Source organism: Toxoplasma gondii, chromosome VIIb (genome assembly GCF_000006565.2).
Source record: "Toxoplasma gondii ME49 chromosome VIIb, whole genome shotgun sequence".
NCBI lineage: Eukaryota > Apicomplexa > Conoidasida > Eucoccidiorida > Sarcocystidae > Toxoplasma > Toxoplasma gondii.
Window position 1 is genome coordinate 1,822,476 of NC_031475.1, and position 139,161 is coordinate 1,961,636.

Here is a 139,161-nt window from a genome sequence, read left to right on the forward strand (position 1 = left end):
AGAACAGTCGGCAGAGCTCGCGACACAGAGTCTTGCAGCGCAGAAGACACAAACTCCAACTGCATGCGTTCTTTGGTGCTCAACACAGAACAGAAAGCAAGGAAAGAAGGAACTCCAGCTGGGCAAGGCCGAGTGGCCGCCAGCGGGGAGCAAAGCCCCTTGCGCCGTAGAACGCCCCCTTCTCTGGCTGTTCTTGTGGCCTGACACCCGAAGAAAAGCAGAACGGCGCAGATCGCCACGCAGATGCACCGAGAGAGGAGAAAAAAGAGGAAAAGCGGAAAGGTGTCGCGACAGACTGCGAGGACACGTCGGAGAACAGCCACGCCAGAAGGAAAAAAGCCGACGGACGGACAGGGGGCGAACAAACAAATACGGAAAGAAATGAAGCAGAAACACAGACTGAGCAGCAGCCTTTTTCTCGGCACGAGAAACCGGGAAAACCAAGCAAGATTTCACGAGCAGACACCGAGAGTTGGTGTTTCAAGAGTGTCGCCAGAAAAAAGGAACGACGTTTGCGGCCCAGCTTTTTCGACGAATCCCGACCAAGCAGGACGGACCGACGGAGAGAAAAAAATGAACGCAAAACGCAGAACAGTGTCCGGGACAGAGCGACCACTCTTAAAACATCTCAGAGTCCCGAAATTCTGTAGATAAAGTGAGAGAACGCGGTCTTTCTCTCTGCAGCACAAGAAAACGAGAGGGTAGCTCGAGTTGTTCTTTTCATGCAGTGCTCCGCGTTCTGCGTGTCGCGAAACGAATCCGTGACATAGAAGGCGCTTGAAGAAACGAACGAAGCGACGGCCAAGAATCTTCAAAAAGGACACAGAAAAGCGCACAACTGTTCGAATCGAAGCATCTCAACACGACGACGAATGTACCCCATTTTGTAGTTCTATATACGGATAAAAAGCCGAATGGACCCCGCTGCCACATCCGAGCAGCCTCACCTCTTTTTTGCCACCATCAATGCATCGTGCGTTCTAATTTTATATAAGCCGTTCCGTCTGTCGGAAAGCTCCCGTCTGGCTACAAGCCGATTTTCCGCTGCTTTCCAGATGATTTTGCATCATTGAGGAGGGCCGCATCACCTGCGCGCGTCATCCCAGAAACCTGCCACACCCTGAGAAGCGCGCGCGACGCCGCTCCGTCATCCACCGCGTCGTGATGCTCGTCCTCGGGGGAAAGGAGGGGGGGGGCACAAAGGTCCCGTCAACGAGAGCGACAAAAGCGCAGTTCCTCACCCGAGTCGGGACAGAAAAAGACACCAGCGACGCACGCCCCTCCAAGTAATTCCCCAAAACCTCCCCACCTAACGCCGTCTTCTCTGTGTGTGGCTCGTCGGGGGTAATCTAGCACCAACTGGTCGCGACGGATGGAACGAAAGCTACAGTATCGAAGAAGGCGAACACAGGCGGTGGAAACTGCGCGAAAGAGAGCCTACAAAAACCGTTGTAGGGTCGCTTTTCCACGAAACTTACGCTAGACGCGAGCGCGAAAGCCACAGATGGATGCCTGGCACGACCTGGACTTAAAAAAAGGGGGGTACGTGCGCCTTCTGCGTGTTGTTTATAGAGGTGATTCCGAGTATCGAACAGAAGGGGTACTGCGTGAGATTCCAGTTTGAGAACATAGTCCCGAAGAAGCGCAGAGCGCTTTGCGTGGAGAGTTGCGTTACCGTGTTAGTTAAGGGACCAGGGGTTTTTGCAGAGTACAACGCCCACTTCCTGGTCACGGGTATAACAGCGGAACTTCCACGTGGTTACACACCAAGTCACGCGTTGTTAGAGGTGGCGAACACACACCCTGGGCCCCACTGGAGAAAGAGGCTTTCATGATTTGTATTCCACTGCACCTGAAGTGGAACTTGGATGGAGTGGAATGTATTCGGTGGAAGCATGCTAATACGGGTGACCTTAGTCCGTTGTTCCACAAGCTGTATGCATTTTTCTTGGTAGGTGCCATCTTACACGTTTCTACCGGACTGGTTCTATGTTGATACTTAACACAGTTGACGACAACGGTTGTACATCTCATAGGTAGATAAGCTACTACATTGCATCTTACTACGGCACCGGCCGTGTGCTGTTAACCAACACTGTTCGTTTCTACAGCTGCAGCCACAGCTAGTTCTGAATGGCGTGAATGCTGAAGGGAAACTAAGCGAACAGGGGATGCAACAACTACCTGGAAAGACACAACTAGACAGAGTCCCGTTAAAGACGGCAGCGCAGTATGCTCATTAATGCACTAACTCCCTGGCCTCAGACGACCGGGATGAAGAACGTCTGGCGAAACGATTGCCGAGAAAAGGACCTCTTATGACAAACGGGAAAGCCCAGACGATCGTGGAAGATGAATCGTGCTTGTCGCTGAATAGTGTTCCATAACGCGATGCGGCCTGAGAGTGAGAAGCGGATGTGGTACAAAGAAACGCCAGTCCTTCTCTGCGCATGACAGAAAATGAAGAGAAAGCATGACGGACGCATGCCATCTGCGTCGGTCACGAGCAGAGTGTCGCTTTACCCCCATTTCACCTCAAGTTTCTCATCAATACCCGCCGACACCGAGAACGGGCGTTTTCACCTCGTTCTCTCGATCGCCACACTCACGGATCTCTGTCCGTATCTGCTCAGTGACACCGAATGTGTTTGTAATGCATGGAACACGCGTTACAACGAGATATCTCAATCTGGCATTCAGAACGTCAGGGTCACAGCTAAATCATTTCCTGTGATCACACTGTCAGTAGTTACTGTCTCAGCTCGTATTATGTAACTCCGTTGACTAGTAACTTGCTCCATACTTTGCACCAACCGATCTAAAGCCGTGATGTGGAGATATTCGGTGTTTCTCATAGCACCGCTGTACTAAACCGCAGTCTAAATGCGAACTTTGACCCTGGTCTGGAGAGAACAGCGATACCCAGGAGTCTCCAAAAAACACTTTCCTTGAATTTAGACTCGAAGTGTACCTTGTACGAAACTGCTTTCATTGAAAGAACCACCATTTGCCACCTCTGGCTCACTGGGCCGACGGACTTCTTTTGCCACACCTGGGAAGTCTCTAGACTTTGAAAGTTCGTGGCATTTCCTCGATACTCTTTTCTCCAAAGCCATCGGAATTCCAACAAACTAGCTCACTTGCGACGCGAGACCAGTAAAACATTTCTAATCACCGCAGCTGCAGCCGCGACAGCTGAGCACAGAAGAAAATCCTTCCTGTGCAAAGAACAGAAGGCCCACGCCACTTCTCTTTCGCGGTTTTTGGGGGCATCCTGAGACTGACGCGAAAACCGGGGGCTCGACCTCCGGTTCCACGAAGCGTCCTTTGCTGCGCGACTTTTCAAGTGAAATCGTTTTCTTTCGCGTGACACGGACCCGTCTTAGCTCCATTGAAAGACTCCTTCTCAACTACAACTCGGCTTGGTAAAATGCTTCCTCGTGTGGACTTCGGGCTTTGTATGGAGGCAATGGGACTTCTTTGTACCAATTTATAATGGTGGTTCCAAAGTCATTTCCCCAAGAACTAAGGCGACCTTCTATTTCTCACTGTCATTAGTGATATCTTTCGGTTTGATCGTAAGAATGCAGCGAGATGAATACATACACCGAACTTGACAAGACACGTTGGTGAATGATGGTTAGGTTGTGTTACCGAATCTTGTGTAGAACCCGAGAAGACTGAGTGAACACTACCGCGATTGAAATGCCATTCCGCTGCGTTTTTCGCGTTTTCTCCTTAGTTGGGATTTCCATAGACAGCGGGAAACAAAGGCAGAAGGGAAAGTGCAGAAACGCGAGAAAATATCGTCGCACAAGACGCAGAGAGCCACAAAAGCGCGAAGAGAAGCACGCGGAGATGAAGCGACGTCGCCAGGAAGACACAAAAACAAAATTCGCACTTTCTGAGAACACCGGGTCGAGTGCGTGACCGCATGAACAGACACGCCACACGCAGACAGTTGAAAGGTGACTTGGTTTTCGTCGAGAACCGAAGCGGTCAGGAAACAGAAAAGTCTGTGGATGTTCCTGTCTCAGAGATGATCATTCCAAGGACGGCGGGAGCGACCATCCTTACATCTGAGTGTCTCTCGCTGTTACGTGCTTCGAGTGAACTCTTGGTGAGTGACCTAGAAACTGCGTTGACACATCACAACTTCGGTCCAGTGAAGACTTTCAAGAGGGTGACCAGCAGCAGTCGAACTCGTCGGAAATGCTCCCCAGAGGGATCATAGTTGTGAGAACTGTGCCTCAGTCCATCCAGGTGGAACAGGAGGAACTGAACAAAAAAGCTGAAGGATGCGCTGAACGTTTTCTTGACTCATCCTTCCCGCCTTCTCATCTTCAGTCTGCATAGTGAGACGCTCGGTGAACATCGTCCTTCACAGATTCAGGCAGTTCTCCAACGACAGACACCGCGTAGCAGCCCGGCACAACTTCAGCTGAAAAGAAGACAGACAAGAGACGAAAGGCGCAGCATATGCACTTCTCAACGCTCCTCATGCCACCAGTGAACCTTCTGGTCGGATCCGAAGTCCGCAGTGAGCTAATCCATTCAAGAAAAATGCAAGAAAAACTTGGCCATCATACTACTAGGTTAGTTCACACGACGCACAGACGTCACGGTTCCTGTAAACACTCCTTGCAGAAAGATTCTTTGATGCTTTCTCCAACGAACCGTCTGAAAAAAGATTAACGATGGAACGAGCAACCGACAAGATCCTCCACAAGGAGTCTTTGCAGTTATTTTCAAAAGTCTTCAGTTCGCACCCTCGTACTGAGAGTCCGCCACTAGGAGACAAGATGGAGTATACGCGTCTGCTGCGAAGTACGCGCCCAGTGAAGTCGTCGAAGCAAAGAAGCAGCGGGGGAAAGCTTTTGGAACACAGAGAACGCCGCTGTTGAAAGCTACGCGTGCCGCCACGGCAACAGAGAGAGAAGAAAACTTGGATCCGTCTTGAGTGTCGAAGTGAGAACACACAGGAAGAATTTTCAGATGATCAACACAAACAAAGAAGAGATGAGAGAGAGAAACACCAACAGAAAGAAGTCGTCGACACCTAAACCGGCCACCCCGTGAAGACTTCGTCGCATGCTTCTTTTTTCTCATAGTTTCGTCCTTCCTTCGGCGTTTCGAGACCATCTTTGGTCTTCGTTTTCGCTCTTTGCTCTTGCGATTTCTGAGCTCCTCCCTACTCAGTTTATTGTGACGCGCAACCCAAGAGGACATCGGCTTCATGACCGCGACAAAGCCAGCGAAGTTGACAGTCGTGCAGTCCCAGACGCGATGCCGATCTCCGTCCATCTGGAGGAAGCCGCAGTTCGGACAACCTTCGTCGTAGAACTGCGAACCCACAGACAGGAAAGACCGAGACGTTTGGCAGCAGGAGAACACAAAGTGCTCAAAGCGAGGCAGACCGACGCTAACCGTTGCTCTTGTTGCGCGACAGATCAAAAGTGAACCGAGGGGAAGGGAAGGCACACTGACCGGAAAGAGGACGGACAAGAGACACCCCGCGGAACTGGAGAAAGGAGAAAGAGAACATCCACGAAACAGAGAGGAGGTGAGAGAACTGCACACACGGTGCCACAGGGACAGGGAGCGAAGAAAACGAATGAGATCCCCAGTACGGAAGGAGACATCGAGGCGGAGAGAGAAGGAGATAAAGACAGACTGCAAAGGGATATCGTACCTGTTGCTCGCTCATAATGAGGCGACAAGAAATGCAGGCGCGAAGCCTCAAAACGACTTTGTCTTCTTCCTGGCCGCTTTTGTTCTTCACTTTCCTGACCAGTCCCCGAGGCACTGTCGCGACAGTCGAAGGGTCCCCCGCCAGAGACGCTGCAGTGTCGTCGACGTCGTACAAAGAGCCGCTTCCTCCTTCCATCTTGGAGAGGATGCGGTGCACGATACAGAAAATGCAGGGGGAGTAGCAGAAGAGAGGCGCGGCGATCAAAGAGAGATACACGAGGGAGAGAAAGGAAGGAACACGGAAGAAAAGACAAGAAAGAAATGCAAGACAACAACCAGAGGCGACCCAGGATTTGCCCCAGAGGGAGACTCGAAAGAGGCGAACCAAAGGAGCGAAAAGAAAACTGGAAGGAAACACGAGAGGAGAGAACTGAGTCTTTAAACGAGAAACGATAGCATGCAGTCAACGGAGAACGATGAAGGATTCACAGGACGCACCAAGGTGGTAGGAAAGAGACAAGGAAAGATTTCCCCCTTTCGAAACACACAGAGTGAAAGAAGAGGCAAACTGAGGGAACTGCTGAAGAGTTAGAGACTACTTCTCTTTAGAGACAAATTTTTCGGTGTCGAGACGAAGTAACCTGTCGGCGAAGACGTACTTGCATGAGGGAAAGGATTCGAAAAACACTCAAACTTAAAATGTTTGAATTTGCGAGAAACACGCAAGAACAGAAGGCAAACGTGCGATGACGATCCTCGGAGGAAGGCCGACCTTGAAAAGAACTCGATGAGAGAGAGGAGACGCGATGATATGCGGTCGTCTTGCGCGTTCTGCGAAGAGATGAATCTTAGAAAAGACGACGCATGGACAGGAGAGATGCTCAAACGCAGAAAATAGCAGATGGACTGTTAAAGAGAGTGTTATCGAAAGACGTCGGCCAGAAAGGGGACACCGGAGAATGTCTTACATGCAAGGAGCGACAGGGCACTTGCTGTCGAGACCCAAGAGGGAAAAAGACGAATACCGACCGGAATTTTGGATACGCCACTACAACCGGACCTTTTCGGCGAAGAAAGCTTTTTGAAAAACCGACCTTTCAAAGACTCGAATCGCACTTTTGCACGGCAAGGAGCGTTTTTTCGCGGTGGCCTACACAAACGAAAGAAACTCTGAGAGCCGAGAGAAAAGGCAAAGAGAAAAACGACTGAGAAAAGAAAACCACGAAAGAGTGGAAAAACAAAGAAAACCAGCCGGACCTGCGTGGCTCAGCGTCGTCGATTGCTGGGTTGTTTGTTGAAGAGAGACTGACGAAACAACACTCGATTTATTCACACGGAAACGACAGGAGGAAAAGAAAATGACTTATGCCTGCCTCAATTGTCTACAATAACACTCCGTTCTCTTGGGACTGCATGCGTGGTTTAAAAAGACTCACGTGTTTCAACAGCAGAGACGGACCGCCGTTTGTGGTGAATGACGACGAGACCTGAGGCCAGGCTTAGAAGGAAACGCGTGCCTAAACGTCCAGATGAATGTGGACCTTCGCTTGAGAAAGAAAGACAAAATCAAACGCGCTTGTGTCTTCGCTCCTGTCTCTACACCAGCTAAAAAGCGAAGAACCATCACTCCAGCGCCTTTTCCGTGTGTCTCCCGCGAGGACCGAAGTGCACTCTTCCCGATCCTCCAACGGTGATTTTGCGCCATCGCAGCACAGCGGAGGCTTTCGCCCCCACCTCGAGATTCTCTCCCTCAAGAAACGCCTTTCGTTTCAAGGTTCGCTTCCTGAGCTCCTCGTGCGTGTGGAAAAGGAGGCTTTTCGAATTCAACGGAGCGTTTTCGTGTAATGAAAACCGCTAAACACGACGAGCAGCGGTACTCGACAAACACGGGGGGTTGCACAGATCCGTTGTAAGCTTGTGTCTTCTCTTTCACGACTCGGGAGCTTCGCTGGAAGCTGGTGACGAATCCCTTCTTTTCGCAGTTTTGTGCGGTCCGCCTCGCGGTATTTCGAATTTTCTCTCTCTTCACTAGTTTGTCGCGGCTCGGCACTTTGTGTTACGGCGTTTTTTCTGGAGAAACCGCGAGAAACTCATCCGCGGAAACGACTGCGAAGACGAATTGTCCACGTCTCTCTGCCCTGCCTACTGGTTTCTCATGCTTGTGTCTTCAAAAAGGAGCACTTACACACCGGGAGCTTTCGCTTTTGTTTGCAACGTCGCACCGTTTCGTTCTCCGCCACGTTTTCCCTTTCCTAAGTTCCGCCACAAACCCTGTGTGACCTGCGAAGAGCGCGTTCTGGCCACAAACACCGACGCTCGGCGCCGGACCACCGGGAAAAGGGGAAATTTGCGATCCGTGAAGGCAACTAAAGTATCGCATGTGTTCCGCAGTCCTGCGTTCCCGCTTTCCACGCATCGGCAACCAGCCACGTTACGTGTAAGGGAATAAAAACTCTTCTGACTGCGCACAGAGGTGCATCGACTCCCAGACTCGGGGTGTACATACACCCCAGCCTTCGGGCACATCCCCGTTGGTCTTGATTCCAGTGTCTTCCTCGCGGTCAGAACTGTTCCGAAGAATTTTTTCCCCTGAAGAATTCACGCAGATCTTGCCCCCCCCACCCCCATTCGGGTCATTTTTTAGAATCTCCCCTCGGTTTTCGTCGGATTTCCAACGGCCAGTCCGTTCGGTGTCAGTGACGCGCAAAACTCAAACTCTTGTGACTTCGCTGCTTCCCGTTTTCCTCCCCTCTGGATAAACTATGGCGCAGAGCACAGCTTCGGCGATTCTTAAGGATGATGCGGACGGGTTGGGGGTGAATGAAGGAAAAATGACGGAGGACTTCAGCCAGGCGGCGTCCCAGCTCGTGGACAAGATCTCGCAACTGAAACAGGTTGGTCGCGTTTCTCGTTCCGCCACACTTGCATGCGACACGGCTCTGTGTTCCTTCCTCTGGGGACTCGTGGCGGGGGGTCTTGGATGGTTCATCTCCTTAGCGTAAAGTTGGGACTGTATCTGTATCCTAGGTTCCCCAGTGTAGTCGGAGAGGCCGCGACGGGAGGCCACTTCAGGAAATGCATGCGACACGAGAGCCTCCTCGGCGTCCTTTGTCTTCCAGTGAAACGCCTACATGTTTCTTACGTGGGAAGAAGGTCATCTTCCAGTTCACGCTCATCTAAGGAACAGATGGGATCCAGATCTCGACAACTGCACACGATATGCGTTTCTCCTCCTCTGCCTCTGAGTTTTCCTACTCTGCTCTGCTTTCTGTTCGCCTTCACAAAAACACTCGCGGCGTTAAGGACACAAAGCTGACTGTTAAACTGTGTGCTGTAACTACCACGTCATGAAATCCGCATGTAGATAGATAGTAACCGAGGACCGGGGACTAGTTGACTTTCTCCATTTCCCTTTCTTGTTGACAAAACAAACGAACTTCTGCTGCTTTCGACGCGGTCAACAGCAAGTGAAGAAAGGAAGGGAACTGCGGAGAACCGCTTCCTCTCGTCCTCGCTTTGCTCCTTCCACTTTTCGGTGCACTTTCCCGCTGTTCCTCACTGCATGCGTATGTCCGGAGAACTGCTGCTGTCCATTGAGTCCCTCTTAGCAGCTCTGTGCGCGTTAATCTTCTGCAGTGAAGTTGTGCGTTGCATGCGTTGTTGCTGCCGCTGTATTTCAGACGACCTTCGTGGGTCCGACAAACCCAATTTTCGACGAGTTGTTCGCTCTGGAGAAGAAGTGCAGACAGGCGAACGATGGCGCGAGTGGGTCGCGTCTCTGCTGCTTCTACCTGCAGAATTTGGAGGACCTGAGGAAGGCGGGAGAAGAGAAAGACGGAGTTCCGGTGATCAGCGTCGGATTTCTCTGCGACCAACTTGTCGTGCTCTGCAAAAAGAGGGGTCAGTTGAAACGAGTTATCAGCGACATTGTCAAACTCGCAGTCACGTGGCTCACCGAAATGAAGAAGGAGGACAAGGTCGAAGTGATCGAAACTCTAAAAAGAATCACCGAAGGGAAGGTAAGATGCGCAGAAACGCACACATATCTAGGCCGTATATACATCTTCTATTTACACACACATACATATATACATACATATCTATATATAAATGTATATGTATATATATATGTTTGCATATATATATATATATGTGGATGAGGATTTGTATTCTCTCAAGTGGCTGTATATCGGGATGTATAATCTCTTTCTGGGAGTCCCTTCTTGTATAAGAAGGACTCTAAAGTCCACACAGTCGTGGAGGGAAAGGTGCGACACCCACAGCAACACACATAGAGATGGACATCTCGGTAGACAGAAACAGGTATGCACATTCATGTCTTTTCGTTTTTTAGAACTGCGGAGTGGAACAAGGACAGAAAGACTGCGAATCGCAAATGCGTTGCCACAGACTTTCGAAGGTCCTTGACGAAATTGAAGCCTTGAAATATTTCGAGAAATGCGGTATAGCTATCACTGAGATAAGTCGACGTGGTGAACTTTCATCTACATGACTCAGCTATGTATCGACCTTTCCTTGTCCCCCAAGAAAAATACCGTTTCTCGCATCCACATGACTTCTGAGACGGTCGGCTTTCTCACTTTTTTCAGATCTTCGTCGAAGTGGAGAGGGCACGACTCGTCTTGATGCTCGCGGAGATGAAGGAGGCAGAAGGGAAGATCGATGAAGCTGCCACCATTCTTCAGGAGGTCCAGGTGTGTTTCCTTTCGTCTTTGCTTCCCGTATAAAAAGAAAAATCTCTCTTTCCTCGCAGCACAGCGTCTCTGGCTTGACCTGCATGCACAGCTGGCGACGAGGAAGTCCTTTTCGGCGGTGCATGCAGGCAGCTTGCTTCGCCTTCTGCGTCGATTTCTGCTTCGCCGTTCTCTCTCACCTGCAGCGTCCACCTTAAATGCCATCTCATGCATGCGTCTTTGCGTTGGAAACGTGGAAAAAGTCCTTCTCTCAGTCTTCTGCGATTTTCCTCTTCGGCCACAGTTCGATTGCTGGAGAGAACTGTGGGTGTACCAGCCTGCAGTCCACTCGCGTCTGACCGTAAAAAAACATGGATTCATCGTGTTCGTCTGTGCGTCGAAGTCAATGCTCGTTTGAGTGTGGCGGACGCGCTTTGCTCTGCTTCCTCCAGTCGAATAAACATAGAGGGTACTGAATTTTTTGCCTCCAGTGGTGAGATGTAAATGATTGAGTTCTCCCGTCTTCCCCGGGGGCCTCTTTCGCGTTTCGTCCTCGTGTTCTCGCTTTCGGTGGCTGCTTTGTCTTTCTCCCCTTCCTCGCCATCGCCTCTGCCGATCGTCGTGTGCCACCTGCCCTCGGCTTATTTACGGTTTTGGGCTTGAGGTTTGCCGAGGGTTTGTCTGGACTCGCTTGGTTTTTTTTTTGCCTCAGGTGGAGACCTTTGGAGCGATGGAGAGAAGGGAGAAAACCGAGTACATTCTGAAGCAAATGTCTCTAGTTCTGCGGCGCGGGGACTTTATCCGCTGCCAGATTATCAGCAAGAAAATCAGCACCAAGTTGCTGGACAACGACGAGGATCTTCAGGACCTCAAGATTCGTTACTACTCGCTGATGATCGTCTACTACCTGCACGAGGGCATGATACTCGATTGCTGCAAAGCCTACCAGTCCATCTTCATCACGCCTTCGGTTCAACAAAAAGAAGACCAGTGGATTAAGGTAACGCCGTCTCTCGCTTTTTGTCTCCCGACCCGCTCTCTCTCGTTCTCACCTCTCTCCTGTTCCTTCTCTTGTTCCCCTTTTCTTCTGTCCTCGTGTTCTGTTTTCCTTTTCTGTCACCGTTTTTTCTTTCGATGGTTCTCCGTCTCTGTCGATCTCCCCCTTTCTCTTTTCTTCGGAGCACGTCGCGTTTCCACGAGCGTGGGCGAACCCCCCGAGTCTGAAGGAACAGGCCTGTGCCCTTTTTTCGTTTTTTCCTTTTTTCGTTTTTTCCTTTTTTCGTTAGCTCTATCTTTGGCTGCTCGTTCTTTCCTTTCGAGCACTTCCGTAGTTGGTTATATGCTTATCCTGAACCAGCAATGCTAATATGCCCACATCTGTTCTTAAGCTATAGTAACGAATTTATAAAGAATTAAAGATTTCAAATTTTACGTCCAAAAATCCCAGAAAAATTACTTTTTTGCGTTAACATTACATTTTCACCACTATGAAAAGACGTGTGAATCCGTTTCCTTTGGTTTCTGCGTCTGCGTCATCCCTGTTTCTTCCTCACCCAGTGTTTCGCCTCCCGATTCTCGCGTGTCGTACAGAGTGCGGATCTCGCTTTCTGCTTTTGCGTTTCAGAGTCTTCAATGCTACATTCTCTTTTTGCTGCTCGCGCCCTTTGACGACGAAGCGAAGCAGCTCGCACAGACCGTCCAGACAATGGGTGAGCGTTTCTCAAGACGGAATTCGAGAACGTGATGTTCTGAAATAAAGAACTTCTCGACCTCACTGCTCTCTGACTGCAAGAAGAAAGGAGAGGTTCACGACAGCCTTTCTTGGAGACACTTTGAGGATCAGCAGTGGGAGACAAAGCCCCCCCCCCTCCCGAGGGCGGGAAAGGAAAACGTTTCGATGCACGCACATGCGACATCCTGTTGTTTCAGTGAATCTGAGCATTTGAGACTCTATGTTGCTTTTTCTCTCGAATCACGAATGTCGGTCGTGGGTGGAGAAAACAGATATCAGACCCGAATTTGTGAATTTGTCCTTTGTTCGTTCTGTGCAGAGGCCAAGAAGCTGAAGGAAATACCTGTCTTCGCGTAAGCCACACATCAGGGACTTTCTTTCTTTCTTCCTTCCTTTCTTCCTTTCTTCCTTCCTTTCTTCCTTTCCAGAGTGCCCTTTTGTTTCTCATGGGTTGTGTCGCTTTCGCCTCACACTTTTCGGTTCGTTTTCTGACTTACTACTCCTTCTCTTCCTCTTCTTTCTTTTCAGACAGTTGCTGAAAGACATGACGACTGTCGTGCTTCTCTCTTGGCCGCTGCCGTATGAGGCGACTCTGAAGGCGCACGAGGTTTTCCAGAACACTCCACATGAAGGGTGAGAAATGCGGTGAAAAGGAGAGAAACGAAAGGACAAACGGGAAGGTCGAGCGAAAGCTCGACAGAAAGACAGGAAGCGGCGGCACAGGAAAGAATAGAGGAGAAAGGAGGAGAGGAAGAAGAGGAGAGGGGAGAAAACGGTTGCAAGGCTCTGCAGAAAGGCAGATTGAACAACGATCGGGAGACGGAAAGAAGGGAGAAGAGAGGCCGATGACACAGCAGAAAGAGGAAGAAGGGGGAAGACAAAGCGAGAAATGCAACACCGAATGTAGGAGAGACAAAGAGACAAAGGAGAGCAAGCGGATGAAAGGCGACGACAGAAGAGAAGAGAAAGAACAAAGACGGATTTATGCAAACATAGACTTCTTCGTGGAGAGGAATTTCGTTCGTACCTCGTCCTTCGGTGGGAACGAGGCTGTGCCTGGTTGTAGGCTTCGAACATTTCCTTCTTTCAAAGAGGAAACTTTACTGTTTTCTTCTTTCGGTTTTTTCTCCTTCCGTGACTGCATGGGTGTGCACATCTCCGAAAAGGAGGACGAGATACGTATTCTTGATCTTCTGTTTTGACTTTTCAGAGGTGAAGGACGCTGGGCGCTTCTGAGACGCCGCGTTATTCAACATGTACGTTTTTTACTCACCCGTTTTCTCTTCGCATCTTTCTTCCTTCCGTTCCGTCTCCCGAGGTTCTCCCCCCTGTTCTATTTTGTTCCTCTTCTCTGTTTACCGAGTGCCTCCGTGTTCCCTCTCTAGACATTATTACTGTAGAGAGAAATATGTACTCCACATCATGTGCATACAAACAACCGAGGTGCAGGCTGTATCTGAGACGCCCAACGCATGCAGACCGAAATGTGTGTGTGTGGGGGCAGAAGAGGGGAAGACGCAGTGAGAGCCTCTTGGCAATTTCTCGAAATGCATTCAGTGGGCTGAAACAGACAAGCCGTAGCCGAGGAGTGCATGCGGGTGGCACTGGAGCATTTGTTTTATTTAAGGACCGAACCAGATTTTTCGATGCACATTTCGACTTTGTTCTTCCCCACAACACGCAAAGTACTTTATTCTCATCTTTCTCGGTGAAAAAACAAAAAATGCGTACATCTTTATGCATATTTATATGTGTAGATATTTAGTTATGTTGCCACACACAGGTGTGTCTTTTCGGCTGATGCGTGGTTGCGTGTGCATGGTTTTTTCAGAATATTCGAGTTATTGCGACTTACTACAGCTGCATTGAGATGGACCGTGTTGCTTCGCTCCTCGACATCACCAAAGACGTAAGTTTCTCGGTGGCGGATGTGGGATTGTTTTTCATTCATACTCTAGCGTTTCTCTAGGTGTATTCTTTTTCGTGTTTTTCATGTTTTTCCTTCTTCTTCAGACATGCAGACTCTTCCACAAGGGAATGCCTTTGCATGCCCATCTCTGCGTAGCGAGGAACTGCGTACGAATAGCCTTATGCACTTCCGGACACACCACAACAAACATCAACATGCATATATATATATATATATATAGATGCATATGCATTCTTATGTACGTTACCATCTTCGTCTTGAGATGGAGATGTGCATATAGAAGTATATGTACATCGGCATCTATGATGGTATCTCAATCGCATGTATCCCGGTCGACAACGGCATGCGAACGAACGTGAACCGCACAAATATATGCGCGTGCGTGCATGCAATTGCTCAATTTTTGACAGGAGGCAGAGTCTGAGATTTCCGAGCTCGTTTGCTCCAACTTCATCGAGGCGAAGATTGACAGACCCGCCGGCACCGTTGAGTTTGGCAAGCGGAAAGGCACCTTCGACCGCCTGAACTCGTGGGCGGCAGATGTGACCAGGTAGGGAGAGTCACCGAATATAAGCCGAACACAAAAAGTCTCATGATAGATGACCTTCTAGAAACGTGGTTGTTCTGCCTTTTTTTCCTGTGAAAGACAGTTGCGAAACCGGTCGAACACGCTCTAAATCGTGAAGCTCATGTAGAGGGAGTTGTGTATCTTGCGTGGACAAGGGTGCCGACCTTCCAGTGACGCACTTTTCTCACACGGGGACACCAACTGTACGGATCATATCGTTACAAGTTTTTTACATGCGTGGACAGAGTCTGCATTCATTCACAGCTTCTGGAACTGTTGTGCTTACGCAGCAGCTAACCCTTCTTTTCCCCTAAATATATGTATATCTGTATTCGCATATATATACATATATACATATATATATATATATATATTCATATGTACCTATATGTGCATACCTGTATGTGTATAAATGCACACGTGACTATGCGCCGTCACAGTAGATAGGGACATGTGCAGAAGGCTGGAAAAATGTAGACATTTAGACAGGCCGCATTTGCATGCATTTGCCCTTTGCTATTTCGTGCGTGTTTTCGTTTTTCCAGCCTGTTGGACCGCGTTGACTTGTGCTCACATCTGATCCAGAAAGAGAGGATGGTGCATGCGGCGCGAGCAAAGAACGCTGCGCTTCTGGCCCGAAATGCCAGCTGAGTCTTTTGCGCGAAAGAAGGAACTTCCGGGGAGAATAAAGTGAGAATTTCTCGTTTTTTCGCCACCCGTCGGAAAGCCTCTCCTGTGTTCTTCCCCCAGCCGCGCCTGCCTCCGTGATCGAGGCGAAGGGCAAATCACGTTCATGGAGAGAAACAGAGAGGAAAGTTCACCGGGAAAACAGAGGAAGGTGCACTCAGGGAAAGGAATTGCATACATGTAGAAAGAAAGGAGTGCGTGTACACTCGAAGGGCCGAGTGCATGCAAATAGGAAGGAAAACCTGTGGCGAGTGGACTTTCTCTGAAGGTATGTTTTTTCAAGTGTGTCCGTGAGAGTGGAGAGATGAGGCATGGTCACATGCAGACGACAGTCGAGGGATTTGCGGACATGCATGGAGGGTAGGGTTTGGTGTTGTGTATATGGAGAAAACAGAGAGAAACTATAGGGAAAAAACTGCAGGAAAACCGCGCATGTGTCTCTTGTTCTTGAAACACAGGAAGCGAGAAGACGAGCGCAATCGAAGGAAAAACAAGCGTCGGCTGCCTTCTGTGCCCTTATCACGCACCCCGTTTTCTGCATTCACCCAGAGATCTGAGGCTTCTAAAGAAGCGCTAAAAAAGGGAAAACTTTCCACGTTCACATCCCTACCTCAGTACGTCTCCCATCCACTGCATAGCTATCTGCGCGCATCTGTATGAACTAGGGATGAGTGTATTGACACTTGCACACACACGCAGACTGTGAGGGTCCCTGCTGGGATTTTCGCATTTTTGTGCATCCGAGAGTGAAAGACGTTCGGGGAGCACCGAATCCGCGTGCTTGCAAGCGACGGTTTCCAGCTTCCTGAAGTTTTGTTGGCGGAGTGAGTTTCCTCTATTTTTGTGCGCGTTTTTGAAGATGCCGAGGAACATGCGCCTCGACTGAATATACGCGTCCACGCAGTCTGGAGACTGAAAACAATGACAGAAGCTCTGCGCGTTTCGAACACAGCGTAACACAGCGAGAGCGACTTGGAGACAGGAACGAGTTGAGAAGGAGCTTGCTCTTGTATTGCTCCAAAAATCAATCTGACAACGAGCTCCTCTCGCTCTCGCCTCTCAAAGTGTAGGGATATGAAACAACAAAGTCGCTTCTTCTCGCTGGACAGGTTCCAGACATGTGCACAGTGGGACACACACGGTTGTCCCCACATGTATAAGTTTTTATATTTCTCGGACTCTTCTGCGTACGCATAGCAGAATTTTTCTGCGAATAGTTTTGTTTCTCGACTTGAAGCTGGAGAAGGGGAAGAGCGACTGCATGTCGCTTCTCTTGAGGCCTCTCTCACTCTCGCATTAAAAAGGAATCTCATTCGGTCGCTGCGGTTCAGAAGGAAAAAGATGGAAAACGAGACGGTGTCACTCATGGCACCCCTTCCCAGGAGACTCACGGCTGCATGCAAAGACATTCACGGATGCAGACCTGCGTTCCGTTCACACCTCCGATCCGCAGTCCTCGCTTGTGACCCCCTAAGGCGCAAGCGATGCTCAGGCTACAACTGTTAAAAGCCAAACACTTGCAGCTGTTGCTCCTCCTGTCTTGACACACAACAAACAGGCATACAGAGATGCCCAGACACATGCAAAAACATGTAAATTTACGGACGCCTCTCTACACAGATAATCATCCCTATGCTTATACATGAATTATGACAGCGCAGACTCCAACCGGTCTTCATCCCCGGGGGGTGAATCTCTGCACACTTCGCTGCGGGGAGTTTGGCTGCCGGAGGGCGGTGGCCTTTGACTTGGCAACTCTCTGCGTTCAGGAGAGCGGCGTCGTCGGGATTTGGAAAACTTGGGTCACCACAAAAACCTTCAGGATTGCTTTCCACCTTTGCGCTCGACCTGTTTCTTGTTTTCCTCTTATTCGTCTCGCTCCCATTCTTCTTATGCTCCTTCTTATGCTCCCACCGTTATTCTCTGTCTCTCTCTCCTTGTCCTTCCCTTCGATTCGTGGCACTGCTTCTTTTTGTCCTTTAGGGTGCCGTTCACTTTCCCTGAGTTTTCTCTTCCTCGTTCTTCTCTCATCCGGCACTGCGTCTTCTGCGGAATCCAAAGACTTCGCTGCCTCGCTTGACTAGGTCGCCAGTCTCTCCCTTCTCGGCGCTCGCGGGTCTGAGGACACTCCAGCGCCCGCGTCTGGGTCTCGCATGGGTCTCCTCAGGTCCGCGCTCCGGGGTGCATGCAACGTCGCTTTCGCTTTTTGCGTGGAAGAAGCGCCTCCTTCGCAGCGCATGTGTCTCCTCCGCAGAAGGGACATTCTGCCTCTTCTTGGCGGGCGAAGGATCTCCGTCCGAAGAGGTACGTTTAGGGCCTCGACGCCGCAGCGGCGACGCGAGGGTGTGGGGACTGTCTCCTTCAACAAGACGACTCCAGCGGCGCCACGGAAGCGAAAAGAAGAGGCGCTGACGCTCAGGAGACGCGCCCTCGAGTGGCGCTTTCTGGCGTGGAAAGACACTGGACGAATCAGGGGGAGCACGCAGCGACCGACGAGCCTCGTACGCCCGGTTCTCGGCTTCCACTGCATGCATCATTCGGACCTGCAGCCGCGACAACTCCCGCCGCGACAAACGTCCAATCCGCGTGAAAGCCACCGTCATCAATTCGTTTCGGTGAACCTGGAGGAAAAAGAAGGCGAGGAAGGTCCAGCACGAGAGAGAAAGAAAAGACTCCAGACACGGAGAGGGATTCAAAAGGGCAACAAAGAAAGAGACAGAGAGGGGAAGAAGCCAGCAGGGGGAGAGAGAGGGAGAGGGAGAGGAAAGAAGCACAAGAAAAGATACGGCGGGAGAGAAACAGGAGAGACTGACGAAGAGAGAGGGTGAGAGAGAGGGAGAAAGAGAAGGAAGGAAAGGAAGGAAAGGAAGGAAAGAGGGAAATACAGAGATGGAGCAGGACACAGAGAAGGAGAAAGAGCGAGAGAGAGGGGAGAGAGGGGAGAGAGGGGAGAGAGGAGAGAAACAGGAAGAGAGAAGCACGAAGAGATGGATAACACGAGGAAAGAGAAAGACATGCAGAACAGGAGCAAAGGACAATGAGAGTCTAGGAAGGAAGAAATGAGACGGCGCGTACCAGGTGGCGAATCATCCCCCGCCAGAAAGTCATCACTTCCTCGAGGGAGGTTAGGGCGGCGATTTCGCGTTCATGCATAAAAAAGATGGCCAGTGCGATTCGAAAGAGAATTTTCTGACCCTCCAAAACGAGGGAATCCCAGATGCGGAATGTCGTGTAGATCTACAAACACAGCATGCATACACATAAGCTCTTTTACACCTCCGCTCACGCATGTGCGAATATGTAGTTTCTGCGGTTTTGCAAAAGCGAATGCCTACGACGACTACCTCTTGCGGATACGTATATGGTGTAACAGAAAGAAATGCACACTTGCATCTCTGGATAAGTGGACATCCGTGTCGAGATCTCTCTGGAGTTTCTGATTGCCTTGGCTTGTAAAACTTGAGCAACTGCTTCAGTTAACGATAACAACGGCAGAGACGCCTGCGAAACGACTCGCACGGCTTACGGGAACTGAGCTCGAGTAGAGGGAGAGAAATAACTCTGCGCAGAGACAGTCGACGCCGACTTGCGTTCGTCTGACCACGGTGCCAGAAGCCGCGTGGGGGGGAGGGGGGGGGGGGGCAGGGTCAGGTCAGAGACAGGCAAAAAGGAGACAGCAAAGGAGACAGAAGAGACAGTTGGGCAAAGACTGGGCCTTGCGTTCCGGGAGACGGAGCCCGGCCGCGAGAAGCACAGGAGGAAGCACCCGCGAGACTGTATCTGCAGGTGTGGCTAACGGAAGCGAAACATCGAGATGAAACACACTTCTTTTCTCATCTTCTACGTCAACGGATGCCTCCATACCTCCTCGAGGCCAAGGCAACCTAGAAAGCAAGCGGTACCATGCAGTTCACATCTACCAATACATTTATATATATATATATATATATATATATATATATATATAAATAAATGTTTAGGTGTGGACCTGTGAATTTGTGTGTGCATGCGTAGACGAACGTGCGAGGTGCAGGAAGGGTGCGAGGTGTCGTACCTGAGGGTTTGCGCGACTCTTGGCAGTTTTTTTTTCAAGAGAATCGCGAGGACTTTCAGGTCTCTCCGGAGAGCTGCCATGCCCGAAGTGTAGTAGCCTGCGAGCTTCATTCCCTTGCCGCCCACGTCCGAGTCAATGAGCTGGACGAGAGACCAGAAGGCGACGTCTGGGGGCATGAACAGGAGCAGCGTTGCCGCCAAAAAATTCATCGACTGGCAGTAGTTGATTTTCGGCTTATATGCGGCGAAGGCACAGAGGACCTGCCGCAGATCTGCCACGCCGCCCGCCTTGCCCCGAAACTGCAGGAAAGAAGCACAGAGACACAGCGCAACCCTACGCCAAGAATGCTTCGCGGCGGCGCGGCTCTGAAGCGGAAAAAACAACTCGGTGTGTCTGTGCACCCCAGAAAACACTGAACCGAATCCGCGAACGCGCGTCTCGTGAAGGACCGTTTCTTCTGTGTACGAATCAGACTCGGGTTCTTGACATTACCGACTTCCGCGATACTTCTTCTTCTCCCCTCTCTTCCTCTTCCACCTCGTCTGCGTCTCTGCTCTTTCTTCTCTTTTTTCCCCTCTGCTCATCGTCTCGTGTTTCGCTCTTCGCTGCTCCTTGTTCCCTTTCGCTCACGCGTCTGTTGGTGGGGAAAGTGCGTAGGAGGTCGAGTTCGATCTGTTCCACGACGTCCTGCGGAACCGGCTTCCGAGTCATCCTGAACGCAAAGAGAGAGCAGAAAGAAGACTCACACTCCTTTCGCCAACGTCTTGCGGGACATGCGAAACAACAAGTCACGGCTCTGACAGCAGGACGAGAATGAGCGACGTTGTCTGGAGGAACTGAGGAAAACATTGCAGAACCTTCTTCCCTCTCGAGTTCAGCTCCGCAGACAACGTTATTAGGCTCAGCTGCGTGAAGTGCATGCATGTACACATATGTATGCACATGTATAGAGACACCTATATATATATATATATATATATTTAAGCGTCGCTCTCTTGCCTTGTCGCTGTATTGGGTTCTGTCTGGCCCGACGAGCGGCCGCCACCGACCCACACTTGTGGTGGCCAGACAGCCTGTTCCGTGGTCATTTTTGGACGACTTTATACACGGATATAGATATATACTGACATGCATGTGGAGACACACAGGTGCAGTTAGATAGCGAGTAGCTCCACATTGAACATTTTAGAAACCGGATTCGGAATGCATGTCGGCGCAGTGTTCGTTCGACTTTGTCTCTTAAACTTCGTTTTCGCTCCGGACGGTACTGTTTCTGTCTCATGGGAGACGTACTCTTCGAACACAGTCGGGTGCTGCTCTCTCAGCGTCCAGCTGCCCAGACACCGCGCCCAGATTTCCTGCCTGAGCATGCAAGAAAACCAGGAGAGGCCTGAGAGCAGACTCGATTCACTGACAGACGTCACGCGGCAGAAAACACATACCTAGAGGAGAAGAAACGGAAAGGGGAAACCACGAAAAAATACTTGACAAATCAAGAAAGTGGCTATCGGCCTTGAGAAACAACGCCACAAAGGAACACTCACACGCGTACTCAGAAACGCAGGATCTACAGACGCGTTCTACATCTGCATCTCTAGATATTTATCTCTCATGTGAGTAGCTCTTTTTACATCCGGGCGTGCACACACATACAGATATATATATATATACATAAATATATATATATATATTTATATGTATGATATGAATATATCTGCAAATAAGTATCTGTGTATGTCTTTATGTACGTATACAAATATATAGATGCGTTATCGTGTTTTTTCCAGTGAAGAGCAAGAAAGAAAACAGGAGAGAAAGACGAAGCGACGAACCTGAGAGAATCAGGAATTCCGCGCCGCACGAGCCGCTTGAGCGTTCGACGGTCGGAAACAGAAGGATCTCGCCTGACAAATTCCGCCCACCTGGGGTCACCAGAGGAGAGACACGTAGAGGAAAGACACGCAAGATGGGGAACTTGCTGGCAAGCCTTGAAAAAGGAACAGAAGAGCGAGGTCAGGAGACCTCTATAGAGCAAACGGAGAACAGAGACGTGGGCTTCGTGAGAAAATGCGGTGACGCCGCGCGAAGAGACAGGTAAAGAGGAGAAAAGAAAGCAAAGAATCTAAGGGAAAGAAGAGACCAGAAGGTCGACAAGGACGACGAGGATGACGAGGACGGACCCAGAAACCACAGAAAAATAGTAGAGAGAGATACTCACACAACGCCCGATTTCAGGTGGACAGGAGGGAGAGAAAAAAATGCCACTGAAACACCGACGGGGAAACTAGGACGTCGCGCAGAAGTCCTCCGCCCTCGACGGCCGACTTCAATTTGCCTTCCGCGCAACCCACCTGTTGTCCCTCTCTTCTGTTTCATGTTGAATTTTGAAGGAATATTCGCGCAGCTTCAGCCTCAGCCTCTCGGGGGCGTTAACACGGAAGCCGTAGCGATCATATTCCTCCTCGTCCTGCTTCTCGGCTCTGTCGGATGACATGGCCAGAGAGCAATGAGAAGGAGAGAGAGAACAAGAAGAAGAAGAGCAGAGGGGAGAACGGGGAGGCACAAATCCAGACGACAGCGTGGTTTGAGGAGCGAGGTGTTCAGTTGGAGTCCCTTCTCCCTCCAAAGAGGTGACTCGGAATACACCCTTTCGACGATCTCCTTCGTTTCCGGGTTTCAGTTCCTCTTCTTTTTTCGCCTGTCCTGCTGAGAATGCATGCAGAGATTCTCCTTGGCGGCGTTCACGCCTTTCGGTGGGAGCACAGGTATCCTCTGCGTCTTCAGGTCCACTCTCAGTTTCCTCTCCAACCTGTCCCTCATCTTCTCCCGCCTCCTGGGCTCCTGTATCGCAAGACTCGTCGCCGGCCTCTCTCTTCTCTGTCTTCCTCCATTCGACGCTTTGTCCTTCCGTCTTCTCTTGCGTCTTTCGAGCGACAGTGGAGGCAGGGGAACAGGCAGAGAGGCCAGACAAAGCGCAGTCCTCGACACACGCTTGCCTTTCTCTCGACACTTCGGAACTCTGCCGCAGCGCTGACGACGGAGACGTCCCCACATCCTCACTGGGAAAGTCTGGCGCGACAACGGGGTCGCAGTCTCCTAAGACGCCCTGGTGTCTGTACAGCGCATCGGCAGAGCGCCGATGTGAAGGCCTACGAGGGACTCCGCACAGTTCCAGCTTCGCCACGCTCGTGGAATTCACCTCGCGTCTGTCCTGTCTCTTTCTGTCCTCACAGCCAGTCGCATTTCTCCCTTCACGCCCTTCACGCGTGTCTGCACACGATCGAAGAGAAGGAGAAGACGCATGCAAATCTATGTGCGACAGGGGAGGCCAGGAGAGATAAGCGTGGTCACTGGACGGCTCCGGAGGCTGCGAGGCTTCGCAGAAGGCGTCTCTCTCCCTGTTGTAAGTCGCCTCTTCGCCGGGCCTTTCTGGCGAGAGTTTCCACGGAAGAGAGAAGGCCGCGGGGAGGAAGGACGAGAGCCCAGACAGCGAGGACATGCCGCGAGGGTCGTCCTCCGGCATTCCTGGCGTTTCAGAGGCGGAGGCAAGAAGGGAGGAGACACGCGGGGATGCTTTCTCCGTCGCGCTTCGTTCGTCCTTCTCTTCCTCCGCCCCTGGAGAGGCTCCGAAGAAGAAGGACATGCTGCCCGGCTTCGACACAGACGAAGTCGTCCAGGCCTCGATCCCGTTCAAAGGTTACTCCGGAGCAGAGAAGAGGAGACATCGACGCAAGCAGAACATCTGCAACGACGGCGCGCCCGGGCGGTTCGCGTAACCAAAGAAGGAGGACGGAAAAGAAAACGCGAGACCTGACAACTCACGCGTCGGCTGCTCACAAGTGGGCGGTCGCGGAGGAAACGCCTTTTTCGCAGCAAGCGGAGTGCCTTGAAAGAGAAGAGGAGCCAAAACAGCGACGAGAGAGGACGGGGGTTTCTCTGCTGGAGACACAGAAACGAAAACCTGGAGACGCGCCGAGGCAATTGCCGGGGAGGAACGCCCGAGAGTGACGTGCGTCTTCGAAAACCTGAGCTTGGAGTGTGTGAAACATTCTTTTCAGAGGTGTCGGCAGAGACGGCGCTGTCGTACGACTCGAAGACCGAGAAGAAAGACAGGTGACCCCCGGGAAACGAGTCCGCCGTCACGGCTGATGCAAGTCTATACTCTTACAATCGAAGTAGTCTTCCAGTACCGGAAGAGGATTGCGGACCGGCGTTTCGTCGCAACAGCTGCAGTACAGGTCCCCGTACGTCTCGGAGGAGGCGTCGCCGCGATCGGAACTGTGAAACGGATGGAAACGTCGGTACAGGTTTTCACATAGGCAAACGATGGCCGACTGGGCTTCGCAGAACAGAGTCCTGTACGAGGCATACCGTTGTCCCCGACAGCTTCCACGAGCTCTCCAGAACTGCTTAATGCAGCAGAGGTGCACATGTGGTCGCTAGCACAGAAAAACAAATTTCGGGAGAGCATAGAGACTCTTCTAGGGGACAGGGAACGACGACAAGCAGCTGGCTGCCTAGCGTGCTTGCGCTGTCGGGTGTATGTCCACCTGGAAGCTGGCGTCTACTGCACGCCCAAATGCCACTTTCGTCCTGGCTCTCGACTCGATGAGATATTTGCAACTGTAGAGTGGAATTCTGTTTCGCGTTCTCTGCGCCCATTGACTTTTCCATCTCTCTGCAGCGCTTCGAAAACCTCGGCTGCGTGGCGGGCCACGACGTAAAACAGACGCACACACACGGCGCTAGCGACGGCTTTTGCAAGGTCATGCAGCGACTTCACGGGAGACTCACTTGGCAGAACGTAAGAACACCGTCTACATCATCCGAGACTGGGGAGTTCGGTGAAGTCAGACCGGCAGCACTGGCATGCATGCGAGGAACTTTCTGGGGAACGCGGCTAGGTAGGCGGCGAGGGTTGGACAGGCGTTCGAGAACTTGGAAGAAGTCCAGATATACGGCTGGTTCGACACCCCTGCGCCATCCGAGTGTGAGACCTTTGTTTCCAGAACACTCGGCGATGAGACCGGGGGATTCCGCGCACATCGACATACAGTTGACACTTCCGGACAGCGTCGAGCGCGTCTCGGGAGCGCATGCAAAGACTCGAATTCGACCAGCCAATCTCAGATGCAACTCCGTTGGTTGGGCGCGCGTTTTCGACTTCTTTTGCGGAGATCTCCTTTGAAAGGCAACCAAGGAAACGCACGGCCTCGCCGTTTTTCTGTTCGCGTCCTCGCAAGCCTCGCTGCGGCGTGGCGCCCAAGGCAGGCAGTGACCGCGCGACACACAACAAGGGGGGAGTGTGAAGTCAGCATTGCCTGCTCTGAACTGGGGACACACACACACTGTGTCTTTCTTGTACAAACTAGACAAGAAACAAATCGGCTTCCGACTTTTCCTGCTCAACAACTCACCCGATCGTTTAGGGACGGTTGGCGTTCACTTGTGCCACGCCCCTCGCACTCAGTGGAGCCCGCATGAGTGAGGCTCATCTCACTTGCATTAGTGAAATCGCATGTTCCAGAGAGAATTTGCCATGCATGTTTCCGGAATTTGAGTCTGACCGACGTGTGTTCGATGGCAAGCGTTCGGGAGTTCTTGTTCCAGAAAAAAATTAGACGGTTGTAGGAGTCTCTCTTCTGTGAGCCTGCACTCGAGGCTACCAAAAAACCGGAGAAAGCATGACGCGGCACGAGCACTTTTCAGACAGATGAAGGAATGTCCAGAGACATACTCTTTTCTAGAACTGAAGCTGTTCTAGACCACAACGAGTCTAGCACGATCTCTACCGTGTCTGTCTTTATGAATCAGAGGTAATTCGTGTGTCTTTGTGTCGCCGGGACCGATGCCAGCACAGAGTTACACAGAGCTAGCCTGTTTGTTTTTTCACAGAGGTCGTCACTCCTGCCACTTTTGTTTCAGAGACAAATGGCTCCTGGCTGCTGGAGTTCTGCTTTGCGTCGATTTGGGGATTTTAACGGTCGCGGAGCAAGTCGACCTGCGTTGTCGGCGCGCGGGAGTGCTGCCCAGTTTCTCCAGAGTGTGTGACTGACGAAGGGTGCTCTCAAGGCTTCGCTTTCTACGTGCTTGATTTGGAGGACTTTTCGTTTTGGTTCATCTGAGCTGCAGAAGTGCAGATGCAAGGTGGTATCTGCAAACCCACGCCAAAAGTGTGGTTAAATTTGTCGACTTTTGTACGGGGAGGATGCCTCTCAAAGTCGAGAACTCGTTCTCGATTCACCGGGATTATCCGCCGAAGAAGTCTACCGAAAGAGCCGTCGAGGACGATGGCGATGACCTAAATATTCGCGTCTGAGAACTAGGTTTCCCTCGCTGTTCACACGAAGAGAAACAGTCACAGCAGCGGCATTCCATACATGCTGCTAACTGTTTGTCAAAAACCCATAAGTTATTCCTCCAATGGACACAAGGACGTTGCCTTTTTACCAAAAAAAGAAATAGAGTTCTTCGCAACAGGCATCCAGAACGAGTCGTAAAACTCTCTCATGGGTGGTTCTGTACGCCACGTTTCCCGCGGGTCCACATCTACACTGCAGCCAGAACCTCAAGACCCGTACGAAGAATCCTGTGCTCAGCATTCCCCGACTCAGACATTAGCTTGTACTTGCAGTAGAGTGCGTAACGAGAGGAGAGAAATACATGCGCAAAGTTTCAGCAAACAGAACCCCGTGCTGACAGAACTGCTTTCCTCCGTTAGTCTCTATACCCGAAATGGTCGGACCCCGTCCGGTTTCCCCTCCTGTTCCACCGGCTGCCCGCGCGTACGAGAAGGCGTTGTGAAGCAAGAGGAAACCACTACTCAGATTGGGGAGGATTGGACCATCGTCCTGGGAGGAGTTCTATCTGCGACGGGCATGTTAGCAGAAGCATGATTTATGAGTGGTACCGACTACGAAAAGACCGGTATCTTGTCGGTGTTTGCTGCGTCGGAATCTGGCAGACATGCCATTTTCTGCTCCCTCTCTTCCACCCTTACTGCGAGAAATACCGGAAAGCAGTCCCGCCCACTTTTCTTTCCGTTTCTTGACCCTCCCAGTGACCAGCAAGGCGAGTTCAGATTTCGATCGCATGCACGCCTGCGACGCAGCTCGTCTAGCGCCTGTCAGCATCTGCCGTCTTTTTTCTTCGCTTCTCCCTCTTCAAACCGCGAGAGAGAAACGGCATATGCCACAATTGTGGGTTTCGCTGCAAAGATGTCTCTCGACAGGCACTTGCTTTTTCGGCCGAGGCCTTTCTGTGCACACTTGGATAGCTACCGTCCGGGAGCTTGCTGAGAATCGAGTGAGACTGGGGCAGCTTGGAAAGCGAGCCTCTCCAGTGTTGGCTTGCGTGCTTTCCCCCTTTTTTCTTTTCTTCTGTAATTCATTTCGCCTTTTCTGGAAAATGACGACGGCAGGACGAGCACTGTTTAGGCGTAGTTCTCTGGTGTGAAACACGGCGCCGTCGACCCTCCCATTCTGTTCGTCGGGTGCAAGTGGCGGTGTGCTTCTGCGTGGCCACTGGTTCCTCTTGACTTCTTTCTGGAAACTTTTTTCAGATGGAGAGTTCTCGAATTAAGTGACGGGCGCGGCCCGAATTCCGTTGTTTTCGAGATCTGGGGAACAGAGTTGAATTTCTTCCGTTTTCCAACGTCCAGTTTGTCTGTCTCGAGACCCAGCCCAAGAAGTCATCCTTTGTAAAAGAGGTCTCTCAAACGTCGGTAACAAGCCAGCACTTTCCGCAAAAAAAGCGTTCCTCTCTACACGGAGAAAAAGGTTCTAAGGGAAAGCTCTGCCTTTTTTCCAGATTTCAGAATCTTTTTCCGGTCGTGACCGTTTCTTGCGGCGGATCTGGGACGAGGAACCCAAATGCGCTAACTCTTTTGTCTTTCCCGACACAGACTCCTCTCTTTAGCTTTTCATGGTGTCTCTGTCCTAGCGGAAACCGCTTGCATTTTTGAAAACTCTTCCTTCGACTGTCACGGCGCTATTTGTCTCGGCACCAGGCCTTTGTTTCCTCTCAGCCTTTTGGAGGACCGTTCGACGTCCCTTGCCACAGATCTCTCTGTCTCGTTTTCTCCTCTGCAGTGGTAGAAAGGGAATGTTCTCCTCCATCTTTGCCCATGCAAACCTTGCTGTTGCTACTTCCAAACCCCATTGGGTCTGCGTGTCTCTCCGCGTATTCTTCACCAGAGCGGCGTCCTTTCCCCCCGGTGTGAAACACTGGCGGCTGAGCCGGCCGCCATCTATGTTTCTCCTTTCAGTTCCAGAAACGGAACCGCTGGTCTCTTCAGCGAGGACGCGCCTCTCCGTCGCTATGCTCGCCCGACTCCTTTCTCTGCACACTTGCCAAAGAAAAGATGGATTCTGCGTCGACTTCCATGTCTCGCGTCCATCCTTCTGGGGTGTACAGACGGCCACTGCTTCCTTCTGGCGGTCCTCGTTCAACCTCTGAGAGAGACGAACGCGTGGACTTGTCAGGATGTCCCAGACATGTAGAAAGAGGTACTTGCTTGTCCCTCCCTCCGTCTTTCTCTGCAGCCGCTCTGGACGCTTGTCTGGACTCCCGCTGCCAAGTTCTTTCGACTGCAGCAAGCGGTGGCTGCATGCAGAGCGCAACGGAACATCTCCGCGTTTCAACTCGGCCGTGTGTTGCCTCGACACACGCAAACAGTGGAACTTTCGCAGCAGTGCGCAGCCGGGTCAAACGAGGACAGGCACTCTCGCTCTTTCTGCTCTTCTCTTCTTGCCCTCTCCTTCTTCTTCTCCTCTTGCACCAGGTACCTTGTTGTGGGATTCACCTTGAACGTAAAACAGACACACCGTCTCGCATCTCGATTTTCACGGTGCTTCTCGCTTCTGCTCCAGTGTGGTCCACCATTCTCATCTCTCTGTCTCTCTCTCTCTTTTTCCCTATCTCTCTCTGTCTCTCTGTCAGTTCATGGACATGTTCCCACTCATCCCTCGCTGGGCCTGTGCGTCTCCCTCGTGCTACCCCAGTGTCATATTCCTCTGGATGCAGCGGTCGGTGTTTTGTACCATATCTTAAATGCATGTATATTACGCAGTATGTACCGATCAATCCGTCCATCTCACCACAGGGATATATACACTGGAATGTCCACCGTTGCATGCTCGTTCCTAACATGTATTGTTATTTCTCGACTCGGTCTCGTCCTGCAAGAACGTCTTTTTGCGTGTTTCGACTGCCTTTGCTTCAGGCGTTTGGTCGTTTGCTCTCTTCTTTCGCGTCCTGCCTCGCTCTGCTCATCTCCTTTTGGCGTTTCCCCTCTGCCTCTTCTTTTCAGTTTTTTATTTCCAGTCTTCATACAGAAACCGTTCTCGGTTCTCCGCTGCTCCCAGCACTTGCAGTCGAAGTGTCTTCGCCGGAGGCTCTGAAGACGACATTTGAAGCGCGAGAGGCTGATTCACACCGAGGATCCAGAGATGGCGAGAAGGTTTCAGGAAGCAGAGACATCCGTTTCGAAGAACAAGAAATTCGTTCCAGAGACGGCAAAGAAACAAGTTTTCCGTCCCCGCATGGCGATCAGCCGAGCGGTGCCGGCGCGTGGACAGCTGAGGGCCGCCGCAAGAAAAGTGAGGTGTCTCTCCTGTAACGCGACTGGTTGAAACCTCTCGTTTTATCGCTTTGTTTACCTCCGGGGACTCTCGAGTTGCCTTCGGAGCCTCTTTTTTGCTGTTTTTGGGCGCGGATGGCTGTGACAGAGTGCCTCAGAACAGGAGAGCCGGCCGGCTTCTTCATCGCTGCCACACACTCCGACGCCTCCCCGTTTTAGGATTTAGGCTTTCCTGTTTCACAGACAGAAAACGCGCGGACGGACGATCCTCTAAAGCGCCAGGTTTGGCCTCACGCGCGTTTGGTTCTTCGTCTTTTCGATGTTTTCCAGGATCCTTTTACCGAGACCACATCGAACGCGGGACTTCGCATCCGGCGTTTTCGTTCTTCTCGGATCCGACCTCTCGCTTTGTGCTGGACCCCCACCTGCCGGCTTCGCATGCGTCCACGTGTGAGCGCGGGGCTTCTTGTTCTCCCGTCGACGCGATTCAGCCGGTCTTCGTGTCGCCTTCTCACTCCGGAAATGAGTCCGAAAAAGCCGAACGCGCGCGCTTGGAACAGTCGACGCCCGCGAAACTCTGGCGCCCACCAAAGGTCTTCGCAGAGTCGTTCGCCTCCGACAGACGACAAACCGACACCGGCCTCGTCTCGCTGCACGGAGACGTCGCCTTTCGGTCCCCAGGCTTCACAGTGTCCATCAAGAGACAAGCGCAAAAAGAATGGGAACGAGAACAGTTGAGGGAGAAGCTTCTCGCCGAGGGCGGCGATCTAAGCATGCTCGAAGGTACGCCTTCGCGTAGCCTGAAACATCGACTCTGGAGAGACTGAAGGACCACCCAGTCAAACTGCGTCCTCTAGACGTCCAGAGGTTGAGAGTTTACGGTTTTGGGTTCAGGGAGTGCTGTTATTTTTGAAAGGGGAGCTTCGTCAAGTGGCTTCTTTCGAAACCAAACAGGATGGTATCCACCTCAAGGCGTCTGAACAGCGCTCAGCAGTTCTCTGAAGGCCATGCGGATGCCTGTTATCTTTTGTATTGAGGGTGGAATGTCGAGGAGTTGTCGCCTAGCGTTTTTCTTTAGCACGATCAGCTTAGAAAAGGCTCAGGCTCGCTTCTCCTTCTCGCGTCAGAGTTGCGAGAGTCTCAGATCTGTTGGGCCCCCCTTTTTTGCGTGTTTTTTGTGTCTCAGTCTCTCGCATGTCTCTCGTTTTGAAAGGGTACCCACAGGCCGAAGATACCCCACTCTATGCGTGCCTTTCTCTGGTCGCTTGCATGCGTCTCTGCTGAGCTTCTCGTTTCTTCTCCCAAAATCCCAAGGCAGCCGTCTGCTTTCGTGTCTTTTACCAGCCTTCAAGTTGAAGTTCCCTCTACCGCCTAGAGTCCATTCCTTGAGGGTCATTGCGCAGTTGCACGTTGCTTGTCGAAAAAGTCACGCAGCGAAGTGTCACTTTTCTTGCGGGTGTCGTCAGTTCAGGAGGACAACGACTCGGGTGAAATCTACTTATATTCTTCAATGCAACTGGCTCTCGACCGTCAATGCGTTTCGCAAGCGGAGGCGATGAAGACTGATTGGAGTTACGTGAGGTTGCATGCCTCGAACTTCTACTGTTTCTCGAAAGACGACCTCAACTTTGAAACGACCGGACAGCACTGCGTAGACAGCTGCAGCCAGACAGTGGCATGCGCGGGCGTCCCGACGACTCGAGCCATCAGGAATATAACAGACACGGCGAAACTTCCGGACAACATCTTAGGGAGAAACTGGCCCCTCAAACACTGCGGTGAGTTCCAGACAAGCACGGCCACTCTCTACGCGCAACGTCGCTCGAGGCTCAGATGAGCTGAGCGGACGACCCACGCAAGGGCAATTCTCCACACACGGAACGGGGATGACAAGCGTTCGTAAATTCATACACATAAATATATATACCTAAATACGTGTATATACATATATATATATATATATATAAATAGGTATTTGTATGTATATGTATGTGTGTGTACGTATGCATGAGCGTATCTACAGCCCTACACGGAGGCACACCCGTAGGTATCGAACTACTTATATAGATATATCTATGTGCCTATGCATCTGTCTCTATATCGGCCCGTGCGTGGTTACTTGTACGTGTTTATTTCTGGTTCTATCTCCACATCTGTAGGGACTTTTATTTGTCTACATGTAGCCAAGGACGCCTATCTACATGTGCCTACTTCGACCTTTCTGTTTGTGATTACCTAGGTCTCTGTTGATGTATCTGTGTTTGTATCAGTATGTCTGTCTAGCGTCCTTGGTCTACCTTCTCCTGTCTATGCCTTTCTCGATGGGTGCCTCTGGGTCTCACCACCTTAGTCTCCCTCTCTCTGTCGACATGTCGAGAAGCCTGTGGCTGCCAGGTTCCATTGTGTGGCTTTCCTTGCACAAGTCGATTTCCGTTTCGAGTCTTGTGCCCTCAGTTACCTCCCGTCTCCAGGATGCGTTGAATGAAATCTGTGGGAGCCCCGAGAGCATCTACAGGGTCGTCAACGACGTCGCTGGATGCGTGCCTGTCGAAAGTATCGACTGGACCGAGGCCTCGCCTGTCTGCGTAGACGACTGTAACAAAGTGGTGAATTGCTACGGCCAAGTCACAAACGCTGATCAGATGGTTCCGTTCACCAGCGACCAAAGGGCGATGCTGGAAACGAGAAAGAAATCTACCTGCCGTAAGTTCGCTGCATGTACATGCATCGTCACGTCTGCGTGACGCGTCCAGGTGGTTGCATGCGAAAACATGAGACCCAACTGCATGTGTGGAGACACTTTGAGAGCGTTTCGCAGCGAGAAAAGCGCCTGCTGAAGACAGCTGAAAAGTTCCGGGATTCAGTGTATCACTGGGATTCATGCTTGCCTGGTAGCTGCAGCCAATTGCAACGTTGGATTTTCTCCATGTGCTCTCTCTGGCGACGGGTGGAACTCCAGGGGGGTTTCCTTGGATTTCCTGTGGCGTTTTTTTAAAGCGTCCACGTTTGTGGATCTCCTTCCTGAAGAGGTTTTCAGGGATGTGCATCCGTTTTTTTTCTCGCGGTCCAGAGCCGCCAAGCTTCGAACTGCATGGGCCGTCGCGCTTGCATGCGTTTTGCGTCTGTTTCGTAGCTCTCCATCGATATCGTACCCGTGCTATATATTGTTCCAGCGTAGGATGCGATGCTGAAAGTAATTTCATCTCTGCTGCGTGGACACCTGATCTGTGGCCATACAAGTGCGTACACATGGGAGGACGGTTTCGTAGATACCCCGCTCCTACAGGGGTGGAGCCGGTGGAATCGTCTTGATCCCTGCAAGTTTCGTCGTTCACAAGACGTGAGATATGCAGGAAGAAGCAAAGAGCGGTTTCTATACCACCGAATTTTGTGAACGGGGAGACGCTCTCGACTTCTTTCTGAATCTCGCTCTGCTCCGTCGATCTCCTTTTTCTCTCGAAGTCGTCGCGAAGAAGAGAACCGTTGTGTAAACTTGTGTACAGTTGGTTTCAACTGCTTTAATGCACGCAGTATGTGAAGTTCGGAAACCCTGTGGCTTGTACAGAGTTGAGCGGTGAGAAGCGGCTCCAGAAACGTCTTCAGAGACTCTCGAATAGCCTGGACACCTCCTGTTGTGTGTGTGCAGTTTGTGATGAAACGCTCGAGCAAGGCAAGCTGTACCGCGGCTGTCAAACACGTACCCGGACAGGAAGAGAGTGCCAGAGGTGGGACGTGGACTCCCCTCATGAGCATTTTGAACTTCGAGAGGCACACAACTACTGCAGAAACGTCAACGCGGAAGCAGAGATCTGGTGCTACACCACAGATCCGCATGTCCGATTCGACTTTTGCGATCCGCTTGGTAAGGTCGAGAGAGAATTTCCACGCTTCGGTCGAGTGCTTCAAACTCTGCGCATGTCGAGCGGTCCTCAGTGAAGAATCAGACCGGTGGACACCTGGAGTTGTGGCTGTCTCAGAAGGAACAGATTCATTGTGGGCAGAGGCTGAGATGCACGCAGCAGGTGCGCCTGCCTCGTGTCTCAAGAACTTCTCTACGGTCTCCGAACGAAGTCTCCGTTTTTTCCATAGAAAACATGTACTCACCTCTTTCATTGATTCTGTGTTCTTTCCGAAACGCTCTATGCTCCGTCCACCCAAGAAGACGTCCTTCACTCTCCAAACTGTGGCTTCAAATAACGGGGAATCAGAACAGATATCAAGTTCTGTGTCTCCCGAGGTCTGCTCCGTTCCTTCCACTCGTGGGTAAAAGGCGTGTAAGGAACTTCGACGAGCGTTAGAGCAACTTGCTTCGTTTGTTGGTCCACACTCAGTCTTACCGAGAACGATGTATTTCACCCGACGAACTGCGTTGTTCTCCGCCACCTCGACTCCGTTTGATTCCGTTTCTTCCGGCCGTTTGCGCAAGCGCGTCGCATGCGTTTCACCGCGGCATTCACTCTTTCCCCTCTCAACTTTCTCCTCACAGGCGTCTCCGAGCGCTTCGTGCAGCCTGGGGAGACAGTTGACATTGTCATCAGCGGAGTGGATTTGTCTCCGCACTATTCGCTGCGAATTTACAAAGGCTCGGAGACGAACGTCTGCGGAGCCAACAACGGGCAGAGAGCACCTGCTGCTTTCAAAGACTGGGGAGTGGAGAGACACTTCCTGCCAAAGTACTCTGTCACAGATGGGACAATCTCCTTGCTGACATGGCCAGACTTGGGCATCGAGCCAACTGCAACAGGAAAGATCGCTCTCTGCGCCTGTAATTTCTTCGGATTCCTCGCCTCCAACTGGAACGGCGCCACCCCGTGCTCCCAGGACAGCCATTTCAATGTTCAACTCGGAGTTCTACATGTCATCGGTTAGTCTCAACACAAGTCCAGGGCCATCCGCGCTCAGGAGGACATCAACAGGACTCTTCAAAACACACTAGACGTCTACACACACATACATCTACAGCTCTACAACAAACAGTCATGTATATCTATCTATCTATCTATCTATATATATATATATATATGCATGCTAGTGTATGTATATGAATGCTAGTGTCTGTATATGAATGCATGCGTATGCGTGTACCTAAGTATGTCTGCACAAGTCTGTGTATATCTTTTCTTGCTCGTAAGAATGTATATGTGTGCATCTAGGTATCTATGTGTACACATGCTTAGCTGCTCATGTTTGGTTTAGGAATTTCTTTTGGAAAGGTGACTGGCAGTGCATGCAGAGGTTGTCGGCGTGTGCTGTACGAGCTGCATGTCTGTTTGGGATATTGCAAATGACAAAGGCTGGGGAGAAGAGCGAGTTCGAAAAGGATTCAAACTGAGAGTCGCTGTTCTTGTGGCGTTTCCCTTCCACATTTTTCGACAGAAGCCCAAAAATGTAAACAATCAAAAGAAAAAGACCGACGATGACAAAACTGTCAAGACATGACATTTTTCCAAAGATTCAACTCATTTATAAATGTAGAAAGCGCAGATATGTCTCCGGCCTATGGCAAACGCTGGTGGACCTAAGAAGCGTGTGTGTTTTTCGTCCCTGGCTGTTCTGCTTGTCTTCACTTTTCCTCTCGTCTTCGTGCATGTACTCTTGGTCACATTTCCGCGGCCGCCGGTCGACTCGCAGTTTCTCTTCTTTCCCGTGTGTCTCCCTTTCCTCTCGCGTCCGTTGCTCTCCCTCCCGATTCTTCTCGGAATGTTTATGGCTCGTTTTCTCTACTGTCCGAGCTTGTACGTTTTTTTGCGCATGGCATTTGTGCCTCCTCAGGATTTTTTCCTGGGCTTCCCTCTTTGCTTCCATTCATGAGGTCGAGATACGCTCCGCGAGGCATGCAGTTCCATGACGTCGACTTGGTCACTTGCGCATGAGGAACTCCGACCGTTTTCCAACTGCGCCGAGTGACACAGGTTGTCGTTCTCTCCCTAGGAATCCGTGTTTTCTCTCTTTTTCACAGTCCATGTAGGCAGCTGGCCTCGCGAAACGCAGGTGCCCATGTTGGCTGGACTTAAAAAACGGTTTTTCTCGGCCCTCTCTGTGTGCATGCGACTCTCCTCGGCTTTAGCCAGCCGTTCCTCCAGAGGCCGCGGAGTCTGCGTTGTCGTGTGTGCGTTGCTTTTCAGGACCTGTGCATGCAAGCGGCGGAGAGGTGCAGATGATCTCTGGAGTGCCGCACGAGTTCACTGTGAGGGGAGCGGGACTGAGAACTGTCGACACTCTGGTGGCTGTGGGAGACAGAACGGGCGTGATGTGTACCTCGCCGAACTTCTTTCAGATGCAGCTGGAGCTTCTGAGGGGCGTCGGAGACGGGGCATTCGCCGTGTTCACCAAGGGCATTGCGACGGGAGAAAATCAGTATGTGAAAACAGGTTTCAAGTCCGTCACCTCAGACGGCCTCCTGGCGACGACAGGCGACCTGACTCTCCTCGCGACCGGGCACTACTGTCTTTGCTGGCAAGGGACGAATAACGGCCAAAGAGCCTATGGTCTGGTCGACAAGCTCGTTGTCACAGGTACGATGAGGCATGGTGCCCGAAAGGAAAACGGAAAAAGGCAACGCTCTTCAGAAGAGTCCTTTTCGCCTCTGACGGCGTTTTCTGTCTGTGTTTGACACACGACAAGGCGAAAAGGGGGAAGAACGCACCACGTGGTTTGCTGTGCATGGAGGCAGGTGCAGCTTCTTTTCGTTCTTTTCGTTCTCGGAGAGAGATTCAGGCAAAGTGGGTCTTCAGGAGTTCAGTTTTTTGACCTTGTTATCTGTGCAAACCGGTTTCGAAATTCGGAATTGGTGTTCGCGAGTAAGATGCCAGAATGTTCAGATCTAGAGGAGAAGTCCACGAATGCGTCGCAGCTGCGCTTCACCATATTTATCTAAATAACTCCATTTGCGACGAATCTTTGAATCCCAAAAGACAAGGTCGAGGTCTTCCTAGAACACATCGCGTCTCAGTCTCCTGTCGCTTCTCGCCAGAGATTGTGGAGGAAGAGAGAAGAAAGAAAAATGCCTGTCTTAAGGAAGAAAACGGATCATTTTCTGAAGACTAGAGAAGGTCACACTGGGGCTGTACGTCCTTCGTCGCATGCGCTGCGTTTTGCGTGAATTTTCAGGAGTCGATTTGAGTTTGACGTACCGGTCGGTGTACAGCCCCTCAGCAGGCTCAGCCAGCCAGAAACTTTTCTCGACTTTCATTCACACTTACCGACTCAGTAAAGACTTTGCAGACGACGCACTCACGGTGCGCACGGCGACGAAGACCCCCTGCGAAGGGACGGTTGTTGCGCAGTCGCGGAAAATCGAGAAAGAGTATCGGTCCACGACTCAAATGGCGACGGAGAAGCTTCTCTACAAAGCCAAGTAAGGTTCTCGGTCTCCCCAAGTGCCTTTGGCGGGAAACGCGGTTGGTAGCGACGCGTCTTCCTCACCAAACTCCCACAGAAGATCCAGCTGCATGGCGTCGACACTTTGCCTTGGATACGTTTCGATGTTAAGTGACTACACCGACTCTGGGAGCGAAGAGACTGAAGAAGCAGAAAGAATGCACGCAGCATTTAACTCCACAACGTCTTGCCACGAAGGTTCCCAGAGGACCCGGATCCTCGTGGATCTCTAACTGCTTGACGTGAATAACAATGCTAGAGATGTAGACCAGAAGTCGGAAACGGCGAGAAGGGGGGCATGTTGCACAGAAAGAAAAACGCGTTTGCCCGGAAGCTCGCGTGCTGTACGCCACCAAATTTCACTCGACTGCGTGAGCGAGGAAAAACGGTGGAGCTGTGGACTTCTTGACGCGTCTAAAAACAGCCTCCCACAAGCGGTTGCTCACGGTGTGTGTTCTTTACCTTGACTGTTTCTGGATTTATGGTAGCGAAGAGTTTCGAGAATCAAGACTGGAGACTCTGAGGTGAAACACGTTGTAAATTCAGTTCCACTCTGGTGCGAAGAAGAGTTTTTCTTTCTACAGAGAGCGCTTTTCCATGGACCTTTGACTGCCGTTTACATGCAGCCTTGATCCCGAACTCACTGCGATAGTTCGAACTGTGGAAGGTGTGGAACGATGCGTGCATCCCACGATGGTTTTCTGTCTCTCGTGCTCGCGGTTTCCACGGAAATTCAGGAGAGATTTTCTTCAGATTCGCATTTCCTGTTTGGCGTGTGCTTCTTTCCTTAGTGCACGCGACCGGTGTCTCTTCCCGAGCGTTTCTCTGCGTTTCACAGAAAGCCTCAAGGTTTCCTTTCTGGGCACGCATATCCCTGTGTGATGTGTTGGACTGTCGAGGCATCGTTACTCCTTTCGCCGAGAGCCGTTCCCGCGTTCTTCATTTTTGCCTGTTCGTTCAGGTACATGAGTGTGAAAAATCTTCCAGAGTCGAGCACGACGTACTCGGAGATGCTTCATGTCTGTCTGAAGTCCCCCAATGGAGAGGTGCTGCAGTTCTTGGGGGAGTCGAGTATCTCTGAGTACTACTCGTATCCGTTTCATGACTTTGTGTTGCCGGAGACTCTGCATGTACGGACACCAAGCAGCGTGTACTCGTACACCGTGAGCGAGTTTTCGAATCTTGGGCTGCACTGGGGCACAGTGGAGCGCGACGGCGAGGTTGTGATTGGGAACTTTTTGGACTTTTTCACTGCGAATCCCTTCTCGAAAGTGCTCCACTTTTGGCTGTCGCATTCGGGCAACGTGATTACTGCCTGGGCGTTCTCGGCGTCGGATCCGTCGCCGACGCTGATGGCGACTTTCAAGTCCGATTTTCCGGTCGGCATGGCTCTCCACACAACTGCGAACTTTGTTCACCTTTACCTCCTCAAGGGACAGACTCCCGCGACGCTGTTTGTGATGGATGTGACCGTGCCAAGCACGGGGCTTTCGCCCGAGGCGCTCATCCATGCTCTCGACCCCGGGCAGGCAGGTCTGGTCGAGCCGTCGAACATCGTGCTCATCTACGAAGGCGAAGAAGACGAATCAGATCCCGTCGTTGTCCTCGTCGATTCGGGGACAGGGTACATCCACCTGTTCGACCATGATCTGCAAGAAGTGGGGAAGTCGAATGGACAAGAGGCGCTTGCCCAGCCGCTCGTGAAACCCACAGATCTGCACTGCCTTCGGAAGACAGAAGGATCGGGGACTGTCTCCTCCGTCTGGGATTGCTTCGCCACCGACGTCGGACTCCCCAGAGTCATCTACTTCTCCATTGACGCCTCCACGAAAGAGTTCAGATTCCTCTCCACGTACAGCGGCGAAGGAACAAAGGACGGAGTCAACACAAACCTGCGGGGACCGATTTCTGTCGTCGCGCACTACTTCAGCGGAAAAACACTCATCTACGTCGCAGAGGTACGAACGCAAGTGGTTCTCTGGCCTCATCTCCTCGAGGTCTGTCAGGGAAGGCTTCGGATGTGAGAGAAGAAGTTCCAGAAAAGACCTTGCTTTAGTGGCGGGTAAAAGGAATCACTGGAAAATACTTCACTGTCTCCAGCTTCTGTGGACCACCCACACGCTGTGGTCACTTGGAGGGAAGTGTGTACGTGGTGAGAGAGAAACACCGCGCCTGATGAATGTATTCGAGATCTCGGCGATTCAGGTGTAAATGTATCTTTCCTGTTTCCAAAGTCGTTTTCCTCTGCGATTTAGCGCAGTCTCTTAGTTCCTCGTACGATTGTGAAATCTTGTAGGGTCGAAAGTCGGCACTGACCTGCTCAGAGAGAAGCAGAGAACTCGAAGAACTTGTGATGTATTGGTCTCGGGCGTCTGGGAATATCTAGCTAAGCGACAGAGAAACAACAGCAAATCAATCCAGTTCTCGTTGCGCCATATTTCGATTCAGGTTTCCTATTCAATTAGTCTGTGGCGCCTTAAACACCCGTAATTCCTTCATAATCAACTCCGTGCATAGTCCATGCTGAACAAGACACTGTTTCGCCGGAATAAAAAACGATGACCACAAAGAAGCGGTTTTGGTATAAGGAACTCGCTTTTTTGCCTCGGGTCGTTGAGTTAGTCTTCATGCGTCGAAGTTGAATGAATTGAGGTAAAGGCTAAGGCATGGATTCTTTCCCACTTGTGCGCCATTGCATTTTTCGAAACTCTACGCAGTGCCCATCAGATAGCACTTGTAGACTAAAGGAAATGTCTTTGAGGATCACTTGTGTCAATCAACGGCATGTCGTTTTTTCCCCTCATGATTTAGAGAACTGGAGAGTCACACTTTCGGATCTGGGGGGAACGTTATATCGAAGAAGGCGTGCTTGCTCAGTCTACGCAGGAAGCTCCTCGAACAGGTAGACAAAAGAAAAGAAGTTTTTTTCAGTTTCGTTGACGTTCAAGAGGTCCTGGCCGTTATTCCAGCCGACGTTTCGCGTTTCGCGTTCCGGCACATTCGATTCTGTGTTTCGCCTCCTCCGAACTCTTCTACCTTTCGCGTTTCTGTCTTTCTCTTTCGCAACTTCCCTGCCCCCCCTTTCTTTTTTTTGCACGCGACCAGGCAGCGAGTGCGTACCCGTTGCTGCTGACGAAGGTGGACGAGGAAGAAACGCTCCACTACTACGCGTACTTGTCTCAGAATTCGGTCGGTTCTTCGTCGACGGTGGGTCGACTGTCTCTTCTGCACTTCTCGGATGACAACTCTTCTCTCGAACATGTATCGCTCGCCACGTTTCGGGACGCCTGGCGGGGCGCAGAGGTCCAAATCGTTTCGCTCGACACCACGGCGACGGTCCCAAACTTCCGCTATCACCCCCATGAGTGGTACACCGTCGGCGACACACACAGTCTCGAGCCGAGCGTGATCGGTCTCGGCACTCTGAAAGGAGTTCGGAAGTTCGCCTTAAGCAGCGAGATAGCCAACGCAGCGTACGTCCACTCCATCGCGTCAGTGGATCCGAACACAGGCGTCGTGAAGCTCGAGTTGACACACATCCAGCGGGCGTCTGTGGAGATCCAAGTCATCGCCCAGGGCATGGTCAGCCAGATGACGACGACCTTCAAGTTCAACGTTGCATGCAAAGACGGCTACTACTACAGCCAGGGCATGTGCGTCCGATGTGCAGCAGGAACGTACAACTCCGTGAACTTGATCAAAGCGGACCCCGCGAGCAGCTGGGCCAAGTGCAGAAAATGCGGCGAAAACCACACCACTGTCGCTGAAGGTTCCATCAGTGAAGACCAGTGCCAGTGCCAGCTCGGCTTCCACATTCCAGACGAGTCTGAAGACGGCGCAAAGTGTGAACCTTGCCCCGCCGGTACGAAAGATCACCACCGGGCTGGCGCAGGGGGGTTCATTTATATCGTATCTGAGTGGTACTCTTTCTAGCAAAGTATGCGGTGTCAAAAGCAATTCCATCCAAACCGGGGACTTGTCAGCATTTATGTCATGCCTTATTAACCGAGGAGTACTATCTGAGATTCGAGCTTTAACTAACCGAATGTTATTTCGTCAACAGTGGGGTCGGGAGAAGGGGGAGGGGGGATGTTTTGTGGGGGGGGGGCAGGGGGAGGGGGAAAGGTTTGACATCAAAGCATGCAAGGGATTGGAGATATCGGCAGAGACGAATCCGAAATACCACGCACAATGCCCAGAGAGAAAAGCCACTTGGTGGACGAACGCACTTCAGCCATATACTTCTTCAGTCAACGATAGAAATGTATCTGAGCGCGTGTAATCGTGTATGCGTTCGCGAGTGATTCTGGGGACTGCTGTCTGGAGTGTTTGGTGTGCATCCCTTTCCGCGGCTATGACGACATGTCGCGAGTTTTTGACGCCTTGCGAGTTGTCCACTGAAGACGTTGTGGAGGCAAGCAACGCATGCAAGGGCTGACTTGTTACTTGTGGGGAGAACTGTTTGGGGAAAGTTTGAGGTCCACCCTTTGACAAATTTCGCGTTTTTCTGTGGCAAACTCGCCAGCCGTCTCAATCCCTTCCTTCGAAACCTCGTGACCTCTCACGTTGTTTTTCCTATGTTCGACTTGTTCTTTCAGGCATGTGGAAAGACACTGTGGCGAACACGGGGTGCATAGGCAGCTGCCCAGCTCACTCGTCCACGACTGTTGTGGGCGCGAAGTCGGCGGAGGAGAGACGATGTGAATGGTATGTTTCTCTTACCTTTTTTTCACGGTCTCCAGCCTCTACACATTTCTGTGTGAACAACCAGACCGTGCGGCCTTCCGGCTCCATCTGCTAGTACTCTGGAGTCCTTTTCCTTTTTTTAAAGGTGACCTGGAGTTCTGCCTCTTTTTTTCTCTGGAGCTGTTAGGGTTAAAGTTTCCAGCGGTTACTTTCCTTTGTTCGCTGCTCCTTTGTGTCCGTGTTCCTTGTCGAAGAAAAGAGATTCCTCTCCAGAGTGCAGCATACAACAAGTGGATCGTTGCCTTTGTTGTTCGTTTCTCTGTTCGGACTCTTCTCTCGGACGGCTCTCCGGTGGTTCCCGCGACTACTTTTGGGAGACATGTTTCAGCAAGGCCTTGAAGTTTCTGCTTCTGGGAGGAGCCTTCCTACCTGCTGAAGAGTCTGTGTTAGACTACTACCTCTATTTTTCGTCCGTTGTGTTTCCACAACCAGAGTCGTTTGCACCGTGTTTTCCACTTGAACTCCTCCTGGCCCATCCTGGACCTGCTTCGGACTGCTTGGGTCTTCGCCGCCCCGCCCCTCCCCCGCACCTGTGAATCCTCCCGCAGTCAACCGGCCTCCCAACGCTTCTCACTGCTCGTTTGTCGATTTTTCCCTTCCTGCATGCAGCGATGCAGGTTACTACTTCGTGGGGGAGAGCGTCCTGAACCAGGAGTGTGTGTTGGCGGAGAAGGGGTACTTTTCTGAGGGAGGTTTCGAGGCGGAGCGGGTGCCGTGTCCTCAACACTCGACGACGAATCCGAATGACGATCCGTCATTCGTCTCCCGGAATCTCGAAGCGTGCGTCTGCGAGAAGGGGTACACGCCGGCTTCTCTGCAGAGTCTGGAAGATTCGTCTTCTCCAGAGTGGAAGCTGATGGAGTGGCTCAAGATTCATCCGAAACACACGCAGCTGGCAAAGTCCCAAGTCTGCGTTCCCTGCGGTCGCGGGTTCTACAAGGACTCCATCGGCGCGCATGCATGCACTCCCTGTCCCCTGAACTCGTTCGCAGCGACTTCTGTTGCCACATCGGCAGCGGAGTGTGAACTCTGTCAGCCGGGCTACTACCAAACGGGGAACTCCGATGTGCCTTGCGGAGAATGTCCAGAGGGTCATTTCTGCGTCGGTTCCGAACCCACCGTCAGCAGTCTCTCTCAGTACGCAGGAGCCAAGATCATGTGCCCAGACAACACCGCGACCGTCCCTCCGAACGCGCAGAACGACCACCCCTACAAGTGCATGTGAGTCGCGAGCGGCGGTCGAGAGAGAGAGAGATGCCCTTCACTTTGCCAACACAGTTCAGACAAGACAGACAGGCAGACTCTCGCGCTCCGGAAAGGCGTCGAAACGCGTCTCTGAGGCTTTCTGCGACCGGAAGGAGCCTCTCTACAGAAGACTGGAGTGGGTGGAAAACTGCCTTCAAGGAGAGGGAAAGGTAGCCAGCGTACAGATGTGAACAAATGTGCACACCTCGCATCGTGGTAGACAAGGTGCCGATGAAAAAAAAACACAGACAGGGAGCATCCGTTCTTATGGGGATGGGGAAGGAAGGGGGGAAGGGGAACCGACATCGGCAACAGCGAACACCAACGCGTTCGCTACTTCCCGGCAGACTGGAGCGAAGTTCTGCTGTGTTCGGAAACTCGAGTTAAAATGGCGCGTGTTTTGAACAGAGAACTAGGCCTTTTCGTAGGAGTGTAGGGAGTCCCTTGCGGAAGAACATCTTTAAATGGTTCCAGTTTGCTTTTCGACATGCTTTTTCCTCACTTGAACTGTCACGAGGAGACGCGAGACAGCGTTTATATACGAGAAGTGAACTGAGGAAGACACCACTTGAAGACACGAGGTGGTTTCTCTTTCCGGAGATGGCCGCCCATTCGTGAAAACGCTTCAGCCCAGTGAGGGGAAAGGAAACTCCTCACATTTCCTGCGAGGGGAGGCTTCACAGTGGATCAGTCGATCGTGTTAAAAAACGGTGCTGTCCTTCGTCGTTTGCGATTCTCGTTATTCTTCGCTTTTCTGCTTCCCTCGTTGTTTCTTTCTCTTCTCTCCAGTTCTCTTTTCTTTCTGTTTGTGCGCCGCAAAGAACCGGCGAGTTCTGTTTGGAGAGCTGTCCTCTGGTTTGCTTCGTGACTGCCGAGACTGAGAAGCATTCGTCGAAAAAACTTCTGCGGCGTGTGTCTCAGGTGCCAAGAAGGTTTCGAGTTCTCCAAAGTCGACAGCGTGACTCCGACAGTCATTTGCCAGCCAGCGCGTGTAGGAGATTACAAGGGCGTCGTCTCGAACACGCCTGGCCAAAGATGTCCGTCCGGAAGTTCCACACAGTCGACAGGAAGCGTCTCTCTGGAAGACTGTATCTGCACTCCGGGATACTTCTTCAGCGAAGCCTCAGGAGAGTGCACGGTAAGGAAAGTCGAAAAATGTCGCTTTCAAAGTGTGAAGAGTTCCTCGAAGATTTCATCATGCTTCACTGCGTCGACGCAGAGTCAGCCACGCTTCGTCGCTGAAGTTAAAGGTCGAGCCGTGTGTTTTCATGCGCGTACACTTTTGTTTAAAATCCCTCGTACTATTCAGTGCACTAACTACATTTGAACTTTCAAAGTCACTTACTTCTGAAGAAGCTGTTCCGCTCAAGCTAAGGAAGGAGTCAATTGGGGACGAGTCCACGTTGTAAATAAGGAAGCTTCTGAAATAATTCATGTATTTACACTTTGAGTCGAGTTTCTCCAAGTCTTTAAAGATCTTTCAATTTTTGTTTCCCTATTGTGTGAGTGAAAACAGAAGATGTGTTTTTTGATAGGTACTAAATTTTTTTCTATTATAGAGAGGGTGTCAATAAACGCATGCAAACGTTATACACACCCAGGAGACAAATCGCTGTCCGTCTTCATGCGCGATGTTCCCCAAAGGGACAGGGAGATCATTTCTGTCAACAGAGAAGCTTAGACGAATGCACATGCAAAAGCAAGGACAGGAACTCGAGGACTGGTTTCGGGTGGGGGCCAGAGTTCATGTGTGTCTCCAGGTTGGTTTGTTTCTCGCTTTTCGCGGAGTCCACGTTCGGGTGTATCACGGTTACTCTGCTAGCTGTCCTGCCAACTTTTTGTATGTTGTTCGTCGACTGGGTTTTTTTCTATGCCGATTTGTTTATCCCTCCATCCATTTGTTCCCCCTCTCGGTGAACGTTTTTTCTCTCGATTGACATGTTTCTCGCTCCATTTGATTTTTCTCTGTCGCGTCTTCTGTGCAGGAGTGTCCCGTTGGTTTCTACTGTCCTGGAGGACGCGACTCCCTGACGGCATCGCACACGATGCCTGTTCAGTGCCCAGCCGAGACGAACACGAGGGGAACGATGAGTGCGACGTCTGCGGAGTGCGTCTGCGACAAGGGATACTACAGATTCAGTTCGCAAGTCAACTCAGGAGATATTGTGTGTCGACCGTGTCCAGCGAACAGCTTCAAGGACTGGGTCGGCAACGACGTCTGCAAAGCGTGTAGCGAGAACTCCGGGACAGAGCAGACGGGGGCGAACTCGGCGTCTCAGTGTCTTTGCTCGAGAGGGTTCTACTACGACATCAGTCAGGCGGAGTGCGTTGCTTGCAGCAATCCGCTGAAGTACTGTCCAGGGGGCGAAGTCGAGTGCGAAGAAGAGGAAGACAATTGCGTCAATGGAAAGAAACCTGCTGAGCCGCAGGCGTGCCCACCCCACACGCGAATTACGGCCGGATACGATACTCCCTGGTCTCTCGATGACTGTAAGGAAGTCGTTGATGGTTCCATGCAGTGGAGAAGCATGGGGGAGGAGGAGGATACGAGAGGCGACAGCGGCAGGGGTGGGGAGCAAAGGGACATCCCTTCCGATCGACTGTGGAAACTGTGGAAACGGGCTGTTTGTCGTGTTGACTTCGTTGTCCATCTTGACCTCTCTCTTTCAGGTGTCTTTATCGGTGTTTTTTCTTTCTGTAAGCTGTCTTCTTTCTCGCTCTCTGTCTCTTTTTTATGGCGTCTTCCTCTTCTCTCCTCAGTCTGCGCTTTCGTCTTTTCTTTTGCTTGGTGTCTCTTTTTTCTTCCCTTTCGTGCTGTCTCCGTCTAGTTTGCTTTCTATGGCCCGAGCGTCGGTTGACCCGGTTCTTTGTCTCGGCGCCGCCTGTGTCTTGTTTTCTCGTTTACAGGCAAGTGCGATCCAGGCTTTGCGTACGAGAGCGGGAGCGCAGCAGACGGCGAGAAGCGCTGCGAGCCGTGCTCTGCGGGTTCGTACAAGTCTTCTGTGCAAGACGGTCCCTGCAACGGTTTGTGTGGAACTTCGTCGACTTCGTTTCCAGGCGCGCAGACGCAGTCTCAGTGCTTCTGCGAGGAAGGAACGTACTTCGCAGCCGACGCCTGTCACACTTGTCCCATAGGGGCATTTTGCGGAGGCGGCTTGCTCGAGGAAGCAGAGGCGAAGCTGCGAGAAGACTCGAGTTTCACAGGCATCACGTCTGCAGACCACGTGAAGCCGTTTGCGGAGGCGGGGTACTTCCTGAACAAGCTGAAGGAGGAGTTGGAGTCTCCAAACGACTGGCAGTTCACTGAATGCCCGATTCAGAACGCGTGCCTCTCCCATGGTGTTTGCTCCGAGACGATGACGGAGTACCTTTGCAGCGAGTGCAGACGCGGATACACCAACACATTCTCCAAGGGCGAGATTTGCACCTCGTGTCCGTCCATGGTGTGGAACATTGTGTGCTTGATGGGGTACTACTTGGCGACGCTTCTGTTCAACATCGTGATGACTTATATGAACGTGGCTGCGGGTTTCAATCGCCGATCGATTCACTCCATTGTGATTAAAATCGCGTCCAACTACCTCACTGGAATCTCCGTTCTGTCGGTCATCGACTTCAGCACGATAGCCTTCCCCTCCTGGATCACGGACCTGACGGCGACGGTGACGGAGACCGTGTCGGCTAAACACAGCACGCGCCTCATGTCTGTCGACTGCCTGCTGAGGGACAACTTCGACTTGTCCTTTTCCGAGTCGTTCTTCTACACCATGGTCTTCTACGCGTTGATTCCTATCGCGCTGCCGATTGTCGCCACCATCATCATGTCCATCATCGTGTACCGAGTCCGCGCGTGGTACCACAACTCGACTCAGAGGAAGCTCGAGCTGTTGAAGCAGACGATGCAGTATGGACTCTACGGCTTGGCGCAGCAGCTGAAAGAGAAATACGAAGAAGATCGAGTGTTCATGATTTTCAGGTACATAGCGTTGCCGGGAGAGTCGATCTTCAGACGCGCCGCCAAGTTCATGGAAGACATGATTCCCATATACGTCACGGTGCTTTTCTTCGTCTACTCGTCGACGACGCGAAACATGCTCTCGCTCCTCGACTGCACGTACATCGACTTTGGTCGCGCCCACCAAGCCAAGTACTTTCTCCGCGCCGCCATGTCTGTCGAGTGCACAGACATTCTCAGCGGGCCGTATTTCAAGTTCTTTGCTGTCGGAATCACTGGCTTGCTTGTCTGGAGCATCGGCATTCCTCTTTCCTGCTTCCTCGTCCTCTACGTCAACCGCAAAACGCTAAACAGTCGCGAAACGAGGCTCAAATACGGGTTTCTCCACAACGGATTCGTCAAGAAATACTGGTACTGGGAAATGGTCGTCTTTGCAAGAAAATTCCTCGTCATCGTCGTTTCCAGTGTCGCCCTCATTCCCTCTGCCGACAAGAACGGGTCGCGAGTCTGGCTAGCGGTCGTCATCGCCGTCATCTTCTTGATTATCCACTTAGTCACTCAGCCTTTCGACAAAAGGTAAAAGACTCCGACACTCCCCCGCTCTTCCGGCCGCCGCGTGGCCGAGAAAAACCTGCCGTGAGGCCGAAGAGCTCAGCGTTCAGGACGCCTAGGTGGAGACCCTTTAGGCGTAGTAGTACCTTTGATTTCAGAAACTCCACGTGTAGAGTCGTCGAGTCTATCCGATTCAGCTGCAAAAGAGGCGGAGCCGAGGCTCACTCTGGGTATCTACTGGTTGGTGCAGGTTCTGCGTCCGTGAGGAAGAACCGGTCGGAAGTGACACAACGGTGAAGACTCGTTAATGCCTCCACGCTTATTTTCAAACAGTCGGTTTTCGCTGTCCTTCGCTGCTGCAGGAACCTCTGTGACCAAGTAGCCCAGTACCCTCTGTGTAGGAAACGCATTGCGAATGTGTTGCCGATACAGACAAAGACTCTCGAAGGACTTGTTGCGTCGTTGTCTGCGGATTTCAGAGAGGCTCTTTTTGCAAACGCACTCCGGACATTTGAATCTCGTTTTCAGAAAGAACATCCGTTTAGAGTGGATCTGCAATCGAGAATGCACCCACCACATGTCGTTTCTCTAAGAAGTTTCCCATCAAAAACGAGCATCATGTGAAACACGCAGATGTGCAGATCCTGCGTCCTGTATTTCCATCGCGTTACTCGCCTGCAGATTCGCGTCCCCACTTTCCCCCTTGAGGCTTTCCAGCTCTGGCTGTTCAAGGGACATGCCTCAGAGCAACTGACGTTGTTCTTGTGGGAGGTTTGTGCTCCTCTGGATTTGCCGTTTTCAGGAGCTATCTCACCCTCGATAAACTGGAAAATCACAGTATGACCATCTGGACCATTACCCTCATCGTCTTGGCAGTAAGCAACTTGCCTGATGCAATGCTTTTACACATGTATGTATGCATGTATGTAAATATGTGTACGTGCGCATACGTATTCATATATATGCATATGTATTGATCTGCGCGTTCCTGTAATACGTCGGACGTCTCTTTGCTATGACTGGCAATATACCTATACATATATATATATATATGTGACTAAATAAATGTTCATGTGTTGGTTTGTGTCACTTCTGCATGGCCCAGGATGCCTCAGCACAACCGCGTATCAAAGCATGCAGACTTGTATGTTTGCTATATTTGCCGAGCAAGGAGACAAAGAAATCCCACTGGTCATTTCGCACGCCAGTGAAGTGTCCTTTCGTTTTTTTTTCCGTTACCACTTTCGATTCGCTCTTGTATAGATGTTTTAGAGGAAGCGTTTTATGGAGAGTGCAAATGCTTTTCTACTGGCGTCGGGCATCCCTTGTTTCCATCCTCTAGGGATCCTTGCTTCGTTCTGTCGTTCGCCAGCAAGAAAGGCAGACGCGTTTGTCTCCTGAGTTTTTTTGAGTGTGTGACTAACGCACTTTCACTTTAGCGTTGCGTCGGATAATGCCGGCGCGTATTTGGTTTTCAGATGACGCTTGTATCGAACTGGGTCTGTGAACGTTGTTCTCTTGCTTTTTGTTCGATGGTGCTTGCATCGCTGTGTGTGTGTGTGTGTGTTCGGATTCTCTGTTTCTTCGGTGGTTTGTGGACTCGATCTTTTTGTGTTGTGTGTGTGGTGTTTTCTGTTGTTTTCAGATGATGATTGGGTCGGACTTCTCCGGGAGCGTGAACATGGCACTGCTGTTGTTTGTGGCGGTGTTGTCGTGCATGTTTATCCTAGAGGTTGGGGTGTCTCTGATGTTTGCGTACTTTGACAACGTTCGGACGCAGCAGACGTTTTTCCGGGTGCCGGTGATTGGCTACGTATTTCGTTTCTTCGCTCGTTTGTCGGAGAAGCGTCGCGCGCGGGAGCCGATTGTCGTGTTTGACACAGAGAACGAAGTGATTCAGTTGGTCGCCGCGAAGAGACAAACGTGGACGCTGTTTCGAGCGTTGCGGAAGAACATCAACTTGGCGGAGCGGAACTACTTCATCAAGGTCATGTCGGAGAGTCTCGGCTTCGCCGTTGTGCATATGAAGCTGGACGTCATCCCCGGATCGTTTCTCGAATTCGCGCTGCGGCTGGGTCTCGCGTTCCACCGCGTCGAGGAAGTTTCCCAGCAGAATAAAAAGTCGCTGCAGGCGATTGCAGATGGAGATTTGTCTCAACTCGCCGACTGGTCCAACAACGAGCATAAACGAAAGGACTTGTCCGAGTCGGCCAAGACATCGCAGAAGAAACTGGCAACAGAGCTCGACACGTTTTACACCGACGCGGAGGAGAAGTTCGCCGCCAAGGATGAAACGCCTACGGCGGAAGAAAAAACGGAGGAGCAGGACGAACGCCTGCACGACTTGGAGGGCGAACTGGTGTCCGACACGGAACTCGAGCAAATGAAGAAAACGATGACTGAGGCAGAGGAAGCCGAAGAGGACGAGGACCGCGGCGACGATGCCGCGTACCTGAGGAATCTCCAGGACTTCACGAATGACATAACAGGCGAAGACGAAGAAACCATGTATCTGTTCGACCAAGACATGATGACTCGCGGTATCGCGCTGTCGGAACTGTACCTCGCGCTGCTCAAGCTGCAGATGCAGGACTCGAACACCATCAACAGCCAGTTCGACGCCTTCCGGCTGAGGAAACAAATCCAGGCTGACGAGTTCTCCGAGGCGTTGCAGAAGCGAAACCGGAAGCTGAAAGTCATGCGGGAAGCCCTAGAAAGTTTGGTTCTCTCGTCGGGAACGAGTCTTGCAGAGCTCGGCATGACGGAGGAGGCTTTCCAAAGCAAGCAGGCGGAACTCCAGAAGCTGAACGCGGAAATAGAGAAACTCAAGACGCGTCTTCAAGAGCTGAAGGACAACCCCGACAGCTATAGAGAAGGCGGGGACGTCGAGCGCGAGGAAGACTGGGTCGACGAAGACCGTGCGGCAGAGATCGAAAAAATACAGGAAGAAAACGCACGGAGAAAACTCGAAAAAGAGGAACGCGAAGAGGCCGACAGAGAAATATGCATGACCGGAGAAGACATGGAAAACGCAGGATGGTTCGGCGAAGACGACACTGCGTAAGCTCGAAAACTTTCCTGATAAAAACGTGGCGCCGATTAGAGTAGCTTTACGGCAAGCAAGCTCGGGACTTTCACCCGTTTTCTTGGGAAGCGAACCGCAGAATAGATGCCACAGACGTACAAGCGGACAAACGAGGCAAGACACCGAAAGTCGAGAACACGAGAGCAACGAATGGAGGCACTCCAATGAGTCACGGTACACCGCAGAGATAGAGCGCGTGTCCATGAACGCATACATTTGCATGTAACCTTTTATTTCTAAACCATTGGTTTTGCGTCTCTCACTTGTGTCATGTATTTTGCTGGTGTTTCTGTGCGTTGCAGTACAATCGACGATTCGTCGGACGCTCCTCTCCCGGAAGGTACCTTCCGACTGATTGGCCAAGACGCTGAAACATGGGACGAGTTTGGTTATTCGAGTAGCAAAGGGAACTACGAGGCGGCTCCCGACGACGGTCTGTAAGCAGGAATCGCCCGGAGAGTTTCACTTCCGAAAGTTCCACGTTCGCGTCCGTCGCCTGGAGGTGGCCCGTGCAAAGACAGCGTCTTCATCGAGATCTTGCTCGAACTTTAAAGCTACGCGTTGTACTGTTTGCAACGAAAGCTTTGTTGTGAAACTCGAGTGACTCAAGACAAAGGATCCATGGCACAACAAGGAATAGCGCTTTTTTCAAGCACTTCTTTGTTCTTTGCTTGCCCTGCTACACACGCGTAGTGTCGTGGTGCTTTACACTCGAAAACAGATACGAAGAGGGCAGGAACCGCTTGTCGCTAGCGTTGTAGCAGTCCTTTGTTCACAGCTTGTACGATAGGAGAATCCAACAAAAAATATTGGAAGGTTTTTACGGATAGGATGTCGTGCCACGGAGACGTTTATCTTTCTTAGATAAATATTTCCCAGTTACGTGGACGAGAGGTTCACTGCAGTCTCGCTTCAAATCAACGAGAATTCATAAATTTTTCCAAGAGGTGTTTTTGTCGCCGAGGTGAGTCCTCGCTGCGCAGAGACGTTCTCAATGCTCTTGACTTCAGAGACATACGAATTTTCTGTCTCCCCGTTTGGATGTATGCGGCCGTTGTGCTCGTTTTAAACTACTAGATCAACCGTACCTCACCGGGTTGTGGTTGAAGGGTGCTTTTTAAGGCTTTCAAGGGAGTTCGACAGCGGCGGCTCTCATCTGTATTTGACGGGCATCGTAATGACCATTTTTCTGTTTAGATTCATGCTGCTCCGTGGCAAACGTTTCTCTTTCAACCTCTGCCACGCGCTGAACTGTAGAGATATACCCTCCGCCCACGCGTGTCTAGAGGGGTCTTCTCTTTATCAGAACACAGCCGGAAGGACACCTTTGAAGCGACCCCCGTAAAGCTGTTCTGCGCCCAGATCCTCTCTTAACGGCCAAGGTGCACGCACGGGAGTGATTCCTACAGTCATATCACGGACAGCGAACCAGAAGTCCGTGACAGGCGGTATTCAAAACCGACTGCAACTCCAGCCGACGGTTTTGGGTCGGCGTCAAGCCACACACTTACAGGATCCCCTTTTGGATGAGAAACACGGCAGATTTTGACAAACGGCCAGGAAACCTGCCTCCCCGTCCGCACCACGGGGAGAAAGAGACACGACGTGGCGGCCGGTCTTTGTTTTCTTGTGAGTAGAATACTCTTGGCGGCTCTGCTGCGTTTCGCTTCAAGATATCCGATTGCTATAGTTACAACGAACACTTCCTCGGGGGAAGAGAGTCACATTCTTGATATTTGAACATCTGCCTCGAGATCACCTGCAGTTCCTCTACGACAAGCACTGCCCCCGCGAGTACATTCCAACAGTTCATTTCTTGTCAACGGGAAGAAGCCACACTTGAATCTGCTGCCTGTCAGGCCACTGTCCTGAGACACGTTTCGCACTTCAACAACACACACTCGAAACGTGAACATGGTTTATGGAGACCCCCGCGGCATTCAAGTTGCCTGTGGGTATCATGCTACAGGACTCAGGAAGATGACGCCTCCTCGCTGTTCTTTTGGAATCTAAGTGTCACAGAACTCATAGAGGAAGCGAGAGTTTTCGTATCCTGTGTGACGTAGCCCAACCGGACAGAATCACACACGGCTTCTCTCTCTTTCACCCTTGGCCCCGCTCGCGTGTCTGTCTTTCCACAAACGTGTGTTCTTGACTCCTCATCGCTAAAAGGCCTTCCGCCCTGTTTATTCGAAAGCCCGCTGCTTCTCGAGGATCTTTCTACTTGACAGAAAAAACAAACAGTCAGCTGTACATACACATACGGACAACGTCTTTCTTCGAAACCTCTGCAGTAGGAGCAGCAGTATCTCGAGTTAATATTTCTGCCTGACCGGGGTGGAGTCTGTGGAACCTTTTTCCTCTTGTCGCAATGCCCACGTTTCCTCTCGTCTGTCTCCCAGATCACCGTCTCGACTGTAAACGGCTGCGATTCTGTCGTGTTTTATCAGGAAACACGTTTTTTTTTCGCAAGGCTGCCAGTCCCACCTCTGTGGTCTCTTGAGCGAAAACGAAGAAATTCGCCACACATCTTGTTTTCGAAGCGTTGCCCCCTAACGCAAAACTTTTGTAAGAGTGTTCCTCCGCTCGTGTGCTTCGGGAGCCGTGTAACTGTGGCGAGTCCGGCACTCTGCGCCCATGCCGTCGGTTCGCGCGTTCTTTTTCCTTCCAGGACACGCACTTTCTTCACCAAAAAATGAATTTTCCTCCGGGAAGATCGGCTTCCCTCGTCAGGGATCGCTTTACTAAGTTGACGCCAGCAGGTAGAAACCGGCGGTGCACGTCCGAAGAGACACCAGGTTTTTGACAGCGTTTTCGCACACCCAGCGTCCAGACAAACATCGTCGTCCTTTTGCTGCAGGGGAGGAACGGGAACGGCCCTGCTAGGGCGAACGACCGAGCGAGTAAAGCGATCGACACTGAGAACGTGGGCTCGAGTGTCTAGGAAGAAAAGCGCGACGTTTCTCCCTTTCCGGAAGAACAACCGAAACATGGCACTTAACGAAAGCGGGACGGTATTTGCGGCAAGCACAGACAGTTGGCAGGCCTCGCGCGCGTTCGTCCGGTTTCGTACTGTCTCCCGGTCTTTCATTGACCGCTTGGGTTTTACCTCTTGGCGCGCGGAGCGAAAGGGGAGGCTTCGCTCGTAAGTTCTTTTCTGTCTTTTTTTCTGGATTCCTTTTGTATCAAGCGGTTGCTTCTGCCACTTTCAGATCCTCTGTCACACAGGACATTTCCACCACCTTCGAGACAGCTGCGAAAGACACGCAGCCTTCCTCGACGACGTCGTCCACCCGCTGCCCCTCAAAGCTCCGCGTCTGTTTCTCTTTTCCGGTCTATGCTTTTCTTTCACTGCAGTGCTGCCTGGACAGCAGTCGGACAGTTTTCTCTCCGTCTTTTCCGTGCGTTTCTCGTCGCTAAATCAAGACTCTTGGAACGTGGGTGTTTCCCTGCCCACGGTCTGTGTTCTCGCCTTATCCGTCGCGGCGTCTGCGGTGTCTCCGTCCCCGGTTTTCTTGTCTCCTTTTGTGTGCGTTGTTCTGGCGACCAATGTCTACGACCTCTTTTCCGTCTCAAAAGTCAATCGTTCATCTCACGCCTTTTCGTTCCGTCCAAGCCTCCCGGGGAACTGCTCACTTTCTCGACCACGCGAGAACCTCAAGGCCAGAGAAGCTGCACACACAGGGTGGCGACTGGTTGAGGAATCACAAATACATGCGTCAACTTGGGTGGCGTTTCAGGGACTTCCTCACTCGCTTCGATCGTTCACGCTTCCTGTGCTTCGTATCCGCAAGTCCACGTCCACTCTGAACACACCTCGTTCCTGTTTTCGTCTCTGGACACAAAAAAATTTCAGTTTCTCTCTCCTCGCTAAACCCCGACGGCTGCCTCTCACACGTTCGTCGTTCTTTCCATCTTCTCTCGCCGGCAGCTCTCCCATCTTCCCCTTCCGTGTTTCCTCCTTTCTCTCTTCTTCTTTCCTCCTCCCGGAGAGAGACGCCTGGCGCCTTTGTCGCAGTCTCCAGCCTTCTTGAAGAAGGAAAAGATGGAGGAATCGAAACGCTTGGGTGTCTCGGCTCTCCCGCCGCAGTACGGGACTGTTTCGACAGGCGGCGCTCGGCCGGCGAAGGATTTAGAGTCGCAGGCGAGTCCCGCGTCTGGAGATCAGACGGCGTTCTACGCGCAACTCGGCGTGATGTTGCTCTTCTGGTACGCGCTGAACGTGATGTACAATCTGGACAACAAGCTGGCCCTGATCATGCTTCCACTTCCCTGGACGGTGTCGACGTTTCAGCTCTTCTTCGGATGGCTGTTCTTCGGCTTCGCGTGGGCAACTGGGCTGCGGCCGGTCCCGCGAATCCACACCACGGAGCTGTTCGTCACGCGCATCGCCCCGCAGGGTCTCTGTCACTTCTTCGTCCACATCGGCGCGGTGATTTCAATGGGCTGTGGCGCTGTCAGCTTCACACACATCGTGAAGGCGTCGGAGCCAGTCCTCACGGCGCTGCTCTCTGGACTGGCTCTTCACCAGGTCTTCAGCTGGCAGACGTACCTCTCCCTCGTCCCGATCGTCGCAGGAGTGATCATGGCCTCGGTCACGGAACTCTCCTTCACGTGGAAGGCGTTCGGATGCGCCTTGGTCAGTGCGCTGGGCAGCTCGGCTCGCGCAGTGTTCGCGAAACTCGCGATGGCGGACCGCAAACAAGTAGGAGAAAATCTGTCGTCTGCAAACATGTACGCGCTTCTAACCATCGTCGCGTCCCTCGTCTCCCTCCCGCCGGCGATCTTCGCTGAGGGCGCCAAAGTCGCCGCTGTCTGGGAGGCATGCACCGGACCCGACAGCCCCTGGACGGGCCAGCAGATCATCGCGAAACTGTGCTTCTCAGGCTTGTGGTATTACATGTACAACGAAGTCGCCTACCTCTGCCTCGAGAAAATCAACCAGGTCACGCATGCAGTAGCGAACACCCTCAAACGCGTCGTCATCATCGTCGCGTCTGTCCTCTTCTTCCAGACTCCCGTGACGGCCCTTGGAGCAACTGGGTCGTTCGTCGCCATTGCAGGCACCCTGATCTATTCTCTCTCGAAGACCAAGTACGGATAATAAACATGACGAAGGAGAAGAGACCTCGTTTCTCAACAGCCCAGTCGGGGAGGGGAAGAGAAGCGAGGGACCGAGACCAAGAGAGAAAACAGAAAAAGTGGAAGTCGCGCGAGTCGCGCGGTGTACACGTACCCCAGGGTTCGGAAGCCCAAGTCAGGTAAGGCCCTCTCTCTGGGTGGTCTCTTTCGCAGAATTGGAACCGTATGAAGAGAGACGAAGATGGACAAAGTCATGGAAAGCGACCAGTTTTCTTCTTCGTTCTGGATCGTTTTCTTCCCGACGCGCTCCGGATCCGCAATTCAGCGCTAGGTCTCGCAAAAGGATACCGCGCCAAGCCACTGGATGTACACCCCAGGAAAAGGCAGAGGAGACGTCGAAAAGAGAGGCCGTCGCCTCCAGGCGCAAACCGGGACCGTCAACAACTTAGGGATTCACAGTGACATTACTAAAATCGAATGACCAGAGCGACAGAGTATCATCTGGGGTACCGAATACATCTCCAGCTGGAGGACAGGACGGATACAGACGGACGCTCAAGGAGGCGCTTGAGAAGAGGTCTCTCCGAATAAAATGCTGTACGAAAGGAAAAGCAGAGGGGATGAAGCGGTGGCACTGCGATTAGGGAAACGCGTGAAACCGTGTCAGTCGGCAAGTGAGGTTTCTCAAAATTCGAGGCAACGGATTTTTCCGGAGTGGAGATGCACCGAAAAATCGGGGGAACACCTCATTTCTGTGAATGTGGCTTCTGCAAAGAAAGACGCTCTCGGCTGAGAGTGGACGCTCGCGACGTCTGCTGTTCACAGTACCGAATTTCTCGTCAAAAGAGCTTTCGTGGACGAAACGATTCTCTGAGTAGACTGTGCTCCACTAGCTGTGTGGGCGCCTCGCCGAACTGTCTCATCAGGACTGGGCGCGGATTCTGCACCCGCCTCTGGATACTTCACTTCCATCTCAAGAGACAGAAGCTCTTAGACGCGACCCAGGGGATCTGTCCCGGTCGTTCGGATTGCGCGTGACAAGCACTGCATGCAGTGCGAGAGAAGCCTTGCAAGACGCGAGAGAGAAAAACACTTGGAGCAGTCTGCATGCGTGGCGAGAGCCAAGTGAACGCAAACTATTCAAACGAAAAAGAGAACGAGCCGCTGGCTTCCGTTGTGTCTCCTCTGTCACTTACGTCACTTTCCTGAAGCTGAAGACTTCCATTTGTGCGAGACCATCGAACAGAAGCACATAGCAGCTAGCTAAGATCTTTTTCTCTTTCGTCTGTCATGGAGCTGCTCCAGTTCACATTAACAAGAAACTTCAAATGTTATATGCATGTGGGTGTTATTTCCGCTAAAATGTAATAATATTTATGGAACTTCAACCGTATAGCTGTGTCACACGTGGACAGCACTACGCGACTCGGGAGTGCCTAAGGAGAGCTCCAACGAGTTTTCAGTTTCCTTTTTCGTAGTTGTTCCGCGGACAAAAACGAAAAAGTCGAAAATACAGCGAAAACAGTTTGCAGGAAAACTGTCCCACCAGACTCTCTACATTTACAGACCTATATCTATAAATATTTCTATAAATGCACTGCATGCATTCAATATTCATCCTCTGTTTCTTCTTGGAAAAGGTTGTCTGTGAGTGGTCGTGTTCATCTTGACTCGAAGCTCTCTCGTAAGCGACGAGGAAGTTCCTTCGCGACTCTCGGACCTTCGGCTGTTCAGGGATAGTCTCTCTCGCCCTTGGTCTGAACTGCGGAAACTCCCTTGTTTGAAGGCCTTCTGGAACACAGCCAGTGAAAAGGAAAGACTAAGCCTTCACCTGTGTCTTTGTTCTCGCTGACGAGCAAGGAGCCTCGCTCGAAGCTGCGCCTTTCGGTCTTCAGGGGAAATCACGGGCGCGAGGCTTCCACTGCGGTGGCCGGCTGACGCATGCACAAAAGAGAGAAGACACGCTGCATTCTTCGATATCCGACTCTCTCCTTGAAGTCACAGAAAGACAGCAAAGGCTGGAAGTACAGGTGATCCAAGCCACCCGTTCAAAGTGAAAATGGAAAAACGTTGTGCGAGTTTGAGGCACCCGGCAGCTGCAAAACATACCACTGTGCCTCCCGACCCTGTCTCCATGTAAAGGGTGTGAATCCCTGAGATGATTCCCTTCTGATTTACGAGATTATCTCCAACTTTATATAAATTGGAATATCCAAAATTTGAACAATAAAAATCAGACTCGGACGGACCGAACTGTCTCGCGATGTTCTGAACCGAGCTCCCCTGCCGCTTTATTAAAAAGAACTAGTGCTTCACCCTTATTATATAGTACTATAATAGCTTCTCCCCCCAAAACATACACAGGAATACACATCTATATTTATCTGCCGACACCAACTCTATCTATACCTATCTATATCTCTCTTACATCAACCTATCTACCTATCTATGTGAGTCGACGCATGCTAATGCAGAGACAACTGGCCACCCATAGAAGCGCGACCCTGCCTGTTGGCATCAGTTGGAGAAACGGCTCAGGAGCAGATTTACAGGGGCAAGCAACTAGGGGAAAGAACAAATAGACGCGACTCATTCTCAAACTGCGTGTCAGACAAGACATCGATGAGAAACATGCCGCCTTCCCCACAGTTCTTCTGCGTCAAGCAAGAACGCAACGCATTTCTTCGATAAGACTGCAGGGCACCCTAGTCGACGCAGGGACATGGTACTGCATGCTGTTCAAACAAAAGGTATTTGTAGACGCCTTCGAAAGAGTCGTTAAGAGACTCGTGGAGCCCTCGTATCTCAAATCCCTTTGTGCACCACGATGAGACAAACAGTTTCTCCAAGAAAAGACGCGTACGTGTCAGGAGCCGCTCTTGCTTTTTCTTGCTTTCTTCACAACTGCATGCAGACAAAATCCATGTTCTCACCTTTCGTGTTGTAGTTGCTCCACGGGCCGCCATCTTTGCCGTAGTAGTCCATGGGGTAGACTGAAAACGCAGCAGAAAATATGGAGAGAGAACAGTCAGCGGCGCTCTCCCTGCTTGCCAATCTCCCCGATACAGCAGTGCGACACAGGCAGGGAACGCGCCGTTTGAAAAGACACCCAACACAAACCCTCCTCAGCTGTATGTACACCTGACGCATTGACTCTGGGGGCACCACAGCCACTGGCGTTCGATTTCAGAGAAGACGGAGACTCATCGGTGGCCTCTGCGCATCTCTTTGTCCATTTTTTCCAGGAGTTGAAGGCGATTTCAGCAACACCCGAATCTCACAGAATTGGAAGAAGAGTTTAAAACAACGTTGCGCTCCTGCACCTACCGTCTCTATACTTTTCGTCTCCGAAGGCGACGTGTGCCTCGTACGGCGTCAGCACCGGCCTGCCCCCGGCTGCATATCCAGACCCCCAGTCGATAGAGAGGCGTGGACAAGCTACCTGAACAAGGATCCAGAGAGACACGGAAAGGCGGAGAAGAAAACGGGGATGTGACGGAGACAGAGGAGGAAAGAAAAGGAGAGAGAACGCGAGAGGGATAAGGGCGGGAGACGAAGCAACGGAGTTGATAGAGGGGAGAAGAGAGACGTAAGTCGCTGAGGACGCCCACTCGAAAGAGAAGGCGACGCACTGAACGTCCCCGTTAAATATGGCAAGAAGACTCAGAGACCCCTCATCTACAACGCGTTTCTCTTCTGTCGCGTCGGCAAAGAGCTACAAACCTCTGAAGGTCGCATCTCTCTTGCGTCTGCCTGCTGGACTCTTTTCGTTCAAGAAGGAAGGGTGGAATTCTGGAAATACACTTTCAGCGCTCTGGAAAACCTGGCTCCGCATCGCTGCATCGCTGCGTACCTGGACGAAGCAGTCGATCTGTTTAGTCAGAGGTTTGATTTTTTGAGGACTGATTTCGCTGAGAAGGATGACACAGAACGGCAACTCCCGTTTATCCAGAAGCTCCATCAAACCCTCTAGGATGCCCACGCTGCCTTGACGACCCAGAGTGCTGAGAAGCAGCGCGACGCTTCGAGCGCTGCGAGCCGCCTCAATGGCCGCCTGCCGATTCCGATGGAGCAAGGCGTGATTGTACGACTCCCGAAAGAGTCTCTGCGAACAAATCCGAGAAAAACAAGGGCGAGCGAAGACGCGAAGTGGCAAGGCAAAACAACAGACAACAAATGAAAAGACACCTCGTCTGCGTTCTTCTCCATCTTGACTTCCGCTTCTTACAAATACCGTGACCTTCCGTCTGACCTCACATCCTTCTGACTCTGACCTCTTTGGTCTGCATGCGTCTAGCCCCTTCTTCCCTGTCGCTTCTCAATTCCTTCTCTCCCCTGTATGAATCTTCTCGCGTTCGTTTGTCCGAGAAGCCGCTGATGCGTACTGATGAGTACCTCTCTACCAGCGAGTTGTTGCTTGTACGATAGTGATGATATTAATGAAGCGCCAATGACAGCGTACAGCAATTCCGAGATCGACGGTTTTCTTTGCATTCTCAGCAACAAGCTGACTGCTGAAATAAGGATTTCGGCGAATTCTTGACAGTGGAAAACTCCTTCGAGAAGTTCTCTCTCGCGTCTGCTGGAGGTGTTTTTTCTTCCCCCACGCCACGGCGTTCCTCTTGTGTTCCTTGTTTCTCTTGTGTTTCCTCAGTGGTGGTCTCTGAGACGAAATTTAGAAAAAACATTCTCTAAAGATTACGAAAGAGTTCGAGGCCTGGATTGCCTCTGGCTTGTTTTTGTTTGCTTCTCTGTTCCCCAGATCCAAAGTTCTGTGCATTTCACCACAATTATGCCAACTCGATTTCTTCAAATTTCGCATGCGCACGTTGGCTAACCTTGAGGAACGGGTCGTAGCGTAGGAAGCGAAGAGTGGGGTTCTGGATCATGCATGCCTCCAGGTGGAATCGTCCGTCTGCGACAAAGATGACTTCGTCGATTCTTTCTTCTTCTTCTCTCCCCAGGGGCATCAGCTGGAGACCTGCAGATGCATGCGCTGAATCTTCCACGTCCAAAGAGGTCCCCTCTGTCTCCTCGCGCCGCACACTGTCTCCAGGGCGAGACGAAGAACATGCAGAGAAGTCAGGGTCTCGACAACACTTGCTTGAATTGCCAGAGGACCGCGAGGCTGTGCCGCAAGGAGACTCGGAGTCGCCTTTAGCTGAAGAAACGGCGTTTCGTATCTTCTGCTCAGGCAACTTGGGAGATGTACACCCCAAGACTTCGCCCGCAGTCAGAGGCGACCTCTGAGGAATGAGAGGCGGGACCCGGAAATAACCATCTTGCTCCAGATGACGCTTGACAGCCTGGAAAGGAACGGGAAAAGCCAAGTCTTCACATTACATGGAATCAGCAAAATCTTCCTTCACACACATGACACATTACTCATATATATATATATATATATACATATATATACACATGTATACACATATATATGTATATATATATATATATATATGTGAACGAGTGCACGGCTTGTATGTTTCCATATACGTGCATAGATACAGACATTGGAGGAAGAAGAGAGGACCTACGAGCGAAGTTGAGCAAGTAATTGACAAGGACAGAGGCCGAAAGAATCCAAGAAAAGACAATGCTGGTCACGGAATAGGCTCCTGCGGTCCCCAGCGACCTCGGTGAAACTGCGTCGAAGGAAAAGCCTTTCCACCCGCGAAACGTTTTCCACGCTTTCGATGCATGCGGTCCTCTTTGCCCTGAACACACGGTTTCAGCGTTTTTTCTGTGAGCGCAGAGACCACTCGGAACTGCTCCTTCTTTCACAGCCTCACCAAAGTGCACTTGGCGTACTGGATGGTCCCCAGAAGAGCGAGGCGGGTGTCCGGAGAGAAATTTCTTTTCAGGGCGTCGCAGAGCGGAAGCGGGTCGATGAGGATGTCGACAAAGACGTAGAGACAGCCGAGGCCATTGACTGTCTGTCCAGCCTCGCCACTCGCGTTCTGTGAACTGCGAGCGTTGCGGAAAGTCGATGCATGCGTCGTGGGGACAAGACACGAGTGGCCGTAGTGGATTAGGAAGTCGCAGCCGAGCGCAGCCGCGGTGAGGTCGTCGACGCAGCAGGCGCCATACGTCACGTCGCTGAGAATCGTCACGTGCTCCACAGTGTCGGAGAAAAATTTCAGAATCGAGGCCAACTGCAGAGACCAAGTCAGCAAGCCCTCGGGAAGCTGCAGCGCCACGTTCCGACTGCACTCCGCATTCAGACGACGCAGCGACTTCGCCACCTCGAAGTCGTAGTTCGCCGGCAAGTACATCTGAACGGCTTTATCAAGCAGCTGCTGGAACTCCTCCGAAGACGAGGAAGGAGGGTCGGAGGAAGCACCAGAGGAGGGGGCAGGGGGGAGAGAGGAAGAACAAGAAGAAGAGGGGGCAGGAGGGAGAGTAGAAGAGGAGGGCTCGGTAGGTCGGGGATCCCTCCCCCCTGAGGCTGTTTCAGAGCCGGTACTCATGGTGAGGGAAAAAGAAAGAGAAGGGAGGAAAGAGACAGAAGGAAGGAGGGCGGAGGGAAGGAGAAAATGGAAGACTCGGGCGCGCTCGAAATAGAACGGCAAGAGTTATGCATGCGGACTTGCCGATGCGGACACGCCACATACAGACGACTGGGGTGTATGTACACCGGGACCGTCGCCGAGGCCGGCCGGTCGACCGCGGCGGGAGATTGTGTATGGAGGAGAAAACGGAGAGAGACAGCGCGCCGGAGAATGAGTCGAGGGCGGAGGCGGCAGATGTCTCTTAGACGTTGACAGGAAGAAGGCGACCAGAATTCTTAATTTGACTTATTTTGCTTCTCTCGGGACGGTCGAACAAGATGAAATGTACTACTGCATCTGCTGGATCCCCGCCTTGAAGTCAAGTGGCCTCGGCTGTACATCCACCTCGGATGTCCGACTTCCAACAGGCCCCACAGAGTTCGCGGTGTACATACACCTCACACACTCGGGGAGAGAGGGACGTGAAGAAAGCTGCGATTGCGGGAACGGGCCGAGGAACGGCACCGCGAGGCTACGCAGCGAACCTCCCCTTTGGGCGCGTACTCTTTTTGATCCACTGAAAACTCCCTTCATTCCTTCCAACAAGCTCGCGAAGGAGAAAGTAGAAAGCCCCTTGACTTGCGGACCTCAGAGACTCAACATGCAGCAGAGAGACGACGCCCGCGACTTCCCTTCTGCCAAGAACACTCGACAAGAGACCCTGAGACCAGCAACGCGACAGTAGAAAGTCGCGTTGTGACCCTGAGATTCCCTTGCCGTTTGCATTAAGAAAATGGTGGCAAAGGCGACAAATCAACGCGGACAAATTTTTGGACGAATGAGCTTGTTCGTCGACGGCGCTCGAAGCTGGAAAAGCGCATCGCCGCGAAAACATGAGATTTGCATGCGAATTCACCGCGTTTTTGCGTGAGCGCGAATCGCCTCGGCGAGCCGTTTCCACGCAAAGCCTTCTGACCAAAGGGCACCCCGAAAAGGAGACAGATGCGAAGAAAAACCAGCCGGGGTCTTCACCCTTGACAGTTTGCCGCTGCCGATCTCCGGAGAGATATTCTCGGCGCGTGTTTCGAGAGACAGCGATGCGGGAGAGCTCGTCGAGCACTGAGAGGCGAAGGACGTTTTCAGCCACGCACATCTGTGGTATTTTCCTTCGTGAATTCCCGAGAGGCAAGCATATTCCATCTGCGCTTGCTCTTCTCTCCGCGAACGGTGTAAATACACCGGGACACGACTCTTCCCTGAGGCGGGGCTCAAAGGAGACTTCGTTCACCGCATGCATCGAGAGACACTCTGTGAGATCGTGAGATCCGAAGTCCCGCTGCCATCTTTCTCTCTTCATGCCTTCGCTGAGGATCGTTAAGTTCCCCTTCCTCGATGTCTGCTTCGTCTCTTCTCCCTTTCCCTCTTGTCTTCCTATCCGTACTATTCTGTGGGCCTCTCTGCCCCCTACACTGTTGTTGAGTTCTCTGTTCTTCCTCCTGCTTCTTCGACTTTCTCTTCTTCTGCTTTGTTTTCTCGCCTTCCACTTTCTCCCTGCCGTCTCCGTATCTTCTGCTGCTTCCCTCTCTTCTCTTCGTTCGCTTTCCTCTTCTTGCCTACTCTCTTCCATCACTTTCTCCTCTCATCCCCATGGCGTACTCCCTGCTTCCGGGGAGTACAGCTCGGCGGCTGGCGGGCGAGGCTACGGACCAGGCTGAGTGCGAGGGGAAGGAAGGACGACGGAGAGAACGCGAAGATGAGGGAGAGATGGAACTCGATTTCTGTGAAGAAGGCGTCTCTCACGCGAACCGCAGACTCCTCACTTTTCTCAAGGCAACGCGTCGCGGCAAAATCCAGAAAGTCGTTAGAGAAATCTACTTAAGAGATGACCTTCCCTGCGGGATTGCCGGCTGCTGTCTCTGCTACGACCCTTCAGACGAGACCGAACGCAAAGGTGAGAAGAGACTGCATGGTCTCTCGGCCGTCCCTCCTCATTTCTGTGCTCTCCACTGTCTTCACAATGACGGCATTTTACTCAGATCAAGAGAGGGACTGAGAGGTGTCTGCAGCATGCGGGAGACAGCGAGTTGGGTCCGAAAAACAAAGACTTTAGTGCCACCTTAAAATTGGTCGTGATAATCTCCATGTCTCCTGTAGATGCAAAACGGACGGGGCGCTGTCTCCTGTTTTTTGATTTAGATTCTTTTCTGTCTCTCTGAGCAGCCTCCGCTCTTCTCGCTGCTCTGTCTCTTCTCCGTCTTCCCTCTCTTTCTGTCCACTGCGTGTGTTTTGTTGCCTCTTGCCTCTGCTTTTCGTCTTGCCTCTGACGCGTTTTTTGTTTTCTCTCTGGTTCCAGGCCTTTTGAGCATCGACGAGAGGATCCTTCTCCTCGACACCAATGTGGCGCTGCGGCAGCTGGATTTCCTCCAAGAGGATCCTTGCATCAACAACTGCCTTCTTCTTTCGTCCGTTCTCTCGGAGGTAGGAAGGATTTCAAGGTTTTCTGCCTTGCGCGCACCGCGCCAGGTTTGCACCGCTGGTTCGAAGTCGAAGCGAGGTCGTTGACGGTGAAGCGGCGACTGAACAGACCTTTCAGCGGGTCTTGCCGACTTCAGGTCCGACGATCAGACAGACGCGTTTCGTGCGTTTGTTGTTTCCTCGCCTTTAATCCCGCACGTTCGCCCGTTTTTGGAACTCCAGGGCCTCGACTCGAAACTAAGGGATTGCACGAGGTGAAGAGCGAGGATTTTTCCGGGGGACGGTTTCCTAAAATCGAGAGAGCCTCCGAACCTGCTTAGCGGCCTCGTACGGAGGGAAGAGCGATTCCTGCGTCTTCAGAGAACTGGACAAAAGACGGGAAACGGCAGACGCAGAAGGAAGAACCCCAGACCTCTCTCGGCGGTCAACGCTGTCGATCGCGATTTCTCTGTTGGCGAGCAAGCCTCAGTCTTCTTGTTTCCAGGCTTTTTCTCTGTTGTACGTGGCGACAGAAAAGGAACAGCGAAGGCGAAACACAGAGGAAAAAGCGACAACGATAGGGCGGGAAGCAAACAGAGGGAGAGAAGTGGAGAAGACAGTGAGAAAGCGGGAACACAGATGGAAAACAGACTCTTCCTTCTGCGTTTTCTTTTCAGGTCCGCCGAAGGAATCTGCAAACTTATTCGGCTCTCCTCTCTCTTTGCCGGCAATCTGCTGATTCGTCGAGCGGCACCCGCAAGCCAGGAGTGGGGGCTTCTTCTCGGGTATACTTGCAGAAATATCAAAATGCTTGAGGCACCGGATTGTTCTTTTTCAAGAGTTTAGAGAGCGACAGAGACGCCCAGTTAGACGAAGTCTTTATGTTCTGTTGCAGCATGCAGGTTCCGCCAGGAGGCAAGCCTGGACACAACGGTACTTGCAGCGGTCACGCGTTGACTTTAATTTCCCAGAAAAAAACACGGAACATAGATTTTCTCTTCACTCAGGGCTCATCGCTCGATCGTTCCCTTGGGTGGATATATATATATATATATATATGTATGTATGTATACTGCATATATATATATATATATATGTATATATATATATATATATATGTATATGTGTGTATATAAATGTGATGATACGCATGCGAATTGGGGAGATCAGAATAACTGAGATTGCTTTGTTGATGTTTTTGTATTTTTTTGTGTTGGGGTTTGTGGTTGTTTTTAGGGAGACAGAGAGAGCGAACGCGCGGAGAAAAGGTTCACAGCTTTTGCCAACGACGTGTTTAGAGCGACTTTCGTAGACCGGGAGGAAGGTGAGAGAAGGTTTCTTGCCTTTGCAGTATCTCTGTAGTTCCCGTCTGCCTTCCTTCTTGTCTCCCACAGGTCTCCTTTTGTCTTGAAATCCAGCTTTTTTCCCTTCATGACCATTCAAGAAACCATCGTTTTTCTGGCTCTTCTCAGCCGTAAAAAACAATTTTCCGCTTGCGTTTCGGGTGCAAAAAGGAAACTTTCTTTTGCCCTCGATTCGCGCTGTATTCGGTGCCGTTCGCAGAGGAGACACTTGAGGCGCGCGACAGGAGATCTCTCTTCGCGGCTGCTCGTTGGTTTTCCGATCACCTGCTCGCCGCCGGCGCCGCGCTGGGCCTCGACGCCAGCCACTTGGGACGCGTCACGATTTTGACAGACGAGAAAAAGCGGAAGGTATGAACCGAGACGACAGAAGTCGACAGAGATATAAAGAAACAAAATGTCTGTTTCGAAAAGGACGGAGAGATACACGCAACACAAAATAGGTCTATCTATCTACCTGGACATATACATATGCGCATGCACGCACACCCGCACGTATACATATACTGGCATATACTTTTATTCATATATGTAAATATCTATCTATCTATCTATCTATCTATCTATATATATATATATATAAATGTATACATACATATACATATGTATATATTGATATATATATGTATATGTGTTTATGTACTCATCGGATATGATGAATGAGGAGGGGGGAAGGAGGATGACGGCCAAAGCCGGCGTGTAGATGCAATGAACAGAGAGGAGACGTTGCGAGAGGACGAGGAGAGGCAGGCGAAAAGGAAACGAGCCAACGGGGTTGTGTCTGAGTTTTTGCAGATTGAGGCCGAGCAGAGGGGCCTCGAGGCTCTGACTCTCCGCGAGTTCGTCGAGGAGATGCGCGCGCGTTACCCAACGGCTGGCGAGAAGTTAGCTCAGCTGGTAAAATCGGACAGAAGCACAGTTTGGACGCAAAACCACTCGCGTTTGACCTTCCTCTCTTTTCCTTCTTCTTTCACTGCCTTCGCTTCTCCTCTCGTTCCACCTGCTCCCTTGCCTCTTCTCCTCTCTGTTTTTCTCTCTGTTCTTCTTCTCTTTGTTTTCTTCTCGGTTTTTTCTCTTTTCCTCTTCTTTCGCTTCTTTGGTCTTCCTCTTCGTCGTCGTCTTCTGCTTTGTTCAGTTCTTCTTTCTCTCGCTCTTCGTCGCTCTTGTCGAAGGTCGCCGCAGGAGTGCCGAGGTACTCTTCGTTTCCTTTCCGTGTCTCTGCTTTTGCGTCTGGCGCTTCGCGCCGCATGCACCGATTCCTTCGTGGACTCCTGCACCCTCTTCCCGTAGAGTTATGTTTGCTCGCAGGAAGACGAAGGGGAGGACGAGCCTGCTGTGGCAGATGGGGAGGGCGCGCTCGGACAGAGGAGAACCGAGGGAACAGCAAAGAGGAGGAAGACAGCGTTCTACGACGCCCACCTTCGAGAGGAAGAAATCACTCGCCAGTTGAAAACGGGGAAGCTGCTAAAGGGCAAACTCCGCATGGCGCCGACCTGCAGCTGGAGAGGCGTCGTTCTCCTCTCTGGAGGTGAGGACCTTTCGAGCTCCTTTCGTTGTGTCTCTCTTGCTGCGTCCGAGAACTGTCTTCATACTCTCACTTCCTTCCTCTCTTGTTCTCTCTTTGTCTTGTTCTCTCTTTGTTTCGTTCTCTTGTTCGCCTTTCCTGTCGTCCTCTCTTTCTTTTGTTGTCGCTTCTCTCTCTCTTTCGCTGCATCTCTTTGGTGTCCGTGCTGCACCTGTCGGGTGAGCTCTGGAACTCGCCTTCTGCCAGTTTTGTGCATGTTTCGTTGCAGGCCGCGAAGTGAAGATTCGCGGGAAGAAGAACCTGAATCGCGCCGTCGAGGGGGACGTCGTTGCCGTCGAGCTTCTCGCTCGCGCTGACCAGCTGAAGAGCGAAAAAGAGCAGACAGAGGAGAGAGAAGAAGAGCGGAGAGAGCCCAGCGCGAAGTCTCCGGAAGAAGCCGAGACACGCGTCATCAATGAGAAAGCTGTCGCGGCCGGCAACTTCATGCGCGAGTCTGAACAAGACATCCAGGAAATCGAAGATGATGCTCGTGTGTTCCCCACCGCAGAAATGACGGACGACGAACTGGGTCCAGAGGACGCCGATGACGAAGAAATGGAAGGAAAAGTCGTCGGAATCATCCGGAAAAATGCTCGCGAATTCTGCGGCACTATCCGACCGTTTGACAATCCCTTCCGGAGTACGTGAAGAGAACAGCGGGTTTGCCTCCGAGCGTTCTGCCTCCAAAAGGTGATGCGAGAGAAGGAGTCCTTTTCGCTCGGGTGTATCCATATCATGCTGGCGACGCTTTCGTCGTGTACGCCTTCGCGAATTCCTGTTTGAGGAGTACTTTCGTGACTCTGCGCGAGCGCGAACAATCCCCGCATTCTCTGACGAGACACGTTCAGAAAGGAACGCACAGTCGAATCGAAACAAGTGAAGGTTCTCAGTCAAATGTCTGTTGCGAAGAAGCCTGAATGCGTAGACTCTTGGAGCCAGAACTGCCTCTGCAGCAAAGCTCGATTCTGCTTTTGTCGCACTTTCTCGTTCGTGAAATGACCCGCGACTCTGTGACGAGGGACCGATGTGTTTCGACAGGAAGCGGGGAAACGGCTGTAGTGTGGACAGGCACCGCAGGCGACGATGTTGGCCTTTCTGTGGTTTTCAATTTTCTCGTTCCAGCGGAAACTGCGACAAGCGGCCTTCCCACTGAAGTCGTGTTCATTCCCGCGGATCCGAGAATCCCCAACATCATCTTGAAGGTACGTTGCGCGTTTCCGGAGACCTTCCAACTTTCGCAACTTTTCGGTTCTTCCGGCGTTTTCCTTCTTGACACTTCCAGGAATCCCCTCGGTCTCCCCACATTTGATTCGCTTTTTTCGCTCCTCCTCAAGTCTCTCTGTCTATCCACAGATATCGTTTTTCACCATCTTGTTGCGCAGTTCGATGGCTCTGATTTTCCTCGTCTCGCTTTGGGCATTTCGGCATTGCTTTGATGATTGGCTTGCATGCGTTCCTTGAGACTTGGCCTGTCTCGTTTCCTGTATCTGCGTGTCTCGCGTTTGACATCTGTCTTTCCTCGGTCCGATCGTGTGTGCGCCGGTCCCTCCTTGTCTTCGCACCCGCTTCGTCTGCCTGCGTTCTACTTTACGTGGACTCGAGCTCTTTGTTCCGTTTCCCTTGCGCCTGTACACCTCGTTTTTGGTGGAGCTTCGCCGTCGCGCATCTCAGCGTTCTTCTTTCGCTTCCACGCATGTCTGTGAGGGCTCGTGTTCGGTGCTTCGGGGTGCTTGTTCATCCGCGTTTCTCAGACAAGGCAGTACGAACAACTACTAAACAAGAGAATTGTCGCCGTCATCGACTCTTGGGACCGCTTCTCTCGAAATCCACGGGTACGGTCTCTCGCGCGCAGCGACAACGAGGAAACAAGGGATACTCCTCAGACTCTGGCGCTTCAGACTTGCGTGTTTCGAGGCACAAGAGACAAGCAACGGAAATCGCAGAAACAGGCTCTCTCGTTGAAGGCGAACAATCATTTAACGGACGTCACCTGCACTTCGAGCGCTCTCTCTCCTGTTCGACACCTGTGTTGATTCCTGTGTAGCATGTCTCACCTGGATTTCTCTAGATTCATTCGCTTCTCTAGACACGCGGGGATTTACCTACAAATATAAACAAATGTATACATATTTATTTATTTGTTTATTTATTTTTCTGTCTGTGTGCGTGTTCGGGTGTCTGTCAGTGCAGAGATGTAAAGAATACGTTGTCGTTGTGTGTGACTGTATATGAAGAGGAACATGGAGTTTGCGCCTCTCCACGTTTTTGGGGTGAATATAGACGTAAATCTGCAGAGACTGGTCGTCTACAAAGTAGCTGATTTTACAGCTGCCTTCTCTGCCCTATTCAAATGAATTCAACACACAGGCGTATATGTATATACACACAGGTATGTGTGATATTTTAAATGGCGCGCGTTTGCGTGTCGATGGATCAACGCATGCGTCGATGCGCTCGCATGCAAGGGTGTTCGGCACGCGCTATCTTTCGATGGTTCTTCAGGGTCACTGGACGGAGATCCTTGGCGAATTTGGATCGGCTGAGGCGGAGGCGAACGTCATTCTTCGAGAGCAAGGCAAGAGAAAGAAAGGACGCGAGAGCGAAGGAGGGAGAAGGGGAGAGCAGGGGAGATAGGGGAGAAGAAATAGAGGAAGAGAGAGTGAAAAGGAGGGAGAAGAAGAGAGAGACGAAAGAGAGAGAATACAGAGGTTAGAGAGGAGAGAAACAAAGGTACGGTAGGGAGGAGACGGGCGAGTGAAGAGAGAGAAGACGTTGGGAGACGCCTGAATACAAAGATGAAACTCAAGTGGTGGAGTTACGAGTGCGTTTCTGTCATTCTAGTTTTTAGGGTCCGCCTCTGCTTCCACGTGTGTGTTTGTTTTTGCTTTTCAGGAGTCGTTTCACGAGATTTCTCTCTCGCTTCTCTGCGGTGTCTTCCGGCAAATACCTGGACTTTTGCCGACATGTCTGAAGAAGACAGGAAAGGGCGTCTTGATCTTCGTCACGTTTGCGTGTGTTCAGTGGATCCTCCAGGGTGTAAGGACATCGACGACGCCCTCAGCCTCGAGGTTCTTGAAAATGGAAACTACCGAGTAAGCGAGGACAGAACAAGGAAGATGTAAAGAAGAGGAGCCGGCAAAAGGAAGCAAAGGAAGTCCTGAAGAGAATTCGCAAGACCGAGAAGACAGAGCAAAAGGGGAGGGGAAGGACAGGAGAGGAATGAGAGAGGAGCGAAGATACTAGAAAGAGAATTGGGAAGAAGTTTAACAAGCCACAGAAGATGAGAGAAAGGAAACGATAGATGATATGTGTCTCAGACGCACGGAGTTTTCTTGTCGCTGGGAAGGAGGAAATGGAGTGGAGAGAACAACGTGAAGAAATTGCGAAAACTCAAAGGCGGCACAAGCTCAGAGGTGGTATCGTCCGAAAGAGTTCTGCCTTCTGAAACGGGAGGCTAAGTCGAGACAAGAGAAGAAGACTCTGAAAGGAGAAACGTTCCCAAACCGAGGCACAGCGCCAGACAAACACACTCAAATTTCATGCTCTTTTAGTCAAGAACCTAAGTTCGTCTTGTCTGTCTTTCACTCTCATCCACGCCTTGTTTTCTGTTTTGCGTTCTTGTTGATCTTCTTGTTTCTTGCTCTTCGTCGTTTGTCGTTCTTCTTCTGGTCTGTTTCTCCGTGACAAGCACGCTAAAAGGACCGACGCGTGGAGCTGTATCGTGTCTACCTTCACCGACGAATCGCAAACAGGAGAAAAAGCGAAGAACCTGGTGGATGTCTCGTGAGTTTCTCTCTTCCTAGGTTGGAGTTCATATCGCTGACGTCACGTATTTCCTTAAGGAAGGTAAGAGAAGGAGACAAACGCCGAAATCTTAGACGAAAAGGGTCTCGAAAAGAGACACTTTCTTGAATCGGAAAACGACAGAACAACTCTCCTCGTCTGAAAAAGAAACAGGAGAATAGCCTTCGAACTGCATCCATCTGTAGAGATCTTCATGTCTCACACGACTCACTCGAAAAAGCTGCACGCATGCAAACATACTGAGACCTAAATATATATATATATATATATATATACATATGCGTGTACTGATACATAAACGCGCATATTCATGAATATGCTTATGCATATGTATACGTATACTTATAGATACGAATTCATAAATATGCATATGCATGCATGTACACATATAAATGCACCTGTGTATAAGTTTACATTTACATATCCAGACATATGTGTTTGCGTATACGTGCATGCATATTTATACATACGCATGGTTGCAATCACGGCTGTAGCAATATTTATCTCTATGTCGAGGAAGGTGCAAAGGGATTTTCGAAAAGCCTTGATTGAAAACGGGGATTTCGTTTGCTCCGATCAGGCGTTAGGTGGTACTCTCGCGCGTCCTGGAGCAATGAGTGAATGCGGTGGAACAGGGAACTTCCGCGGTAGAGATAGTTAAACCAGGCGAATTGCTGGACTCGAAGGGCGTTGCTCCCCGGTTCGATATCTTTGTTTCTTGGCAAACTTCCGTGTTTCCAGGGACTGCACTGGATGAGGAGGCGTCAGAGAGATGCACAACTGTCTACCTCGTGGAGCGCCGTACGGATATGCTTCCTTCGCTGTTGACCACGGATCTCTGCTCTCTTGTGTAAGTTTCTGTGATCAGGAAACGCAGTTTCCCTGTAAATCCGGTTTGATCTGACTTCGTCGTATCGGCATCTCGGCTGGGACATGCGTTCGTTCCAGTTCCGTCTACGCAGACTTTAGCTCCGTGTGTCTGTCCGTAGAAAAGAAGCAGTGTGTGCATTCGTAGAATCGAACAGTCGCTGTCGTGCTGAATCTCGTGATCGTCCTGGTTCCAGAAACAAGGAGGATGCGTCGACAGGCTTCTTGCTGCAAGCTGCGGTTTCTGCAAAGCTCCACACAAGCCGCAGCACAGAGAGACGCGTGTATAACGGTGTGTGGGCGAGAAAAGACTGAAGCTCGTCAGGCCCACAGAACACACCAGATCTCGTCTTGCGTATTCCGTCTTGTCTTCTCAGAGGGAATCAAGATCGCCTTGCGTTCTCGGTCCTTTGGGAGATGACCCCCGAAGGAGACATTGTCTCTTCTTCGTTCCATAAAACGTTCATCCACTCGCGGGCAGCCTTGACCTACGCCGAAGCGCAGAACATGATCGACGACCCCAACGACAAGTAAGCGGCAGACAGTCGTCTTCGCGGGAATCCGTGCTGAGCATGCACAGCGGGCGAGAGTTCGTTTTGAAAGATCTCTCGATTTCTAGAACACCGCTGCTCAAACGTACCCGTAGACCACACGGTCACAGAAATACACTCTTTTCAACTCACAGATCCATATCTGTATATCTATATAGCTATACATATATATATCTATATATATGTGTATATATATGTGTATATGTGTGTATGTTTGTTGCTCGTTTTCGGGGTGTCGGTGAACAGTAAAATATTTCTCAGTATCCTGGGTCGTGTAACGGCTCAACGTATTTGGTGTGAGGTGTAGAACGCTTGGTAGAGAGTTTCGAGAAAATGAGGAAGAACGACACTCGGTTTCTGTGTTCATTCAGTGAAACCGGCACACTGGTACTTCACAGGATGTAAAAAGGCCGATTTCCTCTGTGTCCTGGTTCTCCGTGCGTCGCTGCAACGCGCCGAGGGTCTTCACTGTGTCTGTCTCCTCCGTCGTTTCACTTGTGACTCCTGAGTCCTATATCTGTTCGTTTAGGTCGGAGCTGGCGGAAAATTTGCGGCGGCTGTTGGCAATTTCGAAAGTGATTCGGAGAAAGCGCACGGAGGCCGGGGCTCTTCAGCTCGCTTCCCCGGACGTCCAGATCATTCGAGACACTCTGAAAGACAACCGCGACGACAAGACGCAGCCGCCCGTAAAACCGACGGAAACGAGGAGAGGAGACATCACTTCAGAGAAGAACGAGAACGGCGAGAAAGGCGAACGCGCGAAGGAGTGCTACGCTGAAGAAGTCGTCCAGGAAGAGGCTTCAGACATCGCGTTATACCAGGCGCGAGAAACAAACCGAATGGTGAGGAGACGCAGAGGGGAAGGACACAGAGGTTCGGTTTGCGTGTGACTGTGATTGAGACATCTTGAAAAAAATGTTCAAAAAAGAGTAAGTCATCGAACGAATCAGCGCGAGGACCGGCATCTGCGATCTCGCATGCAAGGGCGCTGGTCATCTTTCGTTTTGAGCTTTAAATGTCCTCGAGCTCCTCTAAGTGATTAGGGTCGCAAAACAGTTGACCTTCGTATTTGGAGACGACGTTTGACAGAACGTACTCCTTTTCAGGTCCCAGTGCACCCACGCGTCAAACGATATGTCTCAATCTCTGATCATCTTCTCCGAAATACACGCGCACCAAGTAAATCATTCGAAAGTGGTGTGTTCAGTCTTCCTTTATTCTGCGCCGCGAACAACTCCTCAGAAGAAGCAGAAAAGAACTCCTTTCTACACAGAGGATAAGAACTCCTTTCTACACAGAGGATAAGAACTCCTGTCTACACAGAGGATAAGAACTCCTGTCTACACAGATGATAAGAACTCCTTTCTACACAGATGCTGACGTCCAGGACGACGGTCCTCCTGATCAGACTAGCATCGGAGAAGTCGTTGTCTCTCGCTGTGTTCACCGCGCGTGATTCGAGGAACCTCCCCAAAGCGCGCCTTGAACACGATGGTGCCGTGCGAACCGATTACAACCATGGAAGCGATCTGGAACGAAGGGCGTCCTCCGCCTGCCGAGACGAAAGAGAGGCGCGTCTCTTTTTCGCGGGGATTTCTCAAGCGCACTGACGGAACTGTTTCCTTTATCTCTTCTCAGGTCGAAGACTTCATGCTGCTGGCCAACACAACTGTCGCGGAGAAAATTGTCAGTTACTTTCCTTCTGCGAGTCTCTTGCGGAGGCACCCCGATCCGAAGGAGAAGCAGCTGGAGGCGCTAAAGGAACTTTTGAAGTCCAGAGGCATCGAAAATTTCGAGTACGGTGTTTCAGGACATGGTCTTCGGTTGGTTCTACTTCTGCAGGGATTTTTATCCGAGATTTTTTCGCTGTTTTCCCTGATCACCGTTGCCGGAGTAATAGTGACAAAGCGTCCTTGCTGTGCTTCCGTTTTTTCTTCCCCAAGTCGCACCTTTTACATGGATTCAGTTGCTCTTTGGTGTGCAGTTCTGGTCGCCGTAACTATAATCTGTTATCACAGTGCCACCCGTCGATGTGGGGGTGTGGAACTGTCTTTTCCAAAAGCCACCGCGGTCGTCAGGTCCGTCCTCCCGAGAGGTTTTCTGTTTGTGACTCAAAGTGTCCGTGTTGTGAATCGTGCGCCAGTGAGTTTTTCTAGACCAATCCCAAATGTTTCTACTGAGTCGAAGTTTCAGGTTAAAAGCGCTCCAGGAAATCGTGTATGCCCAGCAGACAACATGCGCCACAAGCAAGCACTTGATCAGCAGAGTTCCCGTCAGAAAAATGGCTTCGGCAGTCTGTTCCTCTCCTGTGTTTGGGAGGGAAGTTGCGTTGACGGCCTGCCTGGGGCTGGGGAACGTTCTTGCATGCATTTGTCATGCGCGTTTCGAGTGCTTTTGTCTTTTCAACGGAGCGAACTGAGAAAAAACCTTTTGGGTGATGCTAAGGCGACGAAGCAACTTTCGGACATGCAAACCTTACATGTCAGATGGGAGTCTTTGATTATCGGGGGACGAAATGAATACTGGAAAGAACTGGTTATCGATGTCACTCCTGTGTCTCAAGAGTAGCGGCTGAACTGCACAAGAGTCAAGGACGTTTTATGGGTACAGAACAGTCGCGCTTCGCTCTTTCTGGTTGTCTGTGTTTGCAACGTTTTTTCAGTGATTTCGTGGAAGAATCAAGGCAGCTGTCAGATTCCTTCTCTCGCTTTTCTGCACCGGACACAAGTGATGGGCTCCTGCGTCGTTCTGCGGGCGTTTGTCGAGGTCATATTCATTAAGGCTCTTTTCTGTTTTGTGGCGTTCTCAAGGTTCTCTTCGTCAAAACGATTGGCGGCTTCACTTAATGCCGTGGCAAAAGCTGCGCCGGAACTGGATTTCCTTGTTCGCATTCTGACGACGAGATGCATGAACCAGGTGAGGACTGGAAGCTTTCTCTGTGGACTTGGTAGACGCGTCTTTTTAATTTGTATTCTTAGTTGTTTTGTGATTGAATCAAATCACGAAACAAGAAACTCTTCACTCGATGTTTTTTCTCAGCTTCTGGACCTTTTGCCGCCAGTCAGATTCTCTCCGTCTGCGTTCCGCTTCTCTCACAGAACGGAACATGTTGTGAATCAAATATTTAAAGGAAGTACAGGAGGCGTACGGCTGTCGTCAGCCCACATCGTGGGATGTTGGTTTGCGTCCAGCGACGAACGCGTGGTTTTTTCGTCATATAGTCGAACGCGCACCTTCGCGGCTCTGCAGTCGAGAGTCTCTTGTTTTTTCTCCTTGCCTCATTTTCCCTCTTCAGAGTTCTTAAGCGCGGTCTCGAGGGTGTCGTCGACAGGCTGAGATTTCGCGTCTGTCTTTCTTGTGTCTCTTTCCACCTGCTGCCTCCTTTGCAGGCAGTGTACTTCAGCTCCGGAGATATCCTTTCAAATGCTCACTCCGCCAAGCAGTCCTTAACTGCGGCTCTTTCTTCGTCCTCGTCGTCCGTCGATATTAGTCCTTACTTCCACCACTACGGTCTGGCAGCACCTCTGTACACTCACTTTACTTCTCCTATCCGAAGATACGCCGACGTCGTCGTCCACCGGATGTTGGCAGCAGCGATCGGGATAGCTGAAGTCCCTCGCGTGTGTCGAAACAAACAACAGGTAAGTGCAGACTTCGTTCTGTTCAGCGAGGGAGATGCACAGAGAAACTTTTTGTCGAACTCAAGGTTGTGGGACAAGGAAGGCAGGCGCTGCTTGCTCTTTACATGTAGTTTGAATTTTTGCGAACTTGTGGAGAAAGACAGAACAGTGGAGCGGCCTGCGGAGAGCCTCCGTTTGGACGAGCATCCATCGACCTGCCACGCAAACTGCTTTCACCTTCACTTCTTGCTTACGGTTCTTTTCTCTGTTCTCTTACTCTCTCGGGCCAATCTGTGTGGTTTTCTGTATTTGTGTGGAGAAGTCGTCTCTTCGCAGTTCTCTCTGTTGATCTGGATTGTAGACGTTTTTGCGTATTCAGGATGTGCTGTTACTCTTCACTTCCTCTGTCTGTGTATTCAATTCTCACGAGCACCAGAGGAAATTGATGAAGTAGCTCGTTTAACGCTACCTCTAGAGAGCCTCCTTTTTGCGCTCGAAGCGCAAAGCACCTCGATGTGTGTAGACAGTCGGTTGCTGGCATGCGGTTTCTCCGTGGTGCGGATCTCAGTTTACTCACTGATTCATGTTTTGGCAGTTCTTCTTCGTCTGCTTCGTGGCGTCCGTTTCATTTGACTCTGCGTTTTCTATTTATGTTTCTAACGCGACAGAGATTTGGATCCAAACCCACACAGTTACACGTTTTTCTTCAGACTGGCGTTTGGGCAAGACAAAAGGTAGAAAGGAGGCGCAAATCCGATGTTGAAGAGCGGGGGGAACAGACAAGCAGGCGACAACTGAAATTTAGCTTTGGTGGAGAGTGACTTCGCTGCTGGCCGTGTGCTGCGCGTTCGGAGTTCTCTGGAAAAAGAGACAAATCCTTTGTGTATTCTGCTTCTCTTGACTAACATGTTCGTCCCTCCGTGAAGCGGAGTGGCAGTTTCCAGTGTTAGGCAAGTTCCGTTGCAATTTGGGAAGTGTCTTGCGTGTTGTGTGAACTGTTTCAGCTGTCGCAACAATGCGAGTTGCTGAACGTGAAACACCGAAACGCACAGATTGCCGGACGAAACAGCGTCCAGTATCACGTGTACATGTATTTCAAGAACAAGGGAGCGAAAGAAGCCGTAGGCACGGTGACCAAAGTCAAGAAGAACGGGGCTATGGTGTACGTCCACAAGTACGGCCTTGAAGGTGAGTCCGGCGTGGTTTTTTCTGTCTCTCTACGTTGTTTTTCGGCATTCTTGACCGACAGAAAAACGCATAGGAAGTTGGAAAACGCTTCAGGTTCAGATCCTCTCCATGAACGTGCATGCGTGAATTCGAGAAAAGAGTGTGTTTCGGACTCGTGGGAAAGAGCGTCGCGGATTGGGAATGCGAGAGCACCTCGACGACAGAAACGAGACCGATCCGCGTTTGTTCGTGGCAGCTCGACGAAGCGGGTCTCCGGTTGCATGCGTCATGCTCTCACCCCGACGTGCAGCTCTCTAGGACACACAGTTGAGATCTGAAAAACAGTTCCGGTCGCAGCATATGTATAGACATATATGTGACTCGATGCTTGTTGTGCATGTGAGAGTGCGTATCCGTTAAGTGCACTCTCCTGGACAGCTGGAAGAGTTGAAGGACAGTCAAGACGGGAGGGGCGAGAGAGAGGCGATATTGGAGCTGTGAGTGTTGGAGTGCATGTGCACTGCTGCGTGCGTTTATTTTCCCCGTTTCGGCTGACCGTAAATCGATGCTGTTTTGCAGGAGTTGTCTTTTTCAACGAGCGGGAGTATTCGTTTGACGCAGACGAACAACACTTGGTAAATCGCTCTTCGGGCGAAACCGTCCAGATTTTCGATGCGCTTCTTGTTCGGATTGAGGCAGAACAATCCAACGACTTCAGGTACGTCCCCATCCAATACAGTCGCTTCATGACGGAGAAGTGCGTGAATTTTAGCTCCAAAGCTTCCAATGTTTGCGGTCCGAGTCGTAACTGACGTGGTTTCGATTCATATGTGAGGAAGCAGGATTTGGAGGCACAGTGGAAAATTGCCGCCAAGAGTTCTAGCTCCTGAGCACGGTTCCACTCTGGTGCAAACACTGGAAGCTGTAGGGTATACTTCACCTCATCTGCCCCCGTGCAAGCGTCACCCCTATTGCAGAAGAATTGCCCACTTCCCCTCTTTCGCCCCCATGTTTCGCATGCGTTTGTTCCAGGCCCTCGGTCGCGATGAAGTTGATTCGAAAAGCAACTGACCAAGAGCGCGCGTAGACGAAAATCAACGGCTGGTCGCTGTCGAAGCGATGCGGAGAAAACGTTCTTTCATATGAGTGGCGGACTCGTATTTTCTCTGTTACTTCGCCCCCTCAACTTGACTTCGTCTGTAAACCGTAAATCGTTAACTCACACTTGGATATTCGTTGTCTTGCAAACTCGCCTGTTCTCCCTTTGACGACTTACGTTTGTAGGGTCACTCTGCTTCGTCTGTTTTATGGGGTCTCTTCGATTTTCCACTGTACGTGTTGGCTGCTGCGACAAAGGCTTCGACAGGCTCTGTACAAGAAGAGCCGCTCCGGATTTGTGGCTTCTGCAAAGGCGACTCAGCAACTGTATGAGCTCTCTGCTACGCAAGTGGACTCCGCGTGTCTCCGCGGTTGAAATGTCGGATCGTTTCCAAGTTCTGCTTATGGTTTCGCACACGAAGAGCCTTTAAGAAATTTTGCCTCAAAAACACAACTAGTTTGGGAGTTAGGTGATGCCCATACGTGGGGGAGAGTAGTGGTCATAATGGTTATCCTGGCCTAATATTAGTCGCGGTAGAAAGGTTCACACTACAACTTATACTCAGCACTGGGCTGGCTCCCAAACCTCAGAGCTGCGATTTTTCTTCCACTCTGCTGGTTTCCGCTCTTTTCAGCGAACCTTCGTTTAGTCGAACCTTCATTCGAATACGAGAAAACCAATGCGAATCCTTTCGTGACGAGACCTTCCATTTCCACCAGGCCCTTGCAGTTTATGCAAGCGAAAAATTGTTAGTAAAAATACCTTGAAAAAAAACCTGCTTTATTCCGCTTGAAATACATCCTAGTCGTGACACAGAGTCAAAAGGGATTTGAACCCTTGTCATTGCAGTCCAGTATGGTTAACACAGAAGACTGAGGCTTCAGTTTTTCAAAACTGTTCTTAATTACTATCTAACGAAAAATTATCAATAACAGACAAGTCATTTTACACATGGGGAAAACGTGAGGTCGTGCTTTCTCTCTGGCTTTGATCTGGTGCATAAACGTTCAGGACGAAGCTGGGAACAGTATACGGTCTGCGATTGGCCTTTCAGATGGAAGCCCGTTTAGACCTTTTTCGCACCAAGGCATTAGGAACGCGGGAAATCGAGCAATGAATTGCGCCGGACGAATTACACCTCGCAACACACATAGCTCTGAGAGGCTCAGAAACAAAGTAAAAGCTGGTGTGTTTTTCGATCTCGAATCAGAAACCTTCTTGACTTGCGCCAAAGATAAGCTCCTTTTGCAGCATCGCTAGGACGTCCGGTTCCGGCCGATATTTGGTTGGCTTGCGCTTCTTTGAGAGAATGAATCTTCTATGCTTGATCCAGGCGGCTCTCCTGCTGCTATCGCTCTGTACGTCACGCCACTTCTGTAGCAAATTGAGGCGCATGTTTTCGTCTGCCTCAGCCCACTCTCGAGCTTCAGAAGAAGTCAGCGGTCTCGCATTGGACGTGGTAAGCGAAGAGGTAGCTAAATCCCTTCTTGGCAGCGACACCCACAGAGTATCCATCATATAAAGAACCAGAGTTTTGGGCAGGGTGGGTCTTCCTGGACTGCTGTCGTCGGCACTGGGTTCCTCTGCTACAAAATGTGCGTCCTTTGAGGCGGTTGCTGTGTTTGATGCTGAAGAAGTTGCCGCGTCTCCAAACGAGGTCCCTCGTCTATTTTGCTTCTTGTATGGCGGGAATAGGTCCGACGACAGGTGCTGTGCTTCGTGGTTCTCTCCTTCGCTCGTGAATGCGGCGGCGCCGCTTGCCTCGACGAGATGTGAAAGGTGGACCACCGGCGCACCCTGAATGTCAGGTGAGAAAGCCAATTGAGAGACTGCCAGGCAAACTGGTGGCAGCTGGAGGAGAATTTTGTAGCTCCTCATTTCCGTGTAGTGAATCGGATGACACCTTGCCAGCGTTTGTTCCGGCTCGTCCGTGCCCTTTCAACTTTGACTACCCAGGTTAATTATATCGAAGTGAGCTGAGTGACCACATGGGCCTCCAATCACTTTTGTAAATAAAGGCGAGGTTGAAAAGGAGCATGCAAACTGGTGGCTGAAAATGACCATGGAAAGGCCATGTGTGGGGCCCGACGGCATCGCTTGAAATCGCCGGACGCTCATTGTCTTGCTCCGTAAGTCGTGTGTTCAATCGAAGAGGCTTCAGTGTTTGCCGTCGCAGATGTTGAAGTGGATCGTGTGTTGCCAGCCACTGTTGCCGCCGCAGTAGGCCGTCAACTGGCCACACCCCCCCACGATGAAACACTCGTCAGCGAAGGTCAGCGCTGAACTGATTTTTTCAGCCGCTGACGGGCGCAGTTCTCAACATAGTTGCGAGCAGTTCGTAGTGCGTGCTGCACCATTATATCATCATAGTTTAAAGCAAAAACTGACAATCAGCTGCTCGACTTAGAGACCAGAGACAACGGTTCATCGTACCAGTCTTCGTGTACTAGTTGGCGCCTAGTCTCCTACAGCTAGACGACGTGCCATACCGTACACACAATACGCAGCACATCAGCGGCCTCCGCGAGTTGTTGCAATTCATTCTTTCGCTTTTCTCACAACGTCTCACAGGCGTGGTTAGTCTGCGCCACACGTCCCGTCAACTGCCGCTGATGGGATCCTGTGGACTTTGCCTTGTGTGCCGTTGCGTCTCAGCCAAGGCATCCGTTTACCACAAGCTTCTACACAGAACATGACATCTTGTTAACGTGCATAGCTGATGAAAGACCGCACATCCCAGTCCATACACTTTCTCTGAAGAAACGTATCACTGGGACTTCGCATGACGGTTACCGATGTCTGCCAGACGCTTAAACGACACCCCAACGTCACAGAATTACTGTCTTCGTAGTAAGGGTGTGCAGAACCGCATTTTGCGAATTGTGGACTCCGTGTGTGGACGGTGCTGAACCACTTATCCAGTTAACCACTAAAGAACATGGCTACCTTCAGTGTCAACCAGCACATGCGCGTGGTAATTCGCCAAGCTCTCCACTAGTCAGGCGTCTCCACTGCGACAGGCAGTTGCGGGACTCTCGTTGCCATTATGTATGAGCGGACGTAAGAGCATTATGGAAAGCAGTCACAAGCAAGGAAACACCTCCATGGGTGTTCTCCCACAAGCATTCCAAGAGGAATACCGAACCTCGAACGGCTAATCGGCTTCAATAGGGCAGCTAATAGATATTGGGGGAGACTGACTGCCACCGCCGGTGGAGTTGTCTCCAGCAACGATGCCCGCTATCAAAATTTCGCAAACATTGAACACACACTTGCCCCTTAAATAGAACCGGTCACCCAAATATCAATAAGACTGTTTGCATCTACAGCGTCTCGATAAAGAAAACCTTATGAGACGACTGACGAAATAAGAGAGATGTTATCCTCACCAGCACTTCCCCATCTCGACTTCCTTGTGATTCACTCAAAGTGTGGTTGAGAAGCAGATGGACACCAGCTGTCGTCGTTTATTTGCGTCGATCTTCTGTGTACAGGAAGCACGAAGAGACGTCTCCAGAAACGGATATAGCCCAATCTACTGCCAAATGCAAACACAACTATCCTGACATCCTGCGTTGGAGTCCTTACAATCGGTCCCCGGATGTCAGTATATATGGTTTCCCAGACACACTCTACTTGTTCCACGAACGACTCGGCTGTGCTAGCTGCTTGTGGAATCACACGTGGAAATGTCGTTTGGTGGAAGCATCAGCAAACGACGTCTCTCTTCCGGAGTTGCCAGTGCTCGTGCGCGAGCCCCCAACGAGTACACTTTTTGACAAGAAAGTGAAGAGAGAGCGCCTTGATCGGATCACTCTTCGAAACATCTCAAACGCCAGCGACACGGTCACACTTGATTACGAACAGACGCACAATGCGGCGGGTGGGGGGGGGGGGGTGGGCTAATGTATTCTTGCTCCTTGCTACCTCGTCACTGCTGAACTACGGAGCACAGTGCGTCGATTGAATATCTGAAGATGTGCACGAAGCAGTAGATTTGCCGGCTGCCAGCTGTGCGTCAACACGTGAGGACTATATGGCGGAGTTTACGTTACGCGATGTGCACTTCAGATCATCGGCTGTTTGCTGTGCACCAAGAACGCAAACAAAAAAACATCATCCAGAGAGAATCCTTCCGGCTGTCGGACGGTACATGAGTGAACACGTTCGGGCACACGTATGTGCTGACGCGCCACATAGTCACTTATATTTAAGCATGGTTATACGGCCGCCCCATTCTACAGTAGGGAGCAGCCGTATGTCTTACCATCAGTACACGGCTGCCGCTTACTTGGTCGACGCTCTTGCCGTTACGGTAGCTGCAGAGTACACGAGAAACCGCCAGCACCATTACAATGGAGGGTACTCCCAGCTTTGGCACAGCAGCGTGTAACGCTACCTATTTGTGGCAAGTCATGCTTTGCATGTTTGCTGCAAACCAGCTGCTTGACTCCTGGTATTTTGAGCAACCATCTAGCAACTACAGCGCCCGATTTGAAAGCAGATAGGAAACGCCGCCCATCAGCAACACCTACAGCCATTTATCTGTACATGGAACTGGGAACCAGGAGACTGGGTGTGCATGTAAACCTCTGGTATCTCTCAACAATGAAAATATGTTAAACGTGAGAAATCAACTCCAATTGTGATATGCGGCTCTTCACCCTGATTTTCTGTCGCGCGCATTCCCTTCTTGTTAAAAGCTACACGGTTCGGAATTCCACCGAATTCTACTCTGTTGCCATCTTGCAGTGAACTTCTTCAGTTTCCACTGGAGCCCAAAGTCAGATCGAGCCCTGAGCAAATGGCCACACTGTCAGAAGTGGCAAGACAGTGACGTGGACGGCTGCCGAACAAGCGGGATGGTACGTTTGAGGCTTTTCCCCTAAGTCTTACGTTTCTTCCGCTGTAGCACAGGACGCAAACACCCCAGTTACTGCATGGTGGAAACTCCAAAAACTCACTGTTGTTATCCCTATGACGTACAAGACCCTCTCATGGGGACCGGCTGGGTTGATCACGGGAGCTCGGAAACGGACACTCCCTCACCCCGGAAACAGTTTCCCGCACCAGGGCAATCTCGCTACTGCATCGCAGCAGACATAGGTGCGCTGACGTGGTCCTGCAAATAACGTGATTCGGCTGAAAAACCTACGCGGGACATTCAAGACCAACCACATAAACGCGGTCACGAGCGCGGTAATCACCACGATCTTGTGTTTTCTTGAAAGGCACTGGATGGAGTACCTACAACAAAGCAAGCAAACACGCTCATCACGCAGCATGAAAGACGGGCATCAGCCATGCACTGAACCACAAATGTGGGAACCCGAACGTAGCATGACAAGCAGCAACGTGAGGAAGCCTTGAGCCAGGATAATGACTTCATTCGTGTGTGCAGGCTAATCAAATCTACATCTTAACCGCCTGCTTCCCTGAATCCGGGACCCCCCCGTGCTATACGGGCTGAATTTGTTTAGTATGGAAAAAGGGAGCATATGCGTTTCCAACTCAATTGTCCACCACACTGCTGTCACCTTCAGTTTGTTTCTCAATCCTTCCGTTGTGGAGCCACACGCCCATCGAAGGCGTTCTGCCTACAAAACAGAGGACGACAGCCTCGTCTGGCAAAAGGGGGGGCGTCTCAAGTGGGATTACGTTACACCCACCTGCGTGACTGGTACCGTAGAACGAGTCTACAAAGAGTACGATTTAGCAGGGAGGAAACACCTCGTGTCTAAGAGGGTTCTAAGAGCACAACTCTGCTACACCGACCTACTGTCCTTACCATGAACACTTTCTCACTGGCTTCCTTTCAAGTGACACTGATTGTTTGTCTGCATCATCAACGAGGACTCCATGTGCACGTCTCTTCACGTCAAACCGACAACCCTCTTCGACGCTGTCCATATTGGAGAGATCCTCTGCTGTCTCTGTTTCCGTCGAAACGCCTTCGGCGGCAATCAACAGAGAGCAGATGATCCCGAGGAGCCCGAAACCAACCACCAGGCGACTCGTAGACATGGCTTTTTTGCCGTGACCCATGGTGTTGCGTTTTGCGGTTTCTCTGGAATGGAGATTCAGTTATGGAGAACTGGGAAACAAGCGTTGAAAGACGTACACCCAGGATTCACTGAGCATATCCTCGTGGTCGTTTGTCGTTCCTCGCAGACTGCGTGCGCGACGACGGTTCCGAACTGCCAAGACCGATGCTTGCAGACCCAAGCGGATTCTCAACGAGCACAGGCAGCGAAACAGAAAACACAGGACTACTTAGACATGAAAGATGTTAGTGCACATCGCATGGAAGCTGTTACTGCGCCTTGCACAATACAGACACCTGGGCGTATCCAAAAATGCAAGCGAATTAAATGTGTCCTTCCGTTCGGTCCGTGGGTCTGGCGACTTCCGTGACGACTGCTGACGTTCGGCGTCGCCTTCCTCCGAGTCGGGAGGAGTGCGGGTTGTCAGCGACCCGGAAGGGTCTAACTTCCAGTTGCCTCAGACGCCGAAACCCCTACAGGCCGCCGGGCGCCACCACCATCGCAGTCGGAACCGGGGTTCTGTTCGGGCGCCGTCCAGTAGGCGCCAGCTGGGCGTGTGTCTGCAATCGTGTTTGCTCCCGAAACGCACCGACGCAAAGCACGAAGAAGTAACCATATAGGCAACAGGAATGTACCACAGAAGGTGAGATATGTTCTCAAGCACCTGCACGTTTGACTGGGAGCAATCCAGACCGCCACATATCGGAGACAAACTGTAGCCAGCAACCGTGGCGGGCCAGCAGCGTATACGGGATCCTCTCGACGTAAAGAAAGGACCGTTGCGGTGAGACGGATCGGGGAAAAACAGCATGAATAAAAGCTCAAGGCGGACAATATGAGGGAAAGCGAGTCCCTCTCAAACTCACAAATGGTTTTCCTCTCACTATCCGGCTTTTCGTGGTTGTGCGGAGCGTGTCACTGCCGGACTCCATACCTCCTTTGGTGAGTGCTTACAACAGCTAGCTCTCCTGCTGACAGTTCTCTCCCTTTGTTCACATTTGCCGCCCTCTTTCGACGTTATTTAAGGGTGACTCTGTCGGCGTCTGGAGGTTTCTCAGTATCTGTTCGTCCGTGATCGTGGAGTCACTTGAAACGGAAGCGAAATCAACAGCACCCGACACATCCTGTGCGACATGGATTGTGTCTAGACTACCTGGCGAACTTCCTGTGCAACCTCAGCTACTTGGATGGAAATGCACGATCCAGAAACGTGTAGATGCTTCGAGTCAAAGGCGGTGCTTGTCAAATTAGTCGCTAGCGACTTCTGCTGGATTTGTCGCATCCTGCATAGGAATCGAGAGTGGGGGTTTGTGGAAAAAGCCACTGGGTTTTTGCTTGTCTACTTAGAATGTGAGGAAGAGACAAGCGATCATAACTGGACCTTTCACTTGCTCAAATGCAAGTTGTCATTGCACATGATCAATGACAGCCGTCAGCAGACCGCACGCTCCTCATCATAGACGGGTATGGATCGCACTGTTTTGCCGTATCGGAGGCAGTCATCCCCTCAGGGAAGAAGTCCGTTTCCGTAGTCCCGCTCATCCGTTACTTTCTGTAAGACCCCTGACGTCTGTGGACAACTCAGGGGCTACGTGCACCACCTGAACCAGCATTTGCATGCCTATCCGCTTGATAACCAGCTCTTCATTATTCTATCTTTGTGCGACTATCCCCTGCTTTCTGATTGTCGCTTTGTTCACTTGTGTTGCGGACGTGTGTGCCCTCCCTCCCCAAAATTTTTTTGGTGTTTTCCTCCGCGTGTATCTGCCCCTTCTTAGCATTTGTTTATCTGATGCTAACGATATAGGATCCCGTTGGGCATGGCAAAAAGGTGAAAAAGCCAATTTGTGGCAACTGGTCTGAGACCGAGGTGCGAGTCCGAGACGTGTAGTCATGTCAAAGCGGCTTTGACCCTCGAAGGAGAGACGAAGAACTAATGCGTTTTTTTGCTTTTGCCTTTCCCGTATACCGACAGCTGAGAGATCTGACAGGCTTTTCGCCGTTGTTTGAGCACGAAGTGGACTCAATATGCGTAGCTGGGTGGCACAGCACGAAGCGAGTCTTAGTAGAGGCTGCTTTGAAAATATTTTTCGACGGCTCTCGCAGTAAAGAGGCGACGCGCCCTCCAAGAAGACACGTGAATTGTAATAACCACGAATGATGACGAGATGGATGCCACACTCGCCTGGCAAAGGTCCGCTGTGCGTATGTGCGAACAACAAACATGTTCTTGGAAAACAGGAAAGACGCAACGGTTTTGCGAGGCGTTATTCGCCCCTCCTGCAACGCAGCTGCAGGCAAGAAAAAAGCCGGTTTGCATAGACTGCATGACATCTCTGCGAGATCGAGCGTTTCGTCGCTCTTCCAAGGTGTGTAGTTAGATGTTGCATCATCCACAGCAGTACCGACACTAAACACATCGAGACTCAAGAGCTCATCAGCGAATCGATCACCACGGAGTCCGCTATCGTTAAGATAGCTTTGAGAGACTCTCAACCCTCTCTAGTGATAGCAGAACTACAGTTCTTGGAGCCGGCGTGTCTGACACTGCAAGCGAAACGAACGACTGTTCCACCTCTGCGAAGCCCCGCGATGACTCTCTGCCGTGCGAGACAAAGTGCACTTGCGCTTCACGCACAAGGAAGTAGACAGAGATCTACACATGTACACATGAACACGGATTGCTAAAAAGAAAGAAAACATTCCGCGTTTCTCGTTTGTTCTATCTAGATTCAGAGTTTCCCGGCCTTCGGTCGATGTGCGGCGACGCATGCAACGGCGAATTGCGAAGGTCCTAGCCAGGAGAAAAAGAGTCCATACTGCTGCGAAGCCGGCTTCTGTACGAGAATGGATTTATGCCACAATTTGAAACACACTCAAACACACTTGTCTGGTAAAGCGAACGCGACGACTGCGTAGAAGCGGAGGCATTTGTTAGCTACCCGGCATGCGTCGCGAGTCAGCAGTCGCTCTGCGTTCCCTTTCGTTTGCCTTTTGACAGGGAAGCTGTCGTCGCCACCGCGATCTTCTTTCCTCACACGATACGCCGAACACATTTCTTCATTCCTCTTTGGAATTTCGTTCGCCCCGTTGCTGAAGGAGCGTGGTGGTGACCGCTGAGAAAGGGGCACAGACACGGGCGAGAGGCGCCTGTGTACGTCGAACTCGAACGCCGAGGCTGGGTTTCGCTGCCGTTTGAGAGTTGCCTGCAGACTTCAATTCCTGCTCTTGCTGACTGGTTCTTCCTTCATCTTCTTTTCCTCTCCAGGAGTCGCCTAAAATGAATCCGCTTTCTGCCGCTCTCGCGGCCAAGCCGCGAGCGTCGGTCACTAGGCACCAGCGTCGTGTTTTTTCTCAGACTCAGCACGGCCACACTGCCGTGAGCAGAGGTCACGCTGGAACGCCGAGCGACTTGTTTCCATACAGATCTTGCTTTTCGTCAGACAAAGCTGCGGAGAAAAGAATGCCGTTGGGCTTCCTTTCTCGTCAAGGGAGAGCTGTACACGCGACTGCTCGACTCGCTCAAGGAAAACGGGAGACGCTTTGCAGTTCTTCCTGGGCGCATCCAGGGTGTCCGACGACACCCTGGATGTCCGAAGAGGACGTTCCAGGGTTCCGTCGATATCCGCGAGAAAATCGGCAATCCATTCGCCGCCTGGGAACAACGACTTCTCAGCTTCAGTCCGGTGTTCCTCCGTCGTCTCCTCCTTCTGCTTCCTTTTCTTTCACTTCGCTTCCTTCTCCTGCCTTGGCTTTTGCCAGCTCTTTTCTCCGACCTTTGGAAGCTTCTCGTTGTGCCCTGTGCCTGTCGCAGCAGAGGTGGAAGTCCGGAGCGGTGCTCGGTTCAGTCCACAAATCTCCACTCTCACCTTCTCGCCTTCTCTCTTCTTTGTCCGCCTCTTCTCTTGTCTCCTCCCTCTCTTTTTCTTCCTCGTCCTCGTCCGCTTCCGGTTCTGAGTCTCCTGGGTGTTCTCCCGCTGCCACGAGTCACCGCGGGAAGTGCGACTTCCCTCGCCGAGTCTGCATCGTGGGTGCTGGACCAGCAGGTTTTTACTGCGCGAAATATCTGCAGAAGGCGGTGCCGGATCCCAGCAGCTTGCAGGTGGACATGGTCGAAACCCTGCCTTCTCCCTACGGCCTCGTTCGCTATGGAGTCGCACCAGACCACCCAGAAGTGAAGCACGTCACAGAAGACTTTGATTTTGTGAGAACAAAGCAGGGAAGCCGGTCAAGGCAAACAAACGGAGCTCGACAGGGCGAGATAGACGACGAAAAACAGATTCCTACGTTAACCGAAACTGCCATGCTGGGGTGGATATACTGCGACCTGGAAGAAGGAACTGGAGGCTGAACAAGGAGAAACTCTCAGGCAGAGCTCGGGAGTCTAGACGCTCCGCCCACTAAGACGTGGAGCCAAGGACTTCCCTTTATACTGGAGAGCCTTGCGCTGAGTGAATTGACAGAGCAACGCCAGACGAAATGGAAAGAAAACGAAGAGAAAAATCGACGCTCGTGACTGAAGACAAGTGGAACACGACATTTCGTCTGTTGCGCCATGAAAACGTTGATGGAATTATGCGGTGCACCACCGTTACGACAAGGACGTGTGCTCTTCTAATATATATATGTATATATATATATATATGTATATATAACTGCTTCTACAAATCCATGTTTATACATATTCATATATACTTATATATATGTATATGTATGTATATGTATTCACATATGTAGATGCTGTTGGATCATGTTTTCCATACTTTCTGTGCTTCATGTTTCTTCGGGTGTCATTTCGTCTGTTGCCTTCAGGTTGCGAGACAGCCAGGCTTCCGCTTCTTTGGGAATGTCACCTTGGTTAGCAACCACCAGCTTGTAATTCTTCACGAAGACTTTGCATTGCATGCATTTTTTAAACGATTCTCGAGCATTCCTTAGATTCGCTCGCAAACCTACGACTTGCCGTACTTGAGTCCACTCCAGCTCGTCTTTATCCCTACTCTTCTTCCCTCCTTCGTCGAGCGAAGAATCGCCCGCTCAAAGCCTCACAGAGACACGCCCTTCTCGAAGGCGTCAAAATGAATGTATGAATACAGCGGCCTACGTTTATGCATCCTGGCATATATATATATATATATATATATATATATATATATATATTTACACAGTTGCCTGCGCATCACACTTACATGAGTGGAATTGCAGGTGGACGCATAGGCCACATGCGTACAGCCGTTTATATATCTGCATATACACCTGTGTGTAGGCGACGCATCTGTGGGGAGATTCGTCTTCTCTTACCTAGACGTAGGAAACAAACGAGAAGATGCGAGCGTCCACGACGAAGCGCAGAGACTCCCAGTCTCGCACCTTCGCTTTTAAGATGTGTGTGCCGCAAGTCTTCGCGGGAGCCTCCACGTACATGCGCTGTGCTGGGCAGACGAGTGATGCTAGAAACGTAGCTTTTCCTCACATGTCGCGCCTCACACAAGATCGAGGAAATGAGGACGGGGACTGCCGTTTGAGCAAGCCCTTTCAGCGCTTGCCATCTGGCCAAAAATTTGATTTTCCCTGTCTCTCTTTCTTGCTCTCTCAGGGTACAGATATCTCCCTAGACGAACTTCGGTCTCTCTACGACGCCGTCATTCTCGCTTACGGAGCTGCAGGTGAGTCTCTCTTTTCGGTTTTTCGCGGTGTGAATTCGTGTCTTTTTCCGTATGGAGGTTTCTCCTCTTCCGCCGATCTTTCTTTTCTCTGCTTTCCCCCTATGAATTTCCTGTCTTCGCGGATATGACTTTGCGCTGTTTTTGAACTTTTCCTGCTTTCGTGGTGAAACCTTTTTACGATCCTTTCGTGAGTGGAGGTGTCAGCTAGAGATTTGAACGCCTCACTTCCGGATCCGAGACCTCCTGTTTTTCTCACCCACGTGATGGGTCGCATGCGGATGGTTTCCTCGTGGTAAGCTGAGAGGCGAGTACTCCCGTTTGTCTGCGTGCTGCTCGCAGTGCTGAGTCCCTGTTTCTTGATTCTGTTTCTTCCTCTGGGTCTTCTTTGCATTGCAGTCGTCCTGCGTCAGACAGAGAGGACGTCTGCTCCATGCATGCGTTTTACTTGTTTTTTTGGTGTCTTTTTCACCCTCCTCAACGCTCCGGAAAAGGAGACAAACCGCTGCGGATCCCTGGAGTCTCCGACCTTCGCGGCTGCCTGTCTGCACGTGAATTTGTTGGGTTTTACAACGCGCATCCACGCGCGCTCAAGAAGGCGCTTTCTCTCCTTCCGGATCTCGGAGAAGCGCCAGGAGGACTGCAGCCCCCAGCTGCCTGCGTTATCGGGTAATCGTCTTCGAAAGAAGGCAGAGAAACGTTCGTCTGTCGAGCGGCGTTTTGTGGCCTGCAAAAGGTCTCGCGGTTGACCGGAACCGCCAGGCTAGGCCTCCGCTGTTGTACTGGTCGCTTTCTTCGATTCGGGTGGAAACCGTCTTGGGATCTTCCCGGTCGGGGTCTTTTGAGCTCTCTTCTGGTTTTGTGCTTGCCAGTAAACGAAAAACTCAACTGAAACGCGGAAGCGAGAGTCCACGAGAAAGAGCTCAAATCTCATCAAGATGTATACCACGACTCAGCTAAACATTTTATATAAGAGAGAATCCTTCCGTTTCGAACTAGGACATGCGTCGCAATCTGAATTGGGACTCTTCGACGCGGGCAACGTTGAGAACACACAAAAGTTACGTGGGGAGAAAAGCCTTCCGAACCACCAAAATAGACGGCACATCGCAGGCATCCTTAAAGCAACATGGAACAGGAACTGGCCTTGCGAACTGGTGGACAAGGGGCTGATTCTTGTCGTTTAGTGGGGAAAAGCGAGGGGTGATCGAGCCGCACAGAACACCGTTTTATCGAAACCCAAGAGTGTCTGCGCACTTCAATTTGGCCTTCTGCTCGAGCTCCGAGCGTTTCGTTTGCGATGGCGATCGGGTGCATATTCGCAGTTTTGCGAGCATCACGAGCCTGGTTCCGACTTTTAGACTTCCTGTGCTCGACACCGCTCGAGCTTGTTGGTGCCTGTTGCTCCGCTGGGCGCCTCGCCTCTCTGCTTCGCATGGTTTGCCTCTGTTCCTTCCTCACAGGTGGAAAGACCAGCCCCGTTCTCGCGTCTCCGCGAGTCAGGCCGGAACTCACAAGAGACTCGGCTGCCTCTCTCGCGTGCCTCTGTGCTTCTCAGAAACGGAAATGTAGCTCTAGATGTGGCGCGACTACTCGTCAAGGCGAGAGAGAAACTGCATACGACCGATATCCACCATCGCGCGCTGGATTGGTTTTCGCACGCTCGCATCCGACATGTTTCTGTGATCGGAAGACGTGGATGGATGCAGTCCTCGTTTTCCAACAAGGAACTTCGAGAGGTAAAACACCGGCAGAAGATGTGCAGCGGGCATGGACGTGTGTTGTCGCCGCTGCTTTTGCGGCGCCCAGAAGGCGTTTTACCTAGTGGCGGTTCCTCAGCCCAGTCAGCTAGTCGTCTCCGAGTAGGGAAACCTTCTGATATGTTCTAAAGTAAAGTGCGTCCCTGAGGAAGTGAGTCATCCGAGGACTCAAGAGGACGCGACTGCCAAGGATTCCCTACCGTTTGAAGTTGACTCTACGTATTTGGTGTATGTGCATGATTTTTCACAACAGAAGCTTAACTCGTGGCACAACAGATGTTTCAACACTTTAAAAACGCGCCTGCACTGGCAAAAAATGAACATCAATCAACACAGTCTATCACGCGTCCGCCTTCGGACCTGTGTGCCGCAATCTCTCCTGCGGGCAATCGTCTTCATGCCCTTGCCTTGACATAAACGCTCAGGTGCGGATCTGTCTTGCGTTTTTGGTGGTTAAGCACACAACGTCTTTGCAGATATCCTTCGGATGCTTCCGTATATTATGGACCTGGCAGGACAGAGACACAGAGAGAAGTACCTTGGGCTGCTTCTCCGGATTTTTCTCTCGGTTCCTTGACTACACCTCTGCGGGTCTCTCTTTCCCTCCTGTGGTGTCGGCCGAGAGTCCGTTCTTTCTCGTTTTTGCCGACATAAATGTTTCTTCCGTCTGGAGGCATGTTGTCTTTCCTCGCTCTCCACTGGTCTTGAGGCCCATCGACGCTTTCGAAATTGCCTTTTTCCTCGACAGCTCGTGACAGACGACAAGATTCTCGCCGTCGTCGATCCAGACGACTTCTCCGCAAGTCTCACAGAAGCTTCTTTGAAAGAACTTCAAGTACGGCCATGCAAATCAGAGACTTCCCCCATCGACTCTCCTCTTTTGAGCACGCGTTACCGTCCATTTCGTCGCTGTCACATCCTTCACAACCCTATCGCAAACAGAAGTCACTTCTCTCTGTCTACATGTGTGTACGTATGCATGTGTGCGTACGTATGTCCGTATTTGCGAAGGTAATCTAATATGTAACTCCGTTCGTGGAAATCAAAAGAGCTTTCACTGCTTGTATTTATGAAACGTACCAAATGAGTTCACGAATGGTAATAGGAAATAGGAGATCGCGTTAGTTCGTGGGAAAGCGACTTGCGAACCACCAATATAGATTGATACAGAGAAGTACGTATGCACTTATGTATGTACATGCACACGTATACGTATGCATTTTTATTTATGTGGGTGTTTTTATTTATGTACATATATAGTACGCGATACACGGAAATAACTGTTGATCGAGGATGCGTCCCAGGATGTCTGGAAGTCGCTGCGTATGTGCATGCGTCGGCTGGCGTGTCTCTGTTTTCTTTTTCGCAGGACTCGCGTCTGAAGCAACGGTCTCGTGCGTTGTTTGAGCAGATGGTCGACAATGTAAGTTGGAAACACCAAGGATCTCATGGTCTCCATTCTACAAAAACATCATCACCTGAAGTCACGACAGGCAACTGTGCTGCACGCGTTCCTCACATATCCGTTTTTATACTCGTCTGTGTGCATATCTCGAGACAGAACGTTGTGTACATCGCTGCATGTACGAAAGTACAAGGAGATCTATTTTTATTTACAAATGTATTTATGTCTAGACTTGTATCTGCGCGAATACGCACGCGTATTGGGAGATACGCACACTTTGCATGTCCGTGTTTACACAGAGACCTCCATAGTTTCAGTTATAGGAGATGGCCTCTGCACCTGGGCAGCGGTAGCTGCTCGTGGTCAGACGAGAGAAGAGAGGAGGCAATGGAGGAGAAGCACATAGCGTCATGTTGCGTTTTCTCTCGTGTTTCGTGAACGTTGACTGAAATGCATCAGTACGTTTATATCTTTGACTTTGCATGTATACGCATTTCCAAATGGCGCACTTGTCGTTTTCTGCAGTGGGACAAGCGCGAGAGTCTGGACAGACCGGTTGTTCATCTTCGTTTTCTGACGTCTCCCATTCGCGCCTTGCCTCATCGAGACGGTGGGCTTCTCTTTTTTCAGCATGGATCTACTGAACGCAGCGAATGCGAAACTTTTGTATCCTTCAAGTTCGGGGCGTTTCTCTGTCCTGCTTTCAAGTCGCCCGTCTTCCTCGGATTCTCCTTTTTCCTGCTGAAACCCACCGTTGGCCCTCATCATAGCCTTTGCTCACTTCCAGGGCATCGTTTTTCGTTTCGTCTTTTATGTCGAGTGGACGTTCTTCAACGCATAAAGGCGACAAGCGTCGTCAGTGGTCGTGCATCGACGCTGCTACATTTCAGCTGGATAGTCTCACTCTCCGCAGGCGTCTCAGCCGGGCCGTGCGTGTGGGCCAACGTCTTCCTGTCCTTGCGTTTTGTTCCTTTCTGCGGTTGTTCTTCTTCTCCCATTCACATTCAATCGCGTTCGCCTCGCTTACTTGCTTCCTTTACATATAAATCGCATCCTCCGATTCATCCGACCTCCAGTTAAGAGGTACAAACCACCAAGTTCTCTACGATTGCTGTACGCCACCACCCCACTCGAGTGACAGCTAAACGTTCTGTCCGTTTTGCGCATCTCACTGAGCGCTTCACCTTTTTGATAAGAAGCCTCTGTTCTTCTCGTTCGCTCTCTCGGAGCTCACTGGATACGTTTTGCGTGAGAGAACGCCTGTCTTCCTCTCCGTTGTTTCAGACGCGTCTCGCCTAGGGTCTTTGGAGGTGGTGCGGAATCGCCTCGAAGGCCCAGCAGGCGCGCAGATGGCCGTGCCCGAAGAAAAGGCGAATCTGCTGGAGCAGAAGGCTCTGCGAAAGGGAGAACAGAGAGAACATCTTCCGGAAGAGGACGAACGAACGAGAAGAAACTTGTCATCCTCGACGCATGAGAACAGACTCCATACCATAGACAGAGACACGCCTACAGCATCGCTCTCTAATACATCGTCTTCATCTTCCGTCCTACCTGCTTCGCTGCTTATTTGGAGTATCGGTTTCAAGCCTGTGCATGCAGCGGATTTGAATTTGCCTCTCGTTGAAAGCACAGGAGCCCTCGTGAACGATAGAGGAAGAGTTGTCGCGCCAGTGGTACGTCGTCGACTTTATATAATGTTTTTATTTCCTCGTTTTCTCTCTATTCTTCTTTCTTCGTCTTTCTTCTTCGGTCCCCTTCTCTTTCATCACCTCTCGTTTCCGGCCTCTGCTTTTCTTATTTGTTCTCATCTTTCCTTTCGCTTTCACTTGTAGTTCCTTGTGTGCGTGCAGCTCACTGCGGTGGTTACTGCACTCTTCTTCCTTTCCTCTCCACGTGTCTGTATTCATCTGTCCGTCTCTCTCTCCCTCCTTGTCTCCTTCTTTCTCTTTCTCCCGCTGTACTGTTCTGTCCCTTTCTGTGCAGTTCGCTCCGCACTTCATCCTGAATTCTCTCGTGTGGTCCTCAGCGTCGGCTTTGCACCGACAACCTTGTGTATTTCCATGGTGACTACGTTGGTCTTTTCGCGTTTCTTTGGCTCTTTGCAAACGCGTGCTTGTCTTGTTCTCTCCTCAGCTCTCTGTCTGCCTGCAGCGTGCACTCTTCTGTTTATTTGTAGAGGGACGAAAGAAAACGAATTACACTTGGTGGAGTGTATGCAAGCGGCTGGGTCCGGCGAGGTCCGCGGGGAGTGATTGCAACCAACGTCATGGACGCTCGAGAGACAGCTGACCGCGTTCTCTCTGACCTCGACCTTTCGACTTTTTCAATTTCTTTTGCCGGTGCTGGACCTGACTCCCGAGCTTTCGCTTCTCCCCCGAGCGCTTCTCGCGCGTCCCCGTCACCCGCCAGTGTGCATGAAGCCGTAGGACCCTCTTCAGGCGTTGCGGCCGACGCGCGAGAACAAGGGGAGAAGAGAAGGGAGACAAAACATGCGACAGGGAAGAGAGAAGGTCTTCAGCAGCGCAGAGAGGCAAACGCGCTGCCGGAGCAGCCGCCTCGGTCTCTCGATACACTCCTTCGACAGAGAGCTGTCCAGCCTGTGAACTACACTGGCTGGCTACGCGTGAAAGAAGAAGAAAAGCGGCGAGGCAAATGTCGAGACAAGTCTGCAGAGAAGATCGCGTGCGTCGAGGAAATGCTGAAAATCGCGCAAGACAGACAGTCCGACGGAGATTCAAGGCTGTGAAAAGCCAAGTCGCTTCACTCTGACTTGCGGGATGAGATATCCGTGGCAACTCCTCAGGGGAAAACACTATCAAAGGCAACTCGCTGGATGTACACAGAAACCTGTAGTCGTTTGTATCCGTCGTTTCCAAAAGACGCCTATCTTTTTCCCCTCAAAGGCATCAGCGAGGTATCAGTAAAAACATGAGCATATATATATATATATAGAGAGAGAGAGAGAGATATAGATATATGTATATTTAGATATAGAGATGTCGTGTAACTGAGAAACGCTAGGGATATATATATATATATATATATGCTGTATGTGTGCATCTATAAATTGATGCAAAAGAACACTGCATGCGATTTGAGAATCATGGAGGCCGCTATCGAAATGTGCACATCTTTATACTCATATGTACATACATGCATGCAGCGAAATCCATCTGTATCTGCGTCTATCTATCGGCCCATCTATCTGTCTTTCGATTTATCTCTATATATGTATCTTTCTATCTCTATGTCTTCCATATCTCTCTGTCGATATCTCTGTATGCATGTAGCGAACGAGTCGAGAGGTAGACTCGAGTTTTGCGCGCAGGAAGGGGATAGAGAAAGGTCTTTTCTGTACACTCGTGCCTGCGTCGCACACTGCAGTTTCGTTGAACTTGGAAGTTGTTCTTTTCAGCAGATTGCCGCGGAAGCTACACACAGCTGCGTCCCACTCAACTTTGGATGGCTTGATGCGTCAGTGAGGCCTCTGTCTCAGGCGGTTTTCTCCGAGACGACAGGGAAGAACAGAAGGCGGGCAGAACCCCGCAGAAGCACAGAACGACAGAAAAGATAAAAGGCAGGACCACCTGAGAGGGAGAACGAGCGAGGATGACAGAAAGAGAGGAGAGGGCGAACGAAAAGAGAGAGAAAGAAGAGGAAGATGAAAGGAAGGAAAGAGACTGGAAGAGAAAGAGAATGGGAGGAGAGGAGAAGAGGAAAGAAACAAGAGGAGGAGAAAGAGAACGAAGAAGAGAGACTGGACGTGACGACGAAAGAAAGAGAACAAAGGATGGTGAACGAGGAAGAAGGGGAAACGGAGCAGGGGGAGCACGACAGAAAATGAGAGAGACGAGCGAGAACGGGAGGCAGCGACAACGTTCGAAAGAGAGAAGAGAAGTCAGACATACGAGGGAAGTCAGGCAAGAGGGACGAAGGCGAGAAACGACACTGTTGTAGCGAGGTGACAGTGTCGAGCCCTGTTCTGTAGAAGCCTCTGTTCACGAGAAGCGGAGAAAGAAAGCGTTTTCAGACTTTGTCTGGAAACGCATTTCGATTCATATCAGAACGCTTCAAGAAAGATCAACAGCATGGCGTTTCGCTGACGCTTAGTTCCCTTCTTTCCCGCAGAAAAACAAATGGCAGCCGGCAATCCGTGAAGACCGCGTCTGTCCATCGCAAACACCCGAAACTATGGAGAAGAGACTCGAAAGCTCTCGACCTGTTCAGGAGAGAAGTGCACTACTCCAAACACCGGACGTTCCGTCCTCGGGACGTTGCCAGAGTGTATCCGGTGTTCTTTCAGTCTCAGTCAAAGAAGGGAACTAGGCAACCGTGTAGTTGAAGGAGATCAACAAACAAAGAAGCTACTCGTCTCGCGTTCGTGAACAGAGTAGCTCTGCTGTTTATACTTACACTGTGTTCATTGAACAGATAGGGAACACACTGTCTGTACACCCCGCGGAGAGCAATGGAGCCGCAAGCTAACCGTTCATAAGAAAGTGATCCAGACGACCTGTGTGCACAGCGTGACGTAAAGATACGCACTCGACTGAGACGCCACCCGGAACAAGCGTTTAAAAGGAAGAGATGACGATGGATGAGGTCGCATGCACCTCAACAGCGAAGGCGTTTTTGCCTTGACAAGAAACACAAAAGTCCGTTTTCGCGAGATTCCGGTTCTTCACTCTTCTGCCATCAGCATGGCAACGCCCGCCAGAATCCATCGTTCAGGCTTGTCGTCCATGTCCATCCTGAAGGAGAGAAAAAGATCTTGTCCACTGGTTTCCGCTGAGCTGGCCAGCGGCGTCACGCTCTGTCTACCATTCATTTGCGCTCTTAAGGCGGTTTTCAGTGTACGTTTCGTACTCGACGCTCTCTGGGCCTCTAGATCGGTCTCTCTGTCTCTCGAGACCGTGCTCGTCGATCTGTTTCTCTCCTTCTTTATGTACCGCTCTATCTGCCTATCATCACTCTACATTGCTAGAAGCAGACATCGTTGTGTGCTCTGCTGCTTCTCGATTCCGTTTAGTTTTTCCTGTTGTCTGGTCACGGATTTCTCCCCCTCTCGCTTCTCCTCTTGTTGTGTGGGCAGGTGTTTGTTTTCAGGTGTACGTACACCGGAGACGTGCGCGTCTGCCTCCCGCAGGACGTTGCCGCTTACCGTAGATTCGCAGTGCAGATGAAGCTCGGGCCTCTTTGTGCGGTGATGTAGACGGGGCATTCGTACATGTTTTCCCAAGTGAACTCTTTCGCGGGGATTGCAGTCACGTTGATGACGGGGAGGGGACAGAAAAGTTCTTTGGGCCGCGCCTCCACGATGTTTCCTTCGGTGCCTTTCCCGTCTTCCCACGCAGCTCCTTCCAGGAGGAGGCCGTGTATGTACACCCCCGCGTCGGGGGGTGCTGCGACTTCTTTCGCGTTCTGGATCGAGGAGACCGACCACCGGAGGCACATGTCGTCAAGAGGAAGATTGTCCGACCGCGCGCGCACCTGCATGATCGCCGTGAGGAAAGACATGGGATTGAAGAGTCCAGCAATCCAGAGAGAGGGAAGCAGCTGCAGCTCCGCAGTCCAGCTCTCCAGCTGCTTCACGCGCTCCAGCAAATCCGCGACCCACGGCGCGAGCGTCTTGTTGGAAAGGTAAGACACTTTCGTCCACGTTTCTGGGACGCGCTGCGCAAAGAGCGCGTTCGAGAACTGCTCCATCGCCTCAGTCATATTCAGCTGGCCAGAGATGCCCTTCTCCAGTTCCTCCAGAGACGCGTGGACTTCACTCAACAGTGTGTTCATCCTCTCCACTTCCTGGACAGAAGGACGAAGGAAAACGCTGGAAGCGCCTCGTGGTGAGTGTTGCAGAAACAACAACGCGAACTGGGCGTTGTTGATAGGCTCAATGCAGGGTCGAAGGAGTCGAAAAAACCAGAGAGAAAGCCGAAACCAAGTTAGGGGAAAAAGCAGGGACAATATGAGCAAAGCACGTACCGACAGCAAGAAACTAGGGGGAGAGAAAGTGCGAAAAGAGGGAAATCAAAAGGAGAGAAGGAAGAGCAAGACGCGAGAGAGAGAGAGACGGGAGAAAGAAGCGCCGTGAGGGTGGAAAGGAGAGAGAGGGAGGTGAGAGACCACTGGCCATCCCCGCTTCTGAGGAGTCGTGGTTTTCTCGCTAATGTTTCGACTGGTAGCCGTAATCCATTGATCACGCTTAAATGTGACCGCGATGTGAAGTACCCTCAATGATCTAACATGCTGAGGCGAGAACCGACAGAAAGATGCGAGAGGAGGAGAGAGATAAAACAAGATGGAAGGCTCGAGGAAGCCCCTCGCCTTGGTAAACGAACAACGAGAACTCGGCGAGGATGGAGGAACAAAGAGGTCGGGCAAATGCATTTGATAGCACCGAACGACGTCCTTCATTCTTGTCCTGGATTCGTCTCCTGAACACTCCAGGTCAAGTCAAATAGTCCGTTGTCTACCGCTTGAAATTCCGGATTCGACGGTTTTGTGCATGTGAACACTGGCGCGAGTCGCGCCGACCACAGAGAGAGCGTCGATGCCTAGCAGGTTTCACTGAACACGGGACTTCGAACGTGAAGTCGACTGAGAGCATTCTCTCGCCTACCTGGAGGCAGACCACGACAAAAGGGTGGAAGTCGCGGATTCGCGTTTTGATGCTGGGAAGATCGAACGGGTGAGGCATTTTTGCGAGCAGCTGAGAAACAGTAGCTTTCAGAATGTCCTCTTTTCTCCAGCCTCTCTGCGGTCCGCCTGCGGAGCCGAGGACGCTCTGAAGGAGACAACGAGGAGCGGGACATTCTGAAGCACTGCATGTGGAAAACTGGAATTCAGAGTCCTTTGCGTAACAGCCGTTCGGCAGGAGAGACGTCGGCATGTTTCCTCGGAGAGGCCGAGGCGGAAAACGTAACTCCGAAGTCTAGCATTTCAGATCTGGTTCGACCCTCGACCCCACAGAGACGCGATCGACCTGTGCGAGTTGCGGAGAGGAGAGACTTTTTTTGAGCGACAGGCGGCACAAGACACTTCGAACGAGACTCTCTTCCTCTTCTGCAGGAAGAAGCAGCGACAGTCGAAGCTCACCGCTGCGCGGGTCCTCGCGCTACAGGCTAAACGCCGGGTGGCGGTGTGGAGAACAAGGAAGGCAGGAGAGAGAAATGTTTCGCTTGCGGAGTTCAGCTGAGTCTACATGTTGGACGTTCAGGAGACGAAACTGTGCACACTCGAGGAGAACATGCGGAGGCGTCCTGACGATGGAGTTTCGTGAGCCTCTGAGAAAGGGCAGAGCTCCGGTCGCAAACCGCGGGAGACAAGAGGGACATACCTGGATGCTGGCAAAAAGCGACTCGGCCTGTGCACTCAAACAGCGAATTTCTGCGTTTGGATGCAGACCGAACACCTGCGGCGTTTCCGCGGGAGTCTTCTCCTCGATGTACTTGCTGTACGCAGCATGGTCGAACTTCGTCGGATCCGGACTCTTGAAATTGGAGGCGAGACTCATGCCCATTAGCGCCTCCGGCACAATCAAGGTCTCCAGATACGTCTGGGTGGTTCGTCGATCGAACGCGTCCGTGATGTGACCTCCGTACATGATTTCGCCGAAAATATATCGAATGTCGTCGTAGGGCACCGCACTGCTTCTGGAGCAAGAACGAGGGAGAAGGCGAGGAGAGGCGAGGAAAGACAGCGAAAGAAGAACATGCAGATCGAGACGCACAGACAGAGACACATGAGAATTGACGATCTGTGCGATCTGTGGACAAACCATCTGGTGGCCAACGGTTCTCGTTCTCGTCTGGTGTTTGTCACGAACAGACAGGAGAGCTTCTTCTAGGGAAGCGACTTCGTTTTCTCTGCATGCAGCCACACTGTCTGGGGAGCATGTGACGAACGCATGCATTCTTGAGGTACATAAGAGCGGAAACCGGAAGCCGTACATAAGAGCGGAAACCGGTAGCCAGGCCGGGAAGAACGAGGAGATGCATGGACCTTTGCAAAGGCGCGAGTCCGAGATTTCCAGAGTTACCTCGCAAGAGAACACACGAGAGAGCCGGGTCCTTTTCGCGAACTGGAAGGACGAGAAAAAGAGACATCGGAAGAACTCACTTGTCGAGGAAATTCCTCAAGACGTTGCCGCTAATGTTCAGATCTCCGTCGTTGAACGAGTAGACTTTACTCCACCCCAACGAACCGAACTTCTTTCTCCCAAGAATCACAGCGTGGAAAAAACAAAGGTTGAAAACGAGACCTTTGAACTCTTTGCTCTTTGCACAAGATTCGAGACGCTCCTGCAGAAAGCGAGAAAAAACAACACACAAGACGCAACTCATGCGACCTCAAGTAAGACGACTTCTGGCGATCCAAAGGACACTGAAAGCGCCATCAAAACACGCACAGTCCCAGTCCCCAACACCATACACATACAAACATATATATATATATATACATACATATATATATACATATATATAAATATATATAAATATATATAAATATACATACATATGTGGATACACATATGTATGAAGTGTGATAGATACGTACATAGACCGCACGGAGAAGGATCTCCCGACGTCGGTTTCTGGAGTGTCAAGCAAAGATTTGGCCATCGATACCGTCCATGCCCTCTCTCTTGTCCTTCTCTCCAAGTGACTTGTCTGTCTCCCGTCTTCTGTCTTTGTTATCCTTTTATTCGACTTGCGTCTGTTACTCTCTCTCCACTTCTTCATCTCCTTCTGTACACGTATCTTGTTGTCATCAGTCACATCCCCCCTCGCTGCACTCTGCACTGTCTCCCTTGGCCCGAAAAGAGTAGCTTTCGCCGTCAGAGCGTTCGTTTTGGAGAACGTATCTTCTGAAAGCCTCTTTTCTTCAAAACGGGCATTCGCGCTCAAGCTTCTCCGCTCGTCTCCTTCCTGAGACGCCCGTTTCGCGTCCGGCAGTTTTTTTAGAGAGGCGCGAGGCCGCGACCAGCAGAGTGTTGAGCATGCAGAAGAAAGGAACATCAACGTACCGCGGAGAAGAGCCCAAAGGCGCGTCGCAGATTCGCCTTCAGATCCTGAGGAGCCTCGTCAGCAACCTTGATACTTCTCTGCAGAGTTCGCTCGGGAATGATTTTCATATCGGGGAGAGGAGGAGGCTCTGACGAGATCACGCAGCGAAAATTCTTGTGGCCATTCTCAGCGACTTGCTCCAGAGTGCGCTGTAAGATCTGGAAACAAGCTCAGGACACCGCGGAGTTGCCGGAGGGAAAGGATGACGACTGCGGGCCGCGTCATCGCATGTTCGTAAACGAGGGTGACATGCGGTTGCTTTCAAGAGAAGCAGAGAACACAACGGATCTAAAATACCCAAACATTCAGCTACAGCAACGCGGAAGCTCTCTCGCTTATCTTTGCATTCGAATTGCGTGAGGTGTCGAGTCTGCCGGAGAGAAAGAAGATCCAGAGGACAGAGGTGAGGTCTCATCGAGTTAGGCAAGCAGCGAGCGAGGTAGAAGTTCATTCTTCAGGTGAACGACCGGAACGAAAAATGGGAACTCACACGAATGGCGACAAAAAGAAGCAAGTCTGAACCGTCTCACAGAGCTCCAATCGCCGCCACTCATGCCGCGCAACACTGCTCGTGTGGAAATCACAAAACGCTTTCGATGTGAACGTGAGAGATCGGAGAACAGACAGGCGAAGGCTGCGACATGTCGCGAGATACGGAGAGAGCAGATCGACGTGAGACAGAAGGCGACGCTTCGCTTGACAAAGAAGAAGTCAAAAGACAGAAAAGATTCTTTACCTGTAGGCAGAGAAAACGAGGAAGAGAAGCACGGAACAAGGCACGGTCTTGGCTAACCGGAGACACATGGAGGAAAGGCGCGGAAGGAAGAACGGCGAGACAAGAAACAAAAGGTCGACTAGTCACACGAAGAAGCAAGTGGGCAAAACTGTCCTTTGCATCGCGACAAAACAACTCCTGCGGAGGAAAAGTCGGACATTCTGTCAAAGGTATACCCGCAGCCAATCTTGCATGAGATGAACGTTCTGGAGCATCACCCATCCTCCGTCGACTGCAGCTTTCTCAACGGCCTGGATGGCCAGAGTCTCCTGTCCCTGACCCATTGAAATATTTGTAAACTTCCCGTTGGCCTGAAAACGAAGCGACATGACGCCGGAGTCCAGAAGATCAAAAACACAGAACACCAGCACGACCAAAAAACTCTCCAACATACACGCATAGACATCTTCAGAGACACACGCACATTCTTTTCCTCCCTCGTCTGTACATCTCCACATGCTTAGATAGAGATACGCAAATACGCATACACACACAGATGCGCATAGCTTTATATAAAAATGTGTATATTTATGTATATACATATATATATATATATATATAGACATGCACGTACTTGTATATACATTTAAATGTGTGCCACAGCAACGTTTTATGTGTATTATGAGAGAATTATAGGTCCGAGTGAGGAGGCACGGTGACACTCGCACAGTCAGACACAGGCTGCTGTTGTTTCTCTGCGACTGTTATGGACAAAAAGACATGAAAACAAAACATAGAGTCTAAACACACACCTTCACCACGAAGCGAAATCAACATAAATGTATACTTATTTCGACGCCGACAGATATAAAGATTTACACATGCATGCATATCCAAAAATTTACTAGTATATACACATATATATACACAGACAACATACACTTATCCCTATGGGCCCAGCTGCATGACGTTTAAACTTTACACTGCATACGTTTTTTATACGTATGTACATATATACAAATAAATCTCTATGTACTATATATATATATATATATATGTACTATATACATATATATATATATATATATATATATATATATATATATACTTAGCATGCAGGGCTGTCCTGTTTATTGGCACTTGTCATTTTTTGGAAAACGGATTTCCATCACAATCCCTGAATGCGGCGCGTTTCTGTAGGCGTTGTGGTTCGAGGCGTTCTGTCGACAAGCGCCTTTTTCGCGTTCAGTTACCGCAGTGCATCCGACGCGTCTCGCCATGTCCTCGACAGCCGGAGTTGGGTCGACTCCAGGGAAGAGGACGAAGAAAATGGGTGTGTCTCTGTCGGACTCAAGATAAGCGTCTTTCATGCTGAAGAGGGGAGGTTCGACGAAGAGAGGACCTAGCTGCTGCAGCACGAACTCCTTCAACGCCGCAATCAATCGGTCGGGGCGGAGACACCGCAGAAGAAGAATGCGGTGGAAGAGAGACAGTCCGCGAAAGGTGCGAGGCAAGTCGGCCGTCTCGGCTTTCTCTTCTGCAAACCACCTGATCGCCGAACAGAAGAATGGACCGCGCGCAAAGAAAACCAAAATCCAGGAAACAAGCTTGCCCTGAGCAAAACACTGTGGAGCCTCAACGCGAACGCGGTGAAACGACATGGAGGCGCTGACGCCAGCTGGAGAAGACAACGTTCACAAGCAATTGCCGCTTTCCCCGGCTCTTTTGTCGAGAACGCCCTGGAGGTTCGACGTTCCTCCTTCGGACACTTCGAGACGGCAGAGAGGAAGCGGTCTCTCCCGTCATACGAAATAGATTACATGGCTGTGGAGCTTTGAGATCCTCCTGACGGCGAGAAGGAGTGTGTGTTTGGAATGCGATCATTATAGAATAAAGGAACATTCAACTGAACCTGTGAGAGATGCACATAGCTTCGATTTCGAGAGCGCAGACGACAGACATGCGGGAGCAAAGGAGTCGCGCTTAGCCAGAGTCGACACTCTCTGTAGAAAGCTCGGTGGACTCTAGACTCCACGTGGACTCGCGTCATGCAGACGGCTAATCATGAGAACCGTTCACACAGAGGAGGTGCTACGACGATTGAGAAAGCGGTCGTCTGGGGAGGTGCGTTTTCGCGCTTTTTCGGAGTTGCCGAAAGCGATATACTTCAGTGCTTCACAACAGGCTTTTTTCCAGATCACAGCACGCCCTAGGCCTCCTTGCGTATCTGGTGAAGTAGCTGTGGCAACGAGCAAATGTGCGAATCCATGCATATAAATATACATATATATTCGAAGTATCTTCATATTTCATGCATGTTTGTAGATACATATATCCACGCATGTCTATGCATACGATTAGATATATGAACAGCTATACATTTATGTATGCATATATAGAGTATGTATGTATGTATCTATCTATCTATCTATCTATCCATCTATCTATATATATATATATATACATATATATATGGAGAGTGGGGTAGAGAGAGAGGCAGATGATCCCCGGGGTTGCTAGAGGTGGTTTGACGACAAGAACTGGGGAAAAGAAGTCGGCTCGTGGCGGAGTACCGCTTCCAGCTCGCGCTGTCTTGGTCGAAGTTTTGGAGGAGAGAAAGCGAATTGTTTTTGAAGATCGGACTTTGCTCCAAACTCCGACAGGAGCCCCACTGAACCTCCGTCATCCAGCTTTTCGCGCTTTCGGGCATCTGCGGCGCTGCAGAGTCGACGCGAGAAAAAATCAGGAGCTGCGCCTCCGAGTCGTCGATCGAGCCGCCGTCGACCTGCGACGAAAAGGGGGAAGAAGGTGAGGAAAGTAGCAGGTGGAGAAGAGCAAAGTGCGAAGAGGCAGAACAGAGGGAGAAGCCAGTAGGCGAAGAGCGTGTGAAGTGAAACAGAACATGGCAGGAAAGAAAGGGAGTGCCAGGAGGAAATACTGAACCTTAGAAACGACAGAAGTGAGTAGAGGAAAGGAATAAGAAGAGAGACTGAAGAGGGGAAGAAAAACACTAAGGGGGAAACATCAGAGGAACAGAGAGAGGGTACACGAGAGAAGAATAAGAGAAGAAAGACGCAGCAAATGTAGATTTTCTCATGCAGGCGGAAGTCTACATATATCTCCTATTAATTTGTGATCTCCCTTTGTTTCTGTCTGCATCGTCGTTCCACCTGTATCTGTGTCTTCTTCTCATGTTCCTCTCTGTCTTCACGAATGCGAACCTCGCAATGCGCCATTCAAAGCCCATTCCTTTTTCGCTTTCCTGTCGACTTCCTGAATCTAAAATCGTGAACGAACGCTGGCCTCACCAGAATGCGGAGTGCAAGGAGAACCGCGAAGGTGAGCTTGTGTCGCTCGAAGAGACCCCGGTTGCAGTACGTGAAAACGAATTTTGTGATGACATCAACCAGAGTTGCTACACGGTTGTCGACGTCTTCTAGAAGGAACTCTTCTTCTTCGTTTGCTTCCTCTCCTCCGACTGGTGTCATTTCTTCTGCCGCTTCCTCCGTCGCCTCAGCTGTCTCCTTATTGTTCGCCTCTCGCGTCGATAGCGAGGACTTCGCCGACTTGCCCGAGCAAGAAGACACTGCCGACTGAGGACGGAGACCTGACGAAGCGCCAGAGAGTGGAGGCGAGAGAAGCAGCAGGTGTAACAGACACACATAGAGAGGAGAAGCTGGATGACTCAAGTCAGACAGAGATATGTAAGTGGGCAACGAAGCAAAAGAGAACCTGACGAGGAAAGGACGAGCGGAAAATTGGAGGAGCAACAGAGAGGCGAAATTCATCAGACAGAGAGGGAGAGACTGCCTCTGGGAGGAGAAGCCAGCTGGGGAGACAGGGCCGATGAACAAAGAAGAAAAACGGAGGCCCAGATCATTTTGTGTGCGAGCAGATTTAAAATGGAAATGGATGTTTTTCACAGGAAAGCGAACACGAGGCCGACGTCTCGATCCCTCTCTCGATTGGTGAAAGCGCTTCGTTCTGTGCGTCTAAGTCGCATGTTCTCCGCGGCTCTGGGGATGTCTCTGACTCGTATCGCTTCCCGGCCTCTGTCACTCTCGCCGCGCTCGCAGACGCCTGTTGTTTTCTTGTCATTTTCTCAAAACTCGCACTCCACTTCGTAGGATAGCCATCCCAGAAAACGCTCAGAAATCACCCAGTCTCAGAGACTGCGGCTTGTTCTTTAGCCAGCAACGCGAAGTTCGTAGGCCGCCTGAATTTCGCCTGTGCCGCTCATCGTCAGCCGGTGTGCGCTACGGTAAATATTGGACGTTCGCCGCTGGCGGCTCCTCACCAGGGCGGAGTCGGTGCTGGGAGAATTTGCCGACAGAGACAGTCGTCCTCGTCGAACTAGTGAAGTCTTTTCGTGTCTCGTAGCTCCCCGTGATCTTCTGTCTCTGATGATTCGCCGTTTATGGAGCGCTGTGAATCTCGCTCTTATACAGAGTGGGTCAGGGAGGCTAGCTACAAGTATGACCGGACTGTCATGGTTTGCCCCGATTGCGTCTCCCTCTCATTTTCGGCTCACTTGGCGTCCTGCCTTCAGGTGCACCGACATCGACACTCGGCGCATGCACGAGGGTACCGCCTTCTTGGGTTTCCCCGTTTCCTGTGTTTGCTTCTGGAGGCCTGCTTTGCTCGTTTCCGTCCGACTCTCCCGCAGACGCCGAGGCGCCTTCCCCCGCTTCAGCTTCTTCGGAGTTTTCTTCCGCAACAACCTTTTCCTCGGCCTCTGACGGCGCCTGGTCGCTCTCGTCTTTGTCGCTGCCAGCCTCGATCTCGCCTTGGGGCGTTTCATCTTCACTCTGAGCGAAAAGCAGAGAAGAGAGCCGGCAAGGAGAAAACCGCTGGGCAGAAAGAAGCTGCTGAAACGCACGAGAGACACACGCTTGAAAACGAAGCAGAAGGAAATTCTGAGGGGACATGTACAGGAAAGAAACAGTCGCCGCGGGAGCGACAACACAAGTTGCGAGGCCCAATCGAGGTAGAAAGGGAACTTGAAAAGAACGAATCACGGTTCAGATACTTCGACTTCTGTCACACACAGCCTCCCTGACCTCGTTGCTTTGTTTTTCGTCTCGCTCTTCGCCAGACTCTCCGTCGCCTTCTTCGCTGTCTCCTTCTTCCTCGCCGCTCTTCGTTGTCTTCCCCTTTTCTTGCGCTCGAGTCTCAGAGTCAATCTCTTGAGACTTTGCTAGTGTCTCGGGTGCGGCAAGAGTGTCGTCTACGTCCCCGGGATCAACTTCGGCTTCCTGAGAAAACAAGAAGAAGAACGGTGAAAAGGCATGCATACACAGATGTAGATAGATAAAAGTAGACACATATTGATACATATTGATATATGCCTCGATATGTATGTATGTATGCATGTATGTATGTATGTGTATGTTTATGCATATATATGCTGGCTCATATATGGAAGGAGCAAAGACGCGCATGTAACCCATCGAGAGAGAGGGAAAAACTCGGGGAAGACGAGGAACAAGAAAACAGTTTTTACGAGAAGAAACCGACGTCAACGGACAGTCATCAGATGCAGCAGAAGAAAACAGAGCTGCCGAAGTCGGGGCAGCCGCAGAGGCACACGACTGAAAGTCTCGGAAGCAGGGAAGGCGGATGCGTGAGCTGCGGAGACGAGAACGATGGGGAGAAAGTTGGCGAAGAAGACGAGAGAGAACCAGGTGACAGAGACAAGAGGAAGCGGCACCCAACGACGTTGAACTGAAGACGGAACAGAAGGAAAGGAAGGCGACGAAAGGGAGAGGAAGATGCAAAGAAAGTGAAGAGGAGGTAAAGCGAGCGTGGAGGAGACACCATGAAGAGTGTCGTGGAACGCAGATGGCGAAAGCGACGGGGAGAACAGAGAGAAATGAGGCGAGGACACCGAGAAGCGAAGAGATGAAAAGGACGGCAGGGCAACGGCTCAGGTCCTGCCTGCGTACCGACGCGCAAGTCTGCAGACCGCGTGGATGCCGACAGGAGAGAGATCGAGTGGAACGCGACAGATGTGCGAGAGAGAGAGAGAATCCTGAGAACTCACCGCAGGGATCTTCGAGACTGAGTCGATGGCTCGGTGGATGACGGCGACGAAGGCATCCATGGAATAGACGTAAAACGAATGCATTTTGAACAGTTCAGAAAGAAGAAAAAAGAGCAATGCGCCTCGCCGCGCAACAGGCCGATACTGTTCGGAAATCGCGTCGAGTCTCTCTCCTGTCTTTTTCGCAAGTAACACCTTTGCAGAGACTTCTGTCGCAATCGACTTGGTTCTCTCGAGATTCAAAATCAACTCTGTGTCTTCCAGAATGTCGCCCTACGTAGACAGAGAGGCCATACACAGAGGCAACTGACGACATCGCAGAGCGCACCGATACCGGCCGACCAGAAGAGAAGGCAGACCGCGTCTTCCCGGCTGCGTTCATCCCTTCATCGTTCTGAAGAACTCCAACTCCATACGGTGACACCTGTGGACATACATGATCTGTCTACACAGGTGAAAACATAGATATATATATATATACCGTTGCATGGTGATATGTTGTAACGTTTATGTTGAGCTTCTTCTGTCTAAATATGTGGTTGAACACAGGAGCGGGAGTGAGAGGCGCGTCTCACTTCAGCTGCTGCCAGTTTATCCAGAAGGGTGCTCTCAAGTTCTGCGAGAGTGATTTTAAATTCATTTTGCTGTTGAATGAGAAGGACGCGCTTTTTCGACAATTGGGGGTGCTCTTTCTGAATCGCCAGCGCAAGCAACTGATCCTCGAGGCCCTGAGGAAGAAGAAAGGAGAGACATTGAGGACAAAGCAGGCTACAGTCTCGCGGAAGGTCACCGGAAGGTACCTGAGAGAAAGCAGATGCTTGTGCAACACTTGAGACAGAAGAAATACTACATCTCCAACTGACAAGAGGAGAGAAGGGGAGAGACAACTCACCGATTGCTGTAGCAGATGAAATGGCACCCATGGAGGAGAAGGCTGGCACCACGAGAGAGAGAAGGAGAGAGAGAGAGGAAACGAAGGAGAGACAGAGCGGGAGAAAGAGAAAGAGAGAAGGCGAACGAGTGAGAGACACAAGCAAAGGAAGGCAAGGGAGAACAGAAGAGCAGGACCGACGGAGGGAAGACGCATCGCTGGCCCTGTAGAGGGTACGCGAGCTTCCACTTGACATCATGCGAAGATCTTTTCAACAGCCGAGGAGACACAGATCCCCCCAAGATTCAAGGACTGTTCGCCCTCTGGGTTGTGCTACGTTGACGACCTTTTTCTTGTTTTTCCCTCCCCACCTTTTCGGTGACAGTGAAGTTGATGATGGTGCACTCCGCCTGAATCTCTGGGGGGAAGTGAGGATTGGACAGAGGCGTTTGCAAGAATAAGCGAAAGTTCGAGTTGTACGGAATTTCTTTGTCGCCTAGTTTGATGTTGAGAGATCGCCCTCGCTTGATGGTCTGGCGGCCGACGACGGGGGCGAGAACGGCTTCGATTGTCTCTTCCAGATTCTCGAGGAAGACGCTGAATCCGAGTGAAATGGCGGTTTCCATCGTCTGAATCAGCCGCGGATGTTGGAGGCGCGTCACCTGCAGAAAAAGTCGAGACCCGGGGAAGAAAGAGTCTTGAACAGTAGGCACATCACAGGCAGTTTCTACACCCATCCACCCGCCTCACAGAGTCCATGCACTCTCCAGAGGAACGAAAGATTCACTGTCAACGAAGTCGTGAGCCCAAAGTTCCAGTTCCACACAATCTCGCAAGCATCCACGCACTCATTTACATGTGCTTGCATAGCTGCCTATCTCTCTGTTTCTCTCTTGCTCTATTTATTCCTCTGTCTCTCTATCTCTGTCTATTCGTCGACCTGTCTATGGAAATATGTAGATGAAAGTGTGTAAGGATGTCTAGGTATCCGTGGTTTCACAGACAACGCAAAAAGAGACGGGAGGCAAGCGCAATCGCAGACAGAACTATGAAAAACGCGGTGTCGCGTGTGATCGTCTGATTTCACGATTCCTTGTTTTGCATTTCTTTTGACTTAAAGATTCACTCACTTGGAGATTGTTGCTTTGCTCGCGCTTCTTAATCCAAGCGCTGCCTTGAAGTTGGGGATCGACCAGCAGACACCAGCGCTGCGAGTTCGTCAGGATCGCGCCATTTTCCAGAGAAACTTGGTCGGACGGCAGACCTTGATTGTTCCACCTACAACAAACGGTTCAAACGAAATCTACCGCAACTGCTTCGTCGTCCGCTTCTCGTCACCGAAATACACACGTAAATACGTGTATGTATGCATCTATTTATACACATATGTATATAAACTAACATGTATATGCATATATATATATATATGTATACGTATATGTATAGATGGAGACAAGTAAATGCATTTCCTTGCACTCTGTCCAAGTCCCTCTCGAGACATGCCTCTGTGCTGTGACTCGCGTGTCTGCGTCTGCCGCGACGTCTTCCGGCGCGGATGTTCACAGGCCTTCCTTTATGTATTGGTGTGGAGATGCACAGTGAAGAAGAGAGGAACGCAGAAGCCTGTTTGAGACGGTTACTGCTCTTTCCTCTGTGAAGACAGTGCAAGAGTGAGTTCGTGATTGAGGCGCGTCGCGCTGAACGTTGAACGAAGGGAGGTAAAACGAGAACTGAAAGGCACTCGCCATGGAAACACACCTGCCGGCGACGCGAGGAGAACAGAGACATGAGGCGACAGAGAATCGCGGACGGGGGCCAGGTGAGTCAGAGACGCTTCCTTCGCCCAGACGCCTTTCCACAGACGTTTGCGGAGTTCCCGTTCCCCGCGTTTTTTCGCCTTTTTTCACTCTCTCAACGTCGCTGGCTTTTCCTTCAGAGTGTCTCTCCCGCTTCCCTTTGCACTGCCCTGCTTCTCCCCAAGGAAAACGTGACGTGGATGAACAGACTGTTCGAAGTGTTTTGGAGCGCTTTGTTTCGAGAAACTGCATAGTCGGGCATTCTTGTCTCCGTTTGCCAGCCGCGCCTTCCGCCTGGGAAGGCCGCCGGCGCTTGCACCCAGAGGTCCTGGCTAAACTTACATCGCCATCTCTGCGTCCGTGGTGAGGAGGTGCAGAGGGTGCGGTTCTGCACTCATCGGGATCTGCTTGCTGCGCAGGAACTCGACGAACTTCTCTGTCTTCAACCAGTCGCGATACTTCTTCGTGAAAACTCCCGCATATGCAACGAAACTCGAAGCCAACAGGACGTCCCCCACCATCACTCGAAGCTGAAAATCCAAGGGAGCACACACGTACACATGTCGATATGCGTAGAACCTTTCACTTTGTGTTTACATATACAGATACATATCCTACACCTGGATATGACTCGAGGCTTATTATTCTTGTATATATACATATATATATATATATATATATATATATATTGATATTTGTACACATAGACAAAGGTACCTTTCTTTGTATAGAACCACGCCAAGACACAAATATGTATCTAACTCTACAGATATCCATCTGTAACATATATATGTATATATATATATATATATGTGAGTGCGTGTATAAGCGTATGGGGTAGTGCAGACGAATGTGTAGAATGTTGAACAGCATTCATTTACTTCTTCATTGAAGTTTTCGATGGACTGTTGCCAGCGAGTCCCCTCAGATCCCAATGCGTTCATGAGTCTCTGCGCCATGTCCAACTTCGTGCGACATTTGTTCGCTTCTGCCTCCACCGCATTTTTCTCGGAAATCGCAGCGTCGTACTCGGCCACCAGCTTCCCGAGCTACGGGGAAGGAAAGAAAAGGGAGACGCATTTCTAGGTGAATGGACGCCGGAGCTCTGGCACGTCCTCGACCAGTTGCACGCGTTTCAAGCCTGTGTTTCGACGCTTCACTCCTTCCCTGCCTCCCTTGGCTGTCTCCGCCCACGAGGCCGCAGACATGTCGCGACCCCCAATTCTTCCTGTACTCGTCGGGTACCTCTTTCTTCGACCTTCCACTCCAGTGGGGACTCACGCAAACAACCTCTTGTCTTGTTACAGAAATCCCCTTTTACCGTTTCTATGCGCGTAAATCTACATATATATATATATATATATATATGCAAAATACGTATCTCGCACGATACATTGAAACGACTTGTCTCGGCACAATGTATATGCATATATATATATATATATATATAAATGCATGTGTGGGAACGTCTCTCTTTTTTTCATTTTCTGTGTATAACCATATCCATATCGCCATGCATCGACCGATGTTCACCTCATCATGTGGCAATGGATATGTATACATCTACATATAAATGTATACTGATATTTGTAGACGGATGTATTGACGGACATGCCTAAATGGAGACCTCACGCGCTTTTGTGCGCTGTCGCTCTCTTCCCCGAGTTGTCTCTCCATCGGCAGTCTTTGTCTCTCTGGGTCGACCTAACGCTTCCTCTCTGTCTCTTGTTGTGACTCCGTCTCTCACTAGGTCAGCCACACGCGCGTGCGAACCATCGGGTACTGTGTCTGGGGGTGCCTGTGAATCTTCTCTCTCCGCATGAAGCGTTTCGGTTTCTTTGCTCGCTCCACATTCGTCTTTCCCTCTGGAGAGGGTGAGGCGCGTACACCCAGGACGTCTGCTTCACTGGGTTCCCAACGACGTACCTTCTCCTCCAGCTCTGCAACCAGCTGCTGAACGACCGCGAGTTTCGCGTTCGCCTCCTCCAGCTGTTGAGTTGCTTCTTCAAGAGCTCGTCGCTTGGGAGCGACAGAGTCGACAACTTTGTAAAACTGGTATATATTGACGACCCACTCTGCAAGTCCTGCTGCGGCAGTGGACTTCTTCTGAATGGCTTCTCTGTTGAAGTGAGGAAGCGCGAGCAGCGGCTCGACGGCTTTGAAGTTCACTTCTGGCACACGGCCCTCGTCAATCACCTGTTTGAAGTCCTTCAGAGTCTGCAGGAACTTCTCTGGATTGTTCATCATCTTCTGGGCGCCCTTCCAACTCTTGTCTCTCAGCTTCCCTTGCTTGTCGACCTGCAGGCAAAGGAGACTCCGGACTCCAGGAAACGCCTCGCGCCAGAGAGGCGCAGCCGCAGCGGCGCGAACGACACCGCCGCAGAGGCGTGAGAGTCCGAGGTGAAGGAACCTCGCTGGGACCGGCGAACCGCGAAACGAGAGAGAGAGAGAGAAACGCGTGCCGATAAACTCCATTTTCGCGTAAACGGACGAGTCCAGGAGACAGCAATCGTGAAGCCACAGAGACAGCAGAGTGGGGGAGACATGCCCGACACCACGGAAAAGTTGCAAGAACAAAAAAATGAGAGGAAGGAGACACAGAGACCAAGCAGGCACCACGACAAGGGAGAAGTCTCTGCCAAGAGAGGAGACAACGGCCGGACGAATACCGAAGAAAACACACAGGGGGAAAGGATTCGCAGCATCGAGAGGTAATCGAGAGCCGCGCGAAACGAAACGGATCGAAGAAGCTCGAAACCGCTTCTCTTTTTCTTCGCGGAGAAGTTGTGATGACTGCGTATCCATGGGGAAAGCCATCCCACACAGCACGATGACAAACATACATCTTTAGGGGTCTCTCACTTTTCGGAGGCACGAGGCGCGCTGAGACAGATGCGTTTTATCTTGTTTCACACCGACATCTTGGGGCGCCGTTCGCATGGCAAGGCGCAACGTATCTCAGGCAAGCAAAGCACATTGCTGCATGCGGTGGCCCTCCCGCCCGCGTATACCCTAGAGACGTTTTTGATGATCCCCGGCGGGAGGTTACGAGTGACGAGCAACGTCTAGCCGGAAGCTACAATCGAAACCGTTTCTAAACGAGCATCAACTCAGATGCTCAGGTCGACAACCAGACTATTCTTGTAGAGCTTGTACCTGCTTGAAGTCTAAACATATACATATACATATTATGCAATGTTGCTGCAGGCGAAACATAATGAGCTCAATATAACATCTTGTCTATATACATATCTGGCTATGCATATATATATATATATATATAATATATATTATATATATATTATATATATATATATATATATTATATATTATATATATATATTATATATTATATATATATATATTATATATATTATATATATATATATATGCATGTATATGTATGTTTGCGGATGAGAGAGTTGAAGAGACGCGTCCCCCGGCGTCGCTCTGGGTGTTTGAACACACAGAAGCGTTCTGGTAGTGCATGCGTTTCACACACAATCACCTTTGAGGTTTTGGGAGGCTCGTATGCACCAGGGCGTTTGTTACCTCGATGTTTGGATCGACTCCAGCGAGCAGGTGCATGACTGCGGTGGTGATATCTTCTACTCCAGGTGGGGGTTTGTTGAGAGACTTTGCCTCTTGGAAATCTTTCTTATTCAGTGTGTTCAGCGCCGCCTCTGCTTGTTGAACGAGAGGAATCGCGCGCGCAAGGTCTTCTTCGCAAGAGGACTGCGAGGCGGCACATCCGAGAAACAACGCGCGTCCACAGGAAGGCGAAAATCGGGTCCACCCGGTTCCCGGATACCTGCCCACTCCCCGACTTGGACTCCGTGGTTAACAGGGCTGTGAACATACAGATCTCTCCATCGATGGTTTTTAAGCAGTGCTTTCAAGACCGTGCATGCACATATATATCTCCCTCTCGTCATTCGTATTGACGTCTCGCCGCAGACTCATCCAAATGCGTATCTATACGTTTGCGTCTGTCTTTCTGATGGGCGGCATGTGAAAAGGCCTCTCTAGGCTGACAGCAGGCTCCACCTCTCTTCTATGCAGCGGTGTGTACAGACAGCTGAGCGCTGCTCTGAGATGGAAGCAGAAGCTTTCAGCGTCTGATCGAGATCCGCCGGACATGTGCAGCGACACAAGCCTGCGCGGCACTGTGGTTCTGACTCGAATCGGTCCTTTTTGTCGAAAGACTTCTTCAGGAGTTCTTACCCTCTGTTCAGAGACATTTCGCTGGATATCGGCACAGGTCTGCGCCTCCAAATTCGCTTTTTCGGACTCTGCGGTGATCTTGGCTTTCTCTTCTCCGACGCGCTCGGCAAACGCATCTGCTGCGGCTTTTTTCTCCTCGACGACGATAGTTTTTTCCTTCAAGTCGTCCTCCAAAGCAGACACTTTCTCCCTGGTGTCGATCAGCTTCCGCAGGCCGGAGCTCAGTCGGTCGCGCTTGCTTTTCAGAGAATCAATGTTCTCTTGAAGCATCGACCCATACAGCTTTATCGACTCAATAAACGTCTTGGGTGTGATGTAGGCGTACCTGTAGAAAACAAGCAGAGACGGGAGAGACTCACTAGGCCTGCTGCTGGACGCTTGAAGCGCCCCCACTGAAGCGCGCGCCTCCACTGATGCGACCAGACAAAAGGAACCAAGAGCAGCGGCCTCCTAATGGAAAACGGCACATCCAAATATATCCATTCACAGAGCATAGACAGAAACAAACACACACGCACACACATATATAGATAGCCAGAGATTTGCATAAAGTTTTGGATATAAACAGACGAAACTCTATCCACGGAAAGACGCGGAGAATTGATTCTATCACTAACTGTATGTGTCTCAGCTTAAATTTTTGTTCAGGAGTCTTGGCAGTGTTCTCTTCTCCTTGGTCGTTTCCTTCGCCATCAGTGGATCACGTTGCTTCTCTCCGTGGTTCTGTGACCCCCTCACAGCCACAGTGATTCTCTCTGTGTTTTCTCTCGTCCACTGCTCCTCGAGTTTTCTCTTCTTCTCTCTCTGTCTGGTATTCACTTCCTCGTTTCCTCTTTCTCTTTTCAGTTCTTCTCGATCCCCCTTTGTTTCTGTCTCTCGTTCTCTCTCTCCGGCTTCCACCTGCGTTCGTGCTTTCTCTCTTATCCGCTTCGTCCCTTGTTTCTCTCTGTTGCATCTCTATTAATCGCTTTATAAATGCATATACATCTATACATTCGTATATATATATATATATAAATTCGCATATAAATATATCTACATATATATATATATATATATATATAATGAAAGCATATCTCATAAATATGTATATTTATACAATGTTTACGTATACATATATATAGAGTCATATATATAAGTACACATGCATATATATATATATATGTATGAGTGTAAAGCACCCAGAAATACGTAGAAATGTACCTTTTTTCATTTGCAAGGTACTCTTGCGCCGCTTCGTTTACTGAGTAGAACGCGTAAGGCATGAACTCGACCACTGCTTTTTGGACTTCATCTTCGCCTAGAGGAAGGGGAGCGAGGAATTTCGCCGAGACAGAGAGAAGAGCCTCCGGCGGCCAAGGCCGGAACCAGTTGATGGTTGTACAGTTGACAATGGCAGGAAACTTCCGAGCGCAGTTTCTGCAAATGACGAAACAGAGAACTTCATCCTTGAGTCGGGACTCCAAGGTAGCTTGGCAGCAACTAACAACACAGTTTTTCAAAGACAGTCGAGCAGAGAAGAAAGAACCGCGTTCGCACAAACGCTCGCAGCAGAAGCACACGCATGCGCGTTGAGGCACCTGCGTTTTTTTGGTGGAAGATGCATACAGATACAGGTAAATGCGCGTAGGCACATGCATATCAATGAATATACGCATCTTTAGACAGATGCATATACAACCATATCAATCTCTTTATCTATCTATCTATCTATATATATATATAGGTATATATATATATATATAGGTATAGATATTGGTATATATGTGGTCGCTATCATGTATATATGCATGCGCATGTATACGTGTGTCTGGAGGTCCCTCGCGAAACGCAGTTGGAGAGTTCTCTAAAGGAAGCGCGAAGCCTGTCCTGCTTCCGTTGCATTTGCTTCACTTTTTATACACCTGATATTGTCGCCGACGGGGGAGAAGCAGAGGGCCATGTGCAGATTCTTCTTGATTCGTGATATAAAGAACTCCCAGAGAGAGTCTTTGCTTTCTGGGAGCCCCGCGGCCTTGACTGCGGGTCTGATCGAGTTGAGAACTTGGTCTTTGTCTTCCGGATCGTAGAGGTCTGCGATGTCTCCGGAGGCGAGAATGTCGTTGATGTACACCAAAAAGTGCTCGTCTGTGATTTGCGATTCGTTGAACAGAAACAAGACACCTTCGTCCTTCAATCCGGCGCGGGAGTACAGGAACTGAAAAAACAGAAACGAGGCGTCGGGAGCGATCTCTGGAGGGATCGTGCAGAAAGGCGGTTCAGCGCATCGCAGGGACATCGCAGCAGGCGAAGGTCTGCCCTCTCTCGACTTCCGTAGAAAATACGAAGACAGTCGGATGCAACTTTCGAATAGAGGACGAAGACGAAAGAGACGAAGTAATCGACGTTGGCTGGAAACTGTTAGTTCCGAAACACAGCAAGTTGTTTTCAAAAAAGAGTTTCTCGTTCAGGCCGTCTTGTGCTGGTGCCGCTTCTCCCTTGTCCCTCCTCCAGTTCGGTTTTGCCTTCGATATTATTCTCTCTTTTCCCCATCTACTCGTCCGCCTTCTGGACGTCTGGGTATCTCTCTCCCTTCCTCGCTCCCGGTCTGCTCTGCATCCACTCCCAGAACTACCTTTCCGCGAAAACCTAGCTTGTGTTCCAGACCCGTCGCGGCAGCAGTGCAGACGAGAAAAACTATGCTTCCAAAGCGATAAAACAGAGTCGGAAGTCTCTCTTCACCCTAACCGACCCAAGGACTTCCGATCCCCACCTCGCTTTTAAATATATATATATATATATATATATATATCCGGCGATACATCCTATACATCTGAGGAAGTGTATGAATATGTATGAGAAGAATCGCAAAAAATATGTGCGCCTCTACAAGAGTCTGACGTTAGGAATGCTGAGTCGATGCTCGTGTAGGTCGCGACAAGGCTTTGTTTTCTGTGGCTCTCTCGGCCTGTCAAGACTTTTTCATCTCTTATTTGAATTGCTTGGCGTCGTATGTTTCTCCGAATATATGCCAACAAGGCGTCGAAGCCCGGTGCAAGCTGTTTGGGGCCCCAGGCGTCGGCGTTGGAGCCGCCGGTTCGCATCTGGAGTTTCGCTGCGTACCCGAAGGTCGTTTTTCAGCTCTTTGACGTCGTATTTCGAGGAAATGGTGACTTGGAAAGTCATGCAGGAGCTGATGAAGGCAGAGAGTTTCGCGAGAGACTGTTTTCCGGATCCGCCGATGCCGACCAGAAGTGCATGCCCAGAGTTGTTGATGATTCTCGTGATCCGACACACATGGTTCATGGCGTCTTCGAAGAGGACCAGATCCATCACTGGATTCAAGTCGTTGTACTCGATAAGCGCCTCTTGCAAAAGCCGAGACAGTTCGGCCATCGACCCAACGCGGTCGTAACCTGAGGTGTATAGAGACACCGCGAAAAAGGCGAAGACAACGCAAGTGAATGGTGAGACACAAAGACGACAGACCGTGCCGAGCGGAGGGGTTCTACTTGGTACATTGAGGTGTCTCTCCCCACAAGTTTCATATTGTTATATTGTCATTTCTTGTTCACTGCCTCTCTTTGTTTCCTCGGCTTGTCTTCGGGTGCCTCCCATTGCTCGTGTCTCTGTCGTTCTCTGTCTCCCCCTTTTTTTACCTTTGTTTCACAACTTTTGCTTCCCTTGCCCGTCCTGCATGCACTTTCTCGCTCCACGATTCCTCTTGCGTGCCGCGTCTCCCCTGTCGTTTTCCTTGCAGTTCCTTCTCACTCGCTCGTCTTGCTGTATCCCCCCATTTCCCAGCCTTCCTGCTTTTCCTTTCGCTCCCGTTGTCGCTCGGGGATCTTCACCCTCGAGTTTCTGGGCATCTTTCTTCACTTTCTCCCTCTCGTGTATCACGCCTCACTGGAGTCCTGGAAGCCTTTGGCAAAATGGCAGAAGATGAGGGTCTCGCGGTTCTTCGCCTGGAAGAATTTTCCGAGGTTGAAGCTCCCAAACATTTTCTTCGACAGATCTGCGAGGAGCGAGTCGAACTTGGCGCAGTCGGCTTCCGTGACCAGCCTGTCTCGGTACGTCCTCTCGCACTCGTGCAGCCACAAAATCACCAGTTTCTCTGGTTCCTGGAGAGAAAAAAGGGAAGCGAAACATTTGCCTCTTTCGTCGAGAGCGAACAAGCAAGAGAAAAGAGACGAGTTTCTAGAAACGGGAGGTAAGATAGCAGAGGGCACACAGAGTGTGTCGAGTGAGTGGCAGAGAGGAAAACACAGAGTCAAGATAAAGGACGGAGAAGGACAGACAGAGACTGAGAGACGGGGACGGAGACATTTGAAGAACAGGATGAACGATACAGAAAGAAAGACACAGCGAAAGGGTGAGAAACAGCAATGGAGGGGGCTAGCGCGACAGAAAAAAGCCGACGGTGAAGCTGAAAATGAATGGAAAAAGAGAGAAAGCGAGTCACAGGGTGAGGGAGCGACAGAGAGAAAGGGAAACAGAAGAGGTAACGACCGAGGGCGCAGGAGACAGACAAAGAAAGAGAGACAAGGAGGAGCAGAGAATGGACGCGAAGCAGAAGGTGGAAAGGAAGAAATGGCGAGACACAAGGCCACAGCACGCACCTGGAACAGTTGCGGGGTGGCTGCTAGGAGACTCTGGAATACGCAGCTCAAGTGCCGCATGTTGAATTCGTAATGAAAATTTACAGCAGTTTTTCTGAAGGCTTGCACGACCTGCAATTCAGGGATCGAGGCAAATCCGGAGGCAAACAGCCGCGACAGTGCCCTTGACACTGGTGGAAGGGGAAGAGGAAAGGAGAAAACGGTGGTTTGCCATGTTTCTTGCTTTTTTTTAATTCCAAAAGAGCGAACGCAGGAGGCGGATTCTATGGTGATGAAAAGAAAACGTTCCGTTAAACCGATCCTCCCCGCAGCGCGGGAGAAGGCTCGCGATCAACGTTGACACACAGGGACCTCGAGTGCAGTGTGCCGGACTCCAAGCGTCTTTGACATACCCAGTTCTCTCTTTGCTGCTTGTCACACTTGGAGCTAAAGGCGAGAACCAAGGCTCAACACAAATGCACAGGTGGATAGAGTTCCTGCGTGCTTTGTATCTACATGGAACATTCGAGTTGGCCTCTGTGTGTAAAAACCGAGTGGTGATTTCTCCTTGGATCCGTCTGTGTCGGTCGACCACCGTTTCGTCCATCTTTGTTTTTCCCGCCTGCTTTCTCTGCATCGTACTTTGTCACTGGCTCCGTCTCTTCCTCCCTCCTCTTTCCTCTCTCTGTTCTTTCTGCTTCTCTCTCTCCTCTCCTGAGTCGTTGTTCCCCCACTGTCTCTGTCTCGTTCTTTCCTCTCGTTCGCTCTCTCTCTGTGGCTCTGTCTCTGTCTCTCTCGCATGTTCTCTGGCGCCTTCTTCCGTCTCCCCGTCGGGGTCTGTCGGGGACCCTGGGCTTACCTCGCCATGAAGAGACAGTGTGGCTTTGACGACGAGGGAGAGATGTTCCTGCACCGCTTTTCGGAAGTTTTTCGCTGCGAAGACCTTCGCCAAGATCGTATTGTAGATCGTGAACAGCGACGTTTGCTCCGGGAGCGGAGTGCTCAGAGTCCAGAAATGTCTCTGGAGCCGGGGGTTCACGGTGAAGGAGCCGGCGGTTGGGTTTAGACACGCAAGGCACTGGGTATTGCTGATGTCTTTCAGCTGCATCTTCGTTCGATCGTACCAGTGCTGGTAGTCCAGGTGCTGCCGCAACAGAGCGATGGCCGTCTGTGTGTTGTACGGATCGAGTTGAGGCATGTTCAGGTCGTCCAGGAAATACACGAGGCGCAGTCTGCAGAGAGCAGAAAAAGGCATCGGAGAGTCGAAAGACTCAGGCGAGAAAACAGAGCGACGAAACGCACAAGAGAGATAGAAATCTCACACAGAACCGGCACAGCCGGCGCCCAAGCGACATCCGGAAGAGCCTCAGGAAACACACAAGAGAGCCAGCAGAAACGAGCAGCGGGAGGAAAACGCGAGACTCGCCTCGCCACCCGAGGAGTCCTTTGTTCATTTCTTCATCCGCCCCGCAACTCGCCTCCTGTCGCTGCACCTCCAGGTCCGAGAGCACACCGCAGAGTGAGTGTGTCTGGCATGCAGAACTGGAAAGCCTGCCAAGGTGCGACAGGCAGGGAAGTCCTTTTCGCGAGCTCGAGAAGATCTGCTCCACGCGCAGAAGTCCCGTAGAGACGAGGAGGAATACCTCCAGGAATGTCAAGACAAAGTCACCGAAACGGAAACAAGGGAGTGCACAGAAAAAGGGAGTCAGCCTTTTCTTCGGGCGTCGACCAGACCGTCCTCTTCTTGACGTATCTCCTTGTCCTCTCTGTCTCTGTCTCTGTCTCTCTATCCATGTCTTTCTGCCCACTTGGACCTCTTCGTCCCCGGAAAAAGAAATGCGAGGTCGCGACTCACTTGCCCGGCGGGCCGAACTGTCTGCCTGCCTTCTTCTCCAAAGGTTGCTCCAGCAGCGTTTGCAGAAGAGCGGAGTCTGTGTAAAAGTTGAAGTTGATGACGGCACTGACGTAGCTTTCCTTGTCGAGCGTTCTGAGCAGCGCCTTGCAGAGCTGCGTCTTGCCGCATCCTGCGACGCCAGTGACCATGACGGGGGAGTGAAGGTTCACCAGCGCGCGCATAAAGTGAAGCATTGCGACCGTCTCGGGCGTCGGGACCGTCAAGTCCGCCACAGGTTTCTCTGCGTCGAACTCCGCGTCGGGCATGCGTTGCTCCCACAGCTCGAGCTTCGCCTGGTCGACGAAGTAATCAAACACCGTTCCCTTGCTCGGAAACTTGATCGTCTTCCACGCGTTCCGCCACCAGTGGCTGAACTGCCTGCGGTAGTCGATACCGTCTTGCTCGTCGAGACAGCCGCCGCATGCCCAGATGCAGCAGAACACAAAGACGTACTCCAGCGCCTGCGGATCGTCGCCCAGCGAACTCTCGAGCATCGCGCACAGCGATGCCACCAGCGAAACGCCCACGACAGGTATGCTCCGCTTGCAGCTGCGGTCGACGTACGCCAGAGTCGCCGGACAGTACTTGTCGAACAGCTTCTGCAACTGCGTCTTCACCTCGTCACTCCAGCGCATGCGTTGGATCCAACTCTGGGCGTAGCAGCGCCACTGGTGACCTGCGAGTCGCAAAACCAACGCCGGAAGAAACGGCAGGAGAGTCAACTGACGGGCAAACTGAAGCGACGGGGAGAAGCTGGCTGCGCATCTGTGAAGGAAATGTCAAACGCTTGCAGACGAAGCAGTGCAGACACGAGAGGAGCCGATGCACACACAGAGACAGACACAGGCAGACAGAGAGAGAGAAAAAGAAAGCGACAACGAGAGAGAATTGTCTCTCTGCTTCGAGGAAGCGATGCAGCGCTAAGGGGGAGAGACAACGCAGAAGAGAGAGAGACATATTAACAGGCAAAAAAGAGTGAAACACACAAATGAAAGAGACAGGGGACAGAGGACTGCGGTGCTTCTCAAGCACCACTCGACCAGTCAGACGTCGACCAAGGCTTCCTTCGGATTCCCAGGCCTTCAAAACGTCCCCCACGACTGAATGGCCATTCGTAGCCATACAAGCCCATATATATATATATATATATATATTTATTTATAAATACATGTATACACATATATACATATATCTGTACGCAAATACATCCATTCACCTATGAACGTCGGCTCAGGATTTTTCCTGTGAAAAAGTGGATGTTGTTAAAGGAGGAGGAAGTCTGACAGCACGCTCCATTGATATCCGTTGCATGCAGTGACTCTAAATAAATTTGTGGTGTCTTTTCGTCCACCTCTCCACACCGCATGAAGTGCATGTCTTTATGGAGGCCCCCGTCAAAGCCGCAAACCGTTTGCTCTCTTGATTTTAATATCGTCCAAGAGAGCAACGACCTGTGCGACAGCCTGTGGTGATGCCCTCTTAGTCTGTTCCCTCTCCATCTCTCTCTCTCTTTCTGTTTAAGCAAGACTCGACAGCCGAAGCTACACCTACAAGGACCAGACCCTATTCTCTACATACGGCAGGAAGAAGGAGACGACTACATCACACAGTTCGCGGCCGTTAACGTGAAAGCGTTTCCGATTTCCTGAATAGAGAGAAGATGTCTTTTCTGCCTGCTCCGTTCTCAAGCTCCTGTCTATACCCCGTAGTACAGAAAACATGAAGAAATCAGTAGGACAGAGAACTCCCACAGTTCTGAGAATTTCCTTCTGGAGATCCAGAAGACCTCACTGAGGCATCGAGAGCTCCACAGGCCAGCACAAACGGCGCAGCATGACGGGCCGTGGTGGAGTGTGTGAACAGAGGGATCCTCAGCAAGCGCAGGAAAAAAGACGTCGAGCTCCAGGGCGTAGCTCTCGACTCCTCGCTGATCAGCTGCCTCATCCCGATTTATGTGAGTATTCGCTGGATGCGAACAGTCCGACTGATCTTGGCTGCAGGAGAAAGACGCTTCTTAGCATGGTCTCCTAGGAAGTATCTGACGCCATGTGATCTCTAGAGTGAATGTGAACGCGCAATCGACGGAACGACATTTGGGGTGGATGAAGGCTCGCGGAAAACGATACTTCAGAAGCTATCCCGTTAGATGTGCGACTTCCCCACCGGCGATGTCGCTGATGAAGAGAATGCCTGCTCTGGAGACGGTGGCGGGCGTCGCGAAGTTGAGGTCTCGAATCTCGAAGAGCATGCGCATGTGGGGTCTCAGGGGAATCCGCTCGTTGCTTGCCAGTGTGAGGATTTTATTGTCGTCCATCACCGAGTTCATCGACTCGATCCAGTTGGCGTCTAGGTCTCCGTCGAGGACGATCCACTTGGGCGAAATGTCCTGGATCTGGCCCAGCGTCCGCATCGTCTTGGACAGCAAGCCGTCCTTCCACTCCCTCGTGCTTAGCTTCACATACCTGGCATGCAGCGAAACGCAAGCGGCGCGAACAGCAGCGAAGGCTGAAGCGGACGCGCGAGAGGCAACCAGGAGGCAGGCGAAGCGAGAGGAAGAGGGCAGACGAGAAGGAACAACGGACGGAACAGAAGCAAAGACAGGGCAACGAGAAGAGAAAGATAGACAGCTCCGTCACGAGGCACGCAGCAAGAAGGATAGGCCGCACACCGGAGAGGAAGGAAACGAGGCAGACAGCGCGTGGACGAGAGAGGAAAAACAAAGAGAAGCCAAGAAGGAGAGAAAAGGTGGACTGGTTTTATGTCCAGTGGTCTTTCTCGACAGACCCCGCGACAGTCTCTCCACGATAGACAGCAACGGCCGAGAAAAAAGGACAAGTCCAAAGAGACGCAAGAGACACCAAACGCAAAGAGGATGCATCAACATGCTCCCAGTTGAGTTTTCATTCTGCTTCCCTGTTTGCGATCCGATTCTTTCCATTGTTTTCACCGTGTGAAACTCCACGCTTCTCTTTCTCCCCGGAACTCTCGCACCCCGCCCTCCAGTGTGTGTCGATAGCATTTATGTCCTGCCCTCAAAATCATCGTTTTCTTCTCAACATGGTGTTTGTCACGCTCTTGCTCCTCTGCCCAATGCCCTACGGCTGTGTGGGTCTCTCTACGCAGGTGCCTCAAGCGTCTGGGCATTGCTCGGACTCCGCTCCCCTCGTATCGCTTCTCCCCTTCCACCCTGAACACCCTTGACGCGTCTGGCGCTCCTCTCTCTGCGCAGGCTCGAGCGGCGGCTCGTCCGCGTGATATGCGCGAACTTCGCCGCCGCCTTCCTCAACGACGCTCAACGCACCCGTACAGTTCGTTGGGTGTCACTGCCTTTGGATTGATGTCGACCCAAGTGGTTTTCACCCCGACTTGATCTTGCGCCCTCGCGAGCGACTTCCAGACCGAACTTTTGCCCGAGCCGGCAGGCCCCATGACGAAGACGCAGTGCCGAATTCGCAGCAGCTCCTGCAGCTGCACAATTTTCAGAACGAATTCAGGATGCGCCGTCAGGCCTGCCTCCACGCAAGTCGCCGCCACAACGGCCTCGAAGTCCATGTCTCGCAGTCGCGGCGGATCCACTCCCGGAAACAAGTCCGCCAGAAGGCCTGAGTGACAGGGAGAAGGAGGACCAGGCGGAGGCAGCCGAGACCGACAGGACCAGGGCAATGGCACAAGAGAGGAGAACGGAGGCGAAGACAGAGGAGAAGAAGAAGGGCAGGGCGAACGGAAACTCTGGGAGGAAACGAAGACGGAGAAACGAGTAAGAAAAGCGGATAACGGGGCAAATAAGCGAGACACGACGGAGCGAGGCGACGCATCCGAAACCGGGAAAAGAGAAGAGCGCAATCCAGAGGGAAAACAACATGAAAGACTTGAAGAAAAAAAGGAGAAAGGGGGACAGACGGACAGAAACTGTGAACGACATGGCAGTGAAGAAACGACCTGCTGAAGCGCGAGACGACGGTTGTTCTTGAGACGAAGTCACTTCAGAAGATTCCAAACGAACACAGAACTTCACATCTTGTCATACGGTCATCCTCCGATGCTTATATCGCCACATACCGAAACTCGGTGGCATATATATATATATATATATATATATATATATATATATATATACATATTTATTTATTTATTAATATATATACAAATGTACTAATATACATATGCGTACAAATAGATACATAAATGAAATTCAGACATCCACACAAAGGATGCACCTACATTCACATATACATAGACCTGTACTGAAGGGGTCTCTACCAAAATCACATCTGCATATATATATATATATATATATATATATATATATATGTATTACGTGTAGTGATAGATGCTACGATTGCCTATGTGTGTTTGTGTTGTGCGTTTACCGGAGAAGATTTTGAGGTCGTCGGCGACGATTTTTGCGATGTTTGTGTCTCTGAGGGCGCGCATGAGGAGCGCCTGTTCTGGAAGGTTGGGCTCGGCTCTTTTGAAGGAGCCTGCGACGACGAGGACGGACTTGATGGCTCGGAGACCCCAGTCGTAGTGGGCGGCTTTGGAGAGAAGGTCGCGACAGAGAGCGTAGAGACGCGTGAACTTTCGCGCCAAGACTTTCGCCTCCACGAAGCCTTCGGCCATGAGCATGTTCTCGCAAATCAACTCGAGGTCGGGCACCATGACGGTGATGGGTCGAAAGAGCGTCTTCAGGCCCTCGGGAAGTTCGGAGCGACCGAGGTATCCAGGATTCATCTGGCCCGGCACAGACAGATAGGAACACACACACACACACGCACAAGACAACATGTGAAACAGGCGAGGAAAGCGAATATATACATACGTATACATACGTATACATACATATATACATATATATACATATATACATATGTTTTTGCCGTCAAGGTCGTGAGCATCTGTGGGTCGGTTTATTTGTGCGGCCCACCGTGATGAAGACGCCGCAAGTAGGATCGAGAGCGACTTCGTCTCCCTGCAGGGTGAATCGTTCGACGCGAGCTTTGATGGCATCCACGACGGCTTTGAACTGCACGGAGCAGACGCTGAGGACGGCTGGAACGAGGCGGTTGAATTCGTCGAAGCACCCCCAGGCGCCGGACGCGGCGAGACCCTTGAAGATGTTCCCCATGGACTGGTAGTCCATTTGGTCAGAGCAGTTGAAGACGTAGCAGGCCTTGCCGAGCGCCGAGGCGAGGTCCTTCGTCGTCTCTGTCTTCCCAGTGCCTGCAGGTCCTGCAGGAGCGCATCCCATGCAGAGGTGGAGCGCCTGAGCTGCAGTGACGTAGATGCGGTCAGTCAGAGGCGTCACGACGAGCCGCGAGCCGTTTCCGAGGTACTCGTAGCCGTAGACGAAAGAGGCGTCGGTGATGTCCACTCGCATCGTGTTCTCGTCTTCGCGCCAGTGGTACTTGAGCTGAGACTGCCACTGAAAGGCGTCCTGAGAAGCGGCGCCTTCCTCGATCAAACGCGAGAGAACGTCGCGTCCATGGGTGTCGACGGTGATTAGACACATCAGCCGCTGACGCATGGCGGGAGTCAAGTCACCCTGCACCATCTTAATCGTCGACGTGAGCTCGGAAATATGCACCGACAAGGCCTGCTGGAGCGCCTGGGCATCGCCCTGAAGACGTCGGGCAGAGAGAACAGCGGAGCGAGCGGGAGAGGAAGGCGTGAGAGACACGCAAGGCGTGATCGAGAAGAGACACAAGAGAGAAGGGGGAGCAGGAGAGAAAGAGGAGGAGAACAAAAGTGAGGGAATGACTTTTGGACGGAGAGAAAAGAGCAAGCAATGCGAAGGAACGAGGCGGTGACAGAGGAAGAAGAGAAAAGAAATGACAGTGAAACGGTACATCAGAAGACGATCAAAAAAGATGGAAACGATGTAAAACAGAATGAGGTTCAGGGGGCTCATGCTCAACTGATGTCGAGAGATAGTAGCGAGATTCTCTCATGCATACGTCGATACATCTATCAGCTGAAAAACGTAAAAAAGGGTGTGTCGTCTCTCAAGTTTCCTGTGGGTTTTCGTCACTCCCTTGTCGCTCTCTTCGTGAAATGCGATTTTCACCCTACCTGTTCCAGTTGAGAGAACGCCGATTCAACTGCGAGGACCCAAACAGCCATGTCGACCAGCAAAGCGACTTGTGCCACTGGGTCGGAGAGAATCCATTCCTCTCTCGACGGTTTCGTAAATCGATCTTTCAGTGACTTCTTGATGTAAAATAAGAGTGCTCGCTGCATGCTGGTGATGCAGTCGTGGAGGTAGTGCTCCACCTGAGAGAGGCATAAGAGACAGAAGAGGAACAGGAAAAGGGATATGGCGGGGGAAGTCGAGCGAACATTGCCGATGTAGCTTCAGTGAACTGTCAGTGGGTTTCCTTTTGTCACGCAAGTCCCCAATTCACACAGGGTCTTCGTCCCCACTGCTCACGTCTTCATCCCTTCCTTTTCTTCCTGTTCCTTCCTTTCTTCGCGTCTGACGCCAAAAAACTGTGGCGTTTCCCCGACAGTGGCGTTTCTCACATTTCCTGTGAGACGCAGGGCGTCTGGGAACTCGACAGACTCCTTCCCGACGCAGCTCGCCATGCCGACAGCTGCAGGTCTCTCGCTGTCCCCACCACCCTCGAGGTGAAACGTCTGGATCGCTTGAAAGATCTTTGCCATGTGCGGCATGACTTTGCTGGGCGAGTTCCCGTTCGAAAGGATGTCCAAAAGGTCGACGGAAGAGACGAAGTAGAAACGGGGAAACGTCTGTCGTTTGCTGTCCATGAACTCGTTCAGAGCCTTTTCGCAGACGCTCAGCTCCTTCTCGGCGTCCTCCAACTTGGCCAAGATGTTCTCCGTGGCGCAGAAATCTCTGATGGTCGGATGCTTGCGTCCTAAGTCGAGAAGCGCTTTCACGCTCGCGTCGATATGCACAAAGCGAGCTGCTTGCTCCGGCAACTCCTTCTTCACTTCTTCGGAGAAGAGAAACAGATTCTCGAGGAACGTCCACGAGCGCTGGACCTCTCGCAGCAGCTGCGTCACTTCAGAGATGTTCGACAAGGTCTTTTGCCAGCTCATCACGGCGGTTTCGAACGTCGCAAAGAACCTGGAAAGCAAGCGACAGGAGAGCAGAATCTGCGGAAATGCGACGCTCGACCGCAAGTGCCGATGGGAGCAAGGCGGAGCGACATGGGGCAAGGAGAAACACAAGAACGAACAACGGTGGGCGCAAGACACCCCGTTTTTCTAGACAAGAAAGCGAGAGAGATGAGGAACGCTTGAAAGCGAGAAATGGAGGAGAAAGAGAAGAGGAAAACAGTTGTGGGAATCTGCTGGACGACCAGGGTCACACGGTCGCGAGCGCCGAAGAGGCAAAAGACGACAGATCGAAAAACAAGGCTGTCAAGAAATCCGTGAAAGGTCGCGTCGGAGTAAGAAGGCATTGTTTTCAAAGCCAAGAAAAAGGGAACACCGGGGCAAAAAAAAAAATCGATTCAAACTTGGCATTCGAGTCCAGCGATTTGAGTAGACGAACCTCAGCCGAAAAAACGAGACAGAGACATGTGCCATCCCAGAGGCAGTTAAACAAAGCTCAGTCTCGAACCCACCCTGCCGCCTGGTGCAGCGCGAATCAGATGTGATCAGCTCTCAACACAACGTTTCCACATGCACTCTCCATCGTCTCCCATATATATATATATATATATATATATATAATATATGTACATGCAACTAAACAAATCTACCTATGTATATATATATATATGTATATATGTATATATGTGTGTAGTTCTTTGTACATGTACATGAGTAAAGAGGCAGATAGATTCCCGAGTGCATGCAAGCTCTGATGTCCATGGCGGCGGCGCGACTCTGAACGCGCTTCAGGCTCGACGTCTCGAGGACAATGACAGTCAAACAGTCCCCAGGGCAGCGTAGCTGTTCCACCTTTCCGCTGTGACGCACACAGGTGTCTCCCCGCGCCTTGCCAAGAGGCGTTTTCGAGGATTTTGCTGGCAGAGCAAGGAAGTCGAGCAGCAGTCTGCATGCTTCACACGACTCGCTCTGTTTACTCCCAGGCCCCCCTCCCCCCCCCGCACCCCCATGCTTCGTATGGAGGCAGGTAGGTCTTCTCCTGGGTGCGAGTAAACGCAGGGAGAGACCGCAGATTCCGTCGCACGCGAGGGTCTGTCGACGCTCTGTTTCTCTCTTTTCAACCACAAGAGACGACAGAGAGCCTCGCGCGCTCCTCCCTCTGCGCCTGCGGAAGTCTACCTGGAGGTGATCATGTTCTGACAGTGGACGAGGTGCTCCTCCAACATTTCGAAGTTCTCTTCGGTCGTGTTGAGGAGAACGACGTCTGTGTCCTTGTGTCTCTCGAGGTCGAACGGAACTTCGCTCCACGTCGCTTCGAGCATCTGCAACGTCTTCTCCATCACGGCTTCTTGTTTAGCCTGGAAACACCATCGAAAACAGATTGTCGGTCTGCGTATCCATCACAGTTTGAGTTCGACCTGCTGCACATCGCCTCCTCGTTGGGTGGCTTTCGCCGCATGCTCTCGTTTCTTCTTTTTCTCCACTTCGTCACACCCCGGCGCGCAGGCTTCGGCGTAATCGACGCCTTCAGAGAAACACACAGGTCGTCTCTGGGGAAAAAAGAGAGAGACGTTTTAGCTTGCAGATCTCTTCTTTTTCCGGCAATTCCGTTTCCCTCTCTTTGCCATTCATTCTGCTCTCTCACGATCCACCCTTCTGATTGCCTTCGTGTTCCCTTCTCTCTTCTCTCCTTCTCTCTTTCTCTCCCTCTCTCGCTGTTCTTCCTCCGTTCTCGCTGCCAGCTATCCCCTGCGTCTCTTCACAGAGAACGTCTCTTCGCCCCCACAGGCGTTTCTCTTCTTGAAGTTTCATTTTCTCGACTCCCGCCTCCCTTTCGTCAGGCTCGTACACGGTCCGTGATTTCTTCCACGGGACCTTGGAAGCTCCAGAGCTGCAGCTGCTCGATCGTTTTCAGCGGCATCTCGTTCGAAATCTCTGTGCTTTGAGCATGGACTACTCGAAGCAGCTCCGCCCAGTGCCTCTCCCGCATCGCGCCATCTCGCAGCTCTGCTACGAGAGGAAGAAACACAAGCCACCGCTTGAGAGTCTCATGCAAGCCGAGATACGCGTCGCACTTGCGGTCGATCTGAAGGATCCAGCGAGAACAGACAACGTCGAGAAGCAGATGAACGCAGGCGGGCTCCAGCTGAAGCAAGAGAGCAACGACGTCGGAGCATGTCTCTCTGAGCTCGTAGAAGAGGCAAAAGAACGTCTCTCGCACACTGCACTTGTCGACGAAAAGGAAAGCACGACGAGACGGGAGGCCTGTAGGCGGAAAGAAACAATCCTCGACGCGAAATTGAAGAGGGTGAGGACAGGAACTCAGGAAAACAGCTCCGGCAGGAGAGCACGCTGTCCCTCTACATACACCTGGAGCTTAGAAGGGACTCGTAGAAATCGAAGGGATACAGTGGAAGAAGAAATCTTTCAGAAAAAAGGCTTGCCGCAACTCCATGGTGTGTGGTAGAAGACAAATAAGAACTCTCAAGAGAAGAACCTGGAAAACCACAGAAAAGCCGTTATGTCTCCACCTGTATTTACCATATGTGTGCGACCTCTTCATGGATGCCCACGCCTAGGCATGAGCGAAGAGAGACATCAGTGAACTAACGGTCATATATATGCATATATATACCTCTATGAATTTAGATATATAAGTATACTGCCAGATATTTTCCTTACAGGGTGTATATATATATATATACATATATATCTATATATACAAACGTATATCGGTGTATTAGCAGTTATCTTCACAAACAGATATAGATTTATATATATATATATATATATATATATATATATATATATGTAAGAGCGTATGAATATACTGACAGATGCCCTGAGACAGCATTCGTACATGTGTATACCTGTATACAGAGCATTTGCGAGCAAGTAGGTGCGTTCAGTTTACATACTTCTGCGGTTTCTTTGCATGCGCGTTACCTTGAGGTCTTTGAGTCCCTTTTGCAGGCGCTTTACATCTTGTTCAACGTTTAGGGCATCGACTTCTCCCCAGGGTGTCTCTAAAAGTTCGTCGAAAGTTTGAAGGCTCTTGCGGGTGAATTCCCAGAAGCATCGCACATTGGCCAACTCGTCTAAAATGCCAGCAATCGCTGTCTTTGCGGGGACGAGCTCCTCGACGAAGCCGAAGCTTGACGCAAGTGTCTCGAGTTCCTGAGATGAGGCGAGGAAAGAAAGAAAACGGCAGTCGCGACAGAATGCAGTGAAGAAACGAGAGGACGAACGCCTAGTCCGAGTGGGTTTGGCCAGCGCCGTTCTCTCTCGGGAGACATTCAACACTTGGCAGAGAGAGGTACAAGAAACTCACTCTTGAATTCACAGACGGTGCTTTCTTTCTGCTCCAACACTGGAACGAAGGGTACATAGACATCTACACAAACGCGCAACAAGAACTATATGAATGAATATCCACTGATACATGTAAATCGATAAATGAACAATTATGTATATCTTTCTCTGTATGTTATCACGGGAATTATATATATATATATATATATACGATATGCTTGCACGCATGGACGGAGTGTTTCTGTGAGGAAGAAATGATCTGCTCTCTAGAAGAAGGCCGCTCGTATCAGGGACTTCCACAGTCAGCCTATAGAGAGCAGGGATCGCCCAATATAATCACTCGCCTTTATCGCACTCTATATACATGTATTTACAGTATATGCTCTCTATACGTAGCCTGACATATAAACAAATAAATGCGTATATATATATATATATATATATATTTGGAAGTATTTCCGTCCTAAAGCATTTCTCTGTTTGTTCGGCGCATGCAAATGCGGTGTCGGCTGCACGCATTCTCACGTTCACAGTTGCGGTGTATGCAGTGACGCGTTCTTCGACTTGGTCCATGCTTTCGGTGGCAGTGTGGATGCCTCTTTGGAAAAAGTAAAAGTCCAAAGCGTTCATAGTGCTTTGTGTTTCCTTGACGGTTTGCTCAAACTCTGCGATTCGCTTTCGCGTCCGCAGAGCTTCCGCGTTCGAAGATCCCTGAATCTCCTTCTCGCGCTTCTTGACTAAACGTCTGCAGAACCGCAGAGAGAATGAACGAGAACAAGGGCAGGTAAAGCGAGACGCAGCGCGAGGAAAAGAGAGAGAACAAGGGAGAGAACAAGAGAGAGACCAGAGGAGACAGAAAGAAAGATGACAAGAGGGTGATAAAGCGAAGAGTCAAACGAGAAGGAGAGAGAGAACAAGCGAAAGAAAAGGGCGACTAACAAAGAAGACGATGGTGAGATTGCAAAGCCGAATCAAAGAAGAGAGGGGAAAGCCAGGGAAGAATGGGAGAGGAAAGAAGAGAGGAGAAGAAGAGAGGAGAAGAACAGAGAGGGCGAAGATAAGGCAGGGACGGAGAGGATGAAAGGACACAAAGATGCAGTGGAGACAAAAAAAGATCGACGTCGAGAGAAAGATAATGCTGCTCGGTTCCCCAGCAACCGATTGCGTTCTCTTGTGCTTGTTCTCTCGTTACGTTCACGAACGCATCCAAGCTCAGACGGCAGCGAAGGACAATAGAGATCGGCCATGAAACGGGCGCCTCTCAACAGATGCATTTTCCATTGCCGACTCGACTCACCGACTCAACTATCAGTGGGACTACACAGACATACTTGTTCACATGCAAAGCCATACCTATAAACTTTCTCCTACGTATCGATACTGCTGTGTACGTACACAAATAATAGCCGCTCGCTCGCGGCGAGTTCACGTCAAGTGTCGCCTGCGAAATATTTAGCCGCAAGAAAGGTGAGCAATATGAACCGCATCCATGCATATTGATATTTAACCTGCGTCGAAGCAACGCGCATTTGTGGTAGTCGTTTGAGAGTCCTGAACTTCAGAATTGCATGTTTTTCTTTCCCTCGAAAAAACGGATTCGAGCCTGCGAAGGTTCTTTCCAGGAGCCGAAGCGAAAAAAAATCGCTCCTTTCCTTCGGAGACGGAAGCACCCACTTGTCGTGGAAGCTCGACAAGTTTCCAAACCTACTCGAGAGCGTTGTACTTGTTCGCGGCACTCTTCAGCGCGCGTACATTCGTTTCTACGCTTGCCCCGTGTGTCTCCAAGTAACTCAGAACTGCGTGAACGGTCTCTCGCTGAAGAAGAAAATGATCTTTCTGTTTCTCCATCTCCGCAATGTGATGGCGAACCGCGAGGAGAGTCTTGACGTCGTCGTTCTTCACGACAGTCTGCAGACAGGAAAATGTATCGAAACGCGGCTTGCAGAGGAGCGTCTTGTGGGGTGTGCAGGAGTGACCAAGCGTCAAGCATTAGCGACTGAGCTAATCGAGAGTCCGAAACGAAGGCGACATGACGGGTGGAGAGACGCTTAACTTCAGTTGCTTCGTTGCCTTGAAGAGCACACTTGGCAAACGCCCAGGCTGGGGAATCCACAGCGCAGACACACCCGAGGCGCGATTTTACTGGAGCCGCGAGAAAGAAAAACAACTCTTCTGTCCACCATTTCACAGATTAGGTTTTTCGGTGTGCAGCTCCTTACATTCACAGACACAAACATCTTGAAACTACGCGTCTCTCTGTCGTTTTTGACGAGCGTTCACTGGCATGTCGGCCAAAAGGGTGTTTCTAAGCGACTGTGCTTTCATGGATGCATGGAAGTAATCATGTATATCCGTATGTGTGCAAGTATGTAGAGATATAGCCGTCTACATGCATGTGGTTCCGCACATATACATATATATATATATATACATATATGTATATGTATCATCAGATATACAGGCTTATGTTGTTTATGAAGACATGTGCATATCTCTCCACCTTTATACGCCTGTCAATAAACGAAAACGTCGGCGCTTTCTTCTTCTGTTGGTGCGCGCAACTGTGCTTGTCTATGTTCATCTCTATCGACGTTCAGAAGTTTAAACGTCGACATGCGAGTGAGAGGGTGCAATGCTTCAGGCGTGTCAAGTCTCTTTTCAACTCGGATGCACCACAAGAATCTGAATCATTCTAAAAATACTCGTTTCTCTGGGCACGAGCTTTCTAAACCGACGCTTCTCTGAATACACGTCTTTTCTGGTCGTTTTCGTCAAAACGAATGAACTATGCACTCGGTTCTCCGGAACAGCGGTTGTCCCCCCCTTCCGTCGTGTCGAAAGAGCCTTCCCAATTTCCTTCTCTAGAAGAAGCGACTTTAGAAGAAGTCCTTCTGGAAAAACAAATTTGGATTTCTTCACTGTCGCTCGGTCTGTTACGGCCAAGGCTCGAGGCTATTCGTTGGCGCAGACACAGACTGCATTGCTTTGGAGGCTGAAGAACGTCGCGTCTTGATGTAGACTCTTGGGCGAGGCAGGTTTACATCCTTTTTTTTCGCTCACCTGTACGCCGGCCTCCGTCTTGGTGTGGAAGTCTTCCATATCTCCGATCGTTCGGCTTATATACGAAGAGACGAGTGGTCCGGCCATGTCGTTTGCGCGACTTCTCGCTCTCTCCACGAAGGAGGCGGAGAAGGGTGACCCTCTCAGAGGCTCTGGCGCTTTGCCTTCGTCGACGAAAGCTACTTCGACAGTCGTGTCTCCTGGAGATTTCGCGTGATACTCCACAAAGTATTGTCCGTTGTCCTGGTCGTGAATATCCACCGCCAGCTGCACAGGTTGCTGCAGACAGAACCAGAACAAGGCGCGCCGAGACAGCCACGCACAGGACGTAAATTCAAGATCCCGAGAGCCGACATCACAGTCAAATCGAAACAGACGCTCTTCCATGCATCCGACGCATATGCAGACATGCTTATATATATACATATATATATATATATACATATATATATATATATACTTATATCTATCTATGTATATATATATACTTATATATCTATATATATACATTCATTCATATATATATGTATATATATTTATAGGTATATGTTTATGTCTGTATGTCTGTGTGTCTGTATGTTTTATGTACTCTTTGTATATATGAATTCGCACCTCGAGCGAAATGACGACGTGAGCGTATGGATGTCTGTCCACACCGACATGCGGAGGCCTAGGCATGCCTCTCCAGATAAAAAGAAATAAAGGCGTCCTTTATCTGTGAAGGAACTGGTGAAGTGCCTCCTCTCTGTGACAGTACAGACTCCCTCGGGACGCGTCACCTCCATAAAGTACCTCTATCCCCAAACGCCTACGTGCATGGATACACAGGTACGTATACATGTATCTATGTATATACATATATATATATATATATTTATATCCATGGATGTAGACATCTATATACCCTCTGTATGGCATTTGTATAGATGTCTACATGTATAGTTGCGAGTGGAGACAGACATGTATGGTGTCACGTTGGCCTTTTTGCGTGTATCGGTGTACCTCTGGATTATCTCGGGGGCGATGTGTGACGACAACTTTGAAGACGTCATTTCCGGAGGTTCGATTTTCTCCAGATCCGTTTCTCGCTTGAATGACGAACATGGTCGGCGAAGCAGTCGAGCCATCTGGCAGCAAGCCGGGGCCGAATGCTAGACAGTCTTTCGCCTCTGTGTTCTTGTAGTAGTGGAACGTCGTCTGTGTCGTCGTGAAGTCTCTTGCTCCTATCTTCACGCGAACCTCACAGGGACGACTTCCTAGACAGTCACACCGAGGCGATACGCAAGTCTCCGGGAACCGTGCAACGAGTTCGAGATCGACTCCAGCATCTTTGCTTCTAGTTTCAGTTTAATCTGGGTGCATATCATTCGTATCTACTCGCACATATATACATAGACAGATAAACGAAAACATATATATATATATATATATGTATGCATACGTCTACGTAGCCGTCGTTACCTATCTATCTATAGCTATATATATATATATATATATGGATATGGAAGAATGACCTTGTTGTTCTGCTTTTTTGCGGGTGTTCTCTGTTTGCATTTCCATGTCTCGTCTTTCTCCCTGTTGTGTCTCTCGCCGCATCTGGATGTCCCCCGCCCTCTCCCTGTGCGTCGGAATTGGACCAGTGACGAAAACGCTATTCTGTCGCTCTACAAAGAGGTCGGCACACAGAACTCCACCTGTGCAGCCTTTTCAAATGGAGGCAAAGAGGAATGCGAATGCGACGGATAGGCTGAACGTTCGCGAGAACCGTGGGGGTTCGGTGAGACTTTTGTGTCTTCTTCTCACTGACCGATTCCACCCTTGACACATGCAGTTCTTGCAGTCACTTCTGTCGAGCTGACAAATTCGGCAGGGACATCGACGTGATGCTCTTGACTCTGGAACCGCACGGTGATCGAGCCTTCTGTGAATCCTGCTCCGAGGACAGACACCAAGGTGCTTCCTGTCACAGGTCCCAGGTTTGGACGGATGCTCGTCACCGCGTACGGCGGCCCGACCACGGAGGAGACGTTGAGAGTCCAGAGGTCGTCTAGCCAGTCATCCACCCTGGCCAAACACACAGAGTCGAGATCCAAATCCACTTGGACGCCCAACGCCTGCATCGGCTGTACCGCGAGCGTGAGCAGAAGAGGCGCGAAGCAAAGACAGGAGGCCGACAAAACGCGACACAGAGAACAAGACAGGCAGGAAAGAACAGCTGCGAAGGTGAGGGGAAGAGCGACGTGAACTTTGGAGGAAAAGAAAAGAACATTCAGAGGGAAGACGCAATCAGCCATGAGGGTCTGCTGCTCCCCCTTGAAGGCGCTTGGGGGGTGTGTGGCGTGCGAAACTGAGAAGATATACAGAAAGAGGAATTAGATCAGGCAAAAGCGATCGCTGGCCGACCAGGGGAAAGGCGAGAGGCAAAGACAATGGTAAATGCCCAGGTAGAAAGTAGACAGAGGGGGTCGTATCAGGATAAGCCGGAAGAGAGACAGTCAAACTCTGTGTCGACAGAAAAGAAACGGACTGTCCACCCCACTGCTCGTCCTGAGGACAGATGCATGTCGATTGGACTTGGAACACTGCACTGGAGACAGGCTTTTTGCGACAGAAAGGAAGAGCGAGCTCCACACACATGCCGCATCCATCTCATGTCGAGGGAACTGCATCCCGTTCTCTGAAAGTACTGCCCTATTTTCTCGCTCTTAGAGTCCGACTTGGCTTCCTTCTCTCACTTCCTCACCAGCCCCTAGCCTCTCTCGACTTCTCTCCCTTTCACCGTGGTTCTCCTACGCTCTACGTCTTTCTACGTCTTCTTCTTCCACGTTTTCGACTTCTTCTCCAGTGTCGCCTCCGCCTGTTCCTCTCCTCTCACGCGTCTCTGCCGTTTTCCAGTCTGCTCTTACCATCCGCCGAAGAGGACCAAGAGAGATTCCTCGGCATCGTAGGCCATGGCGGCATGCTCTCTCGCTCTTGGGACTTGCCTGGCCGCCTCTCCAGCGTCCACGTGGACAGACGCGAAACTCGTTTTCCTTTCGAGTTCTGAAGGAGCGGTACTCTTCCGCGGTGGCTTTCGCGCCTCCTCCAGCGCCGGTGTGTTCCAGTGCTTGGCGCCGCCGAGTGTCAAGACACCCACATCGTTCATCAACCGGCACTCGCATCGCTTCTGGGAACTGTCAGACTCCGATGCACTGCCTCCAAACACAAATACCTTCCAATCCGGTATCGCCTCGACGAGCTGGAAGCCGCAGTTCCACCGAGGCAGGCTTCCGCGCCACGGCAAATCCATGTCGGACCTGGACACCGCACATGCCGCGAACCACTGAGCGAATGAACATCCGAAGTTGACTCTTGTCCTCCGGCTCGACGCACGCAGAACTGAGTTTGCCTCCACGCATCGGACTTTAACTGGTGAAGCCAAAACCCAGCAAACAGATATATAAATATGTATGCACATGCATATATATATATATATATATATTTATATATATATATATATATATATTTATATTTATGTATTTATATTTATATATTTATATTTATGTATTTATATATTTATATATTTATATTTATATATTTATATTTATATATATTTGTGCGCAGACGAAAAGATCGGAGTGCATGTGCATGTACCTATTTGTGTGTGCATGTGAATTTATCCAGACGCGCCCTCATGGGGGATCCGTGGTGTTTGAA

At 50.9% G+C, this 139,161-nt stretch overlaps 11 protein-coding genes across 11 annotated transcripts; 6 read left to right on the top strand and 5 right to left on the bottom strand.

Moving 5' to 3' along the window:
- Positions 1–4,343: 4,343 nt before the first annotated feature.
- Positions 4,344–6,285, bottom strand: SPT4 (transcription elongation factor SPT4; the record flags this gene model as incomplete). The annotated part of the gene is made up of 3 exons (XM_002365224.1): positions 5,693–6,285; positions 5,196–5,343; positions 4,344–4,441 (listed from the first exon to the last, which is right to left on the bottom strand). Exons 1-3 carry the CDS (start codon positions 5,885–5,887, stop codon positions 4,344–4,346), a joined length of 441 nt encoding a protein of 146 aa, XP_002365265.1. The 5' UTR covers positions 5,888–6,285.
- Positions 6,286–8,251: 1,966 nt separating this feature from the next.
- Positions 8,252–16,200, top strand: TGME49_261210 (26s proteasome subunit p55, putative). The gene is made up of 12 exons (XM_002365223.1): positions 8,252–8,585; positions 9,372–9,710; positions 10,302–10,406; positions 11,098–11,385; positions 12,010–12,094; positions 12,437–12,470; positions 12,646–12,750; positions 13,328–13,373; positions 13,949–14,026; positions 14,458–14,597; positions 15,161–15,305; positions 15,761–16,200. The coding sequence occupies exons 1-11, from the start codon at positions 8,454–8,456 to the stop codon at positions 15,264–15,266; spliced, it is 1,458 nt and encodes a 485-aa protein (XP_002365264.1). The 5' UTR covers positions 8,252–8,453; the 3' UTR covers positions 15,267–15,305; positions 15,761–16,200.
- Positions 16,201–17,329: 1,129 nt separating this feature from the next.
- On the bottom strand, positions 17,330–22,999 carry TGME49_261200 (TBC domain-containing protein; the record flags this gene model as incomplete). The annotated part of the gene is made up of 8 exons (XM_002365222.1): positions 17,330–17,923; positions 18,378–18,539; positions 18,829–18,898; positions 19,357–19,655; positions 19,987–20,068; positions 20,650–20,718; positions 21,189–21,278; positions 21,708–22,999. 8 exons carry the CDS (start codon positions 22,997–22,999, stop codon positions 17,330–17,332), a joined length of 2,658 nt encoding a protein of 885 aa, XP_002365263.1.
- Positions 23,000–25,281: 2,282 nt separating this feature from the next.
- On the top strand, positions 25,282–51,259 carry TGME49_261080 (kringle domain-containing protein). Its single transcript, XM_018781256.1, has 19 exons — positions 25,282–28,138; positions 28,667–28,955; positions 29,267–29,719; positions 30,403–30,714; positions 31,391–31,639; positions 32,583–32,798; positions 33,423–33,800; positions 35,062–35,451; positions 36,047–36,293; positions 37,278–38,274; positions 39,422–40,178; positions 40,915–41,023; positions 41,672–42,283; positions 43,229–43,445; positions 44,293–44,797; positions 45,215–46,838; positions 47,617–47,689; positions 48,460–49,874; positions 50,202–51,259. The coding sequence occupies exons 1-19, from the start codon at positions 27,719–27,721 to the stop codon at positions 50,338–50,340; spliced, it is 9,402 nt and encodes a 3,133-aa protein (XP_018637091.1). The 5' UTR covers positions 25,282–27,718; the 3' UTR covers positions 50,341–51,259.
- A 1,442-nt stretch (positions 51,260–52,701) lies between these two features.
- On the top strand, positions 52,702–53,494 carry TGME49_261075 (hypothetical protein). The gene is made up of 2 exons (XM_018781255.1): positions 52,702–53,044; positions 53,112–53,494. The coding sequence occupies exons 1-2, from the start codon at positions 52,890–52,892 to the stop codon at positions 53,317–53,319; spliced, it is 363 nt and encodes a 120-aa protein (XP_018637090.1). The 5' UTR covers positions 52,702–52,889; the 3' UTR covers positions 53,320–53,494.
- A 450-nt stretch (positions 53,495–53,944) lies between these two features.
- On the top strand, positions 53,945–55,003 carry APT1 (apicoplast triosephosphate translocator APT1; the record flags this gene model as incomplete). Its single annotated transcript, XM_002365219.1, has 1 exon — positions 53,945–55,003. One exon carries the CDS (start codon positions 53,945–53,947, stop codon positions 55,001–55,003), a length of 1,059 nt encoding a protein of 352 aa, XP_002365260.1.
- A 1,192-nt stretch (positions 55,004–56,195) lies between these two features.
- Positions 56,196–61,451, bottom strand: TGME49_261060 (diphthamide biosynthesis protein 2-related domain-containing protein; the record flags this gene model as incomplete). Its single annotated transcript, XM_002365218.1, has 6 exons — positions 56,196–56,915; positions 57,915–57,974; positions 58,309–58,423; positions 58,835–59,086; positions 59,820–60,287; positions 60,774–61,451. The coding sequence occupies 6 exons, from the start codon at positions 61,449–61,451 to the stop codon at positions 56,809–56,811; spliced, it is 1,680 nt and encodes a 559-aa protein (XP_002365259.1). The 3' UTR covers positions 56,196–56,808.
- A 1,668-nt stretch (positions 61,452–63,119) lies between these two features.
- On the top strand, positions 63,120–78,304 carry TGME49_261050 (RNB family domain-containing protein; the record flags this gene model as incomplete). The annotated part of the gene is made up of 22 exons (XM_018781254.1): positions 63,120–63,423; positions 63,826–63,950; positions 64,604–64,711; positions 65,163–65,250; positions 65,490–65,638; positions 66,083–66,184; positions 66,596–66,815; positions 67,081–67,491; positions 67,974–68,053; positions 68,603–68,683; positions 69,354–69,426; positions 69,744–69,943; positions 70,655–70,697; positions 71,397–71,505; positions 71,900–72,052; positions 72,603–72,915; positions 73,712–73,869; positions 74,884–74,989; positions 75,463–75,714; positions 76,698–76,881; positions 77,440–77,578; positions 77,893–78,304. 22 exons carry the CDS (start codon positions 63,120–63,122, stop codon positions 77,945–77,947), a joined length of 3,453 nt encoding a protein of 1,150 aa, XP_018637089.1. The 3' UTR covers positions 77,948–78,304.
- An 861-nt stretch (positions 78,305–79,165) lies between these two features.
- Positions 79,166–79,837, bottom strand: TGME49_261040 (hypothetical protein; the record flags this gene model as incomplete). The annotated part of the gene is made up of 1 exon (XM_002365216.1): positions 79,166–79,837. One exon carries the CDS (start codon positions 79,835–79,837, stop codon positions 79,166–79,168), a length of 672 nt encoding a protein of 223 aa, XP_002365257.1.
- Positions 79,838–87,283: 7,446 nt separating this feature from the next.
- Positions 87,284–95,577, top strand: TGME49_261030 (pyridine nucleotide-disulfide oxidoreductase domain-containing protein; the record flags this gene model as incomplete). The annotated part of the gene is made up of 10 exons (XM_018781253.1): positions 87,284–88,207; positions 88,816–88,860; positions 89,600–89,669; positions 90,161–90,335; positions 91,225–91,405; positions 92,175–92,261; positions 92,796–92,849; positions 93,357–93,441; positions 94,116–94,504; positions 95,008–95,577. The coding sequence occupies 10 exons, from the start codon at positions 87,284–87,286 to the stop codon at positions 95,575–95,577; spliced, it is 2,580 nt and encodes an 859-aa protein (XP_018637088.1).
- A 1,465-nt stretch (positions 95,578–97,042) lies between these two features.
- TGME49_261022 (dynein heavy chain family protein) lies at positions 97,043–138,754 on the bottom strand (the record flags this gene model as incomplete). Its single annotated transcript, XM_002365214.2, has 43 exons — positions 97,043–97,582; positions 97,993–98,633; positions 99,451–99,615; positions 100,168–100,483; positions 100,950–101,131; positions 101,857–102,054; positions 102,848–102,982; positions 103,865–104,159; positions 105,185–105,396; positions 105,920–106,218; positions 107,143–107,419; positions 107,672–107,866; positions 108,655–108,927; positions 109,230–109,382; positions 109,897–110,187; positions 110,656–110,803; positions 111,664–111,851; positions 112,203–112,370; positions 113,248–113,619; positions 114,874–115,056; positions 115,546–115,870; positions 116,749–116,964; positions 117,450–117,742; positions 118,648–118,940; positions 119,432–119,645; positions 120,144–120,254; positions 120,982–121,354; positions 121,978–122,692; positions 124,180–124,478; positions 125,318–125,618; positions 126,387–126,747; positions 126,941–127,633; positions 128,086–128,286; positions 128,536–129,103; positions 130,273–130,451; positions 130,943–131,179; positions 132,040–132,270; positions 132,931–133,150; positions 134,114–134,313; positions 135,466–135,744; positions 136,468–136,721; positions 137,273–137,529; positions 138,372–138,754. The coding sequence occupies 43 exons, from the start codon at positions 138,752–138,754 to the stop codon at positions 97,513–97,515; spliced, it is 11,964 nt and encodes a 3,987-aa protein (XP_002365255.2). The 3' UTR covers positions 97,043–97,512.
- Positions 138,755–139,161: the final 407 nt, after the last annotated feature.

Excerpts from the sequence above, each read along its gene's own strand:
- TGME49_261210 (XM_002365223.1), top strand. The coding sequence starts at position 8,454 with ATGGCGCAGAGCACAGCTTCGGCGATTCTTAAGGATGATGCGGACGGG. Across the intron at positions 9,711-10,301 it reads AAAGAATCACCGAAGGGAAG|ATCTTCGTCGAAGTGGAGAG; the intron begins GTAAGATGCGCA and ends CACTTTTTTCAG. Across the intron at positions 14,598-15,160 it reads TGGGCGGCAGATGTGACCAG|CCTGTTGGACCGCGTTGACT; the intron begins GTAGGGAGAGTC and ends TCGTTTTTCCAG.
- TGME49_261080 (XM_018781256.1), top strand. The coding sequence starts at position 27,719 with ATGGATTCTGCGTCGACTTCCATGTCTCGCGTCCATCCTTCTGGGGTG. Across the intron at positions 28,139-28,666 it reads TTCTTCTCCTCTTGCACCAG|TTTTTTATTTCCAGTCTTCA; the intron begins GTACCTTGTTGT and ends TCTTCTTTTCAG. Across the intron at positions 29,720-30,402 it reads CGATCTAAGCATGCTCGAAG|TTCAGGAGGACAACGACTCG; the intron begins GTACGCCTTCGC and ends GGGTGTCGTCAG.
- TGME49_261075 (XM_018781255.1), top strand. The coding sequence starts at position 52,890 with ATGGCACTTAACGAAAGCGGGACGGTATTTGCGGCAAGCACAGACAGT. Across the intron at positions 53,045-53,111 it reads CGAAAGGGGAGGCTTCGCTC|ATCCTCTGTCACACAGGACA; the intron begins GTAAGTTCTTTT and ends TGCCACTTTCAG.